The sequence below is a fragment of the Aulonocara stuartgranti genome (genome assembly GCF_965226115.1).
Source record: "Aulonocara stuartgranti genome assembly, chromosome: 22".
Lineage (NCBI taxonomy): Eukaryota > Metazoa > Chordata > Actinopteri > Cichliformes > Cichlidae > Aulonocara > Aulonocara stuartgranti.
This window is the reverse complement of record NC_138957.1, coordinates 22,696,528-22,840,706: the sequence shown is the minus strand read 5'-3', so window position 1 is coordinate 22,840,706 and position 144,179 is coordinate 22,696,528. Positions and strand designations below refer to the sequence as shown.

The 144,179-nt window shown below is 38.9% G+C and overlaps 3 protein-coding genes across 18 annotated transcripts; 1 reads left to right on the top strand and 2 right to left on the bottom strand.

Annotated features, from left to right (window-relative positions):
- The first annotated feature begins 35,286 nt into the window (after nucleotides 1–35,286).
- ptk2aa (protein tyrosine kinase 2aa) lies at nucleotides 35,287–101,206 on the top strand. Of its 16 annotated transcripts, XM_082520959.1 has the most exons (37): nucleotides 35,287–35,410; nucleotides 36,324–36,546; nucleotides 55,309–55,335; nucleotides 62,522–62,766; nucleotides 63,633–63,802; nucleotides 65,327–65,414; nucleotides 65,645–65,724; nucleotides 66,072–66,134; nucleotides 68,908–68,962; nucleotides 73,230–73,370; nucleotides 73,704–73,781; nucleotides 73,914–74,021; nucleotides 74,525–74,642; nucleotides 74,914–74,944; nucleotides 76,359–76,423; nucleotides 76,764–76,850; nucleotides 80,587–80,604; nucleotides 83,581–83,637; nucleotides 84,580–84,600; nucleotides 86,111–86,208; nucleotides 86,350–86,434; nucleotides 86,527–86,627; nucleotides 86,784–86,899; nucleotides 87,404–87,504; nucleotides 87,839–87,928; nucleotides 88,020–88,224; nucleotides 88,585–88,687; nucleotides 88,832–88,894; nucleotides 90,384–90,494; nucleotides 92,045–92,149; nucleotides 95,728–95,790; nucleotides 96,406–96,445; nucleotides 96,754–96,857; nucleotides 98,407–98,562; nucleotides 98,719–98,799; nucleotides 99,360–99,445; nucleotides 99,532–101,206. In XM_082520959.1, exons 1-37 carry the CDS (start codon nucleotides 35,291–35,293, stop codon nucleotides 99,656–99,658), a joined length of 3,630 nt encoding a protein of 1,209 aa, XP_082377085.1. In that variant the 5' UTR covers nucleotides 35,287–35,290; the 3' UTR covers nucleotides 99,659–101,206. The 16 variants fall into 16 exon arrangements, with proteins under 16 accessions (XP_082377085.1, XP_082377089.1, XP_082377090.1 ...); XM_082520963.1 differs by lacking the exon at nucleotides 76,764–76,850; XM_082520964.1 differs by lacking the exons at nucleotides 76,764–76,850; nucleotides 84,580–84,600.
- Nucleotides 101,207–103,383: 2,177 nt separating this feature from the next.
- rplp1 (ribosomal protein lateral stalk subunit P1) lies at nucleotides 103,384–105,475 on the bottom strand. Its single transcript, XM_082520357.1, has 4 exons — nucleotides 105,256–105,475; nucleotides 104,357–104,431; nucleotides 103,720–103,834; nucleotides 103,384–103,513 (listed from the first exon to the last, which is right to left on the bottom strand). The coding sequence occupies exons 1-4, from the start codon at nucleotides 105,325–105,327 to the stop codon at nucleotides 103,431–103,433; spliced, it is 345 nt and encodes a 114-aa protein (XP_082376483.1). The 5' UTR covers nucleotides 105,328–105,475; the 3' UTR covers nucleotides 103,384–103,430.
- Nucleotides 105,476–111,527: 6,052 nt separating this feature from the next.
- On the bottom strand, nucleotides 111,528–122,247 carry clptm1l (CLPTM1 like). The gene is made up of 18 exons (XM_082522086.1): nucleotides 121,966–122,247; nucleotides 120,785–121,005; nucleotides 120,596–120,690; nucleotides 120,193–120,382; nucleotides 119,844–120,034; nucleotides 119,347–119,425; nucleotides 118,990–119,107; nucleotides 118,647–118,741; nucleotides 118,370–118,454; nucleotides 117,693–117,796; nucleotides 117,497–117,562; nucleotides 115,972–116,022; nucleotides 115,804–115,886; nucleotides 115,671–115,705; nucleotides 115,524–115,579; nucleotides 115,298–115,342; nucleotides 114,293–114,408; nucleotides 111,528–114,206 (listed from the first exon to the last, which is right to left on the bottom strand). Exons 2-18 carry the CDS (start codon nucleotides 120,947–120,949, stop codon nucleotides 114,128–114,130), a joined length of 1,653 nt encoding a protein of 550 aa, XP_082378212.1. The 5' UTR covers nucleotides 120,950–121,005; nucleotides 121,966–122,247; the 3' UTR covers nucleotides 111,528–114,127.
- Nucleotides 122,248–144,179: the final 21,932 nt, after the last annotated feature.

The following is a 144,179-nucleotide window of genomic DNA, read 5'->3' as shown; positions in this document are numbered from 1 at the left end:
AACAGAATTTGAATGAAAACAATGGAATTTGAATGAAAACAACAGAATTTGAATGAAAACAACGGAATCTGAATGAAAACAACAGAATTTGAATGAAAACAACGGAATTTGAATGAAAACAACGGAATTAGAATGAACAAAACAGAATTTGAATGAAAACAATGGGATTTGAATGAAAACAACAGAATTCGAATCAAAACAATGGAATTTGAATGAAAACAATGGAATTTGAATGAAAACAATGGAAATAGAATGAAAAGAACAGAATTTGAATGTACAGAACAGAGTTTGAATCAAAACAACGGAAAACAACGGAATTAGAATAACAGAACAGAATTTGAATGAAAACAATGGGATTTGAATGAAAACAACAGAATTCGAATCAAAACAATGGAATTTGAATGAAAACAATGGAATTTGAATGAAAACAATGGAAATAGAATGAAAAGAACAGAATTTGAATGAAAACAATGGGATTTGAATGAAAACAACAGAATTCGAATCAAAACAATGGAATTTGAATGAAAACAATGGAATTTGAATGAAAAAATGGAAATAGAATGAAAAGAACAGAATTTGAATGAAAACAATGGAAATTGAATGAAAACAACGGAATTTGAATGAAAACAATGGAATTTGAATGAAAACAATGGAATTTGAATGAAAACAATGGAAATAGAATGAAAAGAACAGAATTTGAATGAAAACAATGGGATTTGAATGAAAAGAACAGAATTTGAATGAAAACAATGGGATTTGAATGAAAAGAACAGAATTTGAATGAAAACAATGGAATTTGAATGAAAACAACAGAATTTGAATGAAAACAACGGAATTTGAATGAAAACAATGGAAAACAACGGAATTAGAATAATAGAACAGAATTTGAATGAAAACAATGGAAATAGAATGAAAAGAACAGAATTTGAATGAAAACAAAAGCATTTGAATGAAAACAACGGAATTTGAATGAAAACAACGGAATTAGAATGAACAAAACAGAATTTGAATGAAAACAATGGAAGTTTAAACTCTGTTGTAAAAATGAAAAAGAAAACTGGTTGATGAGTTCACAGGTAAGGTAAGGAAAAGCTGGTTATGTTAAGAAATTTGATTGGGCAATCCAGTACCAACAATGAAAAAACATGCCTGTAATCATTCACGCTGACCTGCTACAATTACTTGCTCTGCAATCACAACCACACTGCCGTGACCCGGATTCGAACCGGGGTTGCTGCGGCCACAACGCAGAGTACTAACCACTATACGATCACGGCTGGCACGCTAGGTCATGCTGTCAGTTGCAGTCTGTATCTTGCAGTTGTCTCACTCCACTATATATACTTGAACAGTGACCTGTACGATGCGCAAAAGAACAGCAGACATTATTTACCGTCAGAACGCCAGATGTCTCTGTGTTAATGCAGATGCTTTTACTGTGCCACGCGCATAATCGTGCGCATCGTTCACACATCAGATTCATATGAAGAACAAACGCATAATACAGACTGTAACTGCAGCCGCGTGTCGCTTCTGTTTGAACATCTGTCCCAACCACTTTTTCCACATTAAAACAAACAACAGAATTTGAATGAAAACAATGGAAATTGAATGAAAACAATGTGATTTGAATGAAAACAACAGAATTTGAATGAAAACAATGGAATTTGAATGAAAACAACAGAATTTGAATGAAAACAACGGAATTAGAATGAAAACAATGGAAATTGAATGAAAACAACGGAATTTGAATGAAAACAACGGAATTTGAATGAAAACAACAGAATTTGAATGAAAACAACAGAATTTGAATCAAAACAATGGAAATAGAATGAAAAGAACAGAATTTGAATGAAAACAATGGAATTTGAATGAAAACAACAGAATTTGAATGAAAACAATGGAAATAGAATGAAAAGAACAGAATTTGAATGAAAACAATGGAAATTGAATGAAAACAACGGAATTTGAATGAAAACAATGGGATTTGAATGAAAACAACAGAATTTCAATGAAAACAACAGAATTTGAGAACAAACAATGGAATTGGAATAAAAAGAGTAGAATTTGAATGAAAACAACGGAATTTGAATGAAAACAACGGAATTTGAATGAAAACAACGGAATTTGAATGAAAACAACAGAATTTGAATGAAAACAACGGAATTTGAATGAAAACAACGGAATTAGAATGTACAGAACAGAGTTTGAATCAAAACAACGGAAAACAACGGAATTAGAATAATAGGACAGAATTTGAATGAAAACAATGGAATTTGAATGAAAACAATGGAAATAGAATGAAAAGAACAGAATTTGAATGAAAACAATGGAAATTGAATGAAAACAACGGAATTTGAATGAAAACAATGGAATTTGAATGAAAACAACAGAATTCGAATCAAAACAATGGAATTTGAATGAAAACAATGGAATTTGAATGAAAACAATGGAAATAGAATGAAAAGAACAGAATTTGAATGAAAACAATGGAATTTGAATGAAAACAACAGAATTTGAGAACAAACAATGGAATTGGAATAAAAAGAGTAGAATTAGAATGAAAACAAAAGCATTTGAATGAAAACAACGGAATTTGAATGAACAAAACAGAATTTGAATGAAAACAATGGAATTTGAATGAAAAGAACAGAATTTGAATGAAAACAACGAAATTTGAATGAAAACAACAGAATTTGAATGAAAACAATGGAATTTGAATGAAAACAACAGAATTTGAATGAAAACAACGGAATTTGAATGAAAACAACGGAATTTGAATGTACAGAACAGAGTTTGAATCAAAACAACGGAAAACAACGGAATTAGAATAATAGGACAGAATTTCAATGAAAACAATGGAATTTGAATGAAAACAATGGAAATAGAATGAAAAGAACAGAATTTGAATGAAAACAATGGAAATTGAATGAAAACAACGGAATTTGAATGAAAACAATGGAATTTGAATGAAAACAACAGAATTCGAATCAAAACAATGGAATTTGAATGAAAACAATGGAATTTGAATGAAAACAATGGAAATAGAATGAAAAGAACAGAATTTGAATGAAAACAATGGGATTTGAATGAAAACAACAGAATTCGAATCAAAACAATGGAATTTGAATGAAAACAATGGAATTTGAATGAAAACAATGGAATTTGAATGAAAACAACAGAATTTGAATGAAAACAACGGAATCTGAATGAAAACAACAGAATTTGAATGAAAACAACGGAATTTGAATGAAAACAACGGAATTAGAATGAACAAAACAGAATTTGAATGAAAACAATGGGATTTGAATGAAAACAACAGAATTCGAATCAAAACAATGGAATTTGAATGAAAACAATGGAATTTGAATGAAAACAATGGAAATAGAATGAAAAGAACAGAATTTGAATGAAAACAATGGGATTTGAATGAAAACAACAGAATTCGAATCAAAACAATGGAATTTGAATGAAAACAATGGAATTTGAATGAAAACAATGGAAATAGAATGAAAAGAATAGAATTTGAATGAAAACAATGGAAATTGAATGGAAACAACGGAATTTGAATGAAAACAATGGGATTTGAATGAAAACAACAGAATTTGAATGAAAACAATGGAATTTGAATGAAAACAACAGAATTTGAATGAAAACAATGGAATTTGAATGAAAACAATGGAATTTGAATGAAAACAACAGAATTTGAATGAAAACAACGGAATTTGAATGAAAACAACGGAAAACAACGGAATTAGAATAATAGAACAGAATTTGAATGAAAACAATGGAAATAGAATGAAAAGAACAGAATTTGAATGAAAACAAAAGCATTTGAATGAAAACAACGGAATTTGAATGAAAACAACGGAATTAGAATGAACAAAACAGAATTTGAATGAAAACAACGGAAGTTTAAACTCTGTTGTAAAAATGAAAAAAAAACTGGTTGATGAGTTCACAGGTAAGGTAAGGAAAAGCTGGTTATGTTAAGAAATTTGATTGGGCAATCCAGTACCAACAATGAAAAAACATGCCTGTAATCATTCACGCTGACCTGCTACAATTACTTGCTCTGCAATCACAACCACACTGCCGTGACCCGGATTCGAACCGGGGTTGCTGCGGCCACAACGCAGAGTACTAACCACTATACGATCACGGCTGGCACGCTAGGTCATGCTGTCAGTTGCAGTCTGTATCTTGCAGTTGTCTCACTCCACTATATATACTTGAGCAGTGACCTGTACGATGCGCAAAAGAACAGCAGACATTATTTACCGTCAGAACGCCAGATGTCTCTGTGTTAATGCAGATGCTTTTACTGTGCCACGCGCATAATCGTGCGCATCGTTCACACATCAGATTCATATGAAGAACAAACGCATAATACAGACTGTAACTGCAGCCGCGTGTCGCTTCTGTTTGAGCATCTGTCCCAACCACTTTTTCCACATTAAAACAAACAACAGAATTTGAATGAAAACAATGGAAATTGAATGTACAGAACAGAGTTTGAATCAAAACAACGGAAAACAACGGAATTAGAATAACAGAACAGAATTTGAATCAAAACAATGGAATTTGAATGAAAACAATGGAAATAGAATGAAAAGAACAGAATTTGAATGAAAACAACGGAATTTAAATGAAAACAACAGAATTTGAATGAAAACAACGGAATTTGAATGAAAACAACAGAATTTGAATGAAAACAATGGAATTTGAATGAAAACAACGGAATTAGAATGAACAAAACAGAATTTGAATGAAAATAACGGAAGTTTAAACTCTGTTGTAAAAATGAAAAAAAACTGGTTGATGAGTTCACAGGTAAGGTAAGGAAAAGCTGGTTATGTTAAGAAATTTGATTGGGCAATCCAGTACCAACAATGAAAAAAATCATGCCTGTAATCATTCACACTGACCTGCTACAATTACTTGCTCTGCAATCACAACCACACTGCCGTGACCCGGATTCGAACCAGGGTTGCTGCGGCCACAACGCAGAGTACTAACCACTATACGATCACGGCTGGCACGCTAGGTCATGCTGTCAGTTGCAGTCTGTATATTGCAGTTGTCTCACTCCACTATATATACTTGAACAGTGACCTGTACGATGCGAACAGCAGATATTATTTACCGTCAGAACACCAGATGTCTCTGTGTAATTGCAGATGCTTTTACTGTGCCACGTGCATAAATGTGCGCATCGTTCACACATCAGATTAATATGAAGAACAAACGCATAATACAGACTGTAACTGCAGCCGCGTGTCGCTTCTGTTTGAACATCTGTCCCAACCACTTTTTCCACATTAAAACAAACAACAGAATTTGAATGAAAACAATGGAAATTGAATGAAAACAACGGAATTTGAATGAAAACAATGGAATTTGAATGAAAACAACAGAATTTGAATGAAAACAACGGAATCTGAATGAAAACAACAGAATTTGAATGAAAACAACGGAATTTGAATGAAAACAACGGAATTAGAATGAACAAAACAGAATTTGAATGAAAACAATGGGATTTGAATGAAAACAACAGAATTCGAATCAAAACAATGGAATTTGAATGAAAACAATGGAATTTGAATGAAAACAATGGAAATAGAATGAAAAGAACAGAATTTGAATGAAAACAATGGGATTTGAATGAAAACAACAGAATTCGAATCAAAACAATGGAATTTGAATGAAAACAATGGAATTTGAATGAAAACAATGGAAATAGAATGAAAAGAATAGAATTTGAATGAAAACAATGGAAATTGAATGGAAACAACGGAATTTGAATGAAAACAATGGGATTTGAATGAAAACAACAGAATTTGAATGAAAACAATGGAATTTGAATGAAAACAACAGAATTTGAATGAAAACAATGGAATTTGAATGAAAACAATGGAATTTGAATGAAAACAACAGAATTTGAATGAAAACAACGGAATTTGAATGAAAACAACGGAAAACAACGGAATTAGAATAATAGAACAGAATTTGAATGAAAACAATGGAAATAGAATGAAAAGAACAGAATTTGAATGAAAACAAAAGCATTTGAATGAAAACAACGGAATTTGAATGAAAACAACGGAATTAGAATGAACAAAACAGAATTTGAATGAAAACAACGGAAGTTTAAACTCTGTTGTAAAAATGAAAAAAAAACTGGTTGATGAGTTCACAGGTAAGGTAAGGAAAAGCTGGTTATGTTAAGAAATTTGATTGGGCAATCCAGTACCAACAATGAAAAAACATGCCTGTAATCATTCACGCTGACCTGCTACAATTACTTGCTCTGCAATCACACTGCCGTGACCCGGATTCGAACCGGGGTTGCTGCGGCCACAACGCAGAGTACTAACCACTATACGATCACGGCTGGCACGCTAGGTCATGCTGTCAGTTGCAGTCTGTATCTTGCAGTTGTCTCACTCCACTATATATACTTGAGCAGTGACCTGTACGATGCGCAAAAGAACAGCAGACATTATTTACCGTCAGAACGCCAGATGTCTCTGTGTTAATGCAGATGCTTTTACTGTGCCACGCGCATAATCGTGCGCATCGTTCACACATCAGATTCATATGAAGAACAAACGCATAATACAGACTGTAACTGCAGCCGCGTGTCGCTTCTGTTTGAACATCTGTCCCAACCACTTTTTCCACATTAAAACAAACAACAGAATTTGAATGAAAACAATGGAAATTGAATGTACAGAACAGAGTTTGAATCAAAACAACGGAAAACAACGGAATTAGAATAACAGAACAGAATTTGAATCAAAACAATGGAATTTGAATGAAAACAATGGAAATAGAATGAAAAGAACAGAATTTGAATGAAAACAACGGAATTTAAATGAAAACAACAGAATTTGAATGAAAACAACGGAATTTGAATGAAAACAACAGAATTTGAATGAAAACAATGGAATTTGAATGAAAACAACGGAATTAGAATGAACAAAACAGAATTTGAATGAAAATAACGGAAGTTTAAACTCTGTTGTAAAAATGAAAAAAAACTGGTTGATGAGTTCACAGGTAAGGTAAGGAAAAGCTGGTTATGTTAAGAAATTTGATTGGGCAATCCAGTACCAACAATGAAAAAAATCATGCCTGTAATCATTCACGCTGACCTGCTACAATTACTTGCTCTGCAATTACAACCACACTGCCGTGACCCGGATTCGAACCAGGGTTGCTGCGGCCACAACGCAGAGTACTAACCACTATACGATCACGGCTGGCACGCTAGGTCATGCTGTCAGTTGCAGTCTGTATATTGCAGTTGTCTCACTCCACTATATATACTTGAACAGTGACCTGTACGATGCGAACAGCAGATATTATTTACCGTCAGAACACCAGATGTCTCTGTGTAATTGCAGATGCTTTTACTGTGCCACGTGCATAAATGTGCGCATCGTTCACACATCAGATTAATATGAAGAACAAACGCATAATACAGACTGTAACTGCAGCCGCGTGTCGCTTCTGTTTGAACATCTGTCCCAACCACTTTTTCCACATTAAAACAAACAACAGAATTTGAATGAAAACAATGGAAATTGAATGAAAACAACGGAATTTGAATGAAAACAATGGAATTTGAATGAAAACAACAGAATTTAAATGAAAACAACGGAATTAGAATGAACAAAACAGAATTTGAATGAAAACAACGGAAGTTTAAACTCTGTTGTAAAAATGAAAAAAAAACTGGTTGATGAGTTCACAGGTAAGGTAAGGAAAAGCTGGTTATGTTAAGAAATTTGATTGGGCAATCCAGTACCAACAATGAAAAAAATCATGCCTGTAATCATTCACGCTGACCTGCTACAATTACTTGCTCTGCAATCACAACCACACTGCCGTGACCCGGATTCGAACCGGGGTTGCTGCGGCCACAACGCAGAGTACTAACCACTATACGATCACGGCTGGCACGCTAGGTCATGCTGTCAGTTGCAGTCTGTATCTTGCAGTTGTCTCACTCCACTATATATACTTGAACAGTGACCTGTACGATGCGCAAAAGAACAGCAGACATTATTTACCGTCAGAACGCCAGATGTTTCTGTGTTAATGCAGATGCTTTTACTGTGCCACGCGCATAATCGTGCGCATCGTTCACACATCAGATTCATATGAAGAACAAACGCATAATACAGACTGTAACTGCAGCCGCGTGTCGCTTCTGTTTGAACATCTGTCCCAACCACTTTTTCCACATTAAAACAAACAACAGAATTTGAATGAAAACAATGGAATTTGAATGAAAAGAACAGAATTTGAATGAAAACAACGGAATTTGAATGAAAACAACAGAATTTGAATGAAAACAATGGAATTTGAATGAAAACAACAGAATTTGAATGAAAACAACGGAATCTGAATGAAAACAACAGAATTTGAATGAAAACAACGGAATTTGAATGAAAACAACGGAATTAGAATGAACAAAACAGAATTTGAATGAAAACAATGGGATTTGAATGAAAACAACAGAATTCGAATCAAAACAATGGAATTTGAATGAAAACAATGGAATTTGAATGAAAACAATGGAAATAGAATGAAAAGAACAGAATTTGAATGTACAGAACAGAGTTTGAATCAAAACAACGGAAAACAACGGAATTAGAATAACAGAACAGAATTTGAATGAAAACAATGGGATTTGAATGAAAACAACAGAATTCGAATCAAAACAATGGAATTTGAATGAAAACAATGGAATTTGAATGAAAACAATGGAAATAGAATGAAAAGAACAGAATTTGAATGAAAACAATGGGATTTGAATGAAAACAACAGAATTCGAATCAAAACAATGGAATTTGAATGAAAACAATGGAAATAGAATGAAAAGAACAGAATTTGAATGAAAACAACGGAATCTGAATGAAAACAACAGAATTCGAATGAAAACAACGGAATTTGAATGAAAACAACGGAATTAGAATGAACAAAACAGAATTTGAATGAAAACAATGGGATTTGAATGAAAACAACAGAATTCGAATCAAAACAATGGAATTTGAATGAAAACAATGGAATTTGAATGAAAACAATGGAAATAGAATGAAAAGAACAGAATTTGAATGAAAACAATGGGATTTGAATGAAAACAACAGAATTCGAATCAAAACAATGGAATTTGAATGAAAACAATGGAATTTGAATGAAAACAATGGAAATAGAATGAAAAGAATAGAATTTGAATGAAAACAATGGAAATTGAATGGAAACAACGGAATTTGAATGAAAACAATGGGATTTGAATGAAAACAACAGAATTTGAATGAAAACAATGGAATTTGAATGAAAACAACAGAATTTGAATGAAAACAATGGAATTTGAATGAAAACAATGGAATTTGAATGAAAACAACAGAATTTGAATGAAAACAACGGAATTTGAATGAAAACAACGGAAAACAACGGAATTAGAATAATAGAACAGAATTTGAATGAAAACAATGGAAATAGAATGAAAAGAACAGAATTTGAATGAAAACAAAAGCATTTGAATGAAAACAACGGAATTTGAATGAAAACAACGGAATTAGAATGAACAAAACAGAATTTGAATGAAAACAACGGAAGTTTAAACTCTGTTGTAAAAATGAAAAAAAAACTGGTTGATGAGTTCACAGGTAAGGTAAGGAAAAGCTGGTTATGTTAAGAAATTTGATTGGGCAATCCAGTACCAACAATGAAAAAACATGCCTGTAATCATTCACGCTGACCTGCTACAATTACTTGCTCTGCAATCACAACCACACTGCCGTGACCCGGATTCGAACCGGGGTTGCTGCGGCCACAACGCAGAGTACTAACCACTATACGATCACGGCTGGCACGCTAGGTCATGCTGTCAGTTGCAGTCTGTATCTTGCAGTTGTCTCACTCCACTATATATACTTGAGCAGTGACCTGTACGATGCGCAAAAGAACAGCAGACATTATTTACCGTCAGAACGCCAGATGTCTCTGTGTTAATGCAGATGCTTTTACTGTGCCACGCGCATAATCGTGCGCATCGTTCACACATCAGATTCATATGAAGAACAAACGCATAATACAGACTGTAACTGCAGCCGCGTGTCGCTTCTGTTTGAACATCTGTCCCAACCACTTTTTCCACATTAAAACAAACAACAGAATTTGAATGAAAACAATGGAAATTGAATGTACAGAACAGAGTTTGAATCAAAACAACGGAAAACAACGGAATTAGAATAACAGAACAGAATTTGAATCAAAACAATGGAATTTGAATGAAAACAATGGAAATAGAATGAAAAGAACAGAATTTGAATGAAAACAACGGAATTTAAATGAAAACAACAGAATTTGAATGAAAACAACGGAATTTGAATGAAAACAACAGAATTTGAATGAAAACAATGGAATTTGAATGAAAACAACGGAATTAGAATGAACAAAACAGAATTTGAATGAAAATAACGGAAGTTTAAACTCTGTTGTAAAAATGAAAAAAAACTGGTTGATGAGTTCACAGGTAAGGTAAGGAAAAGCTGGTTATGTTAAGAAATTTGATTGGGCAATCCAGTACCAACAATGAAAAAAATCATGCCTGTAATCATTCACGCTGACCTGCTACAATTACTTGCTCTGCAATCACAACCACACTGCCGTGACCCGGATTCGAACCAGGGTTGCTGCGGCCACAACGCAGAGTACTAACCACTATACGATCACGGCTGGCACGCTAGGTCATGCTGTCAGTTGCAGTCTGTATATTGCAGTTGTCTCACTCCACTATATATACTTGAACAGTGACCTGTACGATGCGAACAGCAGATATTATTTACCGTCAGAACACCAGATGTCTCTGTGTAATTGCAGATGCTTTTACTGTGCCACGTGCATAAATGTGCGCATCGTTCACACATCAGATTAATATGAAGAACAAACGCATAATACAGACTGTAACTGCAGCCGCGTGTCGCTTCTGTTTGAACATCTGTCCCAACCACTTTTTCCACATTAAAACAAACAACAGAATTTGAATGAAAACAATGGAAATTGAATGAAAACAACGGAATTTGAATGAAAACAATGGAATTTGAATGAAAACAACAGAATTTAAATGAAAACAACGGAATTAGAATGAACAAAACAGAATTTGAATGAAAACAACGGAAGTTTAAACTCTGTTGTAAAAATGAAAAAAAAACTGGTTGATGAGTTCACAGGTAAGGTAAGGAAAAGCTGGTTATGTTAAGAAATTTGATTGGGCAATCCAGTACCAACAATGAAAAAAATCATGCCTGTAATCATTCACGCTGACCTGCTACAATTACTTGCTCTGCAATCACAACCACACTGCCGTGACCCGGATTCGAACCGGGGTTGCTGCGGCCACAACGCAGAGTACTAACCACTATACGATCACGGCTGGCACGCTAGGTCATGCTGTCAGTTGCAGTCTGTATCTTGCAGTTGTCTCACTCCACTATATATACTTGAACAGTGACCTGTACGATGCGCAAAAGAACAGCAGACATTATTTACCGTCAGAACGCCAGATGTTTCTGTGTTAATGCAGATGCTTTTACTGTGCCACGCGCATAATCGTGCGCATCGTTCACACATCAGATTCATATGAAGAACAAACGCATAATACAGACTGTAACTGCAGCCGCGTGTCGCTTCTGTTTGAACATCTGTCCCAACCACTTTTTCCACATTAAAACAAACAACAGAATTTGAATGAAAACAATGGAATTTGAATGAAAACAATGGAATTTGAATGAAAACAACAGAATTTGAATGAAAACAACGGAATCTGAATGAAAACAACAGAATTTGAATGAAAACAACGGAATTTGAATGAAAACAACGGAATTAGAATGAACAAAACAGAATTTGAATGAAAACAATGGGATTTGAATGAAAACAACAGAATTCGAATCAAAACAATGGAATTTGAATGAAAACAATGGAATTTGAATGAAAACAATGGAAATAGAATGAAAAGAACAGAATTTGAATGAAAACAATGGGATTTGAATGAAAACAACAGAATTCGAATCAAAACAATGGAATTTGAATGAAAACAATGGAATTTGAATGAAAACAATGGAAATAGAATGAAAAGAATAGAATTTGAATGAAAACAATGGAAATTGAATGGAAACAACGGAATTTGAATGAAAACAATGGGATTTGAATGAAAACAACAGAATTTGAATGAAAACAATGGAATTTGAATGAAAACAACAGAATTTGAATGAAAACAATGGAATTTGAATGAAAACAATGGAATTTGAATGAAAACAACAGAATTTGAATGAAAACAACGGAATTTGAATGAAAACAACGGAAAACAACGGAATTAGAATAATAGAACAGAATTTGAATGAAAACAATGGAAATAGAATGAAAAGAACAGAATTTGAATGAAAACAAAAGCATTTGAATGAAAACAACGGAATTTGAATGAAAACAACGGAATTAGAATGAACAAAACAGAATTTGAATGAAAACAACGGAAGTTTAAACTCTGTTGTAAAAATGAAAAAAAAACTGGTTGATGAGTTCACAGGTAAGGTAAGGAAAAGCTGGTTATGTTAAGAAATTTGATTGGGCAATCCAGTACCAACAATGAAAAAACATGCCTGTAATCATTCACGCTGACCTGCTACAATTACTTGCTCTGCAATCACAACCACACTGCCGTGACCCGGATTCGAACCGGGGTTGCTGCGGCCACAACGCAGAGTACTAACCACTATACGATCACGGCTGGCACGCTAGGTCATGCTGTCAGTTGCAGTCTGTATCTTGCAGTTGTCTCACTCCACTATATATACTTGAGCAGTGACCTGTACGATGCGCAAAAGAACAGCAGACATTATTTACCGTCAGAACGCCAGATGTCTCTGTGTTAATGCAGATGCTTTTACTGTGCCACGCGCATAATCGTGCGCATCGTTCACACATCAGATTCATATGAAGAACAAACGCATAATACAGACTGTAACTGCAGCCGCGTGTCGCTTCTGTTTGAGCATCTGTCCCAACCACTTTTTCCACATTAAAACAAACAACAGAATTTGAATGAAAACAATGGAAATTGAATGTACAGAACAGAGTTTGAATCAAAACAACGGAAAACAACGGAATTAGAATAACAGAACAGAATTTGAATCAAAACAATGGAATTTGAATGAAAACAATGGAAATAGAATGAAAAGAACAGAATTTGAATGAAAACAACGGAATTTAAATGAAAACAACAGAATTTGAATGAAAACAACGGAATTTGAATGAAAACAACAGAATTTGAATGAAAACAATGGAATTTGAATGAAAACAACGGAATTAGAATGAACAAAACAGAATTTGAATGAAAATAACGGAAGTTTAAACTCTGTTGTAAAAATGAAAAAAAACTGGTTGATGAGTTCACAGGTAAGGTAAGGAAAAGCTGGTTATGTTAAGAAATTTGATTGGGCAATCCAGTACCAACAATGAAAAAAATCATGCCTGTAATCATTCACACTGACCTGCTACAATTACTTGCTCTGCAATCACAACCACACTGCCGTGACCCGGATTCGAACCAGGGTTGCTGCGGCCACAACGCAGAGTACTAACCACTATACGATCACGGCTGGCACGCTAGGTCATGCTGTCAGTTGCAGTCTGTATATTGCAGTTGTCTCACTCCACTATATATACTTGAACAGTGACCTGTACGATGCGAACAGCAGATATTATTTACCGTCAGAACACCAGATGTCTCTGTGTAATTGCAGATGCTTTTACTGTGCCACGTGCATAAATGTGCGCATCGTTCACACATCAGATTAATATGAAGAACAAACGCATAATACAGACTGTAACTGCAGCCGCGTGTCGCTTCTGTTTGAACATCTGTCCCAACCACTTTTTCCACATTAAAACAAACAACAGAATTTGAATGAAAACAATGGAAATTGAATGAAAACAACGGAATTTGAATGAAAACAATGGAATTTGAATGAAAACAACAGAATTTGAATGAAAACAACGGAATCTGAATGAAAACAACAGAATTTGAATGAAAACAACGGAATTTGAATGAAAACAACGGAATTAGAATGAACAAAACAGAATTTGAATGAAAACAATGGGATTTGAATGAAAACAACAGAATTCGAATCAAAACAATGGAATTTGAATGAAAACAATGGAATTTGAATGAAAACAATGGAAATAGAATGAAAAGAACAGAATTTGAATGAAAACAATGGGATTTGAATGAAAACAACAGAATTCGAATCAAAACAATGGAATTTGAATGAAAACAATGGAATTTGAATGAAAACAATGGAAATAGAATGAAAAGAATAGAATTTGAATGAAAACAATGGAAATTGAATGGAAACAACGGAATTTGAATGAAAACAATGGGATTTGAATGAAAACAACAGAATTTGAATGAAAACAATGGAATTTGAATGAAAACAACAGAATTTGAATGAAAACAATGGAATTTGAATGAAAACAATGGAATTTGAATGAAAACAACAGAATTTGAATGAAAACAACGGAATTTGAATGAAAACAACGGAAAACAACGGAATTAGAATAATAGAACAGAATTTGAATGAAAACAATGGAAATAGAATGAAAAGAACAGAATTTGAATGAAAACAAAAGCATTTGAATGAAAACAACGGAATTTGAATGAAAACAACGGAATTAGAATGAACAAAACAGAATTTGAATGAAAACAACGGAAGTTTAAACTCTGTTGTAAAAATGAAAAAAAAACTGGTTGATGAGTTCACAGGTAAGGTAAGGAAAAGCTGGTTATGTTAAGAAATTTGATTGGGCAATCCAGTACCAACAATGAAAAAACATGCCTGTAATCATTCACGCTGACCTGCTACAATTACTTGCTCTGCAATCACACTGCCGTGACCCGGATTCGAACCGGGGTTGCTGCGGCCACAACGCAGAGTACTAACCACTATACGATCACGGCTGGCACGCTAGGTCATGCTGTCAGTTGCAGTCTGTATCTTGCAGTTGTCTCACTCCACTATATATACTTGAGCAGTGACCTGTACGATGCGCAAAAGAACAGCAGACATTATTTACCGTCAGAACGCCAGATGTCTCTGTGTTAATGCAGATGCTTTTACTGTGCCACGCGCATAATCGTGCGCATCGTTCACACATCAGATTCATATGAAGAACAAACGCATAATACAGACTGTAACTGCAGCCGCGTGTCGCTTCTGTTTGAACATCTGTCCCAACCACTTTTTCCACATTAAAACAAACAACAGAATTTGAATGAAAACAATGGAAATTGAATGTACAGAACAGAGTTTGAATCAAAACAACGGAAAACAACGGAATTAGAATAACAGAACAGAATTTGAATCAAAACAATGGAATTTGAATGAAAACAATGGAAATAGAATGAAAAGAACAGAATTTGAATGAAAACAACGGAATTTAAATGAAAACAACAGAATTTGAATGAAAACAACGGAATTTGAATGAAAACAACAGAATTTGAATGAAAACAATGGAATTTGAATGAAAACAACGGAATTAGAATGAACAAAACAGAATTTGAATGAAAATAACGGAAGTTTAAACTCTGTTGTAAAAATGAAAAAAAACTGGTTGATGAGTTCACAGGTAAGGTAAGGAAAAGCTGGTTATGTTAAGAAATTTGATTGGGCAATCCAGTACCAACAATGAAAAAAATCATGCCTGTAATCATTCACGCTGACCTGCTACAATTACTTGCTCTGCAATTACAACCACACTGCCGTGACCCGGATTCGAACCAGGGTTGCTGCGGCCACAACGCAGAGTACTAACCACTATACGATCACGGCTGGCACGCTAGGTCATGCTGTCAGTTGCAGTCTGTATATTGCAGTTGTCTCACTCCACTATATATACTTGAACAGTGACCTGTACGATGCGAACAGCAGATATTATTTACCGTCAGAACACCAGATGTCTCTGTGTAATTGCAGATGCTTTTACTGTGCCACGTGCATAAATGTGCGCATCGTTCACACATCAGATTAATATGAAGAACAAACGCATAATACAGACTGTAACTGCAGCCGCGTGTCGCTTCTGTTTGAACATCTGTCCCAACCACTTTTTCCACATTAAAACAAACAACAGAATTTGAATGAAAACAATGGAAATTGAATGAAAACAACGGAATTTGAATGAAAACAATGGAATTTGAATGAAAACAACAGAATTTAAATGAAAACAACGGAATTAGAATGAACAAAACAGAATTTGAATGAAAACAACGGAAGTTTAAACTCTGTTGTAAAAATGAAAAAAAAACTGGTTGATGAGTTCACAGGTAAGGTAAGGAAAAGCTGGTTATGTTAAGAAATTTGATTGGGCAATCCAGTACCAACAATGAAAAAAATCATGCCTGTAATCATTCACGCTGACCTGCTACAATTACTTGCTCTGCAATCACAACCACACTGCCGTGACCCGGATTCGAACCGGGGTTGCTGCGGCCACAACGCAGAGTACTAACCACTATACGATCACGGCTGGCACGCTAGGTCATGCTGTCAGTTGCAGTCTGTATCTTGCAGTTGTCTCACTCCACTATATATACTTGAACAGTGACCTGTACGATGCGCAAAAGAACAGCAGACATTATTTACCGTCAGAACGCCAGATGTTTCTGTGTTAATGCAGATGCTTTTACTGTGCCACGCGCATAATCGTGCGCATCGTTCACACATCAGATTCATATGAAGAACAAACGCATAATACAGACTGTAACTGCAGCCGCGTGTCGCTTCTGTTTGAACATCTGTCCCAACCACTTTTTCCACATTAAAACAAACAACAGAATTTGAATGAAAACAATGGAATTTGAATGAAAAGAACAGAATTTGAATGAAAACAACGGAATTTGAATGAAAACAACAGAATTTGAATGAAAACAATGGAATTTGAATGAAAACAACAGAATTTGAATGAAAACAACGGAATCTGAATGAAAACAACAGAATTTGAATGAAAACAACGGAATTTGAATGAAAACAACGGAATTAGAATGAACAAAACAGAATTTGAATGAAAACAATGGGATTTGAATGAAAACAACAGAATTCGAATCAAAACAATGGAATTTGAATGAAAACAATGGAATTTGAATGAAAACAATGGAAATAGAATGAAAAGAACAGAATTTGAATGTACAGAACAGAGTTTGAATCAAAACAACGGAAAACAACGGAATTAGAATAACAGAACAGAATTTGAATGAAAACAATGGGATTTGAATGAAAACAACAGAATTCGAATCAAAACAATGGAATTTGAATGAAAACAATGGAATTTGAATGAAAACAATGGAAATAGAATGAAAAGAACAGAATTTGAATGAAAACAATGGGATTTGAATGAAAACAACAGAATTCGAATCAAAACAATGGAATTTGAATGAAAACAATGGAAATAGAATGAAAAGAACAGAATTTGAATGAAAACAACGGAATCTGAATGAAAACAACAGAATTCGAATGAAAACAACGGAATTTGAATGAAAACAACGGAATTAGAATGAACAAAACAGAATTTGAATGAAAACAATGGGATTTGAATGAAAACAACAGAATTCGAATCAAAACAATGGAATTTGAATGAAAACAATGGAATTTGAATGAAAACAATGGAAATAGAATGAAAAGAACAGAATTTGAATGAAAACAATGGGATTTGAATGAAAACAACAGAATTCGAATCAAAACAATGGAATTTGAATGAAAACAATGGAATTTGAATGAAAACAATGGAAATAGAATGAAAAGAATAGAATTTGAATGAAAACAATGGAAATTGAATGGAAACAACGGAATTTGAATGAAAACAATGGGATTTGAATGAAAACAACAGAATTTGAATGAAAACAATGGAATTTGAATGAAAACAACAGAATTTGAATGAAAACAATGGAATTTGAATGAAAACAATGGAATTTGAATGAAAACAACAGAATTTGAATGAAAACAACGGAATTTGAATGAAAACAACGGAAAACAACGGAATTAGAATAATAGAACAGAATTTGAATGAAAACAATGGAAATAGAATGAAAAGAACAGAATTTGAATGAAAACAAAAGCATTTGAATGAAAACAACGGAATTTGAATGAAAACAACGGAATTAGAATGAACAAAACAGAATTTGAATGAAAACAACGGAAGTTTAAACTCTGTTGTAAAAATGAAAAAAAAACTGGTTGATGAGTTCACAGGTAAGGTAAGGAAAAGCTGGTTATGTTAAGAAATTTGATTGGGCAATCCAGTACCAACAATGAAAAAACATGCCTGTAATCATTCACGCTGACCTGCTACAATTACTTGCTCTGCAATCACAACCACACTGCCGTGACCCGGATTCGAACCGGGGTTGCTGCGGCCACAACGCAGAGTACTAACCACTATACGATCACGGCTGGCACGCTAGGTCATGCTGTCAGTTGCAGTCTGTATCTTGCAGTTGTCTCACTCCACTATATATACTTGAGCAGTGACCTGTACGATGCGCAAAAGAACAGCAGACATTATTTACCGTCAGAACGCCAGATGTCTCTGTGTTAATGCAGATGCTTTTACTGTGCCACGCGCATAATCGTGCGCATCGTTCACACATCAGATTCATATGAAGAACAAACGCATAATACAGACTGTAACTGCAGCCGCGTGTCGCTTCTGTTTGAACATCTGTCCCAACCACTTTTTCCACATTAAAACAAACAACAGAATTTGAATGAAAACAATGGAAATTGAATGTACAGAACAGAGTTTGAATCAAAACAACGGAAAACAACGGAATTAGAATAACAGAACAGAATTTGAATCAAAACAATGGAATTTGAATGAAAACAATGGAAATAGAATGAAAAGAACAGAATTTGAATGAAAACAACGGAATTTAAATGAAAACAACAGAATTTGAATGAAAACAACGGAATTTGAATGAAAACAACAGAATTTGAATGAAAACAATGGAATTTGAATGAAAACAACGGAATTAGAATGAACAAAACAGAATTTGAATGAAAATAACGGAAGTTTAAACTCTGTTGTAAAAATGAAAAAAAACTGGTTGATGAGTTCACAGGTAAGGTAAGGAAAAGCTGGTTATGTTAAGAAATTTGATTGGGCAATCCAGTACCAACAATGAAAAAAATCATGCCTGTAATCATTCACGCTGACCTGCTACAATTACTTGCTCTGCAATCACAACCACACTGCCGTGACCCGGATTCGAACCAGGGTTGCTGCGGCCACAACGCAGAGTACTAACCACTATACGATCACGGCTGGCACGCTAGGTCATGCTGTCAGTTGCAGTCTGTATATTGCAGTTGTCTCACTCCACTATATATACTTGAACAGTGACCTGTACGATGCGAACAGCAGATATTATTTACCGTCAGAACACCAGATGTCTCTGTGTAATTGCAGATGCTTTTACTGTGCCACGTGCATAAATGTGCGCATCGTTCACACATCAGATTAATATGAAGAACAAACGCATAATACAGACTGTAACTGCAGCCGCGTGTCGCTTCTGTTTGAACATCTGTCCCAACCACTTTTTCCACATTAAAACAAACAACAGAATTTGAATGAAAACAATGGAAATTGAATGAAAACAACGGAATTTGAATGAAAACAATGGAATTTGAATGAAAACAACAGAATTTAAATGAAAACAACGGAATTAGAATGAACAAAACAGAATTTGAATGAAAACAACGGAAGTTTAAACTCTGTTGTAAAAATGAAAAAAAAACTGGTTGATGAGTTCACAGGTAAGGTAAGGAAAAGCTGGTTATGTTAAGAAATTTGATTGGGCAATCCAGTACCAACAATGAAAAAAATCATGCCTGTAATCATTCACGCTGACCTGCTACAATTACTTGCTCTGCAATCACAACCACACTGCCGTGACCCGGATTCGAACCGGGGTTGCTGCGGCCACAACGCAGAGTACTAACCACTATACGATCACGGCTGGCACGCTAGGTCATGCTGTCAGTTGCAGTCTGTATCTTGCAGTTGTCTCACTCCACTATATATACTTGAACAGTGACCTGTACGATGCGCAAAAGAACAGCAGACATTATTTACCGTCAGAACGCCAGATGTTTCTGTGTTAATGCAGATGCTTTTACTGTGCCACGCGCATAATCGTGCGCATCGTTCACACATCAGATTCATATGAAGAACAAACGCATAATACAGACTGTAACTGCAGCCGCGTGTCGCTTCTGTTTGAACATCTGTCCCAACCACTTTTTCCACATTAAAACAAACAACAGAATTTGAATGAAAACAATGGAATTTGAATGAAAAGAACAGAATTTGAATGAAAACAACGGAATTTGAATGAAAACAACAGAATTTGAATGAAAACAATGGAATTTGAATGAAAACAACAGAATTTGAATGAAAACAACGGAATCTGAATGAAAACAACAGAATTTGAATGAAAACAACGGAATTTGAATGAAAACAACGGAATTAGAATGAACAAAACAGAATTTGAATGAAAACAATGGGATTTGAATGAAAACAACAGAATTCGAATCAAAACAATGGAATTTGAATGAAAACAATGGAATTTGAATGAAAACAATGGAAATAGAATGAAAAGAACAGAATTTGAATGTACAGAACAGAGTTTGAATCAAAACAACGGAAAACAACGGAATTAGAATAACAGAACAGAATTTGAATGAAAACAATGGGATTTGAATGAAAACAACAGAATTCGAATCAAAACAATGGAATTTGAATGAAAACAATGGAATTTGAATGAAAACAATGGAAATAGAATGAAAAGAACAGAATTTGAATGAAAACAATGGGATTTGAATGAAAACAACAGAATTCGAATCAAAACAATGGAATTTGAATGAAAACAATGGAAATAGAATGAAAAGAACAGAATTTGAATGAAAACAACGGAATCTGAATGAAAACAACAGAATTCGAATGAAAACAACGGAATTTGAATGAAAACAACGGAATTAGAATGAACAAAACAGAATTTGAATGAAAACAATGGGATTTGAATGAAAACAACAGAATTCGAATCAAAACAATGGAATTTGAATGAAAACAATGGAATTTGAATGAAAACAATGGAAATAGAATGAAAAGAACAGAATTTGAATGAAAACAATGGGATTTGAATGAAAACAACAGAATTCGAATCAAAACAATGGAATTTGAATGAAAACAATGGAATTTGAATGAAAACAATGGAAATAGAATGAAAAGAACAGAATTTGAATGAAAACAATGGAAATTGAATGAAAACAACGGAATTTGAATGAAAACAATGGGATTTGAATGAAAAGAACAGAATTTGAATGAAAACAATGGAATTTGAATGAAAACAACAGAATTTGAATGAAAACAATGGAATTTGAATGAAAACAACAGAATTTGAATGAAAACAACGGAATTTGAATGAAAACAACGGAAAACAACGGAATTAGAATAATAGAACAGAATTTGAATGAAAACAATGGAAATAGAATGAAAAGAACAGAATTTGAATGAAAACAAAAGCATTTGAATGAAAACAACGGAATTTGAATGAAAACAACGGAATTAGAATGAACAAAACAGAATTTGAATGAAAACAATGGAAGTTTAAACTCTGTTGTAAAAATGAAAAAGAAAACTGGTTGATGAGTTCACAGGTAAGGTAAGGAAAAGCTGGTTATGTTAAGAAATTTGATTGGGCAATCCAGTACCAACAATGAAAAAACATGCCTGTAATCATTCACGCTGACCTGCTACAATTACTTGCTCTGCAATCACAACCACACTGCCGTGACCCGGATTCGAACCGGGGTTGCTGCGGCCACAACGCAGAGTACTAACCACTATACGATCACGGCTGGCACGCTAGGTCATGCTGTCAGTTGCAGTCTGTATCTTGCAGTTGTCTCACTCCACTATATATACTTGAACAGTAACCTGTACGATGCGAACAGCAGATATTATTTACCGTCAGAACACCAGATGTCTCTGTGTAATTGCAGATGCTTTTACTGTGCCACGCGCATAAATGTGCGCATCGTTCACACATCAGATTCATATGAAGAACAAACGCATAATACAGACTGTAACTGCAGCCGCGTGTCGCTTCTGTTTGAACATCTGTCCCAACCACTTTTTCCACATTAAAACAAACAACAGAATTTGAATAGAAACAATGGAATTTGAATGAAAACAACGGAATTTGAATGAAAACAACGGAATTAGAATGTACAGAACAGAGTTTGAATCAAAACAACGGAAAACAACGGAATTAGAATAACAGAACAGAATTTGAATCAAAACAATGGAATTTGAATGAAAACAATGGAAATAGAATGAAAAGAACAGAATTTGAATGAAAACAATGGAATTTGAATGAAAACAATGGAAATAGAATGAAAAGAACAGAATTTGAATGAAAACAATGGAAATTGAATGAAAACAATGTGATTTGAATGAAAACAACAGAATTTGAATGAAAACAATGGAATTTGAATGAAAACAATGGAAATAGAATGAAAAGAACAGAATTTGAATGAAAACAATGGAAATTGAATGAAAACAATGTGATTTGAATGAAAACAACAGAATTTGAATGAAAACAATGGAATTTGAATGAAAACAACAGAATTTGAGAACAAACAATGGAATTGGAATAAAAAGAGTAGAATTAGAATGAAAACAAAAGCATTTGAATGAAAACAACGGAATTTGAATGAAAACAATGGAAGTTTAAACTCTGTTGTAAAAATGAAAAAAACTGGTTGATGAGTTCACAGGTAAGGTAAGGAAAAGCTGGTTATGTTAAGAAATTTGATTGGGCAATCCAGTACCAACAATGAAAAAAATCATGCCTGTAATCATTGACGCTGACCTGCTACAATTACTTGCTCTGCAATCACAACCACACTGCCGTGACCCGGATTCGAACCGGGGTTGCTGCGGCCACAACGCAGAGTACTAACCACTATACGATCACGGCTGGCACGCTAGGTCATGCTGTCAGTTGCAGTCTGTATCTTGCAGTTGTCTCACTCCACTATATATACTTGAACAGTGACCTGTACGATGCGCAAAAGAACAGCAGACATTATTTACCGTCAGAACGCCAGATGTCTCTGTGTTAATGCAGATGCTTTTACTGTGCCACGCGCATAATCGTGCGCATCGTTCACACATCAGATTCATATGAAGAACAAACGCATAATACAGACTGTAACTGCAGCCGCGTGTCGCTTCTGTTTGAACATCTGTCCCAACCACTTTTTCCACATTAAAACAAACAACAGAATTTGAATGAAAACAATGGAATTTGAATGAAAAGAACAGAATTTGAATGAAAACAACGGAATTTGAATGAAAACAACAGAATTTGAATGAAAACAATGGAATTTGAATGAAAACAACAGAATTTGAATGAAAACAACGGAATCTGAATGAAAACAACAGAATTTGAATGAAAACAACGGAATTTGAATGAAAACAACGGAATTAGAATGAACAAAACAGAATTTGAATGAAAACAATGGGATTTGAATGAAAACAACAGAATTCGAATCAAAACAATGGAATTTGAATGAAAACAATGGAATTTGAATGAAAACAATGGAAATAGAATGAAAAGAACAGAATTTGAATGTACAGAACAGAGTTTGAATCAAAACAACGGAAAACAACGGAATTAGAATAACAGAACAGAATTTGAATGAAAACAATGGGATTTGAATGAAAACAACAGAATTCGAATCAAAACAATGGAATTTGAATGAAAACAATGGAATTTGAATGAAAACAATGGAAATAGAATGAAAAGAACAGAATTTGAATGAAAACAATGGGATTTGAATGAAAACAACAGAATTCGAATCAAAACAATGGAATTTGAATGAAAACAATGGAAATAGAATGAAAAGAACAGAATTTGAATGAAAACAATGGAAATTGAATGAAAACAACGGAATTTGAATGAAAACAATGGAAATAGAATGAAAAGAACAGAATTTGAATGAAAACAATGGAAATTGAATGAAAACAACGGAATTTGAATGAAAACAATGGGATTTGAATGAAAAGAACAGAATTTGAATGAAAACAATGGAATTTGAATGAAAACAACAGAATTTGAATGAAAACAATGGAATTTGAATGAAAACAACAGAATTTGAATGAAAACAACGGAATTTGAATGAAAACAACGGAAAACAACGGAATTAGAATAATAGAACAGAATTTGAATGAAAACAATGGAAATAGAATGAAAAGAACAGAATTTGAATGAAAACAAAAGCATTTGAATGAAAACAACGGAATTTGAATGAAAACAACGGAATTAGAATGAACAAAACAGAATTTGAATGAAAACAATGGAAGTTTAAACTCTGTTGTAAAAATGAAAAAGAAAACTGGTTGATGAGTTCACAGGTAAGGTAAGGAAAAGCTGGTTATGTTAAGAAATTTGATTGGGCAATCCAGTACCAACAATGAAAAAACATGCCTGTAATCATTCACGCTGACCTGCTACAATTACTTGCTCTGCAATCACAACCACACTGCCGTGACCCGGATTCGAACCGGGGTTGCTGCGGCCACAACGCAGAGTACTAACCACTATACGATCACGGCTGGCACGCTAGGTCATGCTGTCAGTTGCAGTCTGTATCTTGCAGTTGTCTCACTCCACTATATATACTTGAACAGTAACCTGTACGATGCGAACAGCAGATATTATTTACCGTCAGAACACCAGATGTCTCTGTGTAATTGCAGATGCTTTTACTGTGCCACGCGCATAATCGTGCGCATCGTTCACACATCAGATTCATATGAAGAACAAACGCATAATACAGACTGTAACTGCAGCCGCGTGTCGCTTCTGTTTGAACATCTGTCCCAACCACTTTTTCCACATTAAAACAAACAACAGAATTTGAATGAAAACAATGGAATTTGAATGAAAAGAACAGAATTTGAATGAAAACAACGGAATTTGAATGAAAACAACAGAATTTGAATGAAAACAATGGAATTTGAATGAAAACAACAGAATTTGAATGAAAACAACGGAATCTGAATGAAAACAACAGAATTTGAATGAAAACAACGGAATTTGAATGAAAACAACGGAATTAGAATGAACAAAACAGAATTTGAATGAAAACAATGGGATTTGAATGAAAACAACAGAATTCGAATCAAAACAATGGAATTTGAATGAAAACAATGGAATTTGAATGAAAACAATGGAAATAGAATGAAAAGAACAGAATTTGAATGTACAGAACAGAGTTTGAATCAAAACAACGGAAAACAACGGAATTAGAATAACAGAACAGAATTTGAATGAAAACAATGGGATTTGAATGAAAACAACAGAATTCGAATCAAAACAATGGAATTTGAATGAAAACAATGGAATTTGAATGAAAACAATGGAAATAGAATGAAAAGAACAGAATTTGAATGAAAACAATGGGATTTGAATGAAAACAACAGAATTCGAATCAAAACAATGGAATTTGAATGAAAACAATGGAATTTGAATGAAAACAATGGAAATAGAATGAAAAGAACAGAATTTGAATGAAAACAATGGAAATTGAATGAAAACAACGGAATTTGAATGAAAACAATGGGATTTGAATGAAAAGAACAGAATTTGAATGAAAACAATGGAATTTGAATGAAAACAACAGAATTTGAATGAAAACAATGGAATTTGAATGAAAACAACAGAATTTGAATGAAAACAACGGAATTTGAATGAAAACAACGGAAAACAACGGAATTAGAATAATAGAACAGAATTTGAATGAAAACAATGGAAATAGAATGAAAAGAACAGAATTTGAATGAAAACAAAAGCATTTGAATGAAAACAACGGAATTTGAATGAAAACAACGGAATTAGAATGAACAAAACAGAATTTGAATGAAAACAATGGAAGTTTAAACTCTGTTGTAAAAATGAAAAAGAAAACTGGTTGATGAGTTCACAGGTAAGGTAAGGAAAAGCTGGTTATGTTAAGAAATTTGATTGGGCAATCCAGTACCAACAATGAAAAAACATGCCTGTAATCATTCACGCTGACCTGCTACAATTACTTGCTCTGCAATCACAACCACACTGCCGTGACCCGGATTCGAACCGGGGTTGCTGCGGCCACAACGCAGAGTACTAACCACTATACGATCACGGCTGGCACGCTAGGTCATGCTGTCAGTTGCAGTCTGTATCTTGCAGTTGTCTCACTCCACTATATATACTTGAACAGTAACCTGTACGATGCGAACAGCAGATATTATTTACCGTCAGAACACCAGATGTCTCTGTGTAATTGCAGATGCTTTTACTGTGCCACGCGCATAATCGTGCGCATCGTTCACACATCAGATTCATATGAAGAACAAACGCATAATACAGACTGTAACTGCAGCCGCGTGTCGCTTCTGTTTGAACATCTGTCCCAACCACTTTTTCCACATTAAAACAAACAACAGAATTTGAATGAAAACAATGGAATTTGAATGAAAAGAACAGAATTTGAATGAAAACAACGGAATTTGAATGAAAACAACAGAATTTGAATGAAAACAATGGAATTTGAATGAAAACAACAGAATTTGAATGAAAACAACGGAATCTGAATGAAAACAATGGAAATAGAATGAAAAGAACAGAATTTGAATGAAAACAATGGAATTTGAATGAAAACAATGGAAATAGAATGAAAAGAACAGAATTTGAATGAAAACAATGGAAATTGAATGAAAACAATGTGATTTGAATGAAAACAACAGAATTTGAATGAAAACAATGGAATTTGAATGAAAACAATGGAAATAGAATGAAAAGAACAGAATTTGAATGAAAACAATGGAAATTGAATGAAAACAATGTGATTTGAATGAAAACAACAGAATTTGAATGAAAACAATGGAATTTGAATGAAAACAACAGAATTTGAGAACAAACAATGGAATTGGAATAAAAAGAGTAGAATTAGAATGAAAACAAAAGCATTTGAATGAAAACAACGGAATTTGAATGAAAACAATGGAAGTTTAAACTCTGTTGTAAAAATGAAAAAAACTGGTTGATGAGTTCACAGGTAAGGTAAGGAAAAGCTGGTTATGTTAAGAAATTTGATTGGGCAATCCAGTACCAACAATGAAAAAAATCATGCCTGTAATCATTGACGCTGACCTGCTACAATTACTTGCTCTGCAATCACAACCACACTGCCGTGACCCGGATTCGAACCGGGGTTGCTGCGGCCACAACGCAGAGTACTAACCACTATACGATCACGGCTGGCACGCTAGGTCATGCTGTCAGTTGCAGTCTGTATCTTGCAGTTGTCTCACTCCACTATATATACTTGAACAGTGACCTGTACGATGCGCAAAAGAACAGCAGACATTATTTACCGTCAGAACGCCAGATGTCTCTGTGTTAATGCAGATGCTTTTACTGTGCCACGCGCATAATCGTGCGCATCGTTCACACATCAGATTCATATGAAGAACAAACGCATAATACAGACTGTAACTGCAGCCGCGTGTCGCTTCTGTTTGAACATCTGTCCCAACCACTTTTTCCACATTAAAACAAACAACAGAATTTGAATGAAAACAATGGAATTTGAATGAAAAGAACAGAATTTGAATGAAAACAACGGAATTTGAATGAAAACAACAGAATTTGAATGAAAACAATGGAATTTGAATGAAAACAACAGAATTTGAATGAAAACAACGGAATCTGAATGAAAACAACAGAATTTGAATGAAAACAACGGAATTTGAATGAAAACAACGGAATTAGAATGAACAAAACAGAATTTGAATGAAAACAATGGGATTTGAATGAAAACAACAGAATTCGAATCAAAACAATGGAATTTGAATGAAAACAATGGAATTTGAATGAAAACAATGGAAATAGAATGAAAAGAACAGAATTTGAATGTACAGAACAGAGTTTGAATCAAAACAACGGAAAACAACGGAATTAGAATAACAGAACAGAATTTGAATGAAAACAATGGGATTTGAATGAAAACAACAGAATTCGAATCAAAACAATGGAATTTGAATGAAAACAATGGAATTTGAATGAAAACAATGGAAATAGAATGAAAAGAACAGAATTTGAATGAAAACAATGGGATTTGAATGAAAACAACAGAATTCGAATCAAAACAATGGAATTTGAATGAAAACAATGGAAATAGAATGAAAAGAACAGAATTTGAATGAAAACAATGGAAATTGAATGAAAACAACGGAATTTGAATGAAAACAATGGAAATAGAATGAAAAGAACAGAATTTGAATGAAAACAATGGAAATTGAATGAAAACAACGGAATTTGAATGAAAACAATGGGATTTGAATGAAAACAACAGAATTTGAATGAAAACAATGGAATTTGAATGAAAACAACAGAATTTGAATGAAAACAATGGAATTTGAATGAAAACAACAGAATTTGAATGAAAACAACGGAATTTGAATGAAAACAACGGAAAACAACGGAATTAGAATAATAGAACAGAATTTGAATGAAAACAATGGAAATAGAATGAAAAGAACAGAATTTGAATGAAAACAAAAGCATTTGAATGAAAACAACGGAATTTGAATGAAAACAACGGAATTAGAATGAACAAAACAGAATTTGAATGAAAACAATGGAAGTTTAAACTCTGTTGTAAAAATGAAAAAGAAAACTGGTTGATGAGTTCACAGGTAAGGTAAGGAAAAGCTGGTTATGTTAAGAAATTTGATTGGGCAATCCAGTACCAACAATGAAAAAACATGCCTGTAATCATTCACGCTGACCTGCTACAATTACTTGCTCTGCAATCACAACCACACTGCCGTGACCTGGATTCGAACCGGGGTTGCTGCGGCCACAACGCAGAGTACTAACCACTATACGATCACGGCTGGCACGCTAGGTCATGCTGTCAGTTGCAGTCTGTATCTTGCAGTTGTCTCACTCCACTATATATACTTGAACAGTAACCTGTACGATGCGAACAGCAGATATTATTTACCGTCAGAACACCAGATGTCTCTGTGTAATTGCAGATGCTTTTACTGTGCCACGTGCATAAATGTGCGCATCGTTCACACATCAGATTCATATGAAGAACAAACGCATAATACAGACTGTAACTGCAGCCGCGTGTCGCTTCTGTTTGAACATCTGTCCCAACCACTTTTTCCACATTAAAACAAACAACAGAATTTGAATGAAAACAATGGAATTTGAATGAAAAGAACAGAATTTGAATGAAAACAACGGAATTTGAATGAAAACAACAGAATTTGAATGAAAACAATGGAATTTGAATGAAAACAACAGAATTTGAGAACAAACAATGGAATTGGAATAAAAAGAGTAGAATTAGAATGAAAACAAAAGCATTTGAATGAAAACAACGGAATTTGAATGAAAACAACGGAATTAGAATGAACAAAACAGAATTTGAATGAAAACAATGGAATTTGAATGAAAACAATGGAAATAGAATGAAAAGAACAGAATTTGAATGAAAACAATGGAAATTGAATGAAAACAACGGAATTTGAATGAAAACAATGGAATTAGAATGAACAGAATAGAATTTGAATCAAAACAATGGAATTTGAATGAAAACAACAGAATTTGAATGAAAACAATGGAATTGGAATAAAAAGAATAGAATTTGAATGAAAACAACGGAATTAGAATGAACAGAACAGAATTTGAATGAAAACAATGGAATTTGAATGAAAACAATGGAAGTTTAAAATAAACAACAGAATTAGAATGAAATCAACGGCATTTGAATGAACAGAACAGAATTTGAAAAAAAACAAAGGAAGTTTAAACTCTGTTGTAAAAATGAAAAAAAACTGGTTGATGAGCTCACAGGTAAGGTAAGGAAAAGCTGGTTACGTTAAGAAATTTGATTGGGCAATCCAGTGACAATAATGAAATAACATGACTCTAATCATTCAAGCTAACTTGCAGGTTGTGTTACTACAATTACTTGCTCTGCAATCACAACCACGCTGCCGTGACCCGGAATCAAACCGGGGTTGCTGCGGCCACAACGCAGAGTACTAACCACTATACGATCACGGCTGGCGCGCTACATTATGCTGTCAGTTGCAGTCTGTATCTTGCAGTTGTCTCACTCCACCTTAAATACTTGAACAGTGACCTTTACGATGCGCAAAAGAACAGCAGACATTATTTACCGTCAGACCACTGTCACTGTAAAAATACATTTTAAAAAATAAAATCCATAGAAAAACGGAAAATGTCCTGGTAATTTTCTGCCAGTACATTTTCTGTTTTTTACGGAAGTAAAAAAGTACTCTGTGAAGTATTTCCTTTTCTTGGCCATTGCTCTGCACTGGAAAACCAAACTGTATGATCACAGGTAAATAAGTGATATTTTTCCACTGCAGGATTTAGAGTGCTTCAAGTAGTGATAGCTGTTGATCCATTTGTCAAATAATCTCTAAGGATCAAAATTTTCAAGAAAGATACAAATATCTCTGCTTATATTTGGCTAAAAGCTTGATATAGACATAACAGTTTATATTATGTCAGTATCCCCCACAAGGCATATAAAACCCCTGCCCATCAGCACTGCGCTTACATTATACTTCAATCAAAATATAGTTATTACTGATTTATTATTTATTGTTTTAGTTATAATTATTAGTATTTAATCACATTAGCACAACGGGGTGATAGAAATATTCCACATACTAGAAATGCTGCTCAGCATTTCATAAATTACATTTTCAACAAATGTTTGAGTAAAAATAGTTACTGGGAAAATGTGTGTCTGCAAATATTAACTAAACATTTCTATGTGCTACAAAATGGACATAATGATAAATGTGCTGAGGTGAAACTAAACTTTTAATAATATTACCACTATAGTCTGTTAACCACCAAATCTATGTTGGTCAGCTAGCTAAAAGTCTTTACTAGCAGCTGTAATCAACTGAGGCTAACATTAGCATTTGTTAGCATCAGCAAGGAAGGTCTGAGACTTAAACTAGGGTTAGTGTAACTTTGCCTGAAACCCTTTAAAGTGTACAATGGAGCCAACTGTAAAACATAGTGTCACGGCGAGTAGAGTGTGCCGTGTGGAAATATTAAAGGAGGATCCAGTCGCAGGCACTTGTGAAGGTGAGGTGGTTTATTGAACACAAAATAAAAATAGACAAACAGCAAACGGAACAGAAGGCTATCTAAACTGAGAACAACTAAGCTAGTGAACACAAACCAGGACATGAACATGAAGGAGGATGAGCAGCGGAGAATGACGACAGACAGCAGGGAGAACACACAGAAGGAGCACGGTGGATACACAGCTGAACACATTCACATGAGACAGACCACAATAAAACAGGAAACAAGAGATCACTACACGAGGACGCAGACAGGACACAGAACTAAACTCACACAAAACATAAGGGCAAAAATCCTTAACCACGAGTAAACAGAAAGATGGAACTTAAATAGTAACCAACAAATCACAAAGGTAACACGACGATCATTCAAGAGATAAACTAAAACATAATAAACTCAAAATGCTGGGTCGAACCGACCCAGAACCGTGACACATAGGTATTGATATATTACTTATTAAATTCCTAAAATAATTTCTTCCCCTCTATACATTAGTAGAACCATGAAGTTCTCACTTTTCCCAGTTATCAACATCAATGACTTTTGCTAATTAGCTAGTTAGCAGTCACAGCTGTGCAATCCGGTTGTTCAGTCTGACGTCACTAGCCATGTCTGGGCCTAAACTCCGCTGCAGGTCCATATATCAAACGATCACTATGGCATTACTGAGAGTTGAAAAACTGTCTAAAGTCTTTCATCTTTAATAAAATGATCAGCGTTCTGCTCTACCAGGTGTAACAATTGAGTTTAACATCCAGGCATCCATAAAAACGGAATTTATGACATTTAACGGAGTTAGAAGTTAGCAGGAAGTTAGCTCGCTAGCTTCTATCTAAATACAATATAGCATGTCCTGACTTCCAGCATAAATGAAGACAGGAAACTAAACAGCAGTGACGTTTGTAGGGTTACTGAAGTTGGGCTAGCTGGTATATAATGATGTGCTACGTGACCGCTAGCGACACAGCTATGTTAGCATAATATAAACAAGCTAACTTTTTTCCCACTGATAAAAGTTAACGTGAGTGTTCTCGTTGGTCAGGAACAAATGTAATCGCATGGCAGGATGCTGTAAAAGGACCAAACTTCAGCCAGGAGAACAACTGAGATAATCCATCCACAATACGAGGTTAGTCATTCATATACTGCTGCATGGGCTGGGCTGTAGTTACATCCTAAGGTTTTAAAAACTGAGCTTAAATAAATGATTAGCAGTAATAAAAGCCGAGGGAGGTCAACAGTGATCCCTGACTGTTTTAGAAGCTTTTTGAGATTAAATAGAAGAAAATACAAAACATTAAACATGTTAACAACACAAAAGCCATATTAAACCAGACTACTTTAGGCCCGGAAGTAGGATTCGTCACGTCATCACTTAACAATCGGATACCCAGAGAGACGCAGACAGCTAACTATAATATTTATGAAAACTGGTCCAGCCACTGAAGGGCAAAAAAGGTGGTGTCACAGTAAAAATTATTTTAACATTAACTAAAATGGAAAGCTTGAGTCATGTTAAACCTAAATAATAATTTTTTTAAAAATGAGTCAGCCAATTATTCTTGACTTGTCTGGAGACAGCAGAAACCAGCTAACAAATAAATTAAAAATTCTTTCTAAATAAAAACGCAGAGTATTTTGAAAAACATTATTTTAATAAAAGAAAACATGAGTTTTAATACTTACCACAGAAATTTGAAGGCAGTTTCTCCAACTCCAGAGTCCAAAATCTAGATGAAGCCTGAAACAAGTCTAATTGCTGCTCTTGCTCTTAATTTTCCCTCCTTTTGGGGTTCTTTTTCCCACAGTGCATTGGAATAGTTGAGAAATACAGAAAAACACCTGTAAATGACTAATACGGAAAATTCCTTCACATTTATACAGTAGATTACTGTACTTTTATGGATTTTTCTTACAGTGTAGGAATAGTGATTTCCATAATGCGTGTCTGGAGCACTCTGGTGGCATAAGTAGGTAGTGCTGAAAGGTCCAATTTTTTTAAGCACATTTAAAACCACAGAAGTCCACACAAAGTGCTTTCCAGGCAAGTGCATTCATTATGACCCAAGTATAGACATGACCATCTAACAGAGGAACTGGGCTGCACTGATCTCCTCCCCATTTTCATGTAGAAGAGGCCTCTTCATCACGTATCTTAGACCAGTACTTGACTCCAATTGTGAGGCCACGTGGCATTTTGAATGCTATTTTAAAAATTAAATCCACCATTTATCTAAGCATTTAGGCAATTGTGTTAGATATATGTGAATGTAAACCTTGACAGTGAAGTCCCAACTTTCTCACTTGCTCATTGACGATGCTTTTCCTTCGTGTCAAAGAGTCGCTATTTATCTGTAAAAAACAGAAACTGAAAATGAAAGCAGAACTTAAAACGGCGAAAGGGCCTGTGAGTCTGACCGGTGAGCCCACCGGAGAGATAAAGGTAATTATTGGAAACAGTCTTGTGGTTGTTATCCATGACGCACGTATGCTAACACACCCCAAACTCGAGACAGAGCAACAGACCTGCATCGTTGTATGCCATGCAATCATCTGCTTGTCAAAAAAATATTTATTGTTGGGTTTTGTTTGTTTGTTTGTTTGTTTGTTTTACCACTGAACTTGCAAACGTGAATTTATCTTTACAGCTACAGAACTTTCTGTAGCAATGACACATGGCAACAAAGTTTTGAGCCAAACTTGTAGAGATTCGAGATGACAAAGCAGTGAGATACGTCAAGATGCGTTCCAGAAATAAAGTTTCAGGTTCTGAACACTGCGGTGACAGTTACTCGTTACCTTCAGAGGTGGCGCGCCGTGATCGTATAGTGGTTAGTACTCTGCGTTGTGGCCGCAGCAACCCCGGTTCGAATCCGGGTCACGGCATTTTATCCATAATCAATAGGCGTTTTCTTGAGGAAATTTAAGGAACATCTTTGTTAAATTCATAATAGAAATAAAGAAAGAAAAGATAAATCACAAACCAAAACACGTTTACAATCCATTGGACCATGAAAGCAAGTTACACACTAATGAACTTCCACCCTAAACTCTTCAAAAGTTGATTCTGTTCATCTGGACCCTAAACCGCACACTTCAGTTTGAAGGGTGTAAAACGACTCCTAAAGTTCTTTTTAATGTCGGGGTGACGATGCCTCACTATATGTCACACCATTCCTACAATCAGCCGTCTTGGGTGGCCAGCCGTGATCGTATAGTAGTTAGTACTCTGCGTTGTGGCCGCAGCAACCCCGGTTCGAATCCGGGTCACGGCACACGCTTTTGAAGCAAATATTATCACACACTGTAAATCAGTAACGGCGGAGAGACGGCTTTCATATGAGCAAAGTACAAATTCTACATTTAGCAAAGCAAAAATGAAACAAGGCTCAGGTGTGTAAATACCTTGCGTATTTTTTCTCAATGTGCCACCTCGTCGGTCGTTCATTTCACATAACAAGAAGCTTTCTGAATTACTTGCATACATAAAGAGCGCTTACTATTATATGGAATTACCAGAACCTCTATTCATTCCACTTTAGAGCTCCGTGGTTTATTTTACGTGAATCGTCCGTATTGGACCACCTTTCAATCATAGATTCCCTTTTATGGCCATAGAAACAACAACTGTTTCCCCTATCAGATCCAGAAGTCACTGTAAACCACAAGCGAGAGAACATAAAACATATAATAATAATGCATTTGATATCCAGACATGAAATATCAATTAAAGCTAAATATACTGTACTGAAATTTAAAACCTATATAAAATCCAAAATAAAGTGTAATAACAATCACTGACCAGCAGATGTCGTGTGTGACCCTGTGTATAAAAGCAAGACGCACACTGTAAATTCATTAGTGAAGTACTGGTATAAGAAAGACTAATGGGCCAAACCTTGTTAGGTTTGATTAATGAATCAGCAGGCCCTGACACTGTATTATTTGCCAAACAGACACATGCGTATACAGTCAACAGCCAACACCTATTGCAGAGGCAAGGTGGGCACCGGGATTATAGCCCAGATCTCCGAGGAAAAAAAGGCTCCAGATTCCTCCACATCAGCTGTAGATTTCACTGTAAGTCACAGTTTACAAAAGTCTCTAGTCTCGGAGTTTAAAGGGGGGCTGACTAGTCTGGTTTATATTGTTCTTGTATTCCTGCACCAAGGGTTTTTTGTTGTTGTTGTTGTTTGTCTTTCTCAAACAAATGGTCTCAAATACCCTGCTTGGCATTCTTTCACAGGAGTTAGTTGTTGGTTTTGAGGTGTCTGTGGAAATACTGCATTATTATGTAAAGTGGGTGCTGTTTAGGGAACCTTATCTACTGGCTATCTACATTAGCACAAATGCATGTACATGTGGAAGGGCCCATTCTTTATAATGATAATGACATTTGCTACCTTAAAGGGGATGTGCTGTACTAATTTTCAACTGCATTATTTTCATGGACTTTAGAAGAGTACCTGCGCTAAACTCACAACTCAATATTGATGTTATTTACTTTGATGTTTATATTGATGTTATCTTATACTGATCTTGGATCAGGTCATCATCTGTCTGTGACGGAAAGTTGTTGACTTCAAATGGCATTATAACCCTTCCCAGACTGATGAGCGCCAATAGTCGCTTCTATAATATCAATGCTGATAGTTTATACACACAGACCAACAAACTGCCAAAACTTCTGCTTTCATAGGGGCTTATTAACATTTACATTTACATTCTGATGTTTTTGTCATTAGTACAGTTTTTTAAGTGTAGGACATCCAAAGTGGAATTTGTTACATTGTTACTACGAGTTACTACGCAATTAAGTTAAGGGACGCGCTAAATGTTCTAAACCTGGATACAACAAAGCGGCTACATTTGTAAGATTTTAAGTATCTACACATTCATTCATTCATGAGTTGCTGGTTTGTGTTTTGTGTGCCTGCGGGCAGGCTTTTCCTCCTCTCACTCTCTCCCCCCTCTTTCTCTTTTTCTCTCCCAGAAGCAGCCATATTGGAATGCTGGATGTGGAGAGGGGAAGCAGGAACAGGCGACGAGAGGGAGAGCGAGAAGGGGGAAACGGTCAGGAGCGAAAAAAAAAACGCTATCTGAAAGTCCTTCCAGCTCTACAAGTGAAAATAACGGAATATTTACCGACCCTGCACAGCTTCTGTCGCCGGTAAAATCAACTCAAACCTCTCGGACGTCACCTGGAACAAGTCAGCGTGAGTGATGTTGTGTTTTGGGGGGATTATTTCAACAGCTAAAAGATATTACGGGAGATGCAGTTGGGTTACTGTTCAGTTCTGGCTGGCGCTAGCTGTTTCCCTGCCCCAAGTATTTGGACTAATTTACTCACTTATTATTTGGGAAGTACCGGATAAGTTAGCTTAGCTTTAGGGCACCGTAACTAGGACATAGTTTACCTTTCGCTAAGTTGGAAAATAAATGTGACCTACTGCCACCAAACTCGTCGCCTCGGTCACATGGAGTGAATGTAGAGTGTAAGTTACGGTAAATAGTTGAACCGGATTAACCTACATTTATCTCCAGAATTACTTTACGCATTTGTTTGTCCTCATTCTCCCGGATTCAGCTGCTGCTTTACCTTGATTGACCGAACTTAACTGAACTCACATACTTTCCACCTTAAAAGAGCACTTATGTTTCGTTTCCTCCTGTAAGAGTGGAGAAATTCATAATAGTAAGTTTTTCTCAGTGTTTATTGGCCACACGTTTTTTATAAGATTTAAGATCTGATGTGACACGACTGCAATTCGTTTTTCCCCTTTTAACCAATAAGCTAATGCAGCATAACAGGGGCAGAAGGCCAAGAGCTATGCAGGAATATACAGCCATTCATTGATTACTTTTGATAAACAGTTTCAGGCTTTCCCCTCAATCTAAGTGCCAAGTTGTCTTATTTTTATCTTACATATGGGATTTCCTCGTTTTCTTTTAACTTTATGTAGCTTTAAATGGAAAAGTGATAGTTTTGATGGTTGTTAATCAGAGAAAATAAGATATTTGAGAGCATTGTATTGACTTGTAACCTTTTTTGGCCTTCTGGGGACTTCTCAGAGAGTTCATGAAGAAATAACCAGTTAAATCCATGGAAAATTCACGAAGATTAATTTTGTCCCTATGTTATGAACAGTCATTATATATGGACGCTATGTGTATATATAATAGGGGCATAAGCAGTCAGTGTAAAGTTGGACAAACTGTCAAATGCAAGTGAATCCCCTCAAAAGCAGCATACTCCGTTCTTTATGTTCCCAAGTGTGAAAGAGCTGCAGTGCTGAGCTTGCCAATCCTTCATATTTCACATGCAAGAAAATGCTAATGAATTAAAGTATCCTGAGGCCACTCAAGCTTTAAACCAACAGTATACTAATAAGCGTGCAGTCCTGCATATGAATATTTTTCAATCTGAAGCTCTGAATTGTGTACTAATAAGATCCAGGGCTCTAAATTGCAGTTACATTACAAATACTTTTGTTTTATTTCTTAATTATTGAATATTTTGATTCTTTAAATTCATTTCTGTCCTCTTTTACTGACAGACTGATTTACTTATTCACATTGTGCATTCCTGGTATTTGAATAATGGCTCTTCTGATGAGATAAAAGTCGTTGCCGGGACGACATCCTTCAGGCACTACCTCCTACACCGCAACAGCATAGTTTTAAAGCTTGTCAGATGCACATTTAGTTCATAATATCATCTGCAATTGGCTGTTAAATAAATTTTCCTCAGGTTTGATTGTGAATGAGACCTCTTTGCCAAGCAGCTTATCCACCCAGTGGGCTTGTATTCACTTAGACTCCAGCTGCATTCATTCAGCTCCCTCACCATGACCTAAGTGCTTAACCACTTGAATAGTGGTCTTAAGCTGGAAATCGGTATCTACCACAATCAGTTTTTGTGGATATTTGGGAGGCAGATAACACGCGAGTGGGTCAGATGTGAAATCGGTCCGATTTGATTACATTAAAATTCTTTCCAGTCATGCTTGCTTGAGCCATGCGGCGATAGAGTCTAGCTGCTGTCTACTAATTTGGCATCATAAGACCAAATCCATTATCTCAAGTAGAAACATGTCATTACACTCAGTATGTGAAACGAGTGGAAAACAACGTTGTTTTTCTCAAAATATCTGGGAAATTCCTTGATATGGCACTTTAGGTTGGCTCTCAGCATTTATACCTTTGACTGCTGTTAAAAAGTTACTGCTTTCAGTTTTTTTTCTTGTTTTTATTGAAATGAATGAATTTACTTTTACAGAGTCCAATAAATGGCTGCACCTTTTCTGGTCTGAACCTTCTACAGCCTGGTCTACAGCAGGCTAATACAGGCGTGGCAGTGGTGTGTGTGTGTTTCTGTGTGTGTAAATTGCGGCGCAGTGCAGGAGGCCTGTATTTATAGAAACACTTGACTACACTCAGAGACCTTACAGCAGCAGTGTACCACATTGCAGAGAGCTGTACTGTCTTTTCCTCTCCTGCAAGGTTTGTGCACTCTTTTTAGTTGTGGTGGGGTGTGTACTGAGTTTTGAAAAGGTTCTTCATACCGTCTTTGTGTTGCACTAAAATCTGTTTTAGTCTAGGCCGACTGCAAAAACAGGCAGACAAGACGGTAACAAAGCTGTCGGTCTCGCGTCTTTTAAATTGCAGTACGTGGTGCGACTCATAAGCGATAGCAGTCATTGCAGACACACATTGTGCATGTTGAGGTATGCAGAGTTCCTGAATGAGAGTGTGCTTGTGTCACGAGGAATCAGTAAGACTTAATGAAGTAATCTGAGCAGAACGGGGGCGTTGGCAACTGTGCTTGTTTCATTGCTTGGTTTGGTCCTTTTTGAATAAGTTGTACTGTTTTCCTAGCAGACAGGGTGGCCCTCTTTTTTTCTTGTTTTCCTCCCAATGATTGGCTGCATTGTACCTGCTGTGTAAATATATGCAGCTGTGGCAGGTCTAAACTCCTTTTCCACACAACCTGCGCAAATCAACGATTCCTATTTGCAAGCTCACCTCAGGAAAGAGAAAAAAAAAAGAAGAAAAAGTGTGTGTTTAAGTGTCCCAAATCTGTAAATTCAGCTTCTGTCTTCTCGCTGAACTTATTCCCTTGCATCCTGCATGTGGTTTTAGCTGTGAAGGAAAATAAGTGTGTGTGTGTGTGTGTGGAGTGTTTGCACAGGAGACGAAAAGAACAGTCATTCCCTTTACTTGTGGATTGGCTGCATTCAGGAAGCAGACCCCACACCCCTCCACACACACACACTAAGAGCACTTACTGTACATCCTAAAGCATGCTGTGTCCCTCAGGAGCTCAAAGGAAAACGCCCTCCTCCTCTCAGAAGCAGGAGAACCACTCAGACTCCAGCTGGTGTTGATGTGTGTGTCGTTGTGCGTCCTTGTTTGTGGGTTGCTTTTTGCTTTGATCGTGATTGAGATTGCTCAAGAAAATGCAGATAATTGTCTTGGGTTTGTCAGTTAGAAATGTCTCTGTAGTCCCTTAAAAAGTTGGGTTTGAGAAAAGTGTGTGGACATTCTCATGGTTAAAAATGTATGTTTGCTAAGCTTATAATGCCCAGATGACACCTTCTTCCACCTACATGTGAAGGCATGTGGATGGGTTTGTGTATTGTCTTAGCAGAGTGTGAGCGTGTAAACCTCTGCCTGCGCAGATTTACACACTCATATAATCACTGTTAACAACTATTGGCTAGTGGCTATGATGTGACTGATTTCTGGTCATGTTTTCCTCATCAGTCTGCTTATAAGATTAATTATTTCCCCTATTGTTCTGGGTTTCTTTAGTTATTAAAACACAATACTATGAAGTTGAGGAATTTTTTTTTAAAATAAATTTGTGAATACTGATCTTAAGGAAGCAGATGTTGGAATAGTGCCTTGATTAATAATAATAATAATAATGATGGATACTTTATTGATCCCCATGGGGAAATTACTTGTTTTTCTCTGCATTTGACCCATTCACTCAGTGAAGCAGTGGGCAGCCCACTAAGCAGGCGCCCGGGGAGCAGTGTGTAGGGACGGTACCTTGCTCAGGGGTACCTCAGGGTAGCCGTTAGGTGGATTCGAACCGCCGACCTTCCGATCATGGGGCGACCACTTTACCTACTGAGCTATCCCTGCCCCCCCATTGATGGATTATTCCATCTGTTTAAGACTGTGGGTATTTTCTTATGAAAATCAGCCCCAACAGCTAACAGATACTGTGGCCCTGAACCTTTCTACAAATTCTCTGACAGAGGTTGATATGAGAATGCCAATGTCCGAAACAGCCAAAGGTATCATTAAATAGTATTTAACCTATCTGCTCCCAAACATAGCATCTCTCTGGTGTCTGAATGTGGCTGTTTTCTTTGGTAGTGCAGGTAATCGGGGGAAATTAGGGTGCAGCGGTGGAAGCATCCATGGGCAGCCTCGAACTCCCTGTCTACCTACAGAGAGTGTTTATTGTCACATGATGGCGAGTGTTAAAAACAATGAAGTGTCAACTGTAGCCACAGTCTGTGCTTGGCGTTCTGTATTTTTATTTTTTTTTAAATCTTTGTACACAATGTACACAACCGCAGTGGCATAAATTAAGCATAATAGTCATTCAAGGTACTGATTGGGCGTCCAGTGCCCTGCTATCTGCGTGCTCTATCGAATCAGCTTTGCCCCCAATAAGAACATGCATATTTTCAGTAGTGAGAACTGTCTTCTGCTGTGTCTTACATGTGAGAGAGGAGCGCTTCAAACAGTGTCCTGCCTTGACATTTTCCAGGAGTCATGTGTGAAAACGACTGCTGTCACATATTCTTCAGCAAAGCATCCTGTGAACAGATCGTGACATGGCAACACTTAAACAGGGAGCCACAACATAAGACCGTGGACAGTTTTATTGTCATCTGGACTGAGTTTTAGAAATGTTTAGCACCGTCCACATCTAAAAAATGTTCTCGCTGTGCGTCACTTTATAGCTAGTAGTTGGTGACTAGTGGATATCCTAATGTAGCTAACGACTGCTCCTGTGTCTGTCAGCGTCACTGCCATTTGTAATTGCTTATAATGGCTCTTCTAAAAGTTTAGAGAAGTTTAATGCGGGATCCTTCCCCTTTGCTTTGCTGCTGGCTACTACACATAACTGAATGTCATTGACATCAAATGTTGTCTGTTTGCTACTAGTCATTTCTTGTGTGGATGCTCCATTATAAAAAAACATTGTGTATGTTACACAGTACAAGTGAACCGGTTTATTGACAGAGCTGAATCTCAATGTCTACGTTTGCACTGCACTCCAAGTGTAGTTTGCTTGCTGCAGCTGAAACTTACTACAATGGCAGGAAATGACATCATAGTTAATGACTTGCCCCTCCTTGGGGCATGCACACACAAGGACAGTCTCACACACACACATACATACACACTTGGAGTGAGGTACCTTCGGTCATGCAGGTCACTGGTGCAGCATGTCAGCTAGTGATGAATGGAACTGAAATGCAGTGATTCCCTCTGGCGTAGAGATGCGAGTGTATGTGTGTGTATTTGTGTGCCTGTGTGTGCACAGTTGAACCAAAACGACTCGAGAAAAACTAATAACTGTTCTCACATTCCGTTAATTTTCCTCTGAGCTGTAACTGAAGTGTTGAAAATAACAATTAAAACCACAGATATTGTGAATCAGTTGCCCCTCTCCCACTTGGTGTGCGTATGTGTGGTGTTTGAGCGAACAGTGTAATTACACTGCAGTGAGTCAGAGGGGGGAGAGAGAAAGAAGTAATTGTTGGGCTTTGTCATATAGATGGAGAGAAAAGATGTGGGAGGAGGAGAAAGCTGGGTGGAGAAGACAGAACATTTTCTGTGTTTGTGCATAAATGCAGAAAACGTGACCTTTTTTCTACTAAACATCAACCAAAATATCTTCTTTTACCTTCATATGCAGGATGTTTATCTTCACCTTGGTGGGTTCCTCTTACCTCCTGCTGTGTGGGTTTATTTGTCCAGTTGTTCGTTGCTCTGGTATCTCGGGATATGTTTCAGACGCCACTTCCTCTTCGTTCAAGCAAATGTTGTCGATAGTTACATGAGAAAATCAATACTAATAATACTCATCTCTGCCGTTTTAAATACAAATGGGGTTTCTGGCAAGCGGTTTGGATTACCAGATTGACTGGAAACAGGGAGAACAGCTAATGTGGCTATGTCTACAGGAAGGAAACAAAAACCTGTTTGGTTTAAACATCAGAAACCGTCTTTAAGTATACTGGCATGCAGAGTGTCTCAAAATTCTCTAGAAAGCGAACGTGAAGGTCCCAAACAAGTGTGTTGTTTCCTGATGAGCAGTGCACTCACTGTAAATGGTAATCTTCAGATGGCCACCTTTATTCTTCAACTCTCTTAGGCAATTTTTAGCCCTTCATTTGTGCAAAAATACAATTTTCATGTCTGACAAACTGTGGAATAATTGGCATTTTTCATAGAATCAACTAAAGAAATGGGAACAAATGATGTGTTTTGGGGGTGTTAGTAACAAAGTGCCCAAAAATAGTTTATCCTTTGAGCCAGTAACCTTTGTTAATCTTGAATTGTTGGTGGCATAACAAAAAAACAAACAAAAAAGCATTCCTCTGAAAATGATCAGGTACACGGACTGGACTAAAAAATCAGCATCCAATGTCCAAAGGGAAAAAATTGAAATAATTTCAGAAATCCCGGAGAGCTATTCTTCAAATCCACCTTAAAAAACAACAACAACAAAAAAAAAACCTCTAAGAAAGCCTACTAGATGTCTGCTTAGACGTAAAAATATAAAGAAATGAGGGGTGGCTCTAGACTTTTGCACAGTGCTGTATCTGTATCACAGTGCTGGAGGTTCTCTTTGGGTCCCAGGCTAAAACATTTGTTTTCTATCCAGGAAAAGCCCTAAATACTAACAGATCCAGATGTAATGAATATTTTTAAACTTTTTTATGTCTGATTTTTGGCTAAGAGAATGCATGTGCATGAGATGGCTAAACAATTAAATAATGTCTTCATCGTGTGTGTTACAAGACATGTTTGCTGTAGTGTGGTTATTATTTTTAAATGATTCTCCCTTTGCTTTCCTCTTCATATTGACACATGCATAACAACATCCCTAAAGCTCAAGTAAGCTCAAGAACTTCAGTTTCCTTTACAGTGAAAGCCACACATGCACTGAGAACAGGACCAAAGCAGTCTTCAGTGTCTGTTTGGCCAATCATATGATCTCATTTGTTCACTAGATCCGTGCACAGCCACACACAAACATAAAAAAAAAACACAGTCATGGTGGATTATAAGGGGAAACACACAATGATGAGCAAAGAAACACCTGGATGAAAGCCATAGGTATGACATCACACTCAGAGGCTGGTATGCTACCATAAATTAGTGTGGCTGAGGTCAGATGTGGGTGTGATCCCACAATGTCTGCTTGTGGGTCAATGTATATGTGTCTGTCTGTGAGATTAGTCACCAGCAGGCGCACTCCGGTAACAAAGGTTCATTGAAGACTTGTTTGGAGGCTGTCTGCCTCTCCCTCTTTCTTTGTCTGGAAAAATGTTTTTGTCATTATATCAGCAGTAGCATTGCACAAAATACTTGGAAAGCCTTTTTTTCTTCTTGTAGCAGATGGGATCATTTTGCTGAATAAAATCCAGCATCATAGACATTTAATGGCTACAAAACACGCTTTATTAGACCACTAAAGCTGCTCCTTTTATGTCATCATATGGAAAAATTTGGAGGTGAGACATGTATTTGACGGGTTTTGACTGTTGACATTAAATAGGGGGTCATTTCATCACTTATAAACCCAGAGGGTAAAATAAGCAGGGAAAAAACATGAGTAGTGGTTCTCAAATTGTGAGCTTCATGCCCCTAGTGGGACATTAAGGTACTGCAGGTGGGCTATGACTGGTCATTTATAATTAATAGATTTCAAAAGAAATAATTCTACTGAAATTTTTTTACATTTTAAAAAATTTAAATTGGTGTGAATATATAATTTTAAGCATTAAACATGTTTCGAGTGGCTGACAGTTGCATTGGATCTTAAAAAGTTCTCGTAACATTTCAGCACATGGACTACAAGCAAAGCAACAAATCTAAAATATAGTTCCAAACACATGATGCAAACCCATAAATTCAGTAAACGAAATAATTCATAATATAAAAATATAAAATACATGAGAGGTGAGAAAGTTGAAGCCTGAAATGCCAACATGTGAGTACTGCCACAGTTAGCTGAATAGCATTATGTATTGGATAACATCTACAGTCTACTCACTTCATCAAATAACAACTTGCGATTTAATGAAAACATTTTAATTGCCTGAACTTTTACACACAGGACAAATTAATGCGTTGTGTCAGCAGTTTAGGTAGACCACACCATAAAGGCTAGCTAGTTATGAGCCGAACTAGAGTAAAAACAGCCTACAACAAGTAGCCTCCATATTATAGTTTGAAACTATATAACTGGAAAGATAACGCGCTGGGCTTTTTAAAACTCTAGTATCTTGCAGTTATGTGTTACGCCTGCACGATAAAATCTGTAACACATCAGTCACACTAACATTTATCCAAACCGTGAGAGGCCGTTTTGTTGTCTGTTGCTTATCTTTCTATTGAAGATTGAGCTTCCTTTGTTGTTGTTTGTTATTTTGGAAAAGTGGAACCACAGTGGCAGTGGAACCCTGTTAGAACCCGTGTTTTATTTTTACGTGGATGGCTGCGGAAATGTTGGATGCCTTGGTGAGAGAGAGCACGGCAAAGAAAAGACGATCCCTTGGCCAATATATTGGGTGGAAATATCAGGTCCTGACATTTTTATGGTTGTTACTTTGACACCTATCACGGTCAGGTGGTTTTAATGTCGAGGCGTGTATCTGTTTGTATTACAGGTTATTTGAAAATGCATTGCCACTAGAGGGTGATGTTAGCACACCTCCTCTCAAAGAAAGGATGCCTGCACTGAGCAAGCCAGAAAGATGTAAGGACCGAGCTTAGAGCCACCTTCTAAATGAGAGTCAGAGCAGGGCTGTGTGTGTGTCTTTGTGTGACATCTTGGCCCACTAATCCAGTGGCCCATTAATCTGCTTTACTCCTGAGCAACTCTCGTGTTGTCTGCCCGCCTGTTTGCTTGATTTTGTGTGCGTGCGTGTGTGAGAGCTTGACTCTGCCACGGTTCATAGACTTTGCTGAGTGTCCAGTGTGACAATATACTGTGACATAGTGGATTTAATATTAAGGATCAGTGATAATCTCTTTTGATTTCATGGCACTTGGAAAACAGCCATATATAGAGAAGTTCCAGGGACCAGATTTCTGCTTCACTTCTGATGTTCATGCTTGCACAAACTTACTAAGCTTGACATCCTTTATAGCCCTGAGTAGTTTAACTTCAAGCAATCTGTCTTTGAGTCTGGAAATAAATGGCATGACCTGAGACAGCAGACTATTGCAAGCGTGACTGTTTGATTATAGCACTTGACATTCTTATTATTGATTCAGATGTTTTGGGGTGCTTCATCACGCTGCGTATCTGGCAGGAAATCAAGTGCAAATGCGTAAAATCTTAAAATTAAGGCAGATTTCCATGATTATTAGTTGTAAAGCCTAAAGCCTCAATTACACTTTCTGCTCCACATGATTAAAATTTTATCGTTTGCCAAGATCTGTGAGGGTTTGCGAGTGCCAACAAATATGTGAGCGCAGGTTTTTGCAGACGCGTACTATATCAAAGTTTAAACACAATCCCGCATGTCTCTTGTCCATGTTTTTGGGCGTAAGGGCAACGTAGGATCAGTGATGTCAGGATACAAATAACCTGATAGAAAATCTCAAAGAACTACCAAAAAAATAAGCGCATCTTTTCAACTTATAATCGCAAAACTTTAATATCCCATTTAACATATTAGTGTTTGTTCTCCTTTGCTATTATGCCAGTTTGATTTATGAAGTAATCAGTTGGTTTAAGCCCATTTGGATGAGGAGGTGGCTTCATACTCCTCTATGTCTCTGCGTGGAAGTTTATTACAGTATAATTGGATTAAGTGTGTAAAGTCGGTGGAACAACTGACTGCAAGTCCCCGTGTCTCTTTTTTTTTCTGCTCCAAAGATGGATGATTTCTGCGGGACGGTGTCGAGTTGAAAACACTACATTATGACTAATTGAGTAACACCACAGGGGGGGGCATGTGTGTGACAGGCAGAATAGCCAAAGGGAAAGCAATGCACACACATTCATTTTCATTTCTCTTATGTCATTCTCAGCTGTGTCTTTTAGCAATTATCTTTTTTCAGTTTGTTCTTATTGATATTTCTGCACGGTTTTCTCTCATTTTACTCCCTTTTTTTGTTCATGTCGTCTTGCAGTTATTACATCATTTCTTATGTCTTTCCCACCTCACTTGTTTTGCCTCTATCTCCTGTACATCTGGTTCCCTCTCTCCCCCTCCTTCACTCTCCTGGGGACAAAGACACCCACGTCTCCTCCTCCTTCCTTCTTTTCTCTCTTCCTTCTCCCTCCCCCCTTTCACATCCATAGGCTGCCTACTGCTCCGCTTTCCCTCCCTCCTTTGGTTCTTCCCTCCACTCGAGTCCCACTCCTCATGCTGCTTGCTGTGTATCTGTGTGTGTCAGTGTAGTAGAGGTTTGTAGTAGAGGGGGGAGGCGGAGGCTGTGAGCTTAAGTCGGCATTATCCATCATTACAGAGTCAGCTGGCTAGCACAGCGCTAGCCCAAAGACCACAGAAGCTGGGGCTTTTCCCAATTTAGCTGTCCTTTAGAGGAAGATTGGATCTCTTCTCTTCTCTTCTCTTCTCTTCTCTTCTCTTCTCTTCTCTTCTCTTCTCTTCTCTTCTCTTCTCGATATTAAATGGAAGGACTATACCATGGTAAGGCTTTTAACATGCTGTTGTATGCAAATTCTTTTTTCTTTCTGCGTTAAACCATTATATGCATGTATGTTTATCCATATCTAAGAACTTTTTAGGCATTGACTGCCTAAAAAGTTGAAGTAGTTGTGGATTTGTGTATGTGTGTGGTCACTATCGCATTCAAACACACAGTGTCAGAGTGGTTTAGTTCTTTTGGCTTCTTGCTGTCATTACTTTGAATAACTATTATAAACTAAAAATTATTGCTGGTAAGTGCGGTTTTCTGCTGGTTATAATAAATATGATGATAAAGACGAGCAGAGGAGGGGCTGTAAAGAACGCTTTAGTGGTTCATATTGGTTTTGGTTTTAGGTCTGGAGCAGGTTCTACTAATGTGAAGGTTAGTGGTCCAATCCCTGGTCCCCTGGTCTGCATGTAGACATGCTCCCCAGTGCATACGCTGGTGTGTTTGTAATAGATATACACAGTGTTCAGAATAAAGTGCTGTGTGAATGTGGCATGGAAACTGGTTTGAAAAGTGTTATATAAGTACTAGTGCACTACTAAATGACGATGAGCAGGAGGAAGAGGGCAGAACACCTGTGAATACACATGCTTACTTATTTACAGTCGAGCTGAGGCAATTAGTTCAATTAATCAGATTAATTGCTCAAATTGTTCAACAAAAATCATGAGCATTTGTTGGGTTTCAGACACACACACACACACACACACACACACACACAGATTTGAACAAAACAAAATATTTCAAGGCATTATTTTTGAGCACTAAATGGAAGATTGATGATAATTGCTATCTTTGTGCAGTCCTATTTGAAACCCTATTCATTAAATAATCTTCTCTCTTATCCACCTAAGTGTGTGGTTTTTTGTATGTAGGAGGCTTCAACTTCAAGTGTGTGTGTGTGTGTGTGTGTGTGTGTGTGTGTGTGTGTGTGTGTGTGTGTGTGTGTGTGTGTGTGTGTGTGTGGGAGGAAGGCAGTACGTGTTTGTGTTTGAATACACGTGTGCATCCCAACATAGTTCCCACTGCAGGCCACGTGGCTTCGTGTAGGTGTTGGTGTGTATTTGTGTAAGTGTTCTCTCCCTGTTTGTGTATTCTGTGTGCACATGTTGGCATGAACTAACAAGTCCCCTGCAGCGTTTTGTTTCTGGGTTAGATCATCTATATTTTAGTGTGTATTAAACATGTCGATCTGTGCTTATAGTGGATGGAAATTCTTCTAAAGAGGTATCTCTTAACAACTTTCCTCCTTCACACGTTCATGAAAAATGAATGCAAGCAAGGTGCTGCTCCTTTATCTGCGTTAACATTAAAGAAGCTGAGCTGGCGATCAATTACCTCTGATTTCCGGTAGAGTCACAAATTAGTTGTGTTTAATTTGTAGAGTACATCCAGAAACAACAGTTTGACCCAGGGGTGCTCACACTTTTTCCGCATGTGAGCTACTTATAAAATGACCAAGTCAAAATGATCTACCCACTACAAAAATCCAAAACATATACTTATTTATAAATATATTGAGGATTCTTTATATCTACAATGTATATACATGCATAACCGCAATATCCAATATTTCACAACACAATTAACTATGTAAATTTTTTGTCATTACCTGAGTTTACTCTGATGACTTGCACTGAATTGAATCAGCCAGGGATGCATAGTCCGGACAGTAGCTGCTGATGGCCAGGTTTAAGAGAAAAAACCGAGAGCTAAAAATTGGAGTTAACTCGCTGACTAGCTTGTCAGTTTTACTACACTTCGCGCCGCTGTTTGCGCATGCGCAGCGACCTAAGCGTCAGAAAAAATCTGATGTCATCTGACTGGCTTCCCTGTATCAATCAAGTGACGGGATGGATGATAGGCTGGCATCTATTTTTTTAATGCCATGCGATCTACCAATACTACCTTTGCGATCGACTGGTCGATCGCGATCGACGTATTGAGCACCCCTGGTTTGACCCATGTCGTCTAATCTGGCATCCTTTGGATAACGAAAAACTTCAATCAAAAAGGTGAAATGTTGGATTGAAAACTGTGTTAATAATGGATATGTAGTTAATTATACATGTTAGGACGCTGGTGCGCGGTCTGGTACAAATTGTACCATCTAACGATCATTAAGTAGAGCCACTAAAGCGCTTGAACTCAGTGGCCAATCAGAAATGAGAATTCATTTTCAGCCTTCCTCCCAGACAAGATAAAAGGCACATTCAATATTTAATGGAAAGTGTGATTTTCGCCTTATTCAGAAACATGTTTGTCTCTGGGTAAGCAAGTGTAGATATGTTTCACCCACAGCTGGGACTGCACTATAAACTGGGTATTTTTGTCACATTTGTTTGGATGTTTATTAAATAACACATACAACCCTGGCGTCATTTAAAGATTATTTTGAAGCGCTATCTCACCAGTTCACACGCCCTAAATCTGTTGATTTGAATTACGCATAGCGTATCTGCTCTGAGCGTGATACATTTAACATGCCGCTCCAGTAAGCCAGTTAGCTTTATCAGTGCACCTGAACGATACACACTCGAGTGAATGTGTGCGCTTTTGCAGATAAATGAGTGCAAGCAGTGATGCGTTAACGTGGCCTTATTATGTTTCATGCGTGTGGGGCTTATCTTGAGTTTGCCTCATCTGAGCGCGCGTGTGTGTGTGTGCGTGTGCAATGGATTTGACTTTGAATAATTGTCTGATGTTTATCTAAATGTGAATAATGATAATAAGAAAATATGTGTGTTTCTGATAGAACACAGAAACCTTTTACTGATATTCTTCATGTCTATATATTTATTCATGTATTTCAACTAGAACTGTAACTAAATTGAGTCATGAAAGACATCGACTGGGTGTCTAGCGCATATAAAGATGTCTCCATTATGTAAAACACACCGTAGCTCTTCATCAGAGCCAAAACTGTGCTTAGATCCTACCACGAGGCATTTTAAAGGCCAAAAGCGGTGTTTAAAAAAAAAAAAAAAAATGTGTGTGTTTATGTGTTGCTGTGCATTTGTATATGTGTGTCTGAGTGGCAGGTGTGATTGGTGCCTCAGGCGTTGTTGTTGCATCGTAAGACTGCATGCTCCAGTAACACCCCATTGTCCGGAGAGTTTCAAGCATACACACTCACACACACAACATATATACACACACTGCGTCTGAGACACCTGCCAGCACAGCTTGAAGGTTAACCATTAGGCACCAAGCAATGAGGCAGAACAGCTGGCTGTTCTCCTCAGGTTTAGTACACTTAATTTCTGCAGGAGTGTTTTTTTTTTTTGCTCTTCTGTGAGTCCTGCAGGATTGTCTCTTCAACCTTTTTATCCATCTCTGCATGTTTTATTTTATCTGCTTTTCCATCTAGGGTCACTGGGGTCTGGAGCCTATTCCAGCTAACATTGAGCGAGCCAATTTAGAGTCACTAATTAACTTAACATGCATGACTGTGGACTGTGGGAGGAAATCGGAGCACACAAGAATACTCACGTAGGCACAGGGAGCACATGCCACCTCCACACATAAAGGATCAAACCAGCCAGCAGGTCTGAATCAAAAACCTCCTCGTTGTTAGGTGACGGTGTTTAAACTGCACCTCCCTACCCATATGGAAAAGATATATATAAATCTTATAAAGTTTGTATCTTTCTTGTGTGAAACTTGTATGAAAAGCATATAAGAGTGAAAACAGATATAAGATCCCTTGAAAAATTATATAATGAAACTTGTATGTTTTGGATACTTACTAAAACAATGTATGAAAGTAATGAGAAAGTGGCCACTTTCATGAGTAATCACATATAAGTTTTTACTATTTCTTTTCCATATGGGTACTGCCCCCACTCTTTGGAGTTTAAGGAGACTTTCCTTATTCCGCTGTGCTTTCTAGACCTACAGACGCATGTTTTCACACAAATTTGCACGTACACTGAGAGCTTGTCAGCACAAGAATTAAGAAAGAAAATTATAGTTATGATTGTTACATTCTCCCAAAAGTTCAGGGGATGTTAGGAAAATAAAAGTGCTCTAGGGGAAAATCTATGGCTTAAGCAAATAAGATAACAGCTGTCAGGTCAAGATGTGACAAACGGAAGATATTGTGGTGACTGTCCAGTTCAGTGGTGATAAGCAAAAGGCCTAGCTGCTTTTTATTCATCCTGCTTTTGTGTAAAAACAATGCAGAACAGTTCTTAACACAGTTGTATTCAAGAAATAAACGTGAATTTGAATAATCTAATAAAGTTTTAGCATAAGAGCGTAAACACATTCTTAAATTCACATAAATCACAATGAAATTTGGTGTAACTTTCCTTGAATCCATTCATTAGCTCAGTAATGATATATGTCAGATTTTATTGTACATATTCAAACATCATCTCACTATAAGCTCAATAGGCATATGTAACAATACAAATTTTAATGTTAAATATACCTGAGAGGTCAAAATGTCATCATTAGGTGAAAAGAACTGCTGATGATGTGAAGTGAGATGATATTTTTTTAACTTCAATGTGATTGATTGAGGCGACTTCCAGTTACAGTGCAGGATAACAGTGATTGGCTAATAAGTAGACTAGAGGATTACCAAGGCAACTAGCCATCAGTGACAGTGATGTGCAGTAAGCGAATTTCTTCCTCTATGGATGGAGTTTAACTCCAAGACACTGGTGCTGTTAGTTTTCTACAGTGCTTAAGAGCGCCCGCTGAGGGAGAAATGCTAAACCCTTCAAAGTAAAAGCCCAGATATTTCTGGTTAGCACTTCCATGTTGGATTGCGTTATACTACAAGATAGCACAGTGTGAGTCCAGCTGGATGAGTGATACCTTGATTTGGTCAAACTTTTAAATTGAATGGCCTCAAATAAAAACAGGAAATAAAATACAGGAAGACTGTAGGTTTTTATTAATAGCTTAGCTTAGAGAAGCTGCTAAGCTGCTGTTACCAATAAAAGGAACAAAAAAAGCTTGAGATCTGAGAGAGAGGGTAAGTTAACTAGTCAATCCAAATAAAAAAAACAATAAAATAAAAAAAGGAACACAAAGCACACACTCCTTCAACCAGAGTGGTAAACATCAATAATCACACAGCCCAAACACTGCTTCAAGAAAGACATTGTGGCCTCCTCCTCTTCGTCCCTCACATTTACTCTTGAGGCTCATTGCTGAGTGGAGTCAGCTGTGCACAAAACGCTGCCTCCACAGAAATAGAGGTGGTACCTGAAACGGGAGGGAGAGAGGGCAGCACCACACACCCACACAACGAAACACAGCAGACCTGCTGTAGCTTTAACAGTAATGGTAAATCTCAATATTTTATGCTAAATGCTATTTCATAAACATGACAGTAAATGGCTTTTGACCAGAAGCTGGTTACAGTTTCCTTTTTTTAAGCCGTTTGTCTAATGCTTAAGCAAAGAAACAAAAGCAAAACCCTCCTCTCTCACTCTCTGACCTCTTAAACTATGAATTTTAACTTTAACCACTGATCTGAGACCAGTAGTCAGACAGACATTGCACAGCAGACTCTCTCATGATTGTTCAGTCTAATTGCAGCTCCTTAAAAACCTGTGATTAACATGCAATTATCCGCTGTTTGAAGACATGGAGATGGTGCTTGTGTGTCTGTGCTTGGAAATGCCCGTCTGTAAAGGTGTGAGCTGGTAGTTTTTGACTGCACATTTCATGTTTGGGTTTTTGGGCTTCTAGTGTAATACCAACTGGCAAGGAGCATGCACATCAGTCTGCCAATGTGCGGCAATGTGCGGGAGAAGACAGTTGTGTTGTTATTTGGGTGTGATTTAAATTCTTTAAACTGTATTAAATTGTATGCCATGGATTACAAAAAAGCCTCCTCTTTCTAAGCCAAAAAAGCACGACAGATGAAAAGGGAGTCTCACGATTACAATTTTTTGTTCCAGCATTTCAGGTGCTGTCTCATCTTGTTTCTAAGCCCTGAAAAGACCACTGTCTCCTATGGAGTCAAATGCAGACTGCAGCAATGCCAGCATTGTTGTGGATCTCAGACTACATAGCACTTAACCTTCCCTGCGCTCTTAACAGAGAGACATTGAGAAGCAAATGGAGACGCCGTGGAGCGCTGATAGCATCCAGGGGACAGATGGTGCTTATAGGTTTCAGGTCTATCTAGAGGTCATTATAGGGACTATAAAACAGAGTCTACCGTCATAAACTGGTCTATATCAGTTTACTCTGGTCTGTATTAGATACCCAGGATTAAGTTAACCCATTTATCATGGTGTGATATAATAATGGTTGTCTTTGATTTTCAAAGGGTGATACTTTGCAGATGAGGTGATTAGAAGAAATATACGTGCCTGCAGCTTAAAGTGGGCTCTGTTCTGGCTTCCCCGCTGATTGGGTCAAGAGGACATAGTATTGTAGGGTCTTCACCTTACAATATAAAGCGCCTTGAGGCAACTGCTGTTCTGATTTGGCGCTATATAAATGAAACTTAATTAAATTGGAGAGGAATGAGGTTTCCTAGAATTACATTATCAGTGAAAGCACTGCCACGATGTTATCTAATATGTCATGGTGCAATTTGATATGTCTGGATCTTCCCATGATAACGTCATGTTTGTTTTGTTGTGCAGTGCTATAGAATCACATACAGACCTCAGTTTATTGCAAATATTAATAATGGAAAACTGATGATTAATGTTGCCTCTGGTGAAGGTATATGCTGACAATTTTGCAATTCGAGTCATATTGCAGTTGGTCACCGGTGAGGTATGTGAATCTGTTTATTACCATCACCACTATAGATGCACGCATTCATAAACAGTACTGTGAGGGTTTCATGTTACACAGCATTTCAATAGCACACCCACCACGAATCACCTTGATGCCATTTCTTTCTTTGTGTAGATTTTCTTTCAGCCGTTACTTACATCATCTATGTTGACAGCCCCTGCAGTCGGTCTGTGGGTGCGTGTTTACCCAGTATTTTTCTGTAGATCAGGGTTTCCAAAGCACTTAGGCACTTATCCTTTTGCCCTCCACTACATGCAGCCCTATCATTGCTGTGACTCGGTGTCATGTTCCCAAAAGGCTTCTCCTAGACTTCCTGTGGGTGTGTGGGGACCTATAGAGTACAGTAATAAGAGTGGCACCGATACTTTTGCTTTTAGCCTGCTCGGCAGGATTTACCATTGACCATTGCTAAATGTGTTGTCAAGTCACATACCTTGTTTGTTGTAATGCATGAAAAATAAGGTGGCTTTATTATGCTTGCCAAGTTTTAAAAATAAAACCCTCCAAAAAAACATTTACCTGAGAAGCTTTGTTTTGCTTGATTAGTCTGACCAACTGTGTCTCCTCCTAACCACAGTCTGAATCCAGCCAGGACTTAAATTTCCTCCTGCACAATTAAAACAAAACAAAACATTAGTCTGAGCTTTAGCTCTTAGAAGCTAGTATTATGGTTTTCTGAATGTACACATAAATGTCTATGTGAGAGGGGTTATGGGAAACTGGCAGTTTCAGAGAAGAAGCTAAATAGAAGCAGCTAAACTCTGCAGCCTTCAGCACCATTGTATGTTTTATTGGAGCCTCCAATCAAAAGCAAAAAAGGTTCAATCACGCCCTGTAACATCCTGGTTTCACAGCTGCCCGATCTCGGTGAACAATAACCCCGCTCTGTGGCGTTTCCCCACTTTAGGTCTTTCACATGCTTAAACAATGAAGCTTCAGCCTATAAGGAGCGAGGGTAAATCTTGTCACAAAGGGGGTATCGATTGGTAAAAACAATCTGTCAATGTCTCAGTGAAAAGTAAGTGTGTGTGTGTGCTACAAAACAGGGGACTGATTGATTTCTAATCTACTTAACTTGACACATTGTGGAGCAATACGTCCGCTCTGCAATTCACAGCCTGTAAGTAATCGAGTTGCGGACACCTGCTGTGGGAATTAACTCAATAAAGTTCTGTTTAAGTTTTGAACAGACTTGATCTTTTCTTTGTCCAAATCTCATATAATTTAACAAACTGGCTAACTCTGTTATTTCTCCATTTGTCTTTCAGATATTTCCAGGATTGCCTACTACACAGGTAAGTAGCTGACCCACAGTTGCCATAGAAATAGCAATTGGATAACATCAATTTAACCTAAAATATTGCTTTTAAGTTGCCTCTCGGTTTTTATTATTATTTACTCAAAGATAACATTTCACATGTGTTATCTGTATTATTTTATTCCCAAAAGGTAATGGCAGTGGGAATGTAGCAATGTATTATTGTATGACATGACCATAAGATATATATTATATCATCATATATTATTTGTATTATCCTATTTGTGGTCTACACAGTTATTTATTCAGAAAACAGAAACATGGCATCCTATTATAGGCATCCTTGAAGGAAGTGCACAAATATACATCGTCAGACTCTGTGCTTCTGCTAATGAACAGCTGAACTAGTAGCAAGTGCTTATTTGAGTCATGTTTGTGATTGTGTAAGACAATTAAAGCAGACAGAAAACAGAGGGGGACTATTTATCTGTGCGTTTGTGTCGACATGTTGGCCTCGTTAGTGAGCAGGAGTGAGGAAGAGAGTGAGAGGCTGTGTGTCAAATTAGAATATTCACACTGCAGACAGAAAACTTGAAACAACAACCCGAGGGTCGGGCTGCACGACTGTGGCCAAAATGATTATCAAGATCATTTTGCTCAGTATTAGTACCCCAATTATTTATGAGTTTATGAGTTTTTGTTGATTTATAGCGACTAAAACATTTTCATTCCACTGTCAACATAAAATTAGTCCTCCTTATTCACCTAAATGTAATGTATCGTGTAGAAAGAAAAAGATAAATAATTTAAAAAACAAAATGAAATCAACAACGCTCTGCTCCTGTTTTTATATTTTTGATAATCGAAACGTCTTACAAGTTTCTAATAAAGTATTTATTTACTGGATCTAAGTACATCTCCTATGTTTACGTTTTCCTGAAGTCTCAATTGCTCAGCGTGTTTGTTAGAGACATCTTTGTGCAGATGCATCTGTGTTCATGATTTCGGTGCGTCTTTGTGAGCTGGATGGATGCACTGCTGCGCTGTACAGATTTTTATGAATATCTGAGTTGACATTGGAAGATTCATGTTGGTACCCACTTCATGTTTTTCTTGGCCTTCATCCATTTGGTGTACTGGAGCTAGTGCTGTGTTTTGATTTTGTTGAACAAGTTAAGGTGTCATGCTTTATGGTGTAGGCTCTACGGCGCTCTTTGCACGTGATTTGATCCTAGTTAACATGACTTGTGCTAAATCTAAAGGCAATAATCCGCTTCCACGGACAAACTCTTCACCTTCTGCAGTGCTAGATATTTGTTTAATTTCGACAGTCTGCTATTTGTTATTCCAGAAAAATAAAAGCTGCACTGTGCAGGGAACAGCTGCGATTGGCAGATGCAGGCATGTCGTCAGGCAAAGATTTAGGGAGCGCTTTATTTGCTTTTCCTTGGTTTGCTTTTGTCGATTATGTTCCTTTAATTCTGGGAGGCCAAAATCACAAACAAGATTAAAAATCAAATTAATTGTTCGGGCCTACCTTAGGACTTACTGCAGATTAGTGCTGCGTGTCCACAAGCTACACAATTAGCTCTTTGTCTGGCTTTAATCCCCTCCACTTATCATCTAGACAAATTAATTTATCAGATGATGTTACTTTTTATTTCTCAAAGCACCGACGTTTTTGTAACATGTTCAGAGCTTCCCTCTGGAGCATAGCTTAACAATGCTCATGGCCAGGTGTGAGGAAGTAAGAAAAATGAAAAGGAAGAAGAGTTGGTTGGACCGCATGTTTTTAGAATGACACCAGTGTCTTGTGTTTTATTTTAACATATTTCCAAAGTATAATTTTTGGACATTTTATTCATGCTCTAATTTCGGTGCAATCATCTAATTAGTCTAATCATTAAGTCACTTTATTTTGTGTTTGACAGACAGACGTCTGTAGTACTGCCTAATAACTGCTCTACAGATGAACAGGGGGAGCTTAAACGAGTTAATGAGCTGTGACCAAGTAAAAGATTGTGTGGAAATTGCAAGCAGAAAATAATTTGTGTTTAATTCATGAGGTAAAAATCTAACATGTTTGAAATTCAAAGCTCTTCACCTTCAAGGCATCGACACAAACACGCTGATTGTTCGCTAATAAAACATCACCACATCAAAGTGGATAGTGCAGATCTGAGGTTTACCTGCTGCTTTCAAATGTTATTTACATTAAGTAGGTAGTGGGTGCTGTGCTTCCCTCCTGTGCTTAAAAAACATGTTCATAAGCGCACAGCACAATATGAACAGAGACTTTGGCTCAGGCCCAAAAAGCTCTTCCCATTCATGGCAACATCCGGCCCCCTGACAAAAGGCTTTCAATAGTCCACACACCCACATCCACACTCTAACCCCCTTTCCCATTTTCATAACAATGGCCTATGCCTGAGATGGGCCGCAAATTATAGGAAACTCACACGTGCACACACACATGCACACCCAAATGGCTGCTCAGTTAAGCAGCTTTAGGACTTGGTGGCGAAATCTTAAGTTTTAAGCTAATTTAAGATTTTGTGAACACTTGTGTGTTTTTAGTATTCAGGCCTGTTTTTGTTCTTCAGGTGAGATGTGTTCACACATAATTAAACATTTTAAAAAAGCCCATAATTTGGATGTTTTCGTGCAGCTAAACATTTTCTCCAGTGTTAGTACATTCACCCAGACTTTGCCAGCTGGGTATGTTTTCCAACTTGCTGGCTGTTCTGTAACACAATATTCATGCAGCATAATCTGTGAGATTGCTCCTTTTAATTCATTGCTCATTTAATACAAATATTTTCAAAGCCAAAGTAATATTTTGGGCACTGGCTTAGTGCCACATAAGTGACCACGTTTAGTTGAGCACAGCCTTTGTTAACCAGCTGTATCCCTAAGGTATAGAGATGCAGTACAAACATGGATACCTGGTAATTAGTGCTATTTACCTAGAGACTAATGAAATGCTTGAATTTCACTCACCAAAACTTTTTGAATGTGCTGTAACTCACATCAGGCCATTGTATTTAGTGGATCATTTAATTACAAATGCTCCAAAACCAGTTGAGAGGTCCAGTTCAGCGACTTGAATTACTTAAGGTGAAGACCAGACCAAAATGGTGTTTTATACCTGGTTATAAACATTTTTTGTTCTCATGTAGTTTGGCTTTACGGAGGGAGATCTGCGGGGTCCGAATCGCTTTTAGAGCCAGCCTCAAGTGACTGTTTTTGGCACCTCGACGCTGACTTAGTTTTTCAGCCAAGGTTGCCGCTTGGCTGAACATAGAAATTCAAAGCAGTACTTAACAAGCAGCCTGATAGAGCTGGGTATGGGGACACTTTATTAGGGATAGTTGGCAGGGGAGCTCTGTGTGTTTTCTGGCTGAGGGGCTTTTTGTGCAGTGTGGAGTGTGATCTTCTGAAAACCTTGTGATTGAAGTGGGTTGCTTTGCCATATTGGGTTCAGCTGCTAGTTTACAAACTGGGAACAGTGTCGGTGGTGGAAGAAGGTTTTTTTTTTTCTCTTTATAAAATAAATAACATATTTGTGTTTTTTGTTGTTTGGCTGTAACAGTGGTTTATAAGAAATAGAGTTCAGGGTGGTGTTGTGGTTGATTGAGCTTGCAAGACCCTGCATGAGTGAGGTCATGTATGCCATTATGAAACGACAGTATGAAAAGGACTTTAAATTCTGTTAATAAAGATATAGTTTTCTTTTTTATTGAATTTAAGTAATATTTATCTCCTCTCTTCAGTAACACATGCATTATGCTTGCAAGGAGGACTTTCAGAGTTGTTCTAAGGGACTGCTCTTTTGAGCAGTGTTAATATTAGTTCAAGATGAGAACTGTTCTGAGGTCAGCTTGAGCTAAAGTGGGAGGGTTTATTGCATAGAGGGGACAGGATTAGCATATTAATAGTTTCTGGCTCCTCCTACCCCTCCAGCAGCCCTCTCTGGAGCACTCTCATTCCCCACTCAACTTTCTTTCTGTTGCGTTGCTCTGTCCTCTTTTACTTCTCATTCACCTTAAAACAATTGCTGCATTTCTCTCTCTTTCTCTCTCTCTTGGCTTTGTTTTTTCTTGGTCAACTTTTTTCTCTTACTTTTGTTTCCAAGAGAAGATCTTTTTTTTTTTCTGACTGAGCACAGTAATTGCCTCTTGGTGTCTGACCACTAGCTAACTGAAGGTCCTCTGGATGCGCACTATTCAGTTGGATTTTTGGCTTTAAACTTTTTGCTCCCTCTCAACAACTCGGGGAACTTCGCTGAATGAAATAAGCCAAATTCGAAAGCCTCCTGACACTTCCAAGGCAACTGTGTAACTATGGAGTGCAGGCATGGGGCAGAAATCGGGCAAAAAGCAAACAGTGTGTTGTCATCAGAGAGGGGCCGCTGAGGAGTGGACAGGAAAAAAAAGGAGGAGTGAAGTTTGTGGATGAAAGTAACTTTCTGTCTCTGGAGAGGTTTTTTTTGTGTTGTGGAGCTTTTGGATAACAGGAAAAGATTAAGAGAAGACGCATAAACAAGAAGAAACTTTCCCTGATTTTGTTTTTCTCTTGGATTTTCAAACTGCAGACAAATTGTCAGCAAACTACAAAGTATTCATTTTTCAGGATTGCTTCTTTTACCTCTCTATTACTGCAGCTTTTGCCAAGGAGAAGCAAACTTTGTAATGAGAGACGTTTTGTTTTTTCTTCGTCGGAGACACCGTGCTTGTGTAAATTAGTGTTTGGATTATGAGAGGGTTTTCTTGCAGCTGTGTCAGGAGCTTAGTGTGTTTGTTTAACTCCTGCGGACGAGAACTTCACTGCATGTGATGCGTGGTTGTGAAGCTGCAGGTTGCCTGTCTGTCCTCGACGCGGACAGGCACAGGGAGGGAGAGACATGCGTTTCCATGGCGACAAGTGGCTGTAGCCCCTTCCCCATGTGTTGGGAGAGAGGTATGAATGAAATCTTCTTTCTGCATAGACTCCTCACGCTCACGGTGTGACATCTGACTCCATGGGAACTGCACTAGTGTACAGCCAAAGGTGTGTGTGTGTGTGTGAGTGTGTGAGAAAGAGAGAGATCTTAAGAGAGTTTTAATTTGTTGATGTGGAAGTCATCATCATTTGGGACTGGCAGATTAAGTTGGGATCACATTTTCTTACTGTAATCTATCACTCAACTCTTTCCAGTCTCTCTGTTTTGAGCTATCTCAGTGCGAGTGTGCGCGCGTGCCTGTGTGTGCACGCTCTCTCAGGTGTAATTACCTGCTAGCACATATCCATTTTCCCTTTTAATGGATGGGGAGAGGAGACACACAGGAAGAAAGGGAAGTAGAAAAATGGAGCATGAAAGAGATCTTGCTGTCTTTTCTCGCTTCCATGTTGACAACAGCGTGCGCACACACACGCTCTTATGTAGAGAAATTAGTTCTTCTCAGGCATTTCCAGATGGAGTTGCAATGAAATTCCAGGAAGTGCGTCTATGTCCGAACTTTTTATTCAGGAAAAATGGTGTCCTGCGATCCATTGTCTTCTCTGTGTTATAGGCACGGGTGCTTACATAATGAGCCTTGACCTTGACTGCACCTCTCTCTTTATTTCTCTCTCTGGTATCTTATTGTTCATTGTATTGTATCTCAGTGAAAAACAACACATGAAGAATAGATACTTGCAGCACACAGTTTGGAACAACGCAACGGTCTAAGGGGTGTGTGAGAACAAACATGCAACTAATGTAGCAGTGAAACGGTAGTGACTCCATTGACTATACAAATTAAAAATTACACATCACTGTCACTTGGTTATGTGTGCAAATTTTTGACACTGTTACATTTTATTGATAAAATAGTTATTTGTAGTTCTGCTTTCACTCAAAGTGGATTAAATTAAAAGTTAAAGTCTATGTGTCTTGACTAGTTCTGAAGTTAGTATTGTTATCTTGAACTGACTGGAGTGAGTACAGGTAGACCTTACTATTACTGGGTTACTTGGTTTGACCCCCTTCAAAACAGCTTAAATTCTTCGTGGCACAAATTCAAATGTGTTTTAAAATTGTTGCTTCACAGTTGCTTCACATTTATTGGCTCTTGTTCCACCACATCCCAAAGGTGCTCTTTTGGATTTAGATCTGGTGACTGTGGAGGCCGTTTGAGTGCAGTGAACTCACTGTTTGAGCTTATTTGAGCTTTGTGGGGTGGTGTTTTAACCTGCTGGAAGTAGCCATCAGAAGGTGGGGGCACTGTGGTCATAAAGGGATGGACATGTGTTGTCTAACCGGTACTTTGAAACAATCCCTCACACCATGACACCATCACCAGACCCAAACATTGATACAAGGCAGTATGGATCCATGCTTTCGTGTTTAAGGCAAATTCTGACTCAGCAGTTGAAATCAGGACTCATCAGAACAGGAAATGCTTTAAAAAAAATCTTCTCGTACAATTTTGGTGATACTGTGTGAATTAGATCCTCAGTTTCCTGTTCTTATACAGCAGGGTGGCACCAGGTGTGTCGCTGTAGCTCATCTGCTTCAGGCTTCAACATGTGGTTCATCCACCTTGTAGGAGTCTGACCATTCTCTTCTGACCTCTGAAATCAACAAGGCATTTTTGAAGGAGCCTAGAGAACTGCTGCTCACTGGATATTGTCTCTTTTTCTCTGTTTCTTGTGTGGGAAAGTCAGCAAATCAGGAGTTTCAGAGATATTTGAAGCAGCCTGTCCAGGACCAGCAACCTTGTCAGGTTCAAAGTCACTTAAATAATCTTTCTTCCTCATTCTGAGGCTCATTTTGAACTTCAGCGGCTTGCTTTGACCATGTCTACATGCCTAAGTTCATGGGGTTGCTGCAAGTGACTGGCTGATTAGAAATTTGAATTAATAAGCAGTTGAACCGCTGTGCTTAACAAAGTGGTTTGATTAGTCTACTTAAAATCAGGCTCACACACATTTGTGTTCTTGTACATATTAGGCTAATTACTCCACACAAATCTACTGTCATGCAAGTGCCCTTGGTTGGACGTATGAAACTAGACTAAATGTTAGACCCAGAGAATTATCATTATTCTGTTACAGAAAAAAAACTTTGTTTTTGTTTTTTTTAATGGGAATTGATTGTAAAGATATTTTAAAATATTCAACTATCACAGGATTTGTTAAGTTTAATAATTAGATTACTCCTTATTTAATTAAAGTCCGTTTTTCTCTCCTCTGTCTCTCAGAATATGACAGACACCTAGCAGCGGCAGTGTCTGCAGGGAAAACCATGGCGTCAGCCTACCTGGACCCCAACCTGAATCACACCCTCCTCGAAGGGGCCAAGTCTCGACTGAGTGCGGGGGGATCGGACCGAACCATGGCCGGCTCCGTGGACAGGGTTCTGAAAGTCTGCCATCACTTTGAGAGCAACACAGAAAATAGCTGCTGGTCTTCCAATATAAGATACGGTGATGCAACCGATGTCAGGGTAAGATGCTTTTTTTGTATAGTGTCACAATATTAGGGACACTTTACCATTAACTGAGACACACAATATTTATTTAGAGTAAGAAGTAGCCTTCACAGTAATAATACTCAGTGCTCATAACTCTCTCAGGTCAAAATGTGACAGTTGTCACTCAGGAGTACTTTTAAATTACTTTTTTTTTTGTGCCATTTGTCCTCATCTCAACGTCCTAGCTGTCAGCACTGTTAAAACGGGCCCAAACGCACTGACAATATTTTGCTTGCTAATGCATGTCACCTCAGGGCACCATTTATGTGTGCGCGTGCTAGTGTAGGTTTACTTAGCAGGATGCTTTTAGATCCACCGCTGTGACGTAGAAACTACCTAGCTCTGCTCAGATTTTAGTGGTCATACGTCACTGCCGATCTCCTCTGCTCTCCTTTCATCCCTCTCTACTTCAGTATCTAGGTCAGACCCCCCAGCGTTTTACATGTGAGCACACATGCCTCTGTGAGCATTATTGTGCGCGTGTGTTTGATGTCTGTCAAGTTGTTTGGGTGGGAACGTCACGTTAAATCTCTTGAAGTCTCCGACACAAACTCACGCAGACATAAACTAAAAAATCGATGGTCTCATCCAAAATGTCAGGGAAACATTGGCTGAGTTAATAAAGTAAAGCTTTTTTTTTTTTTTTTTTTTACCAAAAAGACACAACAAAAAGTTTTGTTTTATTTAAAACATATCAAACTTATACAGGTGTTTTCGGCACCCAGGGACAGCACAGATACATTAGAAAGTAATTATGCATATTTTACCTTCATAGATATGAAGTATTATTTGCACAGTCATCAGTCATTTTATTTCTCTTTTTTCCTCTTTGTCTGCAGGGGATCATCCAGAAGATTTTAGACATCAACAAAGTGCGCTGGACTTCATGTTTTGGCCTGCGGCTCAGTAACGGTCAATCCAAAGACCAAGTGCACTGGCTCCACCCAGATTTGGGCGTATCCCATGTCAGAGAGAAATATGAACAAGCACGGCCAAATGAAGAGTGGAGGTGCAAGATGAAGCCTGTATTTGTAATGTTGTGATAAGAGCCACTACATCAAATTGCAAGCTAGACTGCTGTTATAAGGGACCAGACAGGATCCTCCTATTTTGGATGGGTCACATTTTTTTTAATTACTGGGGGATAAACTCAGGTGGAGGACTTTTAGCATCCCAGGGTCTTACTCACAAGTGAGGGGAAAGTAGAGCAGGAGCCTGAGACAGATTATTGCATCTTTGAAAGTGATGCAGATGCTCAGTGTGAAAGTGTCATTTTCACCTCACCAGTCAGTCTATATTCCTACCCTAACCTATGACCATGAGGTCTGGGTAGTGAGTAAGACAATAAAATGAAGACACAAGCAGCACAAATATCTATCTGGCCTCTCCCTTGAAGAATGGGTGAGGTGCTCAGTCAGCACTGGACTCAGAGTAGAGTTGGTAGAGAAGGCTGCCATCTATATGAGGTGTTTTGTTAATGTCCTACTCAGAGGAAAGCCTGGATTAGAACCAGGATGCACTGGATACTGGATGTTCTGTTGGCTGGCTTGGGAACACTTGCCTCTGGAAAGATGTAGAGCAGGAAGCTGGGACCAGGGAGGACTGGGTATCTCTGGGTAGACTATTTCTCCTTGACATGGCTACACAGCAGAAATGGATGAAGGATTTGTGGGACTGTCTTCAGGACGGTGAAAATATTTTCGATAGTTTATGAATAAATATGTTAATACAAAGTTATGTCTAAACAGGCTTCTAACGTGTTTTGACATATTGTTTGCCATCATGTGTTTGACTTGTTGTGTCAATTGTCCCTGTTTATGTGCAACAAAACTTAAACTAAACATAAGGTAATCTAATTTAAAGTTTATAAAGTTTATAACCAGGACCTCATGAGGTAGATGAGTTTTAGATGCTTGCGTCTCTTAAACAAGCCCCTTCCTGGAGGATGTTGAACTTGTAGGTTATGTTTTATAAACAGTTTCCTGCTTGGGTTAGACATGAGTTATTTGGCCTTGTAAAGTCAGTAGTTTCAAAAACGGCTAGCTTCAGCAGTCTGCCGTATTGTATTTCGAAGCAGAAGTGATTTATTGCAACTGGCATCATGAAAAATTGCGTGACCCATCTGTCGAATTGTGATGAGAGCCCTTGTGCGCACGGTGCTGTGTGGCTGTAAAGGCTGAGTAGTTTGGATGTTAATGCTCTGGTATACATTACCTTTATTGTGGCAGTCTTAGTGCTGATTCTATTGTGAGGTGGAGACCTTTTGCTCGGTGGACATAAAGAGGGAGACAGAAACAGATGCCTGCTTTGTGTGACTAAGTCAACAACTATCTCTCTGTCTGTTTCTGCTACACTGATTTTTACAAGCACTCCTCTCATTTGCATTCTTGCATCTTGCGCTTTTGTAATCTCCCTCCGTCCCTTGCTGATTCTCCTCCTTCTGTTCACCCGCACATCTTTATATTCACATCACAAATAATCCTTACATTAGTGTAACGTAGTGACGTCTCTGTCTTCTTTCTCTCCTCCGTAGGTATGAGTTAAGAATCCGATATCTACCAAAGGGCTTTGTGCAGCAGTTTACAGAAGACAAACCTACTCTCAACTACTTCTACCACCAGGTACAAACACAAACAGATGCACAAGCACACAAGAGACACCCAGACACACAAACATATTTCATTCCCTGCCAGCAGCTAGCACTAATGCATATGGAACTACTAGAAGTGTGTTTTTCTTTGGATAATCTAGGTCAGCAGGATTGCCTGTATGTGTGTGTGAGCGAGATGACCCTCCATTTGTTGAGAAGTAAATGTCTTAATAAACACCTTTGCGTATTTGCATGTTTCAGGTGAAGAACGACTACATGACAGAAAACGGAGATCAAGTGGAACAAGATGTAGCTCTCAAACTGGGCTGTCTCGAAATTAGGTAACACAATGTACTCCACTGCTTTTGTTTCCATTTCTTGGCATGCAGATTGCTGTTTTTTCTTTCAATATCAAAGAATAAAAGGTTCAGTCCAAGTATTAAGCGCTCTGTTTCCTTTGTTGTTGCTGGACGAACAATTTAAAGTACAGTTTGAGTTGTTTTCTTCACCATTGCAGAATGCACAGTCTGTCTGCCCGTCAGCTACACTGATAATTCTTGCCAACATTAGTCAGTTTATTATTCATTGTGCAAAGCAACAGCAGTTTTTGCATTTTATTGAAAAAGAAAATGAAAAAAAAAGACCTCACTCTTTCTCTCTTTCTCTCTCCCACTGGATTCATTTCTAGGAGGTTTTTTAAAGAGATGAGAGGAAATGCCCTGGACAAGAAATCTAACTATGAACTACTGGAGTAAGTATTATCTTCATAAGCAAAGAGTTCCAGGAGCACAGTTCGGCTCCCAACCTCTCTGGTGCATCAGTCCATCCTAATCTCATCATTTCTCTTCCTGGAAACGTGTTTTGAAACACCGCTTTCAGAGCTACAGATCAGAAAAAGTAGCACAGTGTATCACTTTTTGGCAGAGGAAGTTTCTCTTGACTTGACTAGAAACCTGGATTAGTGCAAAAGAAATTGAATAGATTTTAGGAAGCGGGGATGTGAGCAACTGCAAATTGAAGCTGAGTATATTTGCAGTCCTTGTTGTTACATTTACGGGTATTAAAGAGGAAACCGTTCTATGTTTTTCACTCATGTTATCTCAATGCGTTGTCCCACTGTGGATTCTCTGAAAGATGGTTGAAGAATTTACAAAGTGAACTCTAAATGAGGCTTGCCTCTAACTTGGTGTGACTCTAATGAGCTGTCCTCTTTCACTCATGTCTTTCTTTCTTTCTGCCCGTCAGCCTAACGAGCTCTCCAATTAATCCAGAGGAATGTTTTCTGTCTTTTCTTTGTCTCTTCTTCTCATTCTCTGTCTCTCTGCACCATGTTCACTTCCCCTATTTTTATCTGGTTTTCCTTCTGTGCTCTTCCTCTCTTTGTTTTGTCTCCATCGTTCCCTCGCTGCCTCTCTCAGTTGATTGGAAAAAGATGTTGTCTCATGCATATTTTAAACCAACAAGAGAGCGAGATGGAAAGAGCTACTAGGGCTTTGATACAGGAAGCTGACAGTTGGCCATCAGAGCCTGCTGGGCCCTTTATGAGCATTAAGCGCCAAAAATGTATAATGCGCTTTGGGTAATGTATGGCGCTGTTGGCTGTAGTTGATCCATGTTGGCCACCGTTTTGGATTGCTGGCAGAAAAGGCAGAGACTTCTGTTCATCTTTTAATTAGAGTTTTTCACCTCTGCTGCTTCTTTTTCATCTTCCATTAGAAACATTATAACAAGTATAATTATCAGGTTTCTTTGAAGAGATTTCTTATTTGACACCATTTATGCCCAATCAGAAATTCACATATTTTTGGAAACTTTACCCTTTATGTGTTTCCTTTTGTACACATTTTCCCTATAAATGGTGCCGAGTATTCTATGGCTTGACCTGTAAAAGGTCTCTATGTTGATTTTTTTTTTCTTACATATACAGTTGAGATCTGAGAGATCTTACATCTATCAGTGGTCTTTGAAATTCTTCTACATCTTGATTCAAATCCACATGTGTAATTTGAATGCATTGGATGTAGTTGGAAAAGGCACACATCTGTCTTTAGGTTCTAACAGTTGGTGTCCGATGTCAGAAAACCAAGGAAGGATGTGGAGATAAAATTGGTGAAGATCTGGTGAAAAACATAAGAATGCCCAAGAGCATGAAAGTCGTCATCATTCCCAAATGAAAGATGTTTGGACCACCGAGGGCCGTCCTAGATCACACAATGGCAGAATCCGGCCCCAGGGACTGAAATGGCACCCAAACCCTCTTAGCATGGTCTGCTAGGGAAGCAAAATAATCCCCCAAAATAAACAAGAGGCTGCCTTATGCTCAGGAAATTTAGGGGAAATGACAGATGTGGGCCTTCAGTGCGGTTTGATTCAATTTCAAATTAGTGTATTTGATTGGTGGCCTCTGTGTGTGGCCATATGAGACAACTGCGACACAAGATGTAGGCTAATCTAGGTGGGCTGGTGTCGTTTTTACATGGAGTTTTCTTTTATGTTGTTTTTATTTTTAGTCATCAAATATGTGGCCTTCTGCTTATTTAATCTAAGTCAGTTTGGCTCTCTGGGGAGGGAAGAAAAGTTGGAAGTCATTATCCATCAAAGCCTCATGCAGTCATTGTAGCCAGAGGTGCTTTAACTCGATATTACTTTTGAGATTGCTCTAACACATTACACAAATGTGAAAAATCGAGTAGGTCTGCACTGTAAGCGTTTTCTCTCATTGGAGCCACAGAACATACAGTAATGTTCATGTAAACGGTCAGCTGGTTGCAGTTGGCTGTCATCTTTGTGGAGCCCGAGCAGTGCTGTTTAATCAGTGGGCCTTTGTCAGGGCTCGTTCTCTGAGGTCAGCTTGATTATATAATTTCTGTCTGTGTGTATTTCTCGTTGCTCCTGTGATGACATGCCTTTGATTTTGAGAGAACCGTTTTAGAGAGGAGTTTCTTTCATGGTCATTTTCTAAAAGAAAGTTTAACAATCTGGGAGAATTTCTGAAAACTACATTTTTATATTTTTAATTCCTGTTTCAGACTTTTTTATTTTAATTCTAGTTTGACATTTGACCTTTATTGGGGAAACAGGAATAGGAAAAGGGGGATGCAAGCTTCCAGCCTTTCTCCCACTCTCTTCACTTGTCTTTTCTCCTGAGGGGTATGAGTCATTAGCCAACTTCCTGTTAAAGCTCTGCTCATCTTTCTTTGTCTCTGTGGTCACCCTCTGTGCACTTCTTCCTGCAACTCTCTCTCCCTTTCTGCCTTCATCGGTTTTCTCCAACCCCATCTTTAAAGGAAAAGATGAGTAGTGTGCTGTTGTCAGCACTTAGTCATCGCTTTCGGTTTCTTGTCTTCTCTTGCCTGCCCATTTAACTGTATCTGTCTGTGTCTGCTTTTGGCAATACCCCAGGAGAGGATGAAACACGCATCTGAGATCAGATAAAGACAGAAGTGCTTGCCAATTAACATTCTTCTTTGTAATTACACCACCATAAACATTCTGATGTTTTCCTCCTGTCTTTCTTTTTTCAGGAAAGACGTTGGTTTGAGGCGGTTTTTCCCAAAAGACCTGCTGGATTCAGTTAAGGTGGGTTTCATGTCCGTGTGGAGAGCTTGAGTTCAAAAACAAGGTCAAACTATTGATCTTGCAAACTTGGGGGCTTTACACACCGAAGGTCACAAATTTGTGCAAATATTTTTCAGAATTATTTTTCCGAACCAAACTCGATTTTTCAGATCCAAATAAACAGATCTGACCAATCAGACCGCTGCATCTGGCAAAAAGTGGCTCAAAACGTGCAATGGTACTGAATATACACTGATATACGTCAGACACCCAGCTATACACTGCTCCAGGGCAGTTAGGTCTGTGAAATTATATTTCTCTGCCTCCTCACACGTGGTCCCAAATATGTATGAAATGGTCGTGATACAGCTTCAACTCCTGGATCTAAATCTCCCTGCAGGTTCCTTCTTGTGAGAATTGGATGAACCCAAAATTTTCTTGTTTAGAAACATCAGGACCTTAATGTCATTCCCATTTTTGACACGTATTTTTTTTTTTTTTGAGGACAAATTTTCTGCACAAACCCAGTGTGTTTGGTGTGGATATTCGTTACACTGCAAGTCTGGATGTGAAATATTGTGTATTTCCGCTGGTATTGGAGTATCGGTGTGTAGTTTTATTAGCAGATTTCTAGTAGCTTCATCTTAGATTTTTCTAATGAGTTATTTGATGTTATCAGACATTGTGAGGTCCAGCAGATTAAATGTGAAGCAATCTAAGAAAATAGAGAAACATTAGAAAAACCTTCATAAATTATGAAGTAATGTGATGAACGTTGTTTTTAACCACAAAGAATAATTTCTGCTAGGTTTACACTTGCTCGAGTATCGTATATATCCCAGTATACAGTTAACCAAGTAGTCAGCAGTTATTGAAACTACTACTGCGTACTGATGTGCTACTCAATGATTCAATGAGGTCAACTTACCGAAGTAACAGGAAAGTATGACATATTGTGTATTATAGTTACGGATTCCTGTTTCTTTGAGAAGACCTTTTGGTTGGCTGGTCGTATGTGGTGGTGGTGCTTCTTGCATATTGAGCAGCGTCTGCGTCAGTGATAAATTTACGGCACGTGTTTATGAGAATGGTCTTGGTGTGTGTGTGTGTGAGAGAGAGTGTGAAAGGCCCGGTGACCCGAAAAGGTCTTGATGTCAGCAGGCGGGGAAGACAGATGCTCTGCAGGAGAGAGAGAGACCGTGTGTTCATTCTGGTGTATCTCTGTGATGGGTATGCGTGACCCTCGGGTCATGTTTAAACCCACTTTCTCTCTCCAACAATGAAAAGGGAGGGGGAGGTGTCAATATACATCTCCTTCACCCCCCCCACCCCACCCAAAAAAAAGAAAAGAGGTCTGTCAAGCCTTGTGGACTCCTCTCGTCTCTTTTTCTGCTCCTTTGGCAGACGTCACAACACTCACTCCCAAGAGGTCTGTTTTATAAGCCGCGAAGAGGCGCACAGTGACACACATGTGCAGTGAAACATCAGTAAATTGACTCGATTATAAACGTCTCCACAGAATATTTTATTGCAGTGTTTATAATTTGTGTGACCACCTGATCTGAATTGATGCATAGCTGAAAGAAAGGACTGTTTACTTCAGAGAGACGGAGAGAGCTGAACAAAAACAAACTAATCAACAGAAAATGAATCTCTGGCTAATTTAATACCTGGTAAATGTTTTCAGTCTTATCCTCACTGTAAGAATGTTTCAATAAATCTTGGGGGGGAACTACTTTCTGTTGAATAAATCAGTCACTTAGTAGAGGGGGGAAACTGGGGAGAGCTTAAAAAATACAAAAAAACATCAAAACACACAAAAAAATATAAAATATATGTAAGCTTGGTAAGTGGCTGCCACGATTGGTCTTTTAAATACCATTTTGTTTCTTGCAGATTAATCACATTTTTGACTTGCAGTTCTGTGTTTAATCATTTATATAATATGTACTGCCAGTTAAATGCAAGAGGAGCTGTGGCATGCTCACATGCTGCACATTTGTGTTAGTGTTTGTGTGAAACACAGAGGGAGCGAGCACAGCTGCCATTTAGGTTTGTGTTGTTCACTCTGGTGAAAGAGAACTGTAGTCATTTAATGAGATTATTCTCCCTGAATGGACTCTACTCACTCACTCACACACACACAGACAGACACACTAAACCCAGAGCAGATGGCCGTGATAGTAAACAGTGACTGATGTTATAAAGAGCAGATTCTGTTCATTCACATTGACTGGCCGGGCAGCAGGTTTAGCAAAGCTGACCTCTGGGAGATTTGAAGATCAAAGTTGACCCGGGCTGAACGATTGAAACAGTGCCGCACACTTTATTAAGGATTGGTATGATAAGGTTTCAGGATAATATAACAAAACCTATGGTCATAGTTGCAATATGTTTAGTAGAAGAAATAAAGAACTTTAGTTGGAAAATTCTTTGACTTCTTAGCGTGTCCCTAAAAACACGTTATTACTTTTAATTCACTGATCTGTATACTATAATACATGACAATGTAGTCATGAGTATATGGTGTATGGTAAAAATGTGACTTAATATTAAGATTTAAAGTTCCAACAAAATATGTACTCCCACAGCTGTGTTGGTTACTCCTTGTTAGTACTGGGTTGGACCCCCCTTATGCCCTGTGAACTACCTCAATTGCTCATTACATAGATTCAACAAGGTGCTGGAAAGTCCTCAGAGGTTTTGTTCCTTATTGAGATGATGATATCACACAGTTGCTGCAGATTTGTTGGCCGTATATCCCCAAGGTGCTGTATTGCATTGAGATGTGGGTACTGTGGAGGCCACCTCTGTACAGTCATTTTAAAAACACAGGTTTGAGATGATTTGAGGTTTGTGACATGGCATGTTATCCCGCTGGAAGCTGCCATCAGTTGCTCACGCATGATAACTGTTATTTTAGGAGCAATAAAGCAACTTTTTGTTGGTGAATCAGTCGTGCTTCGCAGGGACAAAAAGAAGAACTTTGTATCACAAATCGTGCGTATGGCCAGACTGTTGTGATGCTTTGCTGTGGAAAAACCAAATAGACTAAAATAACACTAAACTGCTCCCAGTGACTGCTAATGAAGTGAACTAGTGTCAGCGAATTGATTGTTTTGTGCGTGTGTAAGTGGGGTGTTTAGATGCAGGTACTAGTGTCCTAATTGGTCAGCCAGTTGCTATAGAGACAGTCAGTGTGTTGATGAAGGAGCTGATAGCCACTCGTGGTACTTCCTCTCAGGAAGGGTGGACACTTTGGACGGACGATATCTGTGTGTTTATGCGCATTTGTGTGGTGGAATTCTAGGAATTAAAACAGTGATCCTATCTGGAGCATGAGGAACACATACTAGATTTTGTAATGACGTCTGCTGAAAGGACTCATGAACACAGGGACCTTTTGTGTGTGTGTGTGTGTGTGTGTGTGTGTGTGTGTGTGTGTGTGTGTGTGTGTGTGTGTGTGTGTGTGTGTGTGTGTGTGTGTGTGAGAGACAGAGTATTTGTGGGTTTACTGTTTCCTTCAGGCTTAAGTAAACACCTGGCATCAGGGCTCTGTGTTGCTGCAGTGAAGTTTATATAATACAGTTTTTATTGACAAATCAATAATATTAAAGTAGCACTAAAATGAGTTAAATATTAAATTGTTATATGAATATTTCTGTCCTGAATATTTATTTCTGTTTTATAGTAAATGTTTAGTGCAGACAAATGTGTAATACCAAGTCATTCAGGCTGCCTGAGATCAGTCCGTTGGGTGTTTTTGTCCAAGTCAAGTTTGCAGTCGGTTAATCTAATAAATTCTTAGTCATTAAACTTATAATGTGCAGAATGCCCCTAATTGCTATTCTGTTTTAAACCTATGCATGTTCCTCTTGCAAGCCTGCTAAATACTCATCTTTTTTCCATCTATATATAAAAAGCAGTTCATAGGATTGTCTGCATACTGAATGTGTGTTAATTTATTTATTTTCCTAATTATGCATTCAGTGTGTGCGCGCAGGACAATATGTTGTCCATTTTTGTGCCAAGAGTGTCAAAGAATAGAGGATTAAATAGCAGAATGATCCTCCTTGATGTATTTCTCTCTACCATCTGTCTGCTTTGTGTTGGTGACATAAGAGATCAAAAAATTCACATGTGAGGCTGTGATTGTAATGCCAGCAGACCCACACGTCCTTCAGCAAAATCCACTCTGTAAATCTGTACACTGTACAATGTACACTGTAGATGAATGGGCAGACTGTTTGCTGTTTAACTGAGTATATTTTTTCCATTTTTTGTGCAGGCTAAAACGCTTCGAAAATTGATTCAGCAGACATTTAAGCAAGTAGCCAACCTTAATGATGAGCAGTGCATCCTGAAGTTCTTGGAGATACTTGCACCAATTTACCGCTATGACAAGGAGTTCTTCAAATGTGCCCTTGGGGTAGGTTGAGTCTGCTGCTCAGTTTCACTCTGCCACGCTGCCCTCAGGGAGCGCTGCTTTTCCGTGTTAGGTCGACCCCTTTTGGTGGCGTCAGGCTTTGCATGTATCCAGCGAACAATACCTGCAGACATGTAAGGCAGAAACATGGTTCTTACACAAGTCAAGCATCTGGAGGGATGACAAGTATTGAGACTCCCTTCTAGAAGGGCTTTGATGCTGTCCCTACTCCCTTTCCTTGCTCATGTTTTATTTTCTGTAATTTTCTCCTGGCCTGCCCTTCTCCCTCCTCCCGGTCTGTCTCTTTTAACTTGCATCTCATCCTCTCTTTAACAGTCCAGCTGGGTGATCCAGGTAGAATTAGCCATTGGGCCAGAGGAAGGAATCAGCTACCTCACTGACAAGGGGTCCACGGTGAGTTTCTCCAAAGAACATAAAGTAAAACTCATCCAGGTTTATTGCACTCTAGTTCATGATCAAAGAAAACTAACGAGTGTAGTTCACATGTTTTACTTTAATTTCTTGCGTGTGTTGCTCTGTCCTCAGCCCACCCATCTAGCAAATTTTAATCAAGTCCAGTCCATCCAGTACTCAGCTATGGAGGAAAAGGACAGGAAAGGCATGCTACAACTGAACGTAGCCGGAGCTGCTGAGGTATCACTACCCTCTCTGTTACTGTGATAAACTATGGAAAACTTGACTGTTGGCAAATAACAATTTTTCCATCTTATTTTACATACATGTAGTTAAAAAAGATCACATTTTGTTATATAATAATCATCCATCAACTCTTTATGAGCTTTTTATGAAGAAAAATGTTTGCTTGAGTCTTGTGAGGTAAGTAGAAGGTTTTAAGGTACCTTTTTTTCTTTGTAGGTGATATTTTACTATTGTTTCACTTGGCAGCGTCATTCTGACCTCTAAAGATCAAAAGCTATTTTCACTGTGTTGCTTAGTTTGTCTACAAGAGTGGTTTGGTTTACTGTTACCTATATGATTTGATGTACTCACATGTAAGACATGCATGTATGATGAGTTTTTCTTGAACATAAGGGCTGAAAATTTCTAGTGATTTGCTTTGTTTGTGTTTATGTATGTGTTTGAAATAATAGCTATCTGTAACAGGCCTACTATGCTGTCTGTCTGTGTTTGTGTAGCCTCTCACAGTTACGACAGCATCTCTCACCACGGCGGAGAACTTGGCTGACTTGATTGATGGTTACTGTCGACTCGTATCCATGGAAACTCACTCCTTCATTATCAGAGTTCAGAAAGGTAAAGTTTGATCGCTCCTATATGTCAGTTAGTTTTTTTTGTTTGTTTTTAAATTGATGGTATGAAACTTTTCTTCTGTGCAAAAATGTATTTTCTAGGGTTTGTAGGGATAGAATGGTAAAAATAGAAAATACTTGTCCTTACACTGCTGGATGTATTTCAACAATTTCTGTTCTCATGACATTTGGTTTTCTTTGTGCTGTGCATACAGCCATGTGTTGTGTGAGTGAGGACACATTATTCATTGGAAATTCATACTTCTGTCCTCTAGAGGGAGAGAGAGCGCTGCCTTCCATCCCAAAGTAAGTACAGACCTCATCCTTGGTATAGTTATATATATAAAAGGAAAGAGTTGCCATGTTCCAAGATCAGTAACTGTATTTTTCTTTTTTTCTGTCAAACTGACCATGTGTGGTTTGGAGCCCTGATGACAGAGTTTTACTGAAAATAAAAGGCCCATAGCACTAAATAATGTGCATGTAGAGACTTGTAACTTGATATCAGAATAAACCACAATACTATATTTACATCAAATTAATTTCCAGGGAATTGTGGTTTTGAGAATTGAGTATTATGTAAGTAAACACAGACAAGAGCATTTCTATTGTAAAGTCTTTCAGCAATGCTTTGTCAAAGTTCTGCTCAGTTAAAATTCAGAAGAAAGTGACTGCTGATAGTAAAGTTCAGAGGAGGAATACAGAAGCTGCAGCGAATTCATTCTTTTACTTTTATGCCCGGTTTTGGTTTGGGCTGCATTTTTTGTTTTGCAGCTTTATTTTCCGAAAAGCTTCCGGGAAAGAACCCTGTAATTTACATTTTCACTGCAAATAGAGATTTTGAATTAATTCTAATTAAATGCGTGAAAGCTTTCGTACGCTTTGAAATGACAACAGTGAACCATTGTTTTCTTGGGCTTTGTTGTTGCTTTTTTTTTCTAATGCACTTCCTTTCCTCCATTTAATCTAAAATTATATAACTAATGGCAAGTTGTGGAGAATTAGAGGGAATATGGGGACCTTTGAAAAGTTTGTGAACAGAAAAAAACTGAACAAAAACCCTCAAATGTATTTTTTTCCCCCCAATAAATGAGCCGTTTGGGTTTTTTGATGCACAACTTTCCTAATGCCCACAGCGTTTTATTTGTTTATCTGTAGCTGTTGCAGCCGGGTAGATTAGCATGATTATGTTTATCTATCAGCTGTTTAAATTCAGCCTCCAGCAGTTTATCTTTGTTTTGGTCATTTCAGCTCAAATCTGTCCCGCTCTCTCTTTTATCTTTCTCCCACTCTGTGGCTCTGGTCAAATAAGGATATAAGTTTAGGAGCCAAATATTTTCCACTTAGGGTTTTTAAACACTCTTGAAGTCTCCTCCTCTTGCTTTCATTCGCTCACTCCCTTTGCTCACCCACCCTCTCTTTTCCCTTCTGTCTGTTGCTGTCTGTGATGTAAAAAGATAGTAGTAGAGCTCAGCTGATATAGGAAAAAGAAACCACGGCAAAAGGAGAGAGACAGTAAGGATTAGTTTACCTTTGAAGAGTTGCATGTGTGCAATGCATGTGGAGAACAGCTTCCATCGTTTCTCCTTTTCCTTTTTTTTACCGTTAACTTTAAAAATCGCTGATATTGATGTTATGGAGGCATAAATGTAGTTAGTGTATTTTTGTGTGTGTGTCTGTGCAACTGTTGTCTGATTTGCTCTTGGCTCCTTTTCTCTAGACTTTCTAACAGTGAAAAAAAGTTAGAAGCAGTCCGGAGTGGAGTAAGAGCGATCTCTGTCTCAGGTAAGATACAAAATCAAGCACACTCACTCACAAAGAGGCAGGTTTAGGAGGAAGATGAGCAAGAGTCTGCTCATCTTCCTCGAAGCTTCCTCGGCTCCAGCTGTCTTCCCGTTGTTTCATAATTCAGCTTTTTGTTTTTTTCCCCTCTTACTCATTTTCCCCATCATAATCTCATTGTTTTCTCCTCTGTTGGGACAGCCTCTCCCTCTCCGTCATCCACTTTGTTCCTGCTTTCTTTTGTTTACATCTTCTCCCCTCATCTTTCTTCACTCTCTCACATCCATTCACTCTTGTTTTCTCTCTCACACTCTCATCCTCTCCCCCGCCCTATTGGCTGAAGATCTTGTGACATCGATGCCTCCTAAGCCAACCAAGGCGCGGCGTTTCCTCCTCCCCTTTGTCTTCTGTTCAGATTCGCCGCCCAACGGTATCCTCAGCTCTCATTGGACAGTTAGCAGAGGAGCATATCCACAAAATTGTGATGTGGCAGAGTGAAATTCCTGATTTGATGACCGCGCTTACTGAATAACTTCACATAAGGACACACAGACAGTCTTTACAAAACCCACAGTACTGAGGAATGTTAATTAAAATGTTACAGTAATAATATGTGGGTTGTTTAAGTGATTTATGGTACTCATTTAGTGCAGGATGGGTCCAAATATTTGACTCGCTCTTGGTTTGTTTTTTGTGGGGAGAGTTTTTCTACATTTTAGATCTAAAGTAAAAAGTGATTTTATGGCTAAAACACTTTCTGCTCCATCACAATCTGTCCCCTTCTGCTAAACTGTCTTTGACTTCGTTGCCTTGTTGCTTTGACTCATCCAGTCTTACACAAACACACACACACACACACACACACACACACACACACACACACACACACACACACACACACACTTTAACCACAATAACAGGTTATGCGATGCTTCATAACCACACCAATGCTCACTAAAAATAAAAGACTGTAATACAAATTAAAAAACGATTGGACAAATATCTCTGCCTGAGGTTTGTGTATGTTTTTGATGCATTAGGAATTTATTTCGTAGCCATTAGTAACCAGTCTTTACCCCTTACAAGTCTAATGAAGATGGATCTATTCTGTTACTTTCCAACATGTTTTTTTCCCCTATTGTATTGTTGTGAGTAGCAGTAGCATGTGATGACACACAGAGTGAATTGTTATTTCAGGACTCCAGTAAGCACATCTTGCTGGTGAGGTCACAACTGTGTTGTTTTTCATGAATGTTGCGGCCCAAAAGATTTATCATCTGACAAATCCCAAATGTACACTCACTGACCACTTTGTTAGGTACAGCAGGTTGGTTCCAGACTGGGCCTCTTAAGAGCTGCTTTAATTCTTCACGGGATAGATTCAGCAAGGTGCTAGACACATTCCTCTGAGTTCATATTAATGTGATCATGTCAAACACTTGCTGCAGATTTGTGAGCTGCGCATCCATGAGGAGAATCTCCCATTCTGCCACACTCCAAAGCACAAAGGTGCTCTGTTTGCTTGCTTTTGTGACTGTGGAGGATATTTGTGTACAGTCGTCCCTCGTTTATCGCATTAGTTACATTCTAAAAATAACCCGCGATAGGTGAAAACCGCAAAGTAGCCAACTTTATTCTTTACAATTATTATAGGTGTTTTAAAGCTGTAAAACCCCTCACTACACACTTTATACCTTTTTCTCAGATAGGCACGAACATTCTCTCACTTTTATCTCTTGTTTAAACACTCTAAAAGTTCAAACCTTCGTAGAAAAATGAATCCAGTATTATAGAATGGAACCAAAGGCACATGTGGTTGCCTTTGACGGTGCAAAACGTTTCGTCGACATTGTTGTGTTTGTTGGGGAGAAAACTTACAAACATGCAGTACAGCACTTCAGAGTCACACTGCTAGTGATCGAAGATTTATGTAAATTTGACAAGCTGAACGCATTTTGTACTGTACAGGAGACACGGCACGAGATTGATTGACAATGGTCTACAGCAAATCAGGATGCAGAAGACAATGCGCTGTTAAAAAAAAGAAGGAAAAATTGCACAAAAAAAAGGTGAACCTCGTTATAGTGAGGGACCGCTGTACAATGAAATTGCTGTTATGTTCAAGAAACAAGTTTGAGATGATTTGAGCTCTGTGACATGATGGTTTATCCCGCTGGAAGCAGCCATCAGAGAATGGTTATACTGTGGTCATAAGGGAACAGACATGCTCAGCGACAATATTTAGTTAAGCTGTGGGGTTTGGTACTAAAAGGACCACACTGTGCCATACAGTGCTATACAAGACAAAATGAATCCATGCTTTTATGTTGTTTACACCAAATTTTGACCCAACTGTCTTAATGTCAGCAGAAATTGAGACTCAGCAGAAAAGGTGAGTTTCCTGTCTTATGTTGGCCAATGCTGGTGAAGTTGTGTGAACTGTAGTGTCAGTTTCCTGTTCTTAGCTGACAGGAGTGGCAACTGGTGAGTTCTCATGCTGCTTCAAGGTTTGACATGTTGTGCATTCAGAGATGCTCTTCTGCATACCTTGGTTGTAACCAGTGATTATTTGAGTCACTGTTGCCTTCTTATCAGCTTGAAGTAGACTAACCATTCTCCTCTGATCTCTGGCATCCACCAGGGATTCTCAGTCAGTGAACTGTCACTCACAGGATTATTTCTCATGTTCAGATCATTCTCTGTAAAGCCCAGAGTTAGTTGTTTAGGGAAATCCCAGTAGATCAGCAGTTAGCAAAATACAACAACCGTGACACAATCAGCATCTCTTAAATCACTTTTCTACCACATTCTGATGCTCAGTTTGAACATCTGCACATCGTCTCGATCATATATGCATGTATAAATGCACTGAGATGCGCACATGTGATTGGCTGATCACAAAATGATCATTAACGAGAAGTTTAACAGCTGTACCTAAATAAAGTGGTTAGTGAGTGTACATGAGAGATGTTGCCTGGTTCTTGGAACCATTTAGAAACACTGTCATCTCATCTTTAAACCAGCACAGCACCCTCCCACATGGTTGTTTCCAGTACTCTTAGCACTGTCTGTAGCAGAGTAGCGTATAGCAGAGCAGTGTCAACAAGTCAAGCTGCTAACTGTTTGTTCAATGCTAGAAAGTTACTAAACACTCATCCCTCATTTTCCTTTAATGCTAATGCTTTTAGCAACATGGGGAAGCTGCTATACTAGAAGGACTCATGGATTTTATTGGATGTTACACATCTACCAGAATCCCATCGCTCTATTCTGTGTACGTGTCAGTTGCGTGATATCCTGGATGGGTCATAATGCTGACCTCATGTCTCCAAGTGTCGCGTTGGCAGCTGTCATCAGTAACTAAAAAGACGGCTCGGAGAAACGAGTGTGAGAGTCTGGACAGCAGCTGCTTCATAGCCGAAACCTTTAAAAATCATCCAAACTTTTCCAAATGTGATAAACAGACCTGATAAATGCAACGCTTGGAATTTCAAGCTCAGCGTGTTTTAGTAAAACTCGCAAAAACAGCTTGTAAACTTTTACTCTCTTATATGCATTCAAAACTTTTCCACATTTCCCATTTAAGATGGAAAAAATATGAAAAAAGCCAAAAATAATAAAGCGAAAAGTTGTCACTGGAGGCGTTCTCTTGTTCTAAGAATTGAGTGAGAAAATGAGGTATGTGAGAAACCTTGATCAGTTGTAACTGCCTGCTCACTGTATCCGTTCTTCCAATGAAACTCGCATATTAAACACAGCTGCATCCCCTGTCTGCTCACTGTAATTAACTCCCCAGCTCACATGCTTACAGCTTGACACACAGAACATACTTTATTGACACCACATTGGACTTATTGTCACTGTTTTCTACACATGTGTATTTTAACTGTACATGAGCCTGCACAGCATTAATTGAAGGAGATGTTAACGTTGCATTTTTTCCCCCTTCATTAGATTTTGGATTTTAACTAACTGCCCGCTGATTGTTTGGCTTTGCAGATCCTGCAACATCACAGTGTTGTTTCATGGCATGTCATGCTCTAACCTCTCTTCTCTCTCTCTCTCTCCTCTCTGCTCTGCCTCCTGCTTCTCTCTCTCTCTCGCTGCTGTTTGTCGTCCTCCTTCTCTGCTGTCCCGTTTCCTGCATGCTCTCCTGGACCCTGCAGAAGATCTTAGTGGGGATGGTAAAGTTATACTGTTGTTTATAATCTTTTGTTCTTATGTTCCTTCTTCCTAGTCCTCCTCCACCAAAACACTGCACTCTCCTGGGAAAGGGGAGTGCACGTTGTGGTGGTGTGAGAGAGAAAGTGTGTGTGTGAGTGCGGTATATGTGCTTTGTTGTGTGAATATTGTGTAATGTAATTTTAATACAAAATGATTGGATACATGGATAAATAACCTGTAAGCAAGAGTAGCATGCGATTTTATTATTGCATGTTTAAGTTGAGTGTTTGTGTGATTATCTCCTATTATTGTCTTCAAAGCCGAATGTCTGCTTTCATCCGGAAGGGACACCAAAAACAGAATTTGTGTATTCAGTGGTGTTTTCTCTTTACGGGAACGTCTGCAGCTGCTTCTCTCTGTCGTTCTCCACACACACACACACACACACACACACACACACACACACACACACACAATTGGCTACACATATGCAAAATCGTGCACACGTGTACTCTTGCGCGTTCATGCACACACTTGCACACTCACGGAGAGGAGTTGGGAGAGGCTTGCTGGATTCGAGAGCGGGTGCATTCCTGGCTATAATGGGCCAGCTAGATCGCACACATACACACAAATTCCCTCTCTACCGAAAGCTGAAATGCAGAGTTAGGCCTCTCAAGCTTAGAAAGGGTTGTTTCTGTAGAACACATCCCAAACCACACTGGGGTTTAATATGCAGAGTGATACAGAGTGACCTCTTAGTAAAAACTAAAACCATTTCTTTCATAGACTCAGACAATTTATGCAAGCTACACAAAATACTCAAAAAACTAGAGTGTAGCTTCTATCCCCAACTGGATTTTATTGGATTTTTGTACATGTAAAAACGTGAAGAAAAAAAGTAAAATGCAAAAATGAACATGTATTCTGTTAGTACATTTTTTTTAAATCAACGACTCAGAATCAGCTTTTGCCCAACAGTTTATCTAATGATCAAATCAAGATGATTTTAATAAGCCTCTAAATGTTGTTTCGTTCCCCTCTTGCGAAATATAAGTCATGCGTAGCAATGGTTAAATAAATGGATGCCTGTTTAATTAAAAGGTTTTTCTTAGCATCTTGCAAAAATAGGGAAATGTGTTCTATAATAGCAGAAACAATGACATTTGTACTACAGTCACACAAGGGAAAACAGTGGTTGAAAACCGCGGCATGCCCAAAATTATTGCAATTGTGTCCAATGAGCAAGCAATCTCATTGCCTTTGAAATGGGTGCTTCAGAGATGCGGATCAAGTCTGCAGCCACTTGTAGTCGGCTGCTGCTTTCCAAGAGATTTTGGCGCATTTGCTGCCAGTTTGAGATTGAATGTGGTGAAGCTGGTAGGTTATTAGTAACAATATGGTGATAAACTGGTAAAAGTTAAAAATCTGTTGGTGTTGACACACACACACACACAGAGAAATTTATTCATATTTAACTGTTATTAATTCGCACTTACATTCCACAGTATTAATGTAGACTGTGAATGTGCTACTTACATTCACAGCACAGCAAGAACCGCAAGATTCAAGATTGAAACAGAAATTTCTCCACAAAGAGTGTTCTAGTTGTTGCAGGAGAGCAATTTAACTGTAAAGTAACACGAGCGCTCAGCAAGCTTGTTTTTATATAGGATTATAACTAGAGCCAGTGGAGGCCCCTGTTGCAAAGACAAGGGACATATTCCACATATTGCACACATACTGACTCTGATTGATTGCAGTATGCTAGCAATCTGTGTTTATAAATTAGACAGCAATCATTTGGAAACCTTCTCCAATCTGTCGTGGACGTTTTAAGTTCTTGGACAGAGTCAGGATAGGTGTTTCCCCCCCCCCCCTAGATTCTGTGTTTTATGTAAAGCTAACAGCTAACCACACAAATATCAGAGTTTTTATCAATCACATTATGCGACTCTGAGCAAATATACACGTTCCACAATATTCAAATATAACTTTGCTCACTAATAGAACAAAATAAGTGCAGTTTATGTTGTCAACCATCCGGTGTATTGTTTGGCCCGCCTTATTTAAAATGACTATGCAGCTAGCCCGTAGTTCCTCTACAAGTCTGGCTTCAGAGACTTTTCCTGAGAAAAGCAGCCACAGGCTTTAGAAAAGGATTTTTGATTAAATTTAGGAACACATTTCCCACAGTCCCTGATAAATCCCGAGCAGAGCTGCGAGGGGAGCAGGACAGCAGATGTTTGACTCTTGTTTCCAACAGCTGAGTCTGCACACTGATTTTATTTTAAACGCCGCCATCTGGTTAGGATTGACTCGGTCCATGTTTCCCCGTCTTTTTTCTTCTTCTTCTTCTTCTTCTTCCTCCTGGCTCTCTTCTCTCTCTGGCTATCTGTCTGATTCTGCACAGATTTCACCCTAAATACTACCATCTGCTCCCATGACAGCTAGACCCAACATTGCTCCTTCCTCTTCTGTGCATTTCTCCCTCAATGCTTCTTCCTCTTCACTGAGTTTTCAACTAGTCTCCTTACTGTTTTGCCTTTCATTTTCTGTTTGTCCCTGCTTTGTGTCTTCATCTCATCTCTTTTACTTTTCTTTACCACCTCCTCCTCCTTCTCCTCTACCGCCACCACAGTAAGTCCCTCCCTGCAAACCAGCTGCTCTCACACAGACAGATATTCACAACACATGCTCAGCTGACGCTATCCGCCAAGTGTTTTTGTGTGTGTGTGTGTGTGTGTGGGTGTGTGTGTGTGTCTGTGTGTGAAAGAAGGCGAGAGAAAGGCAGAGCAAGAAGCTACGTGGGTGTTTCTCTGCTCGGGAGTTGTTCAAACTCTGAGTTAGCTTCATGCTTTAAGTTTAGGGTGGGTTTCTTCTCGGGTGTTTGTGTCATGGACCCTTCTTAACGGTAAACCAGTTTTTGTGTCATCATTTGTACCAAGTGTGTTTTAATGTCTTGCTATTGTGCGTGTGTGTGTGTCATGTTTCAGAAACCGATGACTATGCAGAGATAGTTGATGAAGAGGACACCTACACCATGCCCTCAAGTAAGTCACTTATTCAGTTTGCTCTCTTTCTAAACTCATTTGTACTTAAGGACTCTTAAGAACTCAGCTTCTGTTGCACTGGCACAAGGCGGCTATAAATTTCTCGTACTCAAACAAACGTTAATTTCATTCTGCTCCCTAATAAGCGAGGTTGTGGTGTGAATCGCTTCCAAGAAACACACTCGCACAACGAACCCGAGGAGTTGCATTAAACCGCGTTTGGTTAGGCAGCAGCTATCAAATTCTGGCCGGTTTTCCTTCATCCTTTCTAAACAGCAGAGACGCTAAAGGCCGCAGCTTGTGCCATGTACGTGTGGTCATGGAGACGCATCACATCTGTCGGATTCATTCATGCGTTTGTCAAAAGCCTGAATGTGCTGGTTTGTTTGGCTGTAGTTCTGTAAGTAGTCGTGGCTTTAGCTCCATTATTTTTAATGTGGCTGTTTTGGCCAGTTCAGAGTACTTATGTGTTTGATTGTGCGGCCAACTTTGAAAATGGACTGTTCTCTTTCCCCCCACAGTCTTTTTCTATCTGTATCTGTCTTGGCTCTTTCTTTCTTTCTTTGTCCTTTTTTTTTGCTTTGCTTTGCTTTTTTTGGTCTCCTTTAGGAGACTTCCTCTAATCAGACTCACTGCAGACATATTTTCCTATCCTGTGTCTGACTTTGTATGTGTGTCCATGTCCTACCGGCTGCTGAATGTATAAAATAAATCTGTAAAACGGTAACAGCTGGAGAGCAAGCTTAGATCTTTGAATTATTCTGTGGCGGTATCGACAATTATCAGATAATGAGCAAAGTTGGCCAGTTATTGTTGTCTGCGCACGTTTGTGTGTTTGTTTTCTGAGCTAGTTTCAATCTTAAAGCTGCTGCCTGGCTCTCCCCCCGTCTCTTCATCTCCATCTCTTTCTCTCTTCCTCTTTCCCCCCCATCGCCAACACAGTGAGCTATGGAGTAGTTGAAGGTAAAACTCCCTCTCTCTCTTTCATTCTCTCTCGTTATTTTTCTTTTCCAGGAATCGTAGTGTTTTACATCGTAGTGTTTTTGACCATGACCTCCAGTAAGCGCATTGAAAAGCCAGTAATGAATAAGCATTAGCTGTTTATTTGATCTTTAACACCTGGAAAAGAAAAAAAAGACTTAAATTGTTGTTGAGTTTTGTTTTGGCTTTTTCTTTTCTTTTCTTACTCAGTGGTATTTTTTATCTTGTAGATCGCAGCTCGTAAAGGTGAACTCGGGCGTCGGAACTGAGCGAGAGCCAATCCATAAACAAATCATTATGCTTCAGTACATATAACACTTTGTACTGAAGTACACTAATAAGTCAATCAGAACTTGGGAACATGAAGTAAAGGCAGACCTCTGGAACAACCTAACAGCATTTGTTGTGTTTTGGCTTGGCTCTCCTTGCACCATCCTGCTGTTATCGTGTCTTTACTACTTTTTAAAATTTGTTTCTTTTTAAATTGTGTTTTGTGGTTATGGTTCTTTCACAACTTCTTTTATGTTTGAAGAAATTATTAATTTCCTGAAAGTGAATATCAGTGTGGTTTTAATTACAGTAAATCTTTCATAATGGAATGTGTGTTTGGTTACTGCTGAACTGGTTTTGTTTGGGTTGGTTGAATCCAAACAACAGAGCTCTGTTTAGCCTGACGGACAATTAAACTTGTAAAGAATAAGTTCCCGATGGTGAACGACTCCAATAAACCTTTTCAACTTGAGCTTCCTGCGGTTAGTTGGCAACTGACATTACTACACCGCCGCAGAAATGCTTCCGGGCTTTTTCAGCAAGGCGGAAATATTAATAACGCTTTAATGTTAAAAAAACAAGCAGTTTCTCTCCAATCCTTCTGGATACACTCTGTGAAAGTTAGGGTTAGATGCAGGCACTGACTTCATCAAGCAGTGTTTAGTTTCAGTCCGTATGAGAGGTGCTCAGAGATCTCCAGACTTTTTCCCAAATTGAAATTCTTTTTCACAACTACTTGATCGTATTTTTCCCCGCAGTTTCTCTGCAACATCACTACAGACGTCATTAGAGGAACAAGTGCATTATACTGGGACACTCGTGTGCATGTTCATGTTGTATGTTGTTGGTGTGTTTGCAGATCTGTGTTGCAGCGTGCATGTTTTACCATTGATCTAGTTAGAGGGGAAGAGGCTTGATCCAGGTCCTACTGTTTTAGGTTTGTTGTAAAGTGAAACTAGTGCCAATGGATGGGGTTTGCCTAAAAGGGCAGCGTAAGACTGCCAGAATGATAGAAATAATTTAAAACTAACTTAGAAGCATATCGTGGAAACTTTTCCACAATAAACTATCTAAATATATATATTTATCTTGCTTAAACCTCATCCATGGTGTTGAAATAAATGCCACATGTGACAGGTTCTTGCTTTTTTTTCATCCACTGAAAATGCCCTTACTTCCTTCCCTATTCTTTTTCCTTTCCTCTTCTTACTCTGCCTCTCAGCGCGGGACTATGAGATCCAGAGGGACAGGATAGAGTTGGGCCGCTGCATTGGAGAGGGTCAGTTTGGAGATGTACACCAAGGAGTCTACAACTGTCCAGTATGTGAAAACACACCAACATGCGCACCTCTCTGTTAATGCGTGTGGGCCAAAAGGCTTGTACAGTCTTGCTGTGTTATTTCGGCGAGCTTTACAGTGTATCATCTGTTAACTCCTGTCTCGTGTGCTGTTTGTTTGCAGGACAAAGCATCTCTAGCTGTCGCCATTAAGACCTGTAAGAACTGTACCTCTGACAGCGTCAGAGAAAAGTTCCTGCAAGAAGCACGTAAGATGCAATTTTGTGTGTTTGTCAGTGTGTCTCACATCACATTAGCATTAAATGCATGATGATGCTATTACAGTCTTTTTTCCTTGCAGTGACAATGCGTCAGTTTGACCATCCTCACATTGTTAAGCTGATCGGCGTGATCACAGAGAACCCGGTGTGGATCATCATGGAGCTGTGTACTCTTGGAGAGGTAACCCTCATACTGTGTGTGTGGGATAATCTTGGTATTCGAGTTCTCTTGAGATGGCAAGAGCCATAAAAAGCTCAGTCTTGGTATGTCAGCGTGGTTCATCTTTTAACAGTGCCTCTGTCATTTCCTCCCTTTGTTTTCTCTCTCTGTCAACAGTTGCGCTCGTTCCTTCAGGTGAGGAAGTACAGTCTTGACCTGGCCACGCTCATCCTGTATGCCTACCAGCTCAGCACAGCTCTGGCCTACCTGGAGAGCAAACGCTTTGTACACAGGTAAACACACACACATATGCTTCTGTAGCCTGATTGAGGTGGGGGGGAGTGGAGGGCTCAGACTATTAGTGCCAACACCACAGATTATACTGAAATTGAATTAAAAAGGCATTTTCAACTACACGAACACCTGCAGGACTTTCAGTTTCTTATATAATCTCAAAACATATAAAAGTGCAAAATTATATTTCCTTTAATGACAACATTCTCTGAAGATCTTCCCACATTCACCCTGCCTTGTTACAATTTTACCAGTTTACTCAACAGTGAGATTTCCGACTCATGAATCATCATTTTGCATCACAAATGACAGTTGGGGTGTTACACAATCGGATGCACATATGTCACAAATGAAGCATTACATTGTGAGTCTGTGAGTGTGCGTGTGTAAGGATAATATATTATGTTTCATAAATATAATGTTACAGTTACACACGGATCACAGCAGTAGGTTTTAGGTTTTCTTTTTTCCTGCTTTTTAAAAAAAAAAAAAAAAAAAAATAGGGATATAGCAGCTCGCAACGTGTTGGTCTCTGCGGTGGACTGTGTGATGCTTGGAGACTTTGGTCTATCACGATACATGGAGGACAGCTCTTACTACAAAGGTAATGAAACAACAAAACATTCAGTCGGATTTTAAGTATCCTTAGAGTTTCTGTGTAATTTCCACATTAACAGGTGTGTAAAAAGGCTCCTGTGAATTCTATAAAATGGGGAAACAAAGAAAGTGCAATGCTGACCTGAAACCAGCCAGTAGTCTTAGTTTAAATAACATTTAGCTGCCAGTGCGTTACCACCATCTACTGGTGACATCACGTTATATCAGCTGTTCTCTGCGTTACCAACTCATTGCAGCCTTTTTGTTGAAACACTAACTGGTGATAAATTTTTCTATTCTCTACCTTAGTGCTTATCTCTGTGTCTGTGTTTGTGTCTCAGCTTCTAAAGGTAAACTTCCCATAAAGTGGATGGCTCCTGAATCTATCAATTTTAGGAGATTCACGTCTGCAAGTGACGTCTGGATGTTCGGTGAGTTTTTTTTTTTCTAATCCAGCGCCACTGTGTGATGATGTGATTCATCACTGTAGGTGACTTTTGCGTGTCTGCGTCTCCCCCATAGGTGTATGCATGTGGGAGATCTTGATGTACGGCATCAAGCCCTTCCAGGGGGTGAAAAACAATGATGTGATTGGCAGGATAGAAAACGGGGAGCGCCTGGCGATGCCTCCCCAGTGTCCGCCCACCCTCTACAGTTTGATGACCAAATGTTGGTCATATGACCCCAGCAAGCGTCCGCGATTCACTGAACTCAAAACACAACTCAGGTAAAAAATAAACATAAAAAAAGTATTAAAACTATTAATAATTTAAAAAAATGGTTACATGCTTATTTAATTAATGAGGTAGTTTAAAGGTAGTTTTTAATAATTTGCTTTAGGTGTAAAACTTTGATGTTGTTGCCATAATAGAGATGGCCTCTGTCTCAATCTGACCCCATGGAGTTTTTCTTCTTCTTCCTTTTCATTAAGTTTAATTAGTACTAAAAACATGACATTGTTGGTTGTGATTTCTCTAAAAATCTTTGACTTTCAGTACATTGGTCAAGATGAAATAGTGCACTAAACCAAAAGAGTGCATGACCGCTCAATTCAATTTTCTCTCTGCCAATGTTTTAATTTCTGAAGCACGATACTGGAGGAAGAGAAGCTCCAGCAAGAAGAGAGACTCCGAATGGAAATGAGGAGACAAGTCACCGTTTCATGGGACCCAGATGAAGCACCACCTAAAGTAAGAATCAATGACTGTTTGTGCTCGATCTGCCTTTTTGAAATCATTTGTTTCCCATCCTCCCATACCCTTGTTATTTCTTGTATGTCTGTGCAAGTCTTTGTTGTGGCTGATTAACACAAATGGTTTTCTCCGTGTTTGTAGCCTAGCAGACCAGGTTACCCCAGTGAAGGCTTCGTCAGCAACTCCCCGCACAACCACTTCCCGGTAAACAGCACACAGAAGCACACAGATCTTCATCAGTGAGGAACCTGTGCGTTCCTGTTCTGCCTTATTCAGATTCAGCTGTCCTGGGAAGCACTACAGAGATAGATAGTGAGCTAGATGCTGTAAGACCTAATGTGGACAATGACAGTCCATTAATATATAAACCACTCCTTGTTAATGACTGACATCTATGCAGTCTGATATACTCTGCCATTATCTTAAACTGTGGTGAGCATAGTTTCATTGCACCTGACGAAGGTCACTTTGACCCACATGACATTTTACATCATCTGTGAAAAGATGGTTGAAAAAATGGCTTTTTCCAAGCATCTGCACACAGCTGTACATGCCGTAAGCAGTTACACAATTCTGTTGTTTCAAAACTGTCCTCCCCAATTTGTGTTAGATATTTACAAAAAGCAAAACAAAAAAGAAAAGTTGCTGCCAAGACAAATCTTTGGTCACGACTGAGCAAAAAATGCGAAAGGAAAACAATTCAGTCACCAGTTTCAAAAACAAACCTGTAAATGATATTCTGTAACACTAAAACAAAACAAAAAAATCTGTAAGGTTGTACAAATCAGCTCTAAGCGTGAATGCTGTCATCACAATAAGGCCAACCCAATAAAGTCTGTGTTAAGTCTGGAGTAGCTCTGACTGTCAGGCACACACTGCTGCATGTGTCTGAGTCAAAGAGAGACATGCAAGGACAGAAAGAGTTTGAGTGCAGTTATTCTTCTCCTCATAAACCAGGCAGACAGCAGGCATTTCCTGTAGTGCTAAAAGCCGCGTACTCGTGGACAAACACACACGGGCGCGCACACACAAACACACACTAACAAATCAAAGCCACTCTTCAGCTCCTGGCAGCAAGCTTTTCTTTGGTCCTTATAAGGAGTGCGTAATTCAAACTGCCATTTAAGCCTAACTTGATAACATCGGACTTTAGATTAGCATCTGTATATTTCTGCATGCATTGCACACTAGACTGAGGTTTAAAGTGCATTTGAAGAGATTTTAACACTTTCTGAATCCATTTGCATGCCCGTCAGTGAAATAGTTACTGGCTTTGGTAGTGGTTTTTCATAAGTATTCATTGATTTCCTGGTGTTATTCTTATGTCGGTAGATCTCTGATTGTTTTGCCATCATCTGACTGGTTTAGAGCGTCTTTAAAAGCAGACTTTTTGTGAAAACGTAGACGTGGAAAGTTGAATGATAATCAAAGTTTTCTCTTCTGCTATTTTATTATCTGTGAATCCTTCGTCTTTTATGTCTTTGAGTCCCCATTTTCTCATTATTTCTTTCTATTGACGTCATTCTCTTTCCTACCAACACTGTTTTAGAGATAAAACTCTTAAATCTTCTAGTAACATAGAGCCAGATGTTGCAAAAGAGGAAGAACTTTACACTGCTTGTTTGTTCATAAATATTTTTGATTGTTTTCTTTGTCTGATTTTCTTTTCCACTTTCAATCTGTCCTCCTCCAGCAATCAGCCCATGGTGGTGTAGGTGGAGGAGTTGGAGGCAGCTATCCTCCTACTGATTCCTGGAATCCGCACAGACCTGAACATACTGCACCATGGAGCCCGAATATGGAGGTGTGCACCCACAAATGCATTTGACACAGAACTTTCACCAGTCAAACATGAATTTGTGTAACATCTCAGCCACTCACTGAACCCACTGTCGTAACTGTTTGTTGAATTTTTGCCTCATATCAAACACAGAAAACACATAGTGGTTAAAGCAGTTATGACCTGCATATGTGTTCTGTTTGGTTGCCAGGCGAAGCTAAAATTAAATCTCAAGATTTGTATCTGTGTGTTTGTGTGTGTGTAATTTACTTTTCGTTTTAGGCAACCTGAGCTGGTTACAGCACAGTAGTGCGGGACATGCACTTGAATTTTTCTGCAGTTTCTTTTCCAAGCAGACCAAACAAAGTGCTTCGTGCTAAGGAATCGTGTAACGGCATTTAAGAAATGTTGAACTACTGTCTTTCAAGCATTTTTATCAAACTATGAACAGTCATGTATGGGGGAAATAAGAGGTTTTGACAGGACTCTTGATGTAAAATGTTAAAGTTCATGACAGTACAATTAGAAAAAAAGGATTATTTGGAAGGATTTCCAGGAAAAAGCCTATTCTCTTTAAAAAGAAGATAGCAGTATGACTTGCATCTGAACAGTCCATACTTATGGAACAATGTCCTTTAGACAGCCTAAAGTGGATGTTATGTTTCAAAGTTATGTTTGGGCCATAATTCATCGAACATTTCTTTTTTTTTTTTTTCTTTTTTTTTTTTTTAGCAGTTACAAGATCTGGGCAACTTGCCGAACTCCTCTGTAAAACAAAGTATTCTGTGAGGCTACCTGTCCATCATTAAACCGGACAATAATCCCAAGCACAACAGCAAATCTTTGTAAGAAAGGACGAAAAACAAAAGTTCCAATGCCCAAGTCAATGTCCAGACTTTGAAATTTGAAATGATGTGGTGGGACCTTAAGAGAGCTGTGAATAAACAAATTCCCGTAAAGCCCAATGAACTGAGGAAAGTCGTACAGAAAATGCTTATTATAAGTTATTGCAGCTAAAGCAGGTTCTACAAGCTACTGAATAATGGGGTGTGCTTAGTTTTTCCACAGGACTGACTAATTATAATCATTAACCCTTGTATGGTGTTCGGGTTTGTGAGACCCGTGTTCAGTTTTTTTCAAAAGAAAAATTAAACAAGTAATTATTTTTTCACGTGTAAATGTGTTGTGTCTTTCCACTCACTCCACTTGATTATAACTGATTTATTTATAACATTTTATATAAAAGAAAAACGAGAAGCACATTAATTCATAAATGTGATCTAACAAAGGTAAAGGGAAAAAATTAACCATGTTTGCTGTTCATATGTCTTGTAATTGGGATGAAGTAAACATCTGTTGAGTAATTTAACATAAAATTGTTTGATAGTGTTAATTTGGAAAGCCAAAACTCTAGCGGGTCCACCAGACCCATGAACACTGGCTGAGTAACAAAAATACGAACACCACACAAGGGTTAAATCACGATAAGCAAGATTTATTCCTTCACTGCTACGTCTTGATAACAAGGCGCACCTAAGGACCTTTTTTTCCTCTCTCTCTCTCTCTTTCTACAGGACATTGGGTGTGTAGGTCAGGCTCTGATGGAGGAAAGGCTGATGATGCAGCAGCAACAGATGGAGGATGACCAGCGGTGGTTGGAGCAGGAGGAGAGCTTCATGGTAATTAAATTATACAGACTCATAGTGGCTGCATTTAAATATTCCCTCCTATTTTAGCTTTCTACATTGCCACTAGTGTTTTTTTTTTCTTTGTCACATCCATAGTGAAGATTATGAATCCAAAGCAAAATAAACTGGGGTAAGCAGGGCTTCAGTTGCCCCTTAAGTCAGCTAACCAAACCAGCATTATTTGTCTCTTTTCAGTATTAACATATGTGGCTTATTTATACTTTAAAAAGCAAACAAAAGACACAAATAAATTCAATTCCATTTTATTTATATAGCACCTAATCACAACAAGAGTTGCCTCAGGGCACTTTATATTGTAAGGTAAGACTACAATAATACAAAGAAAACAGAGAAATCCCCAACAAGCCGCTATTAGCAAGTGCTTTGGTGACAGTGGGAAGGAAAAACCTGCAGCAGCATCAGGGACAAGGAGGGGCGGCCAGCTCCCATGACCAGTTGGGGGTGAGCGACTGAAGAGAGGACAAAAACATGCTGTGGAATAGAGCCAGAGATGAATAATAACTAATAATTAAATGCAGAGCGGTGTATAAACACAGAGTGAAAAAGGTAACTGAAGAAGAAACACTCAATGCATCATGGGAATCTCTAAACTAAGGAAGAAATCAAGGTCACCTGATTCAACCCTGACTATATGGTTTATCAAAAAGGAAAGTTTTAAGCCTTATCTTAAAAGTAGCAACAGTATCTGTCTCCCGAATCCAAACTGGAAGCTGGTTCCACAGAAGAGGGGCCTGACAGCTGAAGACTCTGCCTCCCATTCTACTTTTAAATCCTCTAGGAATCACAAGTAAGCCTGCAGTCAGAGAGTGGAGAGCTCTAATGGGCTGATACGGTACTATAAGGTCATTAAGATAAGATGGGACCTGAGTATTCACCTGATTATTCAAGACCTTGTGAAGAGCATGTGAGGAGCAGGATTTTAAATTTAATTCTGATTTAACAGGGAGCCAATGAAGAGATGCCAGCATAGGAGATATCTGCTCTCTTCCTTGTCACTGTCAGTACTCTTGCTGCAGATAAAATAAAGGCATATTTTACAACAGCAAATCATTTTGATTGCGAAATGGAACAAAAATCCAAATAAATACTTTATGAAGATGTAAATATAAAATTAGTGAGAGATTTTTTCCCACTTGGTAAACCCTCTTCGTGTCCACTGTTGTTGCCAGACGAGCTGCAGAATGTCTTTTTCAGATCTTTGAACTGGCTCAGTTGTGCATGCTTGATTTATCTCATCAGACACTGAGAAATCCCCAAAAAGGAGCCAAAATACTGCTTTTGCAAAACAAGTCTGTTTTTCTCCTCTGCTCAGGTCAGATTGTTTCTCTGCTTGTCTCGATGGCCTGTTTTTCAATTTTAAGACAAATGTTGGAGAGCTGAAAGGCAGTGAAAAAAATCAAGCATGAGTAATGAGCGCTGGGGAGTTGCTGGGTCGGCCTGTCATGTTTAACATGATTTCCTGTTCTACTGCTTCATAGACCAGGAAATCTGTCAGGGCAGATATGACGGGCTGAATGACTGATATCTTGTTTGTTAGCTGACACCAGGGGTGGGTTTTTTTTGTTTTGTTTTTTGTTTTTTTTCTGGATACTTTATATACCTCGCTGCACAAACCTTGAGGACCTTGGACCCCTGGGGAAATTAACACCCAGATTAATGGCAAAGGGGGCGGACCTGAGGGGCACCTTTTAACCTTTCATTTTATGACTTGTTTCTCACTCATGTAATTAGTGGACAGGTTTGGATGTACCACCTGAATCACAGCCACCTCAAACATTTTTTCAATAAAAGCTTTAACAGCCACGTTTTCGAAATCTCATAAAGAGGGACTGACTGGCACTCACTACCCAGAGCATGGATGTAAAAACCAAAATTGCTCCCTACAGATTCTCTGCTGAGCTGAAGCTAATCTGATAGTATCTTGGTTCCAGCAGCTGAAAATGTAACAATAGACATAGATTTAATCGCAAGGTAGTGTGCTTTAAAATCAATAGTGCTGTAGATTAAAACCCACTGTCCACAGGATTTGTGTCAGCTGCAGGGTCAGTCAGTGAGCAGGTAGTATTACAAAGCCTGTTTGAAGTCTAGTTAAATTAATATTCTGACGTGTATGCCGCTGTGACCCTGCCAGGAATGCGATAAAAAACGTTCACATGATATTCTCAGCAGATTAATAGTAGTGAAACTGTTATAAATTTCACATTAAAACCAAATGTGTGTTTGAGCTCTTTAGAAGTGCCTCGTGCTATCTGTTTTTCTTTCTTGGGAGCTGACCTTCATAATATTTGCTGGTGCAGATTGAAATCCATTTTTAAACCTAGTCTTTTGCAGGTGTAGTTTAAATGCTTGCCTCTAATTAGCAACACATTCCTGCACAGAGTGCATGTGATCAGTGATGTGTTGACTTCTGGTCTAAAGTCTGAGTGAACCTTAATCTCCAGTGGCAGCTGTTGTGGCCGTTACTCCTGCCTAAAATCATTCTTGAACCATGTTCAGCTGGAGAAGTCAAGTGAAAGCTGCTGTCGTACGTTTGAAAGAAGCAAGTGGAATTTTTGCTGTGAGGGGAAACGAGCGCTGGATTCGGGATATGCAGGCTAACTTAATGTAGAATATGTGCTGGAAAATTACAGAAGTAATAAAAGAGCTTAAGGCAAAACAGGCAAGTAAATTTGATGTGTGAGTTCAGGCTCATCAGGAGAGTGGAAGAAGGGAAAGAGAAAAGCAAAGAGAGGAGGACAGAGGGAGGGAGAAAGGAAGTGGGATTGGCAAGAGCGAGGGAGAGGGAGGAATGAACGAGGAGTCGCCCGTCAGAAAGAAGGAGCGAGAGAAACAGGAGGAGATCCAGAGAGATGGAAAGAGTGGGAGGGAGAAAAAGAGAGGACAGTGAGGCAGTTGGATCTTTTTCTCTTTAGGATTTAGTCTCTGTGCCCAGCGGAGCTTTTCTTCCTCTGGAAAAACTTTTTCTCCTGCCTTTTCCTTCTCATCCAGTCGCCTCTGACTCAGGTTTTCTCTCTGTCTTTTGCAAACTTCTGCATTTCTTTGTGCTGTCTACCGTCAGTTTCTCTATGACTTGAGCTGCTCCATCTTTTATCGCCCCTTCTATTAAACTTTCGATCCTTACACCCGCCCTTCTTTCGATGGCCTCCACTCTCTGCATTCCTCCGCCTGACTTCATCAACCTATATTCTCCCAGGATGCATCTCTTCAAGGCGTGCTTCACCAAAACGGTACTGGAACAGAAAGCGAGGGGATGCTGGAACTATTCAGTCGTGTAGTGATCTCTTTGTGAGCAGGGCTGGTTTTTTTTGATTGTCGCTGCTAATATTTTAATTTTGCAAAATCAGTTTTGCTTTTAAATTGTGATGCTTGGTTAGGAAATGAAATGATTTTGCAGCAGTTTTTATGAATTACAAATAAAATGTTACATATTTTATTCTTTTGCTGCAATGCCTGGTACAATGTGCATATATTTCTGTATAAAATATATATATTTATGGCTTTTATATTTAATCCTTTCTAATCCATTGTATGTCTGTGTCTCCCTGCAGAAGGCGGAGTCCAGAAACAGCAGAGGGAGCGTCGACAGGGAGGACGGCACACTACAAGCACCGGTCAGTCTATGTGTGTGTGTGTGTGCTTTGACATTTTAAAATTGGATTCACTTGTGGTTTCGTTGAGCTGTGGAGCATGGTTGGACAAATGCTTGTGGTGCTAAGAAAAACGTAATAGAGAGGTAGCAGAGAGATGATTATAAAAAAAGGGGGAAAAGCAGAGAAAAGCTCAAAGAAAGAGAACCAGAGTGAGGCAGAGGGGAACGCGTTCAGACAAACGGAGAGGAAATGCAGACGGCGGGAGAAGAGAAAGTATTTCAGTCTGTAAGCCATGAAGGGCACTGCCTACATACCGACCACTTGACCACAGAGGACACATGGGAACTTTAAAGGCAGAAGAACTGGATGTTAACTGTACCCAAGGGTTATAATGGCCTGTAGCTTAGGCAAAAATGAGGACATTGCTGGTGATTCTTCTCGGTATGCGATGGCAGCTTCCAACTTTCTGTCTTATATTTAGCTTGTTTATGTTTGTGAATGTTACATTTATTGTTTCTGTGAGATTTATTCCCCTAAATAAAAGGTTGGTCAATGTGGATGAGAATTTATTGATACTAGACTTATAAAAGTCTGAGATTACTGGACAAATTTAAGTGTGTCTGTCTGTCTGCACAGGGTGGAAGTCAACATATCTACCAGCCTGTTGGGAAACCAGGTGAGAGAGCAAACACACTGACATGTTTAGTAGAAACAGACAGTGACAAGTATTGAAAATAATAAGTATTTTCATCCCAACATTTGTGGTGGAAGAAAAATATTAGAACTGGTACATTATTAGTTGGCATTGTTGACGCATGAACATGTCGGTCGCTATAGCATATCAGTGGTAAACTACTTTAAACTACTTTGTATTCTGTTTCTTAAATGTAACTCATATTATAGTCTAGTTATCTGTATAAAAATGTACATGCTATGTTGCTTCATGGCAAAGATGCTAACCCACAATTTTGTTTTTTCCCCCAGAACCTGTGGCACCTCCCAAAAAGCCACCCCGCCCAGGAGCTCCAGCTAACTTAACCAACCTGCCCAGTCTCTGCCCCGTAGAAAGCTACAATGACGGGGTCAAGGTGCATATGAACACACAAATTCCAGCAAGAACGTGAGGTTTAAAGATGATTAAGATTAGGAACGGGCTTTCATTTCTCTGTTTCATAGAAGTCTGTGTTTTACTGTGGTAATTTGCACGCTCTTGCCTACACATAGCTTTTGATTTGGTTCTTTGGTATTGTGCTGATGGGTTGCATGCCGGTCCATGTCATGCCTTGCCTGTGGTTGGCTTTGGCCTAATGTGCTGTCCCTCTTCTCTCCCCCCCTTTTTACTCCTTCTCTCCCCCCTGTTACTAACTTCCATCCACTACTCCTTTAACCTGCTTCCATTCTGTTCTTATTCCTTATTTTCTGACCCGCGGCACCGCATCCACACACCCACCAATCCATCTCTCCGACACATTCCCTTGTTTTCACAACCTGCGTACTCCGTTCCCCTTCAACCACTCCCCTTTCAAACCGCATCCACCCGACCACCACCACTCCTTCCCCTGCCCTCTTCCTCCCCCAAGCCGTGGAGGGTAAGCTAATCTTTGTGTGTCTGTCCTCATTATAGAGTTAGCCAGCTGCTAGTTACAGTAACTTTCATGTTCTCAGAATCATTCAGTCATTTTCTTCACCAGAGAAAAAAACGGGGAAAAAATAGAAAACAGTTGTTATTAATGGAACCGTGGTTATGAACTGCTGGTTAGAGATAGATTGCATATATAAAACCTTTTTTTAAAAATGTGCAAGCAATACTTCTGGTGAAGAAAAAATTGATGTAGATATTATAGCACATGTCAGTAGATTTGTAGCAAAAGTCTAACACTGTGTCTAATGATCGAAGTTAAAATGATGAACTTCTCAAAGGTTTGATGCATCAAAAACATCTACCTCCAAATCTGAGTTATTGTCCACCATCATTTGGAAAAACTTCTATTATTTTTATTGTTTTGGTTTTGCCTTATTTTATTAATGAAAACTGTGGCTATCAAATTGCTTAAGCCTTGCTTTAACGTCTCCATAGTAATTGCTTCTTCACCACGACATTTAAAAATGTCTCGTAGCTTAAACACAGTTACGTTGGTACCTTAAATCTGTAAAACAAGGTACAGAGTTTTAATTGGAAAACACCATAAAATGTTTTCAAATGGTTCGAATTAAAAGGGCTTTTTTGTATAAATGCCCGCCTTACACGCAGCAGATGTGCAGTGTCTGCTTAGTGTTAACATCTGTATTAAAGTCACTTAACAAAGAGTTGAGCTTTGAGTTTGTCACTTAACAACCATTCTGTACTAACATGCCTGCTGCTCACTGTAGAAAAGTCAGTTTCTCATCATTAGCTAGAAATGCTTGTGGCTAGAAATAGATTGTCTCCAGTTTATCTTTGCATATACTGCCACCTACAGCTAAATGTGTGAAACTACCATCACTTGCCTGACCATGGCAGAAGAAAGAGCTGTGGGCAGTTTGAGTGATGTTAGTCGTTGTTTAAATATGTATATTTAAAAGAAATAAACTAAGAAAAAATAGCAATGAATTGGAAACTTAAATCTTTATAAGTAAGTCTCCGGTCTGCTGGTACAGTTGCAGCCTCAAGAGATCAGCCCACCTCCCACCGCCAACTTGGATCGTTCCAACGACAAAGTGTATGAGAATGTGACGGGACTGGTTAAAGCTGTGATCGAGATGTCGAACAGGATCCAGCCCGCTGCCCCGGAGGAGTACGTCCCCATGGTCAAGGTAGGGTGAACGTCACGGTTAAGATCTTCAGACAACCTTCACTGTTATTTACACTTTGTGTTACACTGGCAGAGTGTGAAAATTGAGAAAATATTAGGGTGTGGAAGAGCCAGTTTAATACTACAAACTTATGATTGTATGTGTTTATTGTCATAGGAAGTGGGTTTGGCTCTGAGGACTCTGCTGGCCACAGTGGATGAGACGATTCCTGTGCTGCCAGCCAGCACACACAGAGAGGTACAAAGAAACTCCTGTCATAAGAGAAAACCACTAAAAGGGTTCAGTGATAGGTTGAAAACTAGATAAACTGTCTTTCGTTTGTTTTTGGAGTTATTTTTGATCTTTTTCATGAGAGTTTCTTAATTTCTTGTCACAGCAACTACTCATTGGCGAAACATTGTTTATCCAGTCTTGTACACTGAATCTTCCTTCTTAAAAAACCAACAAAAGGAATGTCTGTTCTTTGTCTGCTACGACAGCTTGAGTAAGGGTTTCCTTATGTAGTACTACTACAAGGCATATTTGCTAACGACACCGTAGTGTAAAAGGTAACGTTGTCGCTAAGGTGTCCATAGAGACAGAGTGCTTAAAAAATAACCCGTAAAAATGTGTCTCCTGTCCCGCTGAAGCCGATGCAACTGAGGTCCACATAGATGTGAGAAATGTACCCTAACAGGCACCTGTGTTGTCATTTTAAAGCCACTTTTGGTATTGAAGTAAATACATTTCTTTGATCTTCTTCCTTTGGAAGTTATCATTTATCATCTGATCCTGATAGTTTCTTTGTCTTTTCATAGATTGAAATGGCCCAGAAGCTGCTGAATTCAGATCTGGCCGAGTTGATAGCGAAGATGAAGCTGGCGCAGCAGTATGTCATGACAAGGTGAGGATTAACACGTTAATGGCGCGTTTTCTTGATTTATTTTTACGTCGGGGCTCATGTAGTAAAAGCTGTGTCTGTTTCGACAGTTTACAAAAGGACTACAAGAAACAGATGCTAATGGCAGCTCACGCCCTCGCAGTTGACGCCAAGAACCTGCTGGACGTCATCGACCAATCACGGCTCAAGATGATCAACCAGACCCGCCCACATTAGCCCGGGATCTAACCAACTTGGCGGTTTTTGATGCAGTGAATCCAAATGCAGGACAGGAAAAGAGGGCCCGGGAGTTTGGTAGTTCTCGGGAATTTAATAAGAGACTGAGAAGGATCGGCAGGTGGACAGAGTGATGAAGGTCTGACGTGGAAAACCGATGAACAGCAGACACGACAAACTGAAACAATCAGCCCCTCCCCCCCTCGTTCTCTCTGGAAAAAAGTCATGTTTTGGCCAATGTTGTGTTGTTTTGTACTTCAGTTGTATTATTGCCTTTTTGTATCCAGAGAAACCCTCTTCTGTCTCATCACATATCCTCAAAAAGAAACCCTTTTTTTCCAGAATGACTCATTACTCATTTAAATCTTTGAAGATTCAAATAAAATGTCTGGGAAGCTCACTTGAAGGACTGGACAGGTATTTTTGGTGAATGGACCCACCAATCTTTGCCACGAGAACACATGACTGACACTCCACAAACGCAGGAGGAAGCAACTGGAACTGAAGAGCCTGCATGAGGATGATGATGAAGATGATTTCATAAAGTTCTTTAAACATGCTTTTATATTATTATTATTATTGTGGTTGTTGTTGCTATGTTCATCCCTGCAGTATGCCTCTGTTTTCTTAAACTTTGTATGAACAAAAGTGATCGATTTACACCACGGTTGCTCATAATTTCATCTCTTTTCTCTTCTTTTCACCCCACTCTAGACTTCTTTATCTCAGGCATCAAGATACAGCATAAACATTTGAGTATTAAAAAAATGCAACAGCTATAGGTCTTTTTAAATATAAAAACTGCTACATGCAACTTTTAAAGTTAACTTGCATAAGTAAATATACAAAGAAGCTCTATTTTTAACACATTTCTGAGGCATGAATTGTTAGTAAATAATAAATATTGGAGAGGGGAGAACAGGAAGGAGGAGTGGAAGGGACAAATGGAGGGAGGGTAGTTTTTAAGTTACAGTGGAGGTGCTAATAATACTATACAGCTGCTTGCCCTGTGCCAAATGAACATTTCACTCAAAACATTGCTTAACTGTGGAATACAAGAACAAGTTTAGCAACAGCTTAACTGTTGTTTCTCTGCTTATCCTCTAAAATTGTGATTGGTTTGTATATTAAAGCTCTCTGTACCATGCCATCAGTCGGGTTGTTTCCTCTTTGTCAAACTTTCAGGTGATTAGTAGAATATTTACAGTCTTTGTTGCACTCTAGTTGTATCTGTAACGCACTAAGAGTTGTTTTAAATTAAGGGTGTCGACCTCATTCGCAAGGGTTTGGTCATGATTTTAAAATATGAAATTGTTATCCTGTTTTCCTCCCCCACCTTTCTACCTCCCTCCACTGCAGTTATTTATACCTTTTTAATCCTTCTCTACTTCTGGTCTATCTATTCTTCCCCTCACCTTTGTGTTCCTTCTCTCCTCCCTCTCATCCTCTCGCTGTTCCCTCTCCCCTGAGGTGAGCAATATTCTCAGGAAGGAGACAGTTGTACAGTTGCTAAACCGAGCAAATAAAACACTGTTATTATTGAAGCAATTCAGGTTGTTGTCTTGTTGTTTCATCTGTTATTTGTTTCACTGTCTGTAAGATAGCAATACATATTTTATGCATGCTTAATTACATACTGTAGATCTATATGGGAAACTCATGTTGGGCTTTTTGGCTTGTAAAGCATCGAAAGAGTCAATAATTCAAGTAGAGCTCCTGAATTAAGGCTATTTAGGATTTTTTTTTTTTTTTTTACCTTCCATAAGGCAAAATTTCAGTCCACTTCAGTCATAACAGCAGTACATCATGGGAAACCCTGAGTTGTTTAAGGGTATTGCAGCATAACTGAGGTATAGTTCAGGGTCCCCTAATCCAACCATAAGTATTATTTTTATCAAAAAGGAAAAGTTGAATTTTAAGTTATCTCATAATTTCAACTTACTAACTCATACTCAGATTTGAGAATATAACTTGAAATTTTGAGTTATTAAGTCTTACTTTAGTAATAAAATAAGACTTTAGTAAGTAAAAAGTAAATGAGCTCAGCATGGATCATAAATGAACATAACTGTAAGTGAGCTTAACCTTTGGCAGGTTAATACATGTAAATTAATCAGAATGGTTTTTTGTATGTAATTTGTATAGTATATTTTTTTTCTCTCATTTCTTTTCTAAATGTACTTGTATATTGTTCACATGTTGAAATAAATTACCAATCAAATCAATCAATCAATAGTTAACCCACCAGCAACAATGGGTTCCGTTTTAACCCCCTTACATTGACAAAATTAAACATATTGTGTGTAGGGGAAGTCTAAGGAGTAAAATGCATGAGGTTATTTGGGGGATTAAATGAGTTAATGTGAAGACAATGCTAAAGTTCATGCTGATGGCATGGTTTTGATGATCTTAGAAAAGTTGTCAGTGCTCTTGGATCATAAGTCTTATTGCAAAACCTGCCAGACAGTACATGATTAAAAAAAACTGGTCTCTGTGTTTTGTGACGTTCAGTTGTTCTTAGTTTGGTTGTCGCTATGAGTGGAAACCAAAAATGTATAAAACTTGTTTCCGCCCGGTTTCGAACCGGGGACCTTTCGCGTGTGAGGCGAACGTGATAACCACTACACTACGGAAACTGCTGTTAGTAATGCGTGCGCCACCTTGTATACAAATATTGCAATATATGCAATCAGGAATACGATGTTTTATTTCGATACACAAGTTTAGTTCGATACATTTGTGGATTTCCCCACCACCTGGTTAACTCCCGGTTGTGTGACTCTGTTAGCAGGACAGGCACAGAGAATAATTTTGACTACTGATGTTACGTCTGACGCTGAAACCCCGAGTGTCAAGTAAAGCTTATAAAGCCTTTGTCCAGGCCAGCAGAGCCGTGGACTGCCTGGTTATGTGACTCGAGCAGTTCATAAAACTGTGAAATTATGTTTTTTTTTGTTGCGTGCGTTGGATCTGAGGTGATTTTGAGGTATCACCAGCTTGCAAGATTGTAAGCAGATTATGAAGCCACCAAAAAGGCGAAAAATATTAGCATTTAGAGATGACACATTCACTGGGCTTCATGCCATCACTACTTTTGACTTGAAGTAAAATCTTTTGAATTAAATGTATATGCCGAACTGAAAGCCAATGATCTGAAAGCTTAGAGGTCATTATTTAGTCAGGGTACTGACATCATCTTCTAAATTGTATTAAAAGCCATCTCCACAGTCTAACTTAAGATGACCATTGATTAGTAATAAATCCACATTTACCTAACTTATCAAACTGTATTTTCAAGACAAGCTGTTGCCGATCTCCTAAAAGTTTACTCCAGATCATGAAGTCTTCTACCAGTTTTGCACTATGCAGAAACATATTTTATCAATTGGCTGGTCAAACTAATGAGAATTGAAAGTAACTGAGAATGAAAAGTAAAATCTTGAGTATAATTTGGATGATCACTGTACTCAGCTTTTACAAAACTCTGACCATGAGTTCAGTAGTTGCGGTTTTGTGAATTATCAGCACACAGCTTGCCATGGCATTAGGTTCAGTGCCTGAATTGAATGTGCTGAAATATAATTTCTCTCATGTCCAGGGAAGTCACTACAAATCTACAGCCTTAAATGTCACTTTAGGTTAATGTGCTGACAAATGCTGCAGATTTAAATTGTATGTGCAGAATTTCTGTACATAAAAAACAAACAAAAACAAGAGACAAGGAGTCATTTTTTATACTTTTATTGTGTTTTTGTATAAAAAAACATTTGTTTTAGTCAAAGAGACCAAAGCCCATGTCGTCGTCTGACTCCTCGGACTCTTCCTTCTTCTCCTCCTTCTTCTCCTCCTCCTTGGCTGTAGAGGGAAAACAAGATGTAGTTAAGTCAAAGATGACTACACAAACTAAATTCAGAAGAAAAGAAAAAAGTCAATTTGATTTCTGAGGTACATGAAATCTGAACTTGAAGGAGAAACTCAAAAGTGGTACAAGCCCAAGACTGCATTCACATTATTGTTATGTAACTGCAAATGTAGCGCTGGGAAATGCTTTGTTTAGTTACCTGGGGCGTCACCAGCAGTGGCAGTACCACCTGCAGCAGCAGCGACTCCAGCTGGGGCTCCGCCGCCAGCTCCAACATTGCAGATCAGACTGCCGATGTCGATGCTGGACAGAGCCTGCCAAAGAAAATTCACAGGTTACGTCACTTTATTCACATGTCCAGCGCTTGTTATAGAGATCAGTGTATTTAAAAGGCAGGGCATCAAGCATAACTCCTACCTACCATGCCTAAAGACGCTTTACAGCAAGTGTAGTATGTTTTCATTTTTTTTTAAATTTTAATATGTTCATAATTTGTATCCTACTCATTCATTGAACTTTCTTTAAGTGGCAGCACTGTTGCATCAAGACATTTATTCCATATTCATGTGTTTACTCATACTGGCAACAACAGGAACAATATTAATCCTTTCAGCCTGACATAACTTTAAAAAAAAAAGACATTTAAATGTAAATACAGACCATTAAAACACACAGAAAGCAATGAACAGGTCTGTTTCACTACGGCACATGCAATCAGTAAGTCTCCTTTACAGCCACTTAAATTTGTATTGGTTATAAGAGTTATTGGGATACATAAAAACTGGCAGATCTTCAGATCTATTCAGTGATATGATTTCAGAAGTGTGTTCTCTCACCTTGGAGAACAGACTTGGCCAGAAAGGCTCCACAGTGACTCCAGCAGCCTTGATCAGGGCATTCAGCTTGTCCTCCTGTGGACAGACAAATAAATAACATAACAACCATCATTATTAAACTCTACTTCACATGTTGAACCACTTTTGGGAACCCCTTTTGCTAAAATATGAGCGATGACATATAAACTGGTGTTCTATAATGTGTTGAAGCTAACACTTTCAGTGATTACAAATATAATTTAAGAAAACATAACTGAAACATGTCCTCATTCCACTTTCACAGGTAAACGTAATGTGCGTGAAATCACACACTGGTGGTGGCAAGCCACATTGTAGACACAGCCTTCAGAAGCCAGGCTGCCACCGGGCCCTCTGACGACCACCACCAGTAGGCACACATGGGGTTAGTATCTTGCCCAAGGATATTTGGCATGTAGCCTGGGATCGAACCACAGACCTTCCGGGGAGTAGGTGACCCGCTCATGCAACAAGCTCTAACAATAACAACTTTGAACAGTGATGCCAACACTATAAAAATAAATGTTGTACTCTTGATGAGTCTGACCACTCAGCCTGTGAGTGAACACCACATCCAGACCTGTCAGCCGAGATGTTTAAGGCTAAACTGACGGTTAAACATCAGCATTCAGAGTAAGAACACAAGACTGAGCTGTCCAGCTAGAAAAACGCGGCCTATGAATAGCAACTAGCATGACGCCATTTTAGCCAGTTCGCGGACATAACTGGCGTTTGTCCGATATATTAATATACTGGTTTATCTGTAAACTTTAATGTCTCATTTTTTGTATTTCGGGATATTTATCCCCAGAAAAAAATGTTCAAGAACGACCAATTCAGACATATTGGCTGAAATATCCCGGGTAACCTAGGACACTTACAGTGACGGTAACTTCATCGTCGTGGAGGATCAGAGCGGAGTAAATGCAGGCGAGCTCGGATACGGAGGCCATCGTAGATGTTAGATTTAATGTTCGTAGGGTCAGATGCCTGAAATTGACGGTGCTAGTCGCCGGATTGCGGGCCTTAGCTTCTGGTGAAGAACCGAGCACCTCACGCACGTTGAATTCCTACAGCAGAAAAGGGAGGGCCGAAGGGGGGAGCTCAGTAGATGTACTGTGCGTCAGGGAGCGTGGTTCTGACGTCACGACGCACAAAACGACGTACGATAGCTTTATGTTCAGAAGACTTTATTTTATTTTTAGAATAGTAATACGTCGCTGGTAAATATTATACATAAAATAGTTCAAAAATATCTTGTATCTAGTCCCGGTATTATATTCCTACCAGTCTACATATAATGAAACATCAGTGTGTGAGTTACTTAGTTTTTTGAATATTTGTCACACGTACATATTTCAGATCATGGGGTGGCATGTGCCACCCTAAAATGATCTCCTGTCACCTCTCTACCTCTAGCGCCACCCTATGGTTGTGCCAGAGCACATTTTGAATCAACACCGAATGAAGGTGACAGAGGGGGGGAGGCATGGGGTGACATGTGCCAATGGTTCAGCCTCTGGGGTCGCCGCACCTCCAAATCATGTCTGACTTAAGATGACATAGATACAAGCTGCAGCCACGCTGAGTCTCTGCTTTACCTTGTGTTGAAAGTTTTTATTTGATTGATAGGCCACTAAAACCAGAGTTGTTTTTTTAACATGCTCTTTCCTGAATACTACCATCATGTTTAGTGTGGAAAAAACAGTAGAAAAGGGCATTTTTTTAAGGACAGCATCCAAAAAATGAAAGAAATGTACCACATTTACTAATAAAATTATTATATGGCATCAAGTGGAAGAGAGGAACGTTTTTGGGAGTGATGGCAGAGAGAGAAAGACACAGAGAGAGCGATATCAATAGTGAATTTGTGACGTTCAGTGTGTTTGGAGTGTAGTTAGTGTGGAGTGTAGTCGTTGTTTTGTTTTGTGTGTCAGTGAGGGTACTAGTGAATATCACAGTAGCTGCCAAAAAGCCACCAAAGGCAGACTGCAGTGTAAACACTCTATCCAGGTTAAAAACAGGATGAGTGATACATCTCCAGCTGTCAGGCCTGCAGGGTCTATCCCTGTAGTGTCTTGTGTTGTGGCTGGAAAAAACTATCTTTTACACTGGCACAAATAATTTGTGGGGCATCTTATTGCGACACCTGATTATTCTCTCATTTTAGTTTCAATAGAATTTTTACCCTTGCCCTGTGGCAAATTACACCCTGGACCCCAATAAAACATGAAAAATTAAGAGTCTGCAGTCTGTTCATACCTACAGGCCAGTGGACACTCTTTCAAGGATGAGGATGTACACATCCTGGACAGGGGGGAATGCTGGTTTGAGCGCGGAGTCAAGGAGGCCATTTACGTGAAAAGGAAAAGACCATCTCTAAATCGAGGAGGGGGCCTAAGAGTACATCTTTCGCCATCTTACAATGCTGTGATTGCACTCATGGCCATTGATCAGTGGTCTTTGATCAGTGGGTTTTGGTCAGTGGTTGTTGATCAATGGTCATGAGAATTTGCATAATTAAGATTAAGGAACTGACCTCCCAGCCCATTGTTCCTTCAGTGCATCAAAACCATCTTGGTGAACCCATTTGGATAAAAGTGCATCAGCTCATACCCAACAGTCTAAATCCAGTCATGTTGTGAAGAGTGCGTTGAAAAACATGAACATGGTGGATACTTGGAGACTACTTTACCCCACAGGCAGGGCTTACTCCTTTTTCTCTTCCGTTCATGGGTCGTACTCCCGTATTGATTATATCTTTCTGGACTCTAAACTTATTCCAATTATGAGGGATGTTACCTACCATCCTATTTTAATTTCTGACCATAGCCCTTGTCCATTGATCTGGATTTTGCAGATTTAGCTAACTTACAGAGAAGAAACTGGTGCTTTGATCCAACTCTGCTTAAAGATGAGACGTTTCATAAGAAATTAGAGAAGCACATTTTGGATTTTATTAATGATAATGATAAAGGTGATGTTGACGATGCAATTCTCTGGGAGAGCATGAAGGCGGTAATTCGAGGCCACATTATTTCGTTCTCTGCAGCTAAACGTAAATCCCAGGAAATGGCTTTGAAGGATCTTGAGTCAAATATACAACAGCTAGAACAAACTTATCAGTCCTCTCCCAAAATAGAATTACTGGGCAAAATTACTAAATTGAAGTGTGAGTATAATTCTCTGCTCAGCAAACAAGTTTGCCTTCAAATCACTAAGTGTAAGCAAACATTTTTTGAATTGGGTGATAAGCCTCATAGGTTACTTGCAAGATTACTTAGAAAAACACAAGCATCACAAACAATACTATCAATCAATAACAAACATGGGCAGACCACTAGAAACCCCCAGGAAATAAACAAGTGTTTTGAAGATTTTTATCGTGATCTTTATAGCTCTAAGAGTTCTGCGAGTCAGTCATTAATTGAGGACTTTCTGGAAAAGTGTAATCTCCCAAAATTAGATGATGTGGCAGTTGCAGATTTGGAGGCGGACTTCACATTAGATGAGATTAAGACAGCTATTCAACAGATGTCAAATAATAAGGCCCCTGGGCCAGATGGTTTTGGAGCAGAGTTTTATAAAGCTTACTCCTCATTGCTAGCCCCTCTGATTTTGCGTATGTTTAACTATTCAAAATTGTCTGGCTCTTTGCCAAGTTCATTATATCATGGTGTAATTTCATTGATTCTTAAAAAAGGTCGTGATCCTATGTCTGTCTCGTCCTATCGGCCTATATCTCTCATTTCTGTTGAGACCAAGATATTAACAAAAGTTTTATCAAACTGCCTTAAAGATCATATTGCTAAACTTATACATCCAGATCAAACAGGGTTTATCCCTAACCGCTACATTTATTTTAATTTGCGTAGATTATTTAATCTCATATATAGTCCTACTAGGTGTTCAGATGATTCTGTGGTAATAGCTTTGGATGCTGAAAAAGCTTTTGATCAGGTCGAGTGGCCGTATATGTTTACTGTATTATCCAAATTTGGATTTGGTGATTCTTTTATCAATTGGATTAGAATTTTGTACAAAGGACCTATGGCCTCGGTAAGGACTAATAATGATGTATCAGACCCTTTTCGATTGCACAGGGGCACGCGACAGGGATATCCCATTTCTCCTTTTATTTTTGCCCTGGCCCTAGAACCTTTAGCAGCTCGTATACGGCTAAGTTCTGATATACTACCGATTATACATCAGGGTATTCCTCATAAATTCTCCGCTTATGCTGATGACGTAGTCTTATTCGTATCAAAACCTAAGACCTCGATCAGTCCACTATTGCAGCTTATTAACGAATTTGGTTCTCTCTCAGGGTATAAGATAAATTGGACGAAAAGTGAACTTATGCCTCTGTCGGATGGGGTGGACATGGCTTATCTGCATAATACTCCATTTAGAATAGCACTAGATAAGTTTGAATGTCTCGGTATCACAGTCACATGTAAGGTGTCACAACTTTTAAAGAAAAATTGGGATAGAAAAGTTAATCAATTGGAGAAGAATATTGAGTTTTGGATCACATTGCCAATTTCCATGGTGGGGCGGATTAAAGCCATCAAAATGGTAGTTTTGCCCAGATTTTTGTACATCTTTCAGTCAATCCCAGTGTGCATTCCCCAGTCATATTTTAAAAAGCTGGAATCTGTTGTATCCTCCTTTGTTTGGTCGGGTAAGGTTCCTAGAATTTCCAAAAAACATCTTGTTAAACATAAGACTTGTGGTGGCCTTGGACTCCCAAATTTTAGATTATATTATATGGCTGCACACTTAAATATTTTTTTCATTTTGGCGAAGGTGTACTCCAGGTGCTGATTTGGAAGGACAACCTTCATGGTTGATGATGGAACACCTGTCTTGTAGACAAACTTGTCTTCCAGCCCTGCTTAATAGCCCGATAAAAGTGAAGAATACACTATATGGCAGAAATCCTGTGATTCAAAATTCAATTAAGGTCAGGAACCAACTATTGGGCACAGTAAAAGCTCCTAAAATGTATTTGGATGCTCCAATATGTAACAATCATGCCTTCAGGCCTGGGCTGGAGGACATCACGTTTGTGACATGGCAGGGAAGAGGGATTTGTTCTCTCAAAGATATTTACATTGATGGACATTTTCCATCTTTTCAGCAATTGAGGGTGAAATTTAATCTTCCAAATTCACATTTTTTCAGATTTTTACAGTTAAGACATTTCATCAAAGCATCTATTCCACAATACAATTTGATTCCTCGAAACTCAGTGCTTGACAGCTTCATGTCAGTTGAGCCCTATACTAGAGGTGCTGTGTCTCGCTTTTACGGGGCCTTACTAGATATATACAGTCCTTCATCTGATACTTTTAGGGAGCAGTGGCAGGAAGAACTGGGGGTGGATGTTACTGATGATCTCTGGCAAGAGTGCATTAAGAATATATATTGTAGTTCTATAAATGCTAGACATTGTCTGATCCAATTTAAGGTTGTGTGTAGGTTGCATTTTTCTCCCACTAAAGTGGAAAAAATATATAAGAACGTTTCAGCCCTCTGTGTTAAGTGTTCAAGTGGTCGAGGAACTTTATCTCACCTTTTCTTTCAATGCCAAAAACTACAGCTCTTTTGGAATCATTTGTTTGATTTTCTGACCAAGGCCATTGGCAGGGAGGTCCCGTGTACCCCCTTTGCAGCATTGTTTGGGGTGTCTGAACCGGGATGGGCAAGGGACAAGACAGAGACACAGGTTGTGTCAATGACCACACTTGTGGCTAGAAAGCTGATACTTCTCTGCTGGAAGTCTGATAAACCTCCTACCTTTGAAATGTGGTTGAGAGAATTTGGAAATGTACTCCATCTGGAGAAAATCAGGTTTACCTTGTCTAACCGAGAGAGTGTGTTTTATAAGATTTGGCAACCAGTCATTAGCCTGATGGATAAACTTAAGTGAAATATACTCTGTCTTAACATTTATGTATGCTGTATTACCACCTTGTTGACTTACCGTCCACCTTCTATTGTGTTCTTTTGAAGGTGATTGTTGTATACTGCTCAATTATAAAATCAATAAAAATATATTGGAAAAAAAAAGACCATCTTGGTGTGTGTGTAAATTGCGGAGGAATGCAGGAGTACTGTATTTATAGAAACACTTAACTACACTCAGAGACCTTACAGCAGCAGTGTACCACATTGCAGAGAGCTGTACTGCCTTTTCCTCTCCTGCAAGGTTTGTGCACTCTTTTTGATTGTGGTGGTTGTGTGATTGAGCTTTAGGCCATGAATCGATGGCTGGACATCCATCAATTACAGCAAGTTGTCCTGGTCCTGAAGCAACAAAGCAGCTCCAGAACATCATACTACCACCACCATGTTTTACTACTGGTATGCCATTTTTCAGAAAAGCTGTGTTAGTTTTATGACAGGTGTAGTGGTTCTGAAAGCTTCCAAAAAAACCTCATCAGTCTACAGAATATTTTCCCTAAGGTCTTAGAATCATCAAGTTGTTTTCTTTTTTGCCAAATGTGACTGATACTCTGTTCTTTTTGGTCAACAGTGGTTTTTACCTTGGAACTTCCTCATGGATGCCATTTTTGCCAAGTCTCTTTTGTTACTGTTAAATTATGAACTCTGACCTTAATTGTGCAAGTGAGGCTGGCAGTTCATTAGTCCTTCTTCCTCTCTTGATGTGATCTTTAAGTCATTTTGGTAGGGCGACCACTCCTGGGAGGGTTCACCACTGTTTCAAGATTTCTCCATTTGTGGATAAAGGCTCTCAGTGTGGTACACTGGAGTCCCAAAGCTTTAGAAATGGCTTAGTAAGACTGATAGATGCCCAACTTTTGTTCTCTGCTGCTCTTGAGTTTCTTTAGATCGTGACATGATTTGATGTATACTTCACTGTCAGACAGATTCTGTTAGAGTAATTTCTTGATCCAACAGATCTTGTAGTAATTAGGCCTCGATTATCTAACCAAAGTCATTGCACGATTTAGTGTGAGTGAGTGAGTGAGTGAGAGAGAGAGATTACTTTTTTACATCACGCCAGATAGGTTTTGCTAGATTTTTCCCTTAACAAATGAAATTATCTCTGCATCACTCAGGTTATCTCTGAGCAACATTTCCACTGAACAGTTTACCCCAGCAATAGTAACATACCAACTACACGTAACATTTTGTCAGTTATTTTTTAATTTCATCTCAATCAAAAAACACAAACATTACAATAAGTAAAACAATTTAAAGGCAAATCTCTGCCAACTCTATTTTTAAGAAACATAAATCCTGTGCAGAACCTTTATATACAGACCTAATATATCATGATATCTGAATGTTAAGTACATTATTTCAATTAAAGTCTTAAAAAAAAAAAAAAATCAAATTTTGATTGCATAAACTCAGTGTAATAATACTTTGTTTAAAGATTTCCGTCATCATCTCTCTCACAATGTCAGTATTTATTCAAAAGATCCGATGTACCATCCATTGTGAACGTACAATGGTAACATTATTCATTCTCACATTTGGCACTAGCAGATTTTCTTGGCCCAGTTATGTAAAAAAAAAAAAAAAAAGAAGATGGATGGATGGATGGAAAAGACAGTAGGACTGTCAGTGGTACAATGTCATGAAGCAGTCAGTACCATTTACAGAGACACAAAACATACAGAACTCAACTTCACAGATTGTGGAACTTTCAAGCTTAAGTGTCTGGAATGTCTTGGGCAATTAATCTTCTCTCCATGGCAACAGATCACAACTTTCTCCTCTGCCTCTAGTGAAATTCTCCTGCCATCTACTGGCAAATAAACGGAATTGTGTAACAATCCGCGCTTCTTCAGCAGAACTGAAAAGTGATGCATTCAAATGCATCACTTTTCCAATTTGGATTTCTAAACGTTTACGTTTTAAATCCCATTTTCTTTGATTTTGCCCTCAAATGTTACAGTTTATTCTCATTTTAAAAGCATACTTATGTCGATTTGAAATTTTACATTGTGTGAAATAAGCTATTTAAGCTGCTCCCTCTTTAAGGCTGCCCTCTCTGTCATGCATACCGTTGTATTTTATTATTTTATTATTTTGGCAACTTTGTTTGCTTTGCGGAAGCAAAAGTAAGCTACTGGAAGCAAACTTAATCACCGTCAATTTATGTATACAGGTCTGCATATCTTCTTGATAAGCTGATATCATCATATTAATAAGGAAGTAGAAAAAAAGTCCCGTAAACCGTTTTGTTATGCTTTTGGTGTTTCATTTCTCCCATTCGGAGATTACGTTCAAATGTGTGTATCTAATTATCTCTTACTATGAACATTTACATCATAACAGTGTGTGTAATAGAAAACGAGCATAACAGGTCCTCTTTACAGCTCAGTCACACTAGAGTAAAAGCAGGACAGCGACTTTCTTGTAACTAGGAGAAAAAAAAAAAAAAAAAAAAAAAAAGACAAAAGTGTGAATACTTTACATCAACTACATCACTATTCATGGAGGAATTCCCATTTTACACTTGCCGGACTCTGAATGCTAGGGTTTAATGTGAATTTGTAACAGATATCAACAGATCTCTTCATAAGCAGATTGCATGTAATTGCCAACTGGATCCTAATTCAGTTGCAAACTGATAGCAGACTGTCTTATTGGCCTTACTGCCATTTCGTCGCCGTCTTGCACTAAAGTCACTTTGACTTACAAGTTTACAGAACACCGGCAGAATGGTTTGGTCATGCCGTGGCCTCCAACTACTGTTTTCCCTAGTGTGACTGTAGCATTAAACATGACCGTTCTTTGTCACAGAACTAACAAATGCCAACTGTATGCACATGATCATTTTGGATATAATTTTGTACAGTTTTTTTTTTAAAGAGCCAGATTGCCAAGTTATTGAGAAATGCTTAAAAATAATGAACATATTTTCTGATAATTTACATATTCAACAGAGCTAACAATATATCATTTTTAGTTTCTGTATGGCTTACCTTTGCTTATTGCAGCTTTCATATTTTTATTCCAATTACCATCAACACCAGCTACGAATTTAGAAATAGTGGCCACTTAAGCACAAAAGCTGCAATTATGACTACAGCCTGATTTTTCTGAGACTGTCTGGAACAATATTATTGAGCTGCCTGAAACATCAGTCAGAATGCTTCACCTTTGCCACACTCCCTCCTTTTTTGTCACAGCACAGTCTTTCTATCCCTGCCATCACACAGCTATCTTGATTTTACTTGAAGGCTGTCTTATCTGGTAGGTATACAACAAGCCACTGGATTATGTCTTCTTACTGAATAAAGCTCTCAGATGAGCAAAGCAGCTCTTTCTCTGCAGCTCGTAGATATACTACATCTGCCAGCTGTCGGAGCAGGCTGAATCCAACTTGTTCAAAACACGAGCGTAGCATTGTTAAGAATTATAAAGATTCCTTTGTGCATTTAAAACTCTGGAAAAATAAAAACACACTGTCACTGTGTCCCATCACACACACTGTAACTAACCCCCGCCCCACCAAAAAAAACCCCAAAACAAAACAAGAAGGCCTCGTCAGACTGTCAGACGAAGCAGAAGATGATATTGCCCTTTTAACAATTTTTAACAGGGTGGAAAAAGTCCGAACCATAAGCACATTTATGTGCCTGGAACATATACAACAAAAAATGTCCCCCTGACCATTAAACTCATTCCGGTTGATAAAGATGAGTGGACACCAGTGGAAACAAGACAATACCCACAGATTCCAGATCATAAAAGCAAATTCCTCCGAGTCTAGTGACTCTTCCCTTTGGGTTTTTCATCGTACGACACTCCATATTCGTTTACTCTTGTTTTGTCCACAGGGTAGAGCCTGGTGAAAGAAACGGAGAGTTTTAACTCTCAAAAAATGTGCACGTTTTTAACAAATGTGCTACGTGTAATGTAGTGTGCATGTACCATCTCTGGTAAAGGTAGATGAGAAACACCACATCATCTCTGAAACAGGCCAGTCTGTGAGACGTTGGCATGGTGATGATGAAGGCAAACACGTCATCGATGAAGGTATTGAATGCCTGTTAACATGAAAGAAGTCCATGAACATTCTCAAAAGATAGATAAAAAATAAAGTAGTCATTGTTTGTAGGGGTGATCAGTTATTCTGACAAATTACATCGGCTCTTGAACATTAAAAAAAATAATAGATACACTTTCTTTCAAATTTAGAAGTGAGAGTGCTTTAGTAATTAAATCACTGACCAACATTATTATATGGAAAGTTAAAAGGTGTAAAAACAGTATGAAAGATGTAGGCCTCAGTCACACCGGCTTAGAGACCAGTCAGTCACTCCCCGGCAATCTCTGGTTGCTAGGGAAATATGTGCATTCTTGGACTGGTTGACAAGTGAAAGAGGGTGCTGCACCAAAAAAGAAAAAGAAAAAAAATCTCCTTGTGATTGCCGGTATAATACTACGATCATCCAGTTTGAATTGAGAAAGCCGACTCGTCTGTAAACACTGCTTGATTGCAATCTACTCAGTGAGCACGATAGTAAAAAACATGATGCAAACTGGAAATGCAGAATATTCTCCTTCAAAATAAAAGTGCTGCAAACAACAGCATTCCAAAAGTTCACTTATTTCTTTTAGGCAAATTGCCTCGGTTTCTATTTACGTCACAGTTTCGCTACCCTTCGGAGAGAAGTTGGCAAGTGCGTGCAGACAAGTGGACGTCTTCCGTGCAAACTACAGGCGACCGTGCCATCCGCCTTGAGATCAAAACCATTAAAACGGGATTTTTGCAGCACCCTCTTTGTGGCCGATTTTATCTAGTGACTGCCAGCAACCACTCGCAGAACACGCATTTTTCCTTAGGTTACCAGTCAGTCTCTCAGCCTGTGTTACTGAGGCCTTACCATCCATTTGCTAAACCACTCAGAAAACAACAGGAAATTTATTTTTTACCTTATACGTGAAGGCTTTCCAGGGCAAGTGGGCAACAGACTTCAGCTGTTAAATAAAGAACAGAGCTGAATAATCAGTCATGACTACTGTGCTGTTTTGTTATGGTAAATAAACTGCAGTTTGCACACTGTGGCATTTTATTGTTAGGTTTTAATGTGTGCATTTATTACACAGATTGCGTGGGTTACTGATTTTTGTGAATCAGTAACTTCAAAGTAAAACTAACCTTATAGTTGACAAATAGCTGAGGAAGCATGAAGAGGAACCCGAATGCATAAACACCTATAAAGTGAAGAAAAACACATGAGAATTTATTATGACTGTTATGGACAGAAGTATTTTGTGTGTGTGCTAAGAGTATAGAGCACCTTACCGTTCACCAAGCTGTTAATCAGCCACGAGTACCAACTACAACAGAAAGATACACAATCAAAATGAGTGATGACCTGTCAGACTGAGTCAATCAGTATCCCGTTATTGTTACTTACACATACGCAGAGTCCTACCTCTTATATCGTAAAAATATTAGTGCATACACTGCCCCTCCGATACACAGTGGGTAAAGGAGGTATGAGAGATACTTCATGGCCTACAGAAAAATAAAGAAAGAGGCAATCAGCGTAAGTGCTCATATCTCAAAGAAACAACTGATAATTAATTGTCTTGTGCCCTACCAGGGTATCATATTCTTCTGTTCTCCTCTCAGATTCATCTAACTTTCCAAACTGTAACAGAACAAAAACACTCATTAGCACACTCGACACGTGTTTTCACTCACATTTTAAAAATCTCGACAGTTGCGGTCAGTGCTGCAGAAATTAAGGAAAAATGCCGACAAGGACAATTATAAACTCAAGCGCCTCGATGTAGCGTTTTACATTTATAAGAAAGGATTGTCGTGTTTTCTATTAAGCATGTATTATCCTGCCTACAATGCTGCATGAACATTTATCTTTTTTATTTATTAACATGGCTAAAGTTCCATTATCTGCTCTGTGCTTTGTCAAAGGACAGTAATTTAATTGAATACAAATATTATTACAGCAGAAAGCACCATAAGAGAATAAAACCAGCAGATAAAAAAGCAGCAGTTAGAGAAAAATGGTACTTTGAGTCAACATGTCAGATAATCTAAGAGCGAGTCGGATGTTCTAGCACAGGCTGTGTAAGACTGGTCTCTACTCCTTAACCCAGAGCCTTCCTGGCATAGGAAATAACTGGATGCGTATATGTTGTACTTTTATTTAAATATCTATTTAAACATATGGAATTACAGTGTATAAGGCAAAAAACAGAATGTACAGGTATGACCACCTTTATTCTTTAACATAGCCTGAACTCTTAGGCAAGATTTCTCATAATTTCTTTAAGTAGTTTTCAGATCCAGGCTTCTGGAAAGACATTTAAAGCTCTTAACTGACACTCAATGTTGTGCCCATCTCCTGACATCCTCAGCAAATAACCAGAAATTTGCGATTTGGATTCATCACACCTCAAGACCTTTTCTCCCAAGTTCCCTTAAAACTGGCTTCTTGACAGCAACTGTAGGTACATAATTTTTAGGTCTGCTCCACCTTCTTTTGCCTTTCATTTGGTCAGTTTCCTCAAGTTCTTTAAAGACACTGCACACCATGCTGAGATATGCCAAGCTTCTGGCTTATAGCACTTTGGGAATCACCTTGTTGGTGCAAAAATACAAATTTAGTTGAGATTATGTTAAACTGTGCTTGTGGTGTTTTGTATATTCGGCTAAAGACATGACAACAAATGACATGTTTTTGCAACACGCTGCTAGTAAGAAAGCGCCTAAAGATTAAAATTTAAATTGCTTCTTTGCCAAGTTGTCTGTTATGCGTCCACAAAACTGGTTCATCCTCTGAGGTGTCTTTTGCATGCTTGAATGATCGTTGAGCTCAGTGTTAAAAACAAATTAAGATTCATCTGAAAATGTTTTTTCCCCCCTTCTGAAATGTTCAGGTTCAGGTTTGGGCTGGACTGAAAATTAGTGGAAAAGTAGCCAAAGTCCAAACTTTCAAAGAGCTCCAAAAAGCCTGGAGAACTGTTCCTCAAGCCTTAAAAAAAAATAAAAAATCCAAGTGCAGCTAAAGAGTTGCTAAAGACTTTTATACAACACTGTGTACTGCACAGCATTTTAAAGCAGGCATGCTCAATTTCGTGTGTATATCTGTGTAGCCATACCAGGAATGTGGGTTTGCCTCCTTTCCAGAAAACTTGAATCTTAAAGGCTTTCTTCACTTTCCAAACCTTAAAAAAAAAAAAAAGAAACATTACATATTACAGATCACGTAATCACCTTTTAATCAAATCTGAAGTGGGAATAAATGGTCATTTTGTGTGTGTTTAAATTCATTTTTAATTGCGCGCGTGTGTTTACTTCAATCATAGAGCCGATCCCTGCAGGTATGAGGACAAGCAGACTGGTCTGCTCGTCAAGCAAATAGAGGAAAATCACTATGGTACTGAAACAGCGCCACAGCACTGAAATAGAAGCAAACAACAGAAAATGTGAGATAGTAAATGGCTCTCCCAAACTGACACTGATGACCGATCATTTGGTTCAGCTCGAGTCTCTTGATAACACTTTATCCCACATGTTTTAAAAGCCTTTTGTGTAATCTTACAACACTGGGAAACATTTGTAGGGTTATATAGTTACACTGTGTTTTTTGTTGTTTTTTCTCAGCTGCCACTTCTCTAAAAACCCATAAATCAGAGGTCCCACAGTGCCGGTTCTGTGGATCTGTCACTGCAAAGCCAAAATGATTCAAAAACTATTAAGGTACAAGCGCTCTCTCTTATAATCCTTGTGGGTGAAATATTGCTGGCCAACCAGCAGATTCAGAATATGAAAAAAATATTGTAGATTCACCTGTTCTGCACATTTGTCAAAGCCTTATTACAGGGTGACATTCACACTCTACTAGGAGCAGTTTATTTAGCCACTAACCACAAATGTATTCATGGTGATTCTTTATGCCCATATAAACTGTATAAACTGGATTTTGAAGGGGTTTGGTGAGAAGGTGAAACAGTGCCGTGAAGCTAACAAACCTGCTTTGCTGGACATTCCCACCATACTTTTCTTCTGCTTCCAGAAGCTGATGTCATTTTTGAAGGCCAGGAAGTCAAAGAGGAGCTGAAAGAGCATTCAGAGTTAAGACTGGCATCTTTATTTGACCTTAAAATGACCCAGTTAGGTGACTTATTACCCCAAGCTTTACTTATATGTGATATTTTGTAATGATAAAAACGTTTCCTACTGTGAACTAAAATGAACAGCTCACTTAAGGATTCAAAGTACACTCTAAAAGTCTGCAGCCACACTCACGTGGAAAGCAGCTACAAAGAAAGTCAGGGCCAGGAAATACAGGTTGGTATCCACGAAGATCCCTTTAATCTCATCAGCATCCTTCTCTGTGAACCCTGCAAAAACAGATACAGAAAACCGCACTGCATTTAGGTGTGTAGACATGATGAGGAAACCTGGCTGAAGCTCGATCTGAAGGATGCAGATAGACTAAATGCACCGCACTGTGCAATCATACATCACTTATAGTAGGAGGCGAACTTCAAACTTTGCGTTCGCACAGGATGCTCGATCAGGTAATGTCTAGAAAAGTTCAGGGCTGCAGTGAACGTGTGAAGTAAAGCAAGCAGGAAGATTAGCATACCGAACTGCTGCAGAGAGTAAACGGCGTCTTGCATGTGGATCCAGAATCGAAGTCTGCCCAGAGAGATTGAGTCGTAGGAGATGATCAGAGGAAGTTCTGTAGTGGTACTGTTGATCTCCTACACACAAAAACATGGGAAAAAAAATATGTTCAACGTTTCCTATAACGTGCTTCTCAGCCATGCATTCACTAACACATCATTATTGTGGCCTCATAAACTCATTGTCCTCTAACCAGGTTCCGTGAGCAAATACAATGAATAGAAAAAAAGCATTGCATTTGAAAATCTGCCACTGGGACTACCTGACAGGGAGTTGCAGTCTGTTGCATAATATTTATTTAAAATCGAAAACTTACCACGAGGTCCTTGACCCGGTTGCTGAGCTCATCAACAAACAGCAGAGGTAGATACACCACCTTCTTCCCATTCTGAAACCTGGAACACATACAGATAAAACATTTTATGAAACTCTTTGATCGTCACGACAAGCCTGTAATCCATTAAAAGTACAGCTAGTACAGCTCAAAGCATCCTTTCTTTTTCTCGCCTCCACTATTGAAATGCTCTTTATGTCGGCATCGGTCATGGCCCACTTCACCGGTTGCGGCTGAATCAGAAAACAACTGCCTGGATTAGAATAGGCACTTTTTAACCCTTTACATGCCACACCCCTTTTGGCTATTTCTAGGTCTTGGCTAATAAATTAAAGTGGCTGGGCCTTAGGTTAGAGCTCCCAAACTGTGGACCTCTTTTAAACCTCTTCTTTAAAAACAACAACAACAACAAAAAACAACAACTTGGATATCTATTTCCTCTCATAGTGCCGTTTGCGTTTGTGTAGCCGCCATCTTACACTCTGAGGTATCTGTGGACATCATTTGGGAGGTATTCTCTGTCAAAGAGGAAGTGGTCGCCGACAATGTTGACAGTGAGGCGGGAGCGCCAGTGTGAAACTGGATGGTCTGACACAGAGGTGGCTCCAGCTCTGGCTCCGCCCCCTGCCGCTGCATCATGCAGCTTCTTCTGCTGGCCTTCTTTCTGACCCTGCGCGAGTGCAAAGGCAGGATAGGAGTTTAGTGATCTGATTAAAGCTTGATAAAAGAGCACAATTCTTCTGCATATCTGATCTTTTTAAAGAAAAACTACATAGCTGTTAACTTTCTGTGTGTTGACTTTCAGCAGTAGCAGAGACAGTATGGTACCTTTGTTTTATCTTCCCCAGATATCAGAGAGATTTCAGGCGGTTTAGGGACCATGTACGTGGTGAGCTGAGCAACCAAGTGAACTTGTCGTGGATCGTGCCACGGATCGTGGGCAGCTTGATGGACAAATATTAGTGCGTATAGAGTTCCATTATTACGGGTTTTCTTAGGTAGGGAGACATTGATTGTCCTGTGGGAAACATGGAAAAGAAAGAAACGAAATTTAAAACAGAACTTAAAAAAGAAATCCGTTTTTCAGAATGCTTCAATCAAATCTCCGTGTAACACCGTGTCATACCACAAGGGGCTGTGCATTCAATTCAGTGTCTGTTTTTATCTCATAGGTTTTACTTCCGTTAGGATAATAAATGTGAATCTCTTAACCCCTCCCCAAACAACCAACCTTTCAAACTTGCTGTTGACATCAAAGTTCTCCTCTTTGTGGATCAGAGTATGGCCTCCTTCTGCGTTCGACCGCAGTGTGGTGTAGATGCTCAGCTAAAGAACAAAGACGAACATGTCAGGCATCCGCATCAAAGAGAGAAACCAGACTCATGCATGACCGGCGCGACCATCCTTGCTCACAACTGACCTGCAGTTTGGGGTTCCCAGCCAGGAAGGGTGTGATGCAGTTGGCACCTTTGGGGTTGTTGCAGGGTTTGGTGTACACGATCCCGTACATCACCCAGCAGGTGTGGAGCACATAGACCACAAACACCCCCACGATCAGGGTGGTGAACGATGTTTTCAGAAACATGATGCTCGCGTCGTTTCCTCGTCTCCCTCGGCTAACTGAGCGGCAGGGCCATATGTCTGCAAATGAGGCATTGCATTCGATTTAAGTATGAAGCTCAAAACTCAACTAATTTTAAACGCCAATTAGGGATCAGACAATTGTCTCAATCACCTGACTTGTCACTTGTCTCAGATTAGTCTTAGAAAGAAAAAATAAATTAAGATAAAGAGTTTATTTGCCAATCGTTTTAATGAATATGGGATACAGCTGGTCAGGAACAGTTGCCAAAACTTCCTCTTCCAGTTTTATCCCGGTTGTACCACACAAACAAGTAGGGTTGCCAACCGTCCCTTGAAAAACAGAATCGTTCCGTATTTAGAAACAAAAGTATTGAGCTGAAAAGGGACGCACTTTGTCAAAAGGTTAAAAAAATAATTTCACACACCAAAAAAAAGAGCTAAAAAAAATTCCTCACACTGGGAAGGGTGAAGACAATCAGGTCGCCCAGCCCTGGCCGTGAGGTGTCCCTTATTTATTTTTCAGGGAGTTGGCAACCCTACAAACAAGTCATTAGCAGGATGAAAGGAGGCCCTCATATTTAGAGAGATTAAATGGCAGGTGATGTAGTGAACTGATCTGATACTGTCTGGAAAAATATATAGTACTACACATCTAAATAACAGAATCATTGTTAGCACACTGGAGACTCAGGTCTCCCACAGATTGTTTGGTTTACTTCTGCGTCAAGTTGCAGTAAACACCCGCACACCTGTTTTTTTTTACTGATGGTAAAAGCATCAAACTGTCTGCTGCTCAGGCTGCAGGCACTCTGAAGCTCTTTAACCAACTCAAACTATGGTACACCTGCTGTCAGTTTTTCCCATATGGTCGGATCTGCATTTGCTTTTTCTGTGTGGGGATGATGTGCTACCTTGAACCCACAGCTTTAGTGACGCTAATCCTGAACGAATTCTGTTTCACTTGGCTTTTAAGTCACATAAAATAAGTAAACCCCCCATATTAACGTTACACATTACCGGTGTTTAAACTGGCAGGCTGTCGGTGACAGGACGCTCTCAGCTGGCTCACTGACTGCCCATCCGTCCATCCACTTTACAAACCCTGTCAGGCGACTCAAAGCGACCGCATCGCTTCTTCAGAACCGCGTAGTGCTTTCGCCTGAAGACATCTGCTGGACTCTGGGCTCGGTTCTGCTTTTAAGAAGAAAAGAAAGAGCTATATCCAGAAATGACTAACTGAAAGCGTGAGGTGGCTCTACATTTCCGCCATTCGCTTCCTTGTTAGTTTCTCCAGCGAGATTTGGGGAAGTGATGCCGCGAGATTTGACGTCACTGGCGCACTTGGAGCGGGAATAAATATCAATATCTCGTTTGAAATTATTTATCTACTTATTTAAAGGGGAAAAAAATCAAGAAATCATCATTTTATTTGATGTAATTCCATAATTTGTATTCAGTGAATCTTGATCTTTCATGGAAAGTTGTCATTTTATTACAGATATTTATTTATTGTGCTTTTCTAGTTACAAAACCCTAACCACAGTTCACTACTCCATGGTCAAATAGGAAACTGCAGGTGTCTGAGAAATATTTTGAAGGAAGAAAAATATTTTTGGCTCCATGCACTGATATGTTTTACTCATGAGAGTTAAAATTCTTAAAGTCTTTATTAAATGCCTGAGAGAGTAACCTTGAACATCCGGGTATCTGATGAATCTCCGACCCCACTTTCTTGTACTCACTTGTTGCCCAAAAAGAGGAATTTCTGACTAGTACCTTTATTTTTTGACTTCTGTTATCACTGTTTTTGTTTAAATGTTAGAACAATGTGTTTTTGTTTTAAGTTTTGGTGGCCCCAAAGCTATAGAAAGAGCTAAGAGCAAAGTCCATGAACAGCAGCTTATTGCCAAGTTAATATGCAGTGTTACTGTTCTTTGAGGTCATTGCATGGTGCACCTTATGTAGTTTTGTCTTCAGTTATGAGTTATTTATGGCTAAAAAATCCTTGCACTCAGCAATTTTGGTTCCACAACAGGGAGTCCAATGGTAAAGAGCTGCATTCTTAAAAGCAAGCTGAAAGACACGTACTCACTTGGAGCCCTGGCTCACTGACTGCCCATCCGTCCATCCACTTTACAAACCCTGTCAGGCGACTTTCTGGGACTCTCCACCATTTGACCTCAGAACTGAAGAAGCTTCTCGGATGAGAAGTGGAACGTCTTCAAGTAACTTAAAGAAGTCCAGACGCTTTTCTTTGCTATTTAGTATTTAATATTTATTTATTTATTGTCATTGTCAAGAACAATGAAATTGCGTTTGGGGCTTCCATACAACCCCCAAAAAAGAAGAAAATAATAAATACCCCTTAAAACCCAAGTGTACATATTTAACCCAGTGTGACTCCAATGCAATAAGACAATCCTTAGCAATAATGTTCGTAGAAATTCAGACAAAGACCTGAGAAACATGACAAAATACAACAATGCAACCCATTCAATATTATTGTACTGTGAGATATGATATCAGATATGATAGTTATCTATTTAAGAAAGAGGGGGGGGGGGGGGGGGGGGGGCAGGAGGGGGAAGAGAATAAAGATATGATGCACCAATGCAGACCAGTTCATTGCTATTAAGAAGTTGGATATGGTTATTGTCCGTGAGAGGGGGGCAGAGAGTTCAGGAGCCTCACAGCCTGTGGATATATATATATATAATTGTAGGTTGTGTATCCTTGAGGTGTTAATGGGGTTATTGAAAATGTGTATATGTGCGTATGTGTGTATATACGTATGTATGGATAGATAGAAACATATATGTGTATATATTAAAAAAAAAAATTTTACACATAACATATAATGTAATTGCAAGGAGGTATTTCTGTAGTCTATTGATACTAGATAGTGGAAAAGGGGTGGGATTAAATAAGCTTATGCTTCTTCCTGCTCCTTTTTGAACATGGACGTTATTTGGAGTTGTGGTTGCTCGTTTTCCTTTTGTTTGCTTTGTTCATTTGTCTCTTTTAATTCTATTTTTTTTTATACTTTTTCAACATGTTCAAAATAAAGATTCAATCAATCAATCAAAGCTCCTTTGACTACGATGACCTGGATGACTGAGAACCTTCACAGACATACTCGTACAGATGTTACATTTGTAGATCCTTGCACAATATACCTTGTGCATTAATCCAACATCTTAATTTTTTTTCATGAGTTATACCCACCCACTTTCATTTATGAAAGTTAATTTGAAAATGAAAAGTTTTCCTTTAAGATGCAGAAGTTTCACATCCCATGAATAAACCAGCTACTCTCGGAAATGTGTATAAAGCTTTTTCCTGAAGGCAGATATTACAAATGTTAGCCATTATTCTCAAAATCTAAAAGTGCACTTCAAATTCAAGATTATTATAATGACTTCCAAACATCAAATCTACTAGGGTAAACAAAAAAAAAAAGACATTCACAAGTTTGGATGTCTTTGTTTTACATTGCAGAATTTACCACCTAGTCGGAATTCCTTATTGATGAACATCCATCTCATTTCTTTTTTTCATAACCAAGATGCAAAGAAATGTGGCATTGACAAAATACTCCTGCTGATGATGTTAAGGATGTTAGAGAACAGTGGTGTGAAATTATCATTTACTGAACAACATTTCTATGATACAGTGGCACAAGTAACTGGTGATAATTTAAGTTTTTCACTCAGTTCTTGACTATGTTGAATCATTCTCTGCAAACTATTACTGTAGAATGTGTTTTAAAAGCATCTGCTTCGAGGGCCACAGTTACACTAACTGATGTGCATTTTAACACAAGTAGTGTTCATGTAGAGTACATAGTCCACTGAAATTAGTTAAATATTTATCCCTAGCTGTGTACTTTTTTGTGAAATTGGCTCAAGGGTATCACTGTCTCAGTGTCGACCTTTTATTCTTTTAAGTTGTCTAGTAATGTGTTTTAAAGGTCTCTTAACACCAAGTTGGTGTATTTTTTCCCCCAAATCTTCTAGTATTAATATTTCACACGTATTATTGATGTACTAACGTTAACGCCCATTAAAGTTTTAACACAACTAAAAAACTTTCGCACAGACAATAAAGCAGGAGTAATAGCGGACGCAACTAAAACAGACATTGGAGACTTTAGGAATTGCCGTGACCCGGATTCGAACCGGGGTTGCTGCGGCCACAACGCAGAGTACTAACCACTATACGATCACGGCTTGCCACTGTCCGAGGTACTTTCGGGAACCTTATCATCCACTCACAATGCAATCAATACATGGGTTTCAACACATAAACTAATAAGAATCTTTCAATCTTTCATTAATGCTCACGGATGTTAACGTGCATCAATAATTAAAGTTACAAGAAAAAAATGATGCCGTTGTGTCTGCATCAGTCTGCTCGTCCTTTCCAATGAACGTAACATTTCCATAATAATAAAATCAACTGAACCAAAACTTGCTTTCATAAAACCTCTTTCTCTCGTTTAGCTCCTTATATAGCGCTAAACACTATCAACTATTTGAGTGTCCATATAGTGTTTCTACATCTACAAGAATAAGCGAGAAAATGTAAGTTAAAGTCTAAATCTCGCACTATTTTTTTTAATCTAGAGAAAAGGCCAATCTAGATTTTTTTGATACTGCGCAAGCCTTTATATAGTCTATATAGGCACTGCAGAGAGGTCATTCCTGTTTTACTTCTTTGAAGTCCTTTCCACTGCCTGGGGCGCATGCGTAGTTGGTGCATTTCGGTATAAAATCTCTTACATCAGATTCTAGTGAGATTCTTGCCCTCACTGCCTGCCTGCTGATGAAATTTACATCTCTCGAACCCAAGCAGAACCGAGCGGGTATAAAAAAAGCATTCACAATTAAGAAATGCTACTGTCAGCAAAGATCGCCCTTTTGCACTGCTCACGGGTGCATTTCGAACATTTGGATGACATTTTTTATTGTGCTCTGCAGTAGTAGAAAGTATACAAACATCCCCTGCTTTCAGCAGTGCGCACTCTTTATCTTTTCTTGGGAAATGAGAGAAAAACTGCCGTGACCCGGATTCGAACCGGGGTTGCTGCGGCCACAACGCAGAGTACTAACCACTATACGATCACGGCTTATTTGGCTGTCACGGAGAAAAAACACGGCATGACATATTTGTCCTCCAAATAAGACTTTAAAAAACACAAATTAATTCTGCACCTGTATTACTTTTTGTGTGCAGTCTTTGACCTGATGCTTCATGTCCACCCTGTCAGAGGACGTGTCCAGTGGGGAAATGGCTTCAAATTGACACAATCTTCAGCATCTCTCAGTTGCTGGCATTGTTTTGTGTGAGCCTCTTGCTGTTAAGAGAAGATATGAATTTCCTTTTCCATAGAGAGTCTGCAGTGACTGGGCTGTACTCATTCTCCCGCTTCCATTGTTACCATTCTACAAAAAAAGATCGGGTTTATCAAAGTTGCTTGAATTGCATATGAAATTACTTCTTGTCCTCCTCCTCATCCACTGCATCTTACCAGCACTCTTCCTCCTGTGCCACTCGGATTGTTTTCATCCGTTTGGAAATTGAACTTCAACTCAGCTGTGTTGCCTTTGCACTCTGAGCAGGCTTCTTTTGGTTTCAAGACCTCAAAAGAACAACTGTGGGCAATTTCGCATCTTTGTGTAAAAGCAATAGAATTTATTTTACAGCTTGTGTTGGTGAAACTGACATCTATGCATGCGGAGCGTGGTAATATTTCTGACAATGAAGGGACTGATTTAAACAACAGAGCTAGGACACAAAGAATTTATTTAGCTTTAGTCAAATATCCCTGCCACTACTTTGCCTCATCTCGGCAAACAATGTAGGGACACGCACCATACATTTTTCCTCACAGTTGTTGCCCACCTGGATCCCAAGCATCCCTGACCCAACTGGCCCAATTAAAACAGATATAAAACTGAGCTAGGGCCTGTTTATTGTAAGACTGTCTTCTCATTATCATGCAGAACTAACTGATTAACTCCCTAAACGCTAGGAAATCTTTTCCTGGATTTCTGTTCATTAAAACAGAGTTCATGCACCATTTACTTTAATTACATTTTCCACATGTGAGAATTTCACAGAGGTTGTGTGCTAAACAGTCAGAGCGAGAATGGTACCCTTGTCAGTGCAGGCTCATGGAGGGTTGCCTGAGGGTGACAATTCGAAAGCTAGCACCAATTTATCTTACATAACCTCAGGCAGGCAAAATACAAAAGCGATAAGTGATTTTATTTTTTCCTTCATGCCTTCGGTGTACCTCTGAAATAGTCTTAGTGCTCTGATGTAGCCATTTGTTTTTTGCCTTTTCTTTGACCAATTCTACAAAGGCCGCTGTGACATCTACCCTGTTTGTCTCTAAATGAGTTCATGATCCCTACACTGTAATAATAAATGGGGTCAGGCTCCCTTATGATCAAGCTCTCCTGAATGTAACTTCATAAAATCGGGGTCTTATGAAGTCCTTGGCCCTCTTGGAAATTTCCTTCATCGCATGCACTACAGTCTCAGTCCTTGGCCCTTTGCAGTTAGCCTGAAGTATCTGCTGTGTAAATAGAGGATTACAATTTGTCTGAGAGGCCCTCTAACCTCATCAGGATATTGTATGTGGAATATATGAATTCTGGAAGTGCTCTGTGGGCAAATTTCCCAGCTGAACATCACTTCATAAATCTTCAGCTGGATATAATTAGACTTCCTGTATCCAGTGTGACCCTCACCTCATCTGCGGTGCATCTCTCCTCAGCTGAACTCTCTGTACACCAATGACTGCGCCTCTTGCTTGCGGCCTGCCACTTGGGTTACATTTGAAGTTATAAAAGATGACGTGTTAGATCACAGACTCCGTTGCACAAGACTTTGGTTGAATTAGTAGCAGGTATTGTTACTAGTTCAACCCTTTACTAGAAGCTCTCCCCTTAATGATCTGTGCACTTGGTGAATTGCTAAGTTTGAGTTTAGTGGCCAGGAATTAGACCCCAAAGATCTGTTACTTTCATGTTGTTTGGACGGGCTGTTAGACCCAATAAAAACGTGTAATGCTTCTCCACAAGATTTGACATTCACTGTGACATGAACAGTCTAAAAAATCAATGCCCAAAATTTAGTCCTTCTGCAAATTAAGTATTTATTTAAGCATTTAATCTCAAAGCTTGTTGCAATGGATTGTCCCAGAATTGAACTGAGACTGAGGTCAAAACTCTACCTCAGTCTGATACAACAGTAAAATGTTGCATCAGTGCACCTTTATTAATAATCTAACTGATAATACTTTAATCTACTTTTCTTAACTCCCTATCTGCATCACGGCATTCCTGGAGCATATACCCATCATAAAGACAGGTTGCCACCTCATTGCGAGGCACTCAAAATAATATTTCACTTTTATTTAATTTTTCTCTTTAATACAAGTCTTCTACTTGACAGAGTATTATTGCAGTCTTAGAGAAAATATAAAATAAAGTATCTAAATGCTTACACCTGTGATGGAATCTAATATTTGGTGTTTCATCATTTAGTTTTATTTTGGGGACTCACTATTTTATTTTCTGACTGGTGCTCTGTAAAAAAGCGTGCTTGAACAGAAGTGATCTGTTTTACAACAAGTTTCCCAGAGTAATGAAATACTTAGTGTGTGTTTCTGAGCCTCTGGGTGGAACAGTATGTCAGGCGCCATTTAAAATATATGACCGGGAGGGCAGAACTTTTCCCCTGATGCATTCCACACCCATTTACTTGTCAGATGTGATTAAAAGGCTTCAGCCTATCCCCTACCAGTGATCTACTTGTTCTCTTCCCTCAGGAAGTCTGAGTTACATTATCTAAATTGCTAAATTTCTTGTCCGCTGTAAGTCAGAGAGCAGGCAGTGGCAGGTTCTTCTTACTGTTCCTGCGCCTCACTTTGAGACTAACGGTCACACAGACTTTTTGCTCTCAGGGCCTCCAAACTGTGAAGTACTCCATCTGGAAGTTTTAAACCCACAGGCTTCAAGGCTTTTAAATCACTTTTCCTCTAAGTTTCGTTCATGAATATAAAGCCTTGTGTTAATTCCACACGTTGCCTCAGCACTTGTGTGTAATTCGTTTTCCTGAATACAGCGATTGTGCACTTTGTTCATTACTTTATATTGTTTATTCCATTATAGCAACAGGCAAAAGCGTTTAAAGTCAGACCATTTAAATAGTATCAAAACTCCACATTCTGAGTATCTGACAAATGGACAAATGGGTGGACAATTTATTTAAAAAATGCACTGTAACATTATTTTTAAGGTAAGAACCTAATTTTTGTACGATTTTCAGATTTACTTTGAACATTGTCATACATGTTTGTAACGACCTCAGTGGCAGTAGTTTCATATTCCACCACTCAGTGGCGCAACTGCATCACATACAAAAATAAATAAATAAATAAAAAATAGAAGGATTCAGTTGTGTCATTAACCATTCTGAATCCCCCCTCTTTCTCGGTTTCTTTCCGTACGTATGTCTGTCTCTCTGTCCTTCCTCGATACTCTGCTATGATCCATAATCACCACTCCATGTGTCTCCATCAGCATCCATCATTCTTTATGGAGTTTCGCAGTCGGGGCTCAGAGCAGTAGAAATCTAAAGAGAGAAAAAGACAGCCTTCCAGTCAGGGGCAGAGAGAAGGTTACTCAGCAGTCTATTTCCAAGTGACCTCCCAGATAGAAAGAATGTGTCCCTGTCCACACGTTTTCAATTGCCAGGCATGGGGGATATTAACGAGATCCCTTTTGCTCTCCAGTCAGGAGAGCTTCTCTCCCACCCCCACCCCTGCCCAGACCGACTCCCTGGTATTTGAGTAAACTGACTTTTAACAAATGCAAAACTCCAGAAAGAGAGCAAATTTCCTTTCTTTTCTTGAGCCAAGCATTTGCAAAACATTTGGTCATTTCAACACAAAAGAGCTACTTCGCGTTGTCTCCAAATACATGAAGAGGCAGGTGTGTACCGACTCTGAGAGCAGCAATCTAGGTGCTTCAGAGACAAGTGGGATTCAGCATCGCTCTGCTTTAAGCATACCTGTATGTGTCACGGCGCAACAAAGACTTTATATGCAGCGCAACACTGCACAAGCAAAAGAAGGTATGCATTGATAATATCACTGCTGTCTAACATGATGACAGAGATAGCCTTGTTGTATTGTGCAAAGCATGTTAGGAAGTGTAGCTGCATTTGAATGCATGTCCTGTTCTAAAGGATTCAGAGTACCGCTAAGAGGAAAGCTCAGAAACTGATGCATTTTTATTTAATCTGTGATCTAAGAAATTGAATGTATTGGATTTCTGGACTCTTCTCTCTTATTGTGATGATTTTATGCCATTCTGACATAGGTGTCCATGACTTATGGTGTATATTTGTTTGCTATGGCTTCATTCAGACATGATAGGACTCTCAAGTATGTGCCGTGTCATAGCTGCAGAATCTTCTCATACAGCCTGCATTATTGACACATAATAACAACAACCTCTGTTCGTGTTGAAACCTCAAATAATAGCCTCAAAGAAATCCCCAATAAACAGCTTTGAAAGGAGAAGTTAATTATAGAGTATTTCTTGAAAAATGCACTCTTCTCAACATGTCCACATTGTTGAAAGTTGAACTTTGAGAAGATTGATGTATTCTTGCTGCTTATTAGCCCAGAACTGCATCATCCTGTGCACGATTTGGGGAGGTGAACAGAGCACTTCCTACAAGACACAGTGGGTCCTGCCGAGTGCGCAGGTGCATTAACGTATCTCCCTGTGACACGTACATTGTAAGAGATAAGGTTGAAAATCATTGGAGTGCTCCTTTAGGCAAGACAGCGAGCATCAGTCAAGCTGTTCAGTGCCAAACACTGGTGGCTGTGGTTGTAGGCCGTTGAGCTGCAGCTCTCGGCTGTGAGCGAGCGTGGCCATGTGAGGTTTTTTTTTTGATGCAGTGGTGTTGCTGAAAATGAGCGAGTATGCTCACTCAACCTTTTCTGGGTCAATAACACTAAAAAAGCCACCAGTCTCCCTTCTCTCGTCTTAATCAAAGCTATTGCGTTAGTAATTTAGAGCGGGCGTAAAAGGAAAATAACTTGCCTCATTTAAATGCTAATTTGTCTTCAGCTGAAGATTCTGCACAACGGCTACAGGTTGGCAGAATATGGGAAATATTGTGCGAGTGCTCATAGATCAGACACAAAGACAGTTTTCCAACCGCGTTCCCCCCATTAAAATCTTTTATTTCTTCATGCATCTTTTGTGGCTCAGCAGCGCTGCATAAATACACATGAACCAGTGATCCGCACTGCTGCAGTGACTGAAAATCATTAACGATGCTTCTGTTCTCAATCACATTCTCTCTGCCAGTGGTGACAGTCTTCTTGAAATAGTGACCCACCCCTCCCCCTCACTACTGCTGGTGGGCAGCACTGTAACAAATCATACATGCTTTAACATAAACTCTGGGAAGCGGAAAACTTTGAGTATACTTCAGATTGTGTCTGGCCATGTGAGGGGTTTGACAGCCTGTGTTTGGTGCTCACATCCTATAAACCAGATGTGTCAAACATAAGGCCCCAGGGCCCAGAATCGTCCTGGTGAAAACTCCAATCTGTCTCACTGGATGGCTTTGGAAAATGTGAAGGAGGATATAAATTTTGGACTTTTAACTATATTTTCTTGAGATTTATAGCTTTTCCTGCTAATAAAGATCCCCCTCATGGTCATTCACAATGCACCAAAGAATTAAATGATAGATTTCTGTAATTTTACATATTTTCTTCTTACAATTTAAGCCTAAGGACTCATGTTGACAAATTTCATTCATTTACTACAGCTGTATTTCTTTATTGTGCAGAAAAACCTAGACAAACTGTTGAAATTGTGCTTTGTTGGCTTATATTAAGATATCTCATATAGTAAAAATGTAGTTAAACTTCAGTTTTACTGGTCTGTACATATAAGATCAAGATGGGCTGTATGTGACCTGCGATGTAAAATGAGTTGACATCACTGCTATATACATTTGACCCTCTATGACCCCCCAACATCCAACATGAAATTGAAGTTGTGTGCCTCCTGTGTATAATACTTTCAGGGTTTCTGCCAGGCCGAAATTTACCTCCATGGCCATAAACATAAAAAAATAATAATATTTTTTTGCTTAGAAAAGCATCTATGAAAAAAGAAAAACATAAACACAGGGAAATCCTATGACTTAACACTATTTGTCCTCACTTATTCAGCTGTTATCCATCCTCAGATGTTTACCAATTACAGTAGGCTTAATTGTTCACTGCTCCACCTCTCTCTACACACCAGCAGTTGTGTGTGTATTGCGCCCACACAATGTGCTTACACACGGCCCACATACCGCAATGAATGACGGCCCTTTGGTGGGCCAGACCTGGTTTGCCAGTGGTGGCCCACACATGGGCCAGCACAAGGCCAGTTTCAGACACCCTGGTCGTCCTGTGCTGGCCCATGTGTGGATTACCTCTGGCAAACCTGATCTGGGCCACCAAAGGGCTGTTATTCATTGCGGTATGTGGGCCATCTGTAGGTGGTGTGCCAGTTCTGGGCCAGTTGTAGACACTCTGCTGGCCCAGAACAGTTTCAGCTCTGGCCCCAGATGTCAGCATAATGTGTACCTTAATCAAGCCATGCAATAACAACATGTGCCGGAACATGCAAAACAGTGCAAAAGTAACATGCCCGAAACTCTGTTCAGACAGTGAATGGACTGATTTTTATATAGCGCTTTTCTACTCTCCCAGATTACTCAAAGTGCCGACTTGATACCAGATCCTGGCCAGACCTGCTTGCTATGTGGGCACTAACACACACAAAGACACAGTTACTTTACCAACTGACCCCTGAGCTCCTAAGTGTCCCTCAAACCTCATTCAGGGATCCACTCCTCTACTTCAATGTCACTCCCTGAAAGCTCACTGTCCTCACTTTCTGAGGACAGAAAGTGCACATTCCCTTGGTTTCCTTGCATAAAAGGTTTTTACATCCATGTCCTGTAATTATGAGTAGATTGTAAAGTAAAAAACATTGACTATGATCATATAAATGCACACAAACACATCTCTACACACATATGCAAATGCATTATATTGCCTGAAAAAAATTGGGCTAACTGCGCAGTGTTGCCTTGAGGCAACGAATGAAGATTAACAGTTTTACTGTATAAATAAATTTAAAAAAGTAGAACAAACAATCAAATATGCTTCTTAACATATTCATGCACATAAAAGTATTTTTTTAATATACAGTTATTTCACTATAAACATGTAAAATAGTGATCTTTATCTTGCCTCCTAATGGAGATGTCTCTCATGTAGTGCAGCTTGCAGAAACGGGTCCTGCCCCCCCCCCCCAAATGAAAGTCACACCACCTTCAACTCATCATTTTATTGGAAAGAGATGTGCCTGGTAGCATTATTTGAAAAAAAAAAGTTTCTTTTTTTAAAGGGCCAGTGTAAGGCATGAAAATGTGGTTTGTTGCCTCAGGACATCACTGCTATATACATTTGACCCTCTATGACCCCCCAACATCCAACATGAAATTGAAGTTTGTGCCTCCTCTGTATGATACTTTCAGGGTTTCTGCCAGGCCTAAATTTACCTCCATGGCCATAAACATAAAAAATATATATTATTTTTTTGCTTAGAAAAAAGAAAAACATAAACACAGGGAAATCCTATGACTTTGTCCTCACTTATTCAGCTGTTATCCATCCTCAGATGTTTACCAATTACAGTAGGCTTAATCGTTCACTGCTCCACCTCTCTCTACACACCAGCAGCTGCGTCTGTAAAGTATAAATCAGCTCCGTTCTTCTAAGTTTGCCACTCTGTACATGGTATTGCTGGTGGATGGTGATACATTAACACCCTCAGCAGCACTTTTTGGCAAAAGCCCAGATTTACATTGGCTGTGATTTCAACTGGTGCCTTAAAACCACAGGTTGTAGCAGTTTGAAAAAAAAAAAAGTAAATTAAGCCCGCAACTGCTTTTGGGAGAACATTGATCCACTTAGCTGCACAGTGACCTGTTCAAATGCCCAGACGAATAAAGCACTCCTCTTACTCATTCATAGAAACTGTCTATTTATATTCACACCATCCAGTCCCTATAAAAATGGAGTGAATACCTTTATTCTTTGCACAAAAGTCATTTTTAGCTGGTGCCAGTCTCCCTTGTCACAAATTTGATTTGTAAGCTCATCTTCATGTACAAATGGAAGATTTCTGGATTGCCTTTTTTGCTCTTTGCAGACCTGAACTTTGAGAATACCCGGGGGTGTTTTGTGGTCAGGTCTTAAGGCATCTGGGATGAGAGTCAGCACCTTTAAGCTTGAGGAACCTCTCCTAGTGCGTCTGAAATGGTAGATTGCTCCCTGCAGTTTAAGAGTGAGCTGCTGCCCCAGGTAAACAAGTTTTAGTATCTTGGGGTCTTGTTCATAGGTGATGGTAAAACGAAGCACGAGATGGACAGGCAGATTGGCACCGTGTAAGCAGTGATGCGGACGTTGTACCAAACCGTGACGGCGAAGCAGGAGCTGAGCTGGAAGGGAAAGCTTTCAATTTACCACTCGATCTCCGTTCCAGCCCTCAGCTATGCCCGTGTACTTTGGGCAGTGACTGAAAAAATAAGACTGTCAGTTGAGGTGGCTCAGTCATCTGATCGGGATGTCTCCTGGGCACTGTACATTTGAGGTGTTTTTTTTTGGCCCATGCAACCGGCAGGAGACCTCAAGCTTGACCCGGAACACGCGGGAGAGATTATGTATCTCATCTGGCCTTTGATTGCTTCCCGATCCCCCAGGAAGAGCAAGAAAACCTTGCTGTGGACAGAGATATCAGAGCTACCTCACCACTGCAACTTGACCTCAAAAAGTGATAGAAATGGATACTTTAGAACCCCCCCCCCCCCCCCCCCCACACACACACACAAACAACAAAGACAGATAATTCCGCTCTTTAAATACTACCTTCTTTTTTGTTTGATTTTCTCCTGATTTCAGTCATTTCTTTTTATCCCATCCTTCTCTTTCTGGACCAGTTTCCTCAGTTTCCATTGCTTCTCTCTTTTGCTACTGTATTGTGTCCCAGTAACCAAGCAACACACAGATGCTCTTCGAAAATTTCTCTTTTGTTCTCTAACCCTGCCACTCACCCACAGTCCCCCATACTTTTTCTCTTTAATTTCTGCCATCTCTGCCTCTTTGCCCCGCTCCCTCGCCGTCTATCTGAATCTTTAACCTCTTTCAATCTGTCTCTCTGTATCACCCTTTATCTCTGTCACTCCCAGTCTCTCCCGCTCCATTCTTCTCATTCTTTTTGTCGGTCTGCAGCCACCTCTTTGTGATTGAGTGACTTGAAAAGTTAGTTGGATGCCCTTCTACTGTCCTCCAAGGTTAATCACTCACACACACACACACACACACACACACACACACACACACACACACACACACACGCACTGACCTCTATATGATTTCTTTGGCTCTTTGAGGCAATGAAATGATGTATACATGCTTGCCATGCTCGGCTTAATATATGGTGAACATCTACTTTCACACAATTGCCTTTTGTGTGCGGGAGTGCTGGTCTGTGTTTGCATGTTTGCATGAGTTTGTGGTGTGTGTGTGTGTGTGTATGTACACAAGGGTGTGTGTGTGTGTGCCTGCTCAATTAGATTGTAGACCGTATGAATTTCCATTACGCAGAGTTGACAAGGAAATGGCCTAGTTTTTAATTGGTGGGGATTCGCATGCGACACAAGGTCATTGGCTGATAATATGTCAATTAACTGTCACACAGCTGAGAGAACAAGCGAGCGAGCGAGAGAGAGAGAGGGTGAAAGAGAGAGAGAGAGAGAGAGAGAGAGAGAGAGAGAGAGGACCAGTGAAGAGATGGACATAGCCTCATTTGACTTGTCAGCTTTCTATCCCAGTAGTGATCCAAGCAGATAAACTACACACACACACACACACACACACACACACACACACACACACACACACGGAGCAAAGTCACCTTCAGGCGCAACAGCAGGAGCTCTTCAGAGCCTCAGTCAACTGTCTTTCTAACACTCTTCTTCTATTTTGTCAACAAGTTGTCCCAGGTTAAGAAGAGTGTTTTATATTCTCTGGAAGTGCAGAGAGAGATATGGCTGTTAAGTTTTATAAATATATTTTAAACTAATCAATTCACTTGACATGAGATTAATATATGCAAGCCTTGATCCAGTACTTTTGGTTTCTGTCTTAAACATGTATATGCAGTCAAAACCTAGTGGTGATGACTGAAACTGTTTTCATGGGACCATTTACATGTCATGACTCAGTAGCTTGTAGAATCACCTTTAGCAGCAGTAACTTGAAGTAATCATTATCAAGCATTGTTGCTTCACTGTTGCATCACAATTTTGGTTCACCCTTCTTTGCAATTAAGGCTAGTGCAGCACCTTGATTCTTTTCTTTTTCAGCCATTCTGCAGTAGATCTGTTGCTGTGTTTGGGATCATTGTCCTGTTGCATGACCTAAATTGTGCCAAGCTTTATCTGTCAGACAGATGGCCTTACATTTGACTCTAGAGGAGTAAATGGTCAATTCAATGATTGCAAGGTGCTCAGGTCCCGTGACTGCAAAACAAGCCCAAACCATCACCTCCTACCTCCACCACTGTGGTTGGCAGTTGGTGTGAGGGGTTTGTGTGCATATGCTGTGTGGTTTTCCCCAAATGTAATTGTGTAATAAGGATGTACTTTTTACATGACTGTATACACAAGAATGTAGACCAAGTAAGATAAGAGAGAGATAAGATAAACCTTTATTAGTCCCATACGTGGGAAATTTGTTTGGCCACGGCAGAAAGTGGACAGTACAAAGTTAAAAGCAGCAAAAATTAAGAAAAAACAATAGAATAGAATAAGATAAAACAGAATAACATACTTTACACAATAGAATAAAATACTATGTTACATCAGAATTGCACTTGGTAATATTGCACATCACGGAGACTAGGCGAAGGCTACCATGGTGTATTAGTTGTGCGCGTGTGTGTCTTTTCGCACGTGTGTGGTCATCTGCAAAGTCTTTGTTGCGGAGTCTGACAGCAGTTGGAAGGAAAGACCTCCGAAATCTCTCTGTCCCACGACGTGGGCGCCACAGCATGCCACTGAAGGAGCTGCTCAGTCTCCTGCATGGGGTGGGAAATGTTGTCCAACAGGGATGACAGCTTAGCCACCATTCTCCTGTCACTCACCACCTCCACTGGGTCCACAGGGCATCCTAGAACAGCACTGGCCCTCCGGATCAGCCTGTTCAGTCTCTTCCTTTCCCCAGGAGAGATGCTGGCTGTCCCAGCAGACCACACCGTAAAACAGCAGTCCCCAACCTTTTTTGCACCATGGAGCGGTTTATGCCCGACAATATTTTCACGGACCGGCCTTTAAGGTGTCGCGGATAAATACAACAAAATAAAACTAGTACCGGTACCGAAAAAAAGATTTATTCATAACACATGTGAAAAGACCCAGGAAAACCGAGTTAACGATCAAAACTATAACAAAATAACGCTGAAAACCGATAAAAACCCTGAAAACCATACATTTCACACCTGAGCCTCTACTCTCGCGGCCCGGTACCAAATGACTCACGGACCGGTACCGGTCCGAGGCCCGAGGGTTGGGGACCGCTGCCGTAAAAGATGGCTGAGGCCACCACAGAGTCATAGAAGGTTTTCAGGAGTGGGCCCTTCAGTCCCAAAGACCTGAGCCTCTGCAGCAGGTAAAGCCTGCTCTGCCCTCTTCTGTAGAGAGCATTTGAATTGTGAGTCCAGTGCAGTTTATTGTTCAGATGAACACCAAGGTACCTGTAGCTATCTACCTAAATGTCCATGCCTTGGATGTTTAGTGGTTGCAGTGGAGGATGTCTGTGCCTGCGGAAGTCTACCACTAGCTCCTTGGTTTTACTAGTGTTGATCTGGAGGTAGTTCTGCTGGCACTAGTCCACAAAGTCTCGGATTAGTTCTCTGTACTCCTTGTCGTTCCCATCAGTGATTTGGCCGACTACTGCAGTGTCATCAGAGAAACTATGATTGTATTTGGTATCTCTATTATTACAGAAAACAGTAAATTGCATGCTCATTTTTCTATTGTGCATCTTCAGATGAAATTTGAACATCCATCATTGTTACTGCAATATGTTTCCTAAACCATGTTGATTATGTTTAAGCTTTTGAATATTTAAATCTCATTATTAGACATACCTAATATGTAGATTTAAGTAGTGTTGTCTACATAAACGCAGAAATATCATGGCTGTTTATGCTAAAAACATGGTTACAAAAAAGTATTATTTTAACTGCAAGTTAAAAATCAAGCACAGCAGCCCCACTCACCTTCTCATCAAACCCTCTGTTTGTGAGAGTCACCCAATCAGAAAAGAGAGCATGCTTTCAGTGGAAGAGAAACAATTTTTTTTTGTTGCTTTGTGCAGTGGATGTAGAGAGGGGTATAAAGAAATTAGGAATTATTTTGAAATGTGACTCATGCAAAGCTAACCTTGTGGAGTCCAAGAATACATAAGTATGGTTTTGGAAGTGAGCATAATATGTTTCCTTTAAGATGTGCGAGTTCTTTCTAGTTCCTAATGGAGCTGATATGATGAGCACCTTGGCTCATCTCTATAATAAGCATAAAAGGTCTCCTTTAATGTAGAGCGAGGGCATGAAACAGTATATGGCAGCGAAGCATCAATGGTGCACCTGTCAGAAATAAAAGAAAAAGAAACACAGGCAGGTTCCACAGAAAAGCTTTCCATCACACACGTCATCCTTTCTGTTCACTTTTACATCAAAAAGCAGCTGTTTTAAAATATACATGTGTATGGCACGGTGCAAAAGTGCACTGGCAACAAACAGGTGGATATAAACTAACAGATTCCTTCTTTTTCTTTCTGTTGAGCTCTCTGTCTCTTTTTTGGTTTTTCAGTGATGCTGCTCTAAGTGATTCAGAGGCTCAGCTCAACTAACCAATCACTCAGATGTGACACCACAGAACGCTGGCCTGCTGTTTGATTATTTTTCTTGTCCTCTTTTCCACCTTCATTTCCACCTCTTTCATCCTCTAGCTCCTTCTTTCGTATTTTTACTCTTATTCTCATCACCTTGTTTGTCTTCGTCTCACCTCACCCTACTTCTCCGTCTACTGTTAATCTCAACAAGTGTGGCACTTTAGAGGCGATGGCACTGGTCGCCATGGCAATACCACCAAGGGTGGATGACGGAGAGGAGGCACGATGGCGAGCTGAAGGGACAGATGCACTGAGAGAGAGACAGAAGAGAAGAGATGGAGCGACATCTGATGTTCTCTCGCTGGGGCAGCCATGAGTGTCGTTACAGTCTGTAAAAACACACACACACACACACACACACACACACACACTTGGGACATGAACACAGGGGAAATCTGTACCCTCTCAGACAGAGAAAATTAACACAACAGGAAATTGGTTTCTGCTTTCCGTGCAAATGTGACAGTGTGTCATCCCATGACAAATGTTATATAAATGATATGTGCAATATAGTTAGCTACAAAGAAAGATGAAGGGATGGTGGTTAAGATAGAGAATAAACAAGACATGAAAGAATGAGAAACAAGCGGAGAAACTTTAATTTTTACAGTAATATCCCCACAGTTTGGGAAGTGTTCCTATTTGCTTTCTAGTGTTCAGCAGCTTTGCTTAGAACAAAGACTGGAAGACACTGTTTCTTCCTTTTTCAAAAGTCCTTGAAATAGTTGTTGTAAAAATCGAATTGGTCATTTGGCGAAGAATGCTCTATTTGAAGAGTTTCAGTCAGGATTCAGAATTCACCACAGAAACAGTGAAGATTATAAATGACCTTCATATGTGCTGTGGCAGTGGGCTCATCTCTGTTTGACCTCGGTGCAGCATTTGTTACTGATAGTCACAACATTTTAGGACAGCGTGGAGAGTTTAATCATATCTTTCTGATAGATTCCAATTTAAATGTGGAATCTTTTTCACGATCAAAAGTTAGGCACAAGATCCCAGCAGTGTGCTTCCCTTAGGCAGTGTTATTAGAAATAGATGCTTCTCTTAGGCAGTATTATCAGAAATACATGCTTCCCTTAGGCAATATTGTTAGAAAACATGGCATACATTTTCATTATGCAGATGACACCCAGCTGTATCTATCTGTGAACCTAGATGGCACACATCAATTAGTTATATTGTAGACATGTCTTAAGGACATGAAGATCTGGATGTCCTGTAAGTCTCTTCTTCTAAATATAGACAGAACAGAGGTTTTGTCTTTATTTGGCCTTCAAATCTTAGAAATATGGTGTATAACGAGATACTGTCAGGGCTCTGTGTGCGGGCAGGCAGAGATGAGGATCCAAATGCAGGACTCGAACACAGAATTGAAACTCAAAAACCTCAGCTTTATTGCTGGCAGGAAAACAAACATGAAGTGATGATGGAACACTGAGACCAAGGACACACAGGCATAATCTGATGGTACGACACGACACTGAGCATGGGAAAACACAGGGCTTATATACACAGGGTAGTAACGGGGGAATCGGCAACAGGAGGGAGACACAGCTGGGAGAGATCAGGGCTAACGAGACGGGGGAGCTAAGCTGCACACACTAACATAAGACAAAGACTTTCACAATAAAACAGGAAACATGAATTACTAAACAAGCATGCAGACTTTACACTGAGAGACAGACAGAATGACACATGGAATCTGAACTAAACTAAACGTGAGATATAACTGAGAACAAATCCTTAAGCACGGATAAACAGAAACAAGAAACTAATAATAATCATCATCATCACTACGAGAAGAAAACAATCCATGAAGCAGAAATAAACCAAAACATAATAAACTCAAAATACTGGGTCCAACGGACCCAGAACCGTGACAGATACTTACTTTGGATGTTTTAACTTGGCCAGGACAGATGGAACTGAGTCATTTTTGATTAGGATACTTCCTTTAGTTTAAAAAAATATATCTGTGGGACTGCTCTCCTTCATCTGCACAATATCTCTGAAATGAGAAACACATCTTGGAGTGATGCTCTGATACATTGTTATCAGGTTGTTCTAACAGTCCCCTAAAATGCCCTCACCTAATCTCAAATGCTTGGCAACCACCTATAAACAGGCTAAAATAATATTTATGCAACTACAACATGATATAAAAACACTGTATCATTTTTATTTCATGACAGTAAGATGTTATTTATTTCCAGACTTTCATTATGCATGATATATTATGACATCATCATGTTGCATAATGATGGAGTAAAGACCAAGCAATACAGTATCATCGGCATGTATTAGTGAATATACAGTAGATGTTGGACATTTTAATATGAGAGTCATTGGAGACTGACTGACTTTTTGGAACCAGCCTCAAGTGGTCACTTGGGGAATTGCAAGTTCTCGAACTTTTAAAAATGAGCTTTTCTGTCCCACTCTTGTCTAACTCTGACAGACTTTTCAGACTTCCATGCCAACCGAGAGATCAAACACCATGCCAATGAGTGGCTTCTGTGATCACCACGGATACGGTTAGACAGCTGACCACTTTGTAGTGCCCGCTTGCATGTACTTTATGTATGTGTCAGTATGATCATAGTCCACAGTTTCATTTAGCAGGAGGAATCTGGGGAAAATGTTTAAGTGTGTGTGACTAAAGTGTTTCCTTGTGTGCGCGTAGAAAGAAGGAGCAAAGGACATGTGCTCAAGTGTGTCTTTATTCCATCTTCTGTTAGTGTGTGAGTGTGCACACGTTGGTGTTTTTGGTGTGTCCGCATGTAGCTGTCTGTGGCTGTTTCCCCAGGCTCCTTTCTGATAGACCACTACTGGGTGTTGAAGAGATGAAAGGGATGCTGGGAACTCATCTCACGCTATGAATCCTGGGTAACTAGCGTGTGATGTGAGTACATCCTCATCACCCAGTGAGAGAAGGCTTTCATCCCTTATCAGTTCTCTCTATCAGTATCCCCTTTTTCTGTCGACCCTCCTCGTGCTCGTCCCCATTTAATTCTTCCCTCCCACATCTTCAGTTGGCTCTTTTTTCTTTTGGTGTTTTTTCTTTTCTTTTCTTTTCTTTTCTTTTCTTTTCTTTCCTCTTCAACCCCCCCCCCCCCCCCCCCATTTTCTCTTATTTGAATACCTATTTGATTTGTTTCTGTCCATTTTGGCTCCTTTTGCTTTTTTTGGTTTGCTCTGATCTTCCTTTCTTCATTTCCCTTAGTCCTTCTCTTTGCTTACCTTAAAGTTCATTGCTCTTCTGCCTCTTGTTTCCTTTCCTTTCCCTTTTGGTTATCTATCATTGAGTGATCGCATTTTTCCCTCTTTTGAATTTTTTCTTTTCCTGAAAAGTCTTGTCATTTTGTCACATCTTGTCTCATCTTTGCTTTTTTCTTTTATTTATCTGTCTCTGCCCTTCATTTCCTATTTCCTCTCCTCTCTTATCTCCTTTCCTTTTCTTTCCAACTCACCTTGTCTACATTCTTCTGCTCTCCTCTTTTGTGAACATAAAATGATCAAAGTGCCCATTCTGGCCATGACAGTTCGACTTTACCAGGGTATGTGTGCGCGCTCGCACACACACACACACACACACACACACACACACACACACACACACACACACACACACACACACCTGGAAGCGCTTTTCTTAGGGTGCACATGCGGTTAGCCAACCTATACATGCCTAAATGACAGACTTGCCAATTTTTTATGCTTCTGCTTGAACAAGTTGGATAAGTCAAGTTACAAATCCTTTCCTTATGATTGTTCCTATAAAAGGCAGACTTTGACTCTGACCTTTTGTTACCTCAAAAAAATTGCATAGTCAAAATGTCGGTAAAAACTTTATAAAATGACCATGAAGTTGGTGCTTTAATCCTCTTTTTTCAGAAGCTACTGTAGCTTGCATGGACTTGACACTTTGACCAATGAATGCATTCTTAGAGTCAAAAACTCTTCACCTGGAGCAAATCTCAGGTAATCAGCAAAACCCAGACAGCCAAGAAAATGTAGAAACAGCATAGCTGGTGAAGCAGTGTTTAATGACAACCAGTTTCATAACTTTTATAGCCTAATTGGTTGTCTTGAATCATGTAATCCACTTCAAGGTGCATCAAACAAGTTGCATTAAACCAGAATAACACTTCATTCTGTGCCTTTTAGCAATTACTGCTTATCAGCAAGCTAATCCATTTACCTTTAAGCCCCAAAGTAAATGAAAACCTTGCTGACAAAGTCAGCTAATGGACACCGACTTCTTTGTTATATACAATTTAGTGTCATATAATATTTGTTGCTGTCAGTGTCAGGCTGGTGAAAAATCTGATCCTAGTTAGATCATCCTTTGTGAAGCCAGGGTGGCACCACTTACAAAGTCATTAGACAGCAATAAATAGAAACTGTTTGACTTGCTGATACCTTTTCAGCCTGGGTTTTTATTGAGTATGCTTACAATGTTTCATTATCCTTTTTTACATTTTAATTTTGTTTTGTATTACTGTCTTCTTGATTTTTCATATGATGTTTTTACATTTATTTTAGATTTGTTTTTATTTGTTTTTAAATTTTTACATGAATTCTGTCTGTTTAGCATTTTTTTCACCATCTGTAAAGCACTAGCACTAACCTGCATGAAAGGTGATGTATAAATAAAGTTTGCGAAGAGGGAAAACACAAGTGTATTCATGATGGTTGCATCACACTTAGGGAAGGTCTTCCTTTTGTGCCTGCTGGCGGACTGTCAATACTGACTGGGACAATGAATGTGGCCATCATCACCTGCAGAGCAATTGAAAAGTGTGTGTTTGTGTCTAAAAGCATGGGACAGAGCATAAAAGCCTCACAGAATTTAAATGTTTTCACTTGGCATTGTAACCAGCCCCATGATGATGCTATTATGGTTGTGAGAAACATCTTAGCATGGGCCAGCTGTCTGCTAAGTTTCAATTCTGAAGCCTTTTGTGAGACATTACTGATTATGAATTAGCTGAAACCGGATGTTTTCACTATGGGATCTATGATGTCCTCTGTAAAAATACATATATCCTTACAGCTCCCATAAGCAGTATAATTAGCAGCCAGATGCTCATAATCAAATAGA

Excerpts from the sequence above, each read along its gene's own strand:
- rplp1 (XM_082520357.1), bottom strand. The coding sequence starts at position 105,327 with ATGGCCTCCGTATCCGAGCTCGCCTGCATTTACTCCGCTCTGATCCTC. Across the intron at positions 103,835-104,356 it reads GGCCAAGTCTGTTCTCCAAG|GCTCTGTCCAGCATCGACAT; the intron begins GTGAGAGAACAC and ends TTTCTTTGGCAG. Across the intron at positions 103,514-103,719 it reads CACTGCTGGTGACGCCCCAG|CCAAGGAGGAGGAGAAGAAG; the intron begins GTAACTAAACAA and ends TTCCCTCTACAG.
- ptk2aa (XM_082520952.1), top strand. The coding sequence starts at position 35,291 with ATGCGTATACAGTCAACAGCCAACACCTATTGCAGAGGCAAGGTGGGC. Across the intron at positions 65,415-65,644 it reads TCAACTACTTCTACCACCAG|GTGAAGAACGACTACATGAC; the intron begins GTACAAACACAA and ends TGCATGTTTCAG. Across the intron at positions 88,225-88,584 it reads GAACTCAAAACACAACTCAG|CACGATACTGGAGGAAGAGA; the intron begins GTAAAAAATAAA and ends TAATTTCTGAAG.
- clptm1l (XM_082522086.1), bottom strand. The coding sequence starts at position 120,949 with ATGTTTCTGAAAACATCGTTCACCACCCTGATCGTGGGGGTGTTTGTG. Across the intron at positions 117,797-118,369 it reads GGGAATGTCCAGCAAAGCAG|TGCTGTGGCGCTGTTTCAGT; the intron begins GTTTGTTAGCTT and ends CTTCTATTTCAG. Across the intron at positions 114,409-115,297 it reads GGAAAGCCTTCACGTATAAG|GCATTCAATACCTTCATCGA; the intron begins GTAAAAAATAAA and ends TCATGTTAACAG.